Source organism: Onychomys torridus, chromosome 4, assembly GCF_903995425.1.
Source record: "Onychomys torridus chromosome 4, mOncTor1.1, whole genome shotgun sequence".
In the NCBI taxonomy this organism is placed as follows: Eukaryota; Metazoa; Chordata; class Mammalia; order Rodentia; family Cricetidae; genus Onychomys; species Onychomys torridus.
This window is the reverse complement of record NC_050446.1, coordinates 118,084,946-118,201,177: the sequence shown is the minus strand read 5'-3', so window position 1 is coordinate 118,201,177 and position 116,232 is coordinate 118,084,946. Positions and strand designations below refer to the sequence as shown.

Here is a 116,232-nt window from a genome sequence, read left to right as displayed (position 1 = left end):
ACATAGTGCTAGCAAGTTAGGTTAGGAAGATAGTTCAGTGGATAAAGGACATGCCACAGAACCTGATGACCTCAGCCTGGTCCCTGGCGGCCATGTAAAGGTGAAAAGTGAGAACTAACACCATCAGGTTGGACCCTTTCTTTACCTGTGTGACCATACACATACATCACTAACATGTAAGAACAATAAACAAAAGATTGTTTTTTATTCCAAAATGTGTTACAAGCCTGTTTATCCACAGCCATTCTCCTCAACAGCTGGAAATAATAATAAATAATAAAGGAAAATTGAGTTTCTTCCTCGGACATTGCATCAAGACCAAATATGTGTTTTTAAGCTAACATTTCAAAGTATGGTTTGGTAAAATCTCTGCAAATCCCAAGGAAAGATGATCTCTGGGTCACTAAGGAATCCCTGTAGAGCAGAGCACAATCCTTGAGAGTTAGTAGATGCTCAGTACAATTCTGATGACCTCGATTTACCTTATTTTCACCTAGTATGATAGTAAGTACACATCTTCTTGTGTAAGCACAACCCCATGAAGTTAGACACTTTCTGGGAATATGGGTCCTTACTCTGCCTGGGGGTAGGTGGAAAGTAAGGAACAGTGTGGCTACACCCTCTCTCCTGAGCTGTTGCGTTTTTAACCTCCCCACTCCAGCACCCCATGCACGTAACTATGCCAGACAGTGCTTGAGGAAGTTGACTGCCCAGATCCAGGAACCTGTTCCAGTTGTCCTCGCCTTGTGTGGCCTGAACTCACCGGGCATGTCTCTCAAATCTGCCCAAGTGCTTCCACTAGACTATTGTTTACCCACAGTTCATTTCATCATCCAGGTCTGTGTTCAAACCCTTTCCCAGAGAGGCCTCCATAACTACTCCAACAGTCTCCTTCACTCCCAAAGCCTTTTTCACTCTTCCGTCTTCCTTTAATAACCTCTATGAAAAAAAAATATTTAAATAAAATAAAATAACCTCTATGACACTTCAGTGTACTTTTACTATAGAAATTTACTATTGCTCACATAGAAGCTATGCTGAGGACAAAGACTTGGTCTCTTGTCTTTTCACTACTTGTTAATTAAGTCTTGGGTGCACATTTCCCTACATTTTTTTTCTTAATTACACCTCCAATAAATGATCAGTCTTTAAAATGGTATCTTGGGCTGGGAAGATCGCTCAGTGGTGGAACACCACTGAGTTCAGTTGATGCCAAAAATAAAAGAGGAAGAGGTAATTTAGAGTTGAAGGTATGCATCCCCAGGGCCTAAACTCTTGTGTTGTACAAACCTCGAACTCAGTAATTACTGGCCAAACATGCTAAAATGTTCAGTGTGGCAATTTAAATGTCTTTAACCTTCACAACTATTTGAAAACATTTCCTGTCACCAGAGTAGTGTGGCGGGGGGGAATGGGTGCATAGTGATCCTTTGGGAGAACTGGAAGGACAAAGAGAGCTGTGTTGGGTTTGCACAGCCTGGCAGGGTGCCTCTTAGTTACTCCTTAGGCTTGCCCACTGCTGTGCAAAAGCCCTTGAGAAGTAAGCTGGTAGACTCCTCAGAGAGCCACAGAACCAGAAGCATGGTGTGCTTTGTGCGTAGTAGAAAGGGACCCAGCCTGCTTCGGCAGAGCTTTGGAGAGGTATTCCTGAGGCTCAAAAGGCAAGCCTGCCTGGGTCAAGGAAAAGGGAGAAAAGAGACCAGTTGTGGCAAGGCCAGCCCAGCCTGGACTTTGGCCAGAATGTCATGAATTATTCTCAAGATGGCAATGTGCCAGTTAGTAGTTTGTAATCACCTGAGAAAGCAGGTGAGAAGATAGTATAGGAGGAAGAAGGGCTACAGGATGGAGTGAGTTCTGGAGAGACTAGCCTTTCGGGGTGCTGGGCAGACTCCGGGCTAGTTGAAGCCAGAAGGTGACCCAGTTCACTGAGGGAATCCAGGAGGACCAGGCTTGAAAGGTTGACTTGGACCATAGAGAATTGGAACTCCAGGTGAAAGCAAAAATCAGCCACCGAAAGGATACGTTCTGTGTGCTAATCAATGGGTATCTGGTATGTAGAACACCAGTCAAGATAGATGGAGTCGGTCCTTCTGATTTGATCTGGGCATCCTAACAAAGACTTGGACCATGACCTGTGGTGGAATTGTGTTCCCCAAAATATTGTGTGTTACCCGAAATAAACTTATCTGGAGTCAGAGAACAGGACAGCCACAATATTAAACATGAGGATAGGCAGTGGTAGCACATGCCTTTAATCCTGGCACTTGGGAGGCAGAACCAGGTGGATCTCTGTGAGATCCAGGCCACATTGGAAACAACCAGGCCTGGAGACACATGCCTTTAATCCCAGGGAGTGGGGGCAGAAAGAGATTATATAAGGCGTGAAGACCAGAAACTAGAAGCATTTGGCTGGCTCAGCATTTTGACTGGTTAAGCTTTTAGGCTTTGGAGCAACCACAGTTCAGCTGAGATTCATTCTGGATGAGAACTCAGAAGCTTGCAGTCTGAGGAAACAAGACCAGCTGAGGAACTGGCAAGGTGAGGTAGCTGTGGCTTGTTCTGTCTCTCTGATCTTCCAGCATTCACCCCAATAACTGGCCTCAGGTTTGATTCTTGTTAATAAGAACTGTTAAGATTCCTGCTACAATGACCTGTGATGATATTGTGTCCCCCAATATATTGTGACCCTTATCTGGGGTCAGAGAACAGAACAGCCACTAGATAAGACATGGAGTCCAGAAAATGGTGGCACACACACCTTTAATCCTAGCTTTCCAGAGGCAGAGATCCATCTGGATCTCTGAGTTCAAAGCCACACTGGAAACAGCCAGGCATCCCAGGAAACAGCCTTTAATCCCAGGAATTGACCGCAGGAAACAGAAAGGTATATAAGGCACGAGGTCCAGGACCTAGAGGCTTGTTAAGCTTTTAGGCTTTTAGCAGCAGTTCAGCTGAGATTCATTTAGATGAGGACAACACAGAGGCTTCCAGTTTGAGGAAACAAGATCAGCTGAGGAACTGGCGAGGTGAGGTTGGATGTGGCTTGTTCTGTTTCTCTGATCTTTCAGAATTTACACCAGTAGCTGGCACTGAGGCATTTAAGATTTGTGCTACAAGCCAGGCTCATAGTTAAACCCCCTAAAAGATGTAGCCAATGAAATGAAAATGTAAAGAAAAAAAGCTTTTAAAGGCTAAAAATGGGGATGGGAGCCAGGAGGTGGTGGCACATGCCTTTAACCCCAGCACTCGGGAGGCAGAGGCAGGTGGATCTCTGTGAGGTCGAGGCCAGCCTGGTCTACAGAGTGAGTTCCAGGAAAGGTGCAAAGCTACACAGAGAAACCCTGTATGGGGTGTGGGGGGAAAGATTCATGCTACAATGACTTTCAGAACTTACCCTAAATGGGTGTGACCTTCCCTATGTCGCTTGCCAGCTCCAGGCCCCTCCCCAGCTCCAGTACTCCTGTGACACCACTCAGGGATTCAGGGTCCCACTCTTTCAGTTTCCCTCTAGGCTTTTACCCAGTGTCTCGGTTAGATTCCTGTCAGTCATGAAAGCACCATGATCCAAACCGACTTGGGGAAGAAAGGGTTTATTTGGCTTACGTATTCTAGGTCCCTGTTTACTGAGGGAAAGAGGAGCTCAGATCAGGAGGCAGAAAGAACAGAAACAGACCACGGAGGAAGATTGCTTACAGGCTTGATCCTTCTGACTTGCACAGTTTGCTTATACACCGAGGACAGCTTGCCCAGGAATGGCACTGGCAATGGCCTGGACCCTTCCCAGTTAATCATCAATCAAGACAATGTCTCACAGGCTTGCCTAGAGGCAATCTGATAGAGGCATTTTCTCGATTGAGGTTCCTCTTCCTAGAAAACTCTTAATTTAAGTCAAGTTGACAAAAAAATAAAAATAACTGGGATACCCAACATGTCTTTCCTTGTCTGCGTATTCTGAGTTTCTGGATGACAAGAAACACCTGGTACATTTTCTCCACTCAGCCCCTGCCATCCCACATGTACCTGTATAGTTTAGATGCCCTTGTACTGGAGCTCCAATGGCACTTGGTGCTCACTACATTCCCATGTCTTGCACAGGCCTGCCACTGTATTGAATGAATGAGCAAGTTTGTGGAGCCATCCATCAGTCATCTCAGCAAAGACTTCCAGCTGTTTATTGGCATTTTAGAACTACAGCTAATGAGAGCGGATCCCTTCAGCCTTTGAGCTGAGCAATAGGGCTTTTCAGCACATGCTCTTGTTGGCAGGGATAGGCAAGGGTCAGGTGGGTAGGGATTGGCTGCTCTTTCTGCCCTCTGTGTAGGCTCCTAAAGCTGTTGTACACTGTTATTTAGTCAGTTGCTTTCCTCGGATGTTGGGGAACAGAAGAGGGAGTGAAAGGACTACTATGGTGATGCATTGTGAACGACCTGACTCAGTTCCCCTCTCCTGGTTCCTGGTAAATCGGCCCCAGCCTGAGCTGGATTCTAACGAACCCCCACTAGCAGTGAGACCATTTCCTAGTAGCTACTTCTTGCCAACAGAGGGCGCAGGGTGACAGCTTCTCAGCTTCTCTTTAAGGCTTTCAAAGCTTGAAAGACCCCAGGTAAGCTGGCCTCTGTCATTTGGATTTTGCAGTTTAAATGTGTGACAACATCAGGAAGGTTTAAGTGGAAAAATGGGATCAATTAGTAAAGCTCCTGGGAAAAGTTTATGATGAGGCCAAGGACTTTTGAAAGGGATTTCTGAAGTTCCTCAGATATCCATTTTGTTTGGGGTTTTTGTTTGTTGGTTGGTTGGTTGGGTTTTTTGGGTTTTTTTTGGGGGGAGGGGGGTTTCAAGACAGGGTTTCTCTGTTGTGCCTTTCCTGGAACTCACTCTGTAGACCAGGCTGGCCTCGACCTCACAGAGATCCACCTGCCTCTGCCTCCCAAGTGCTGGGATTAAAAGCATGCGCCCACCACTGCCCGGCTAAATAACCATTTCTTGATCTGATACCAGTTGCAGGAATGTGTTCAGCCTGTAAAAGTACGTGAAAATATATATTTGAACGTTTCTTCATTATGTAAACCTAATGTAGTTTCAGAATCTAAAAATACAAAACAAGTAACAACATCAACAAACCTTTAGGCCAGCAAGATGGCTCATTGGGTAAAGGCTCTTGCCACAATGCCTGACAACCCAAGTTTGTTCTGGAACACACATACACACACACACACACACACACACACACACACACACACACACACACACGCGCGCGCGCGCGCGCGCGCGCGCGCACGCACGAGTAATAAGAATAAACCTAGCCCGGTGGCGGTGACTCATGCCTTTAATCCCAGCACTCAAGAGGCAGAGGCAGGTGGATCTCTGTGAGTTGGAGACCAACCTGGTCTACAGGGTGAGCTCCAGGATAGGCTCCAAAACTACACAGAGAAACCCTGACTCGAAAAACCAGGAAAAAACAAAATAAAACAAGAATAAACTTAGGTTAGGGCAAGATGTCTTTTATCACTATAGTTTATGAGACCCCTGAGCAAGCCACAAAGCCCAGTTGAGAACTGCAGCAGCAGAGGAGAACATCAGTAAGAGACAGAAGCAGTCCACAGAAAAGGTTCCAGATGGCTCTGAAGCATAGAAAAAGATGCTCACCTCAGAGGAAAAGAGATGCTTAACTTCAATCTTTTTTTAGATTAAAGTAGTATTGCATCATTTCTCCCTTCCCTCTTCTCCCTCCTAACTTTCCCATATATCCTTCCTTGCCCTCTTTCAGTCTCTTCACCAATACCTGGCAGCCCATAACTCTTTGTATGGTGTTAAGAGCTTTCCCTCATCCACTTTGGCATGTCTGTTGTTGTCTTCTTCAGCTCATATTTGGGTCATGTTGGTGAGACTGGGTGTAGCTTCTGACATTACTAGGAACAGTCTCACGGAAACTCCCTGATCCTCTGGTTCTTACAGTCTTTCGGCCCCCACTCCCACAATGTCCCCTGAGCCTTAGGTGCAGGAGTTGTTATGTAGATGTATCCATTGGGACCGGGTTCCACAACTCTGCATTTTGATTGGTTGTATTTTTCAGTCATTCTCTCTGTCTGTTGCAAAGAGAAGTTTTCTTGATGAGAAGTGAAGACTACATTTATCTGAGTATAAAGACAAGTATCTAGAGTATGGTTAGGGATTCTGCTGGCTTACTAAAGTGGTGGCTGTAGGTTCTTCTCCAAGCTTCAGTCTTTTAGAGTTTTTTTATTATTTGATTGATTGATTGATTGATTGGTTTTTCAAGACAGGGTTTCTTTGTGTAGCTCTGCCTGTCCTAGAACTAACTCTGTAGACCAGGCTGGCCTCAAACTCACAGGGATCTGCCTGCCCCAGCCTCCTGAGTGTTGGGATTAAAGGTGTGTACCACTACCTCCTGGGGAGATAAATATTTATTAACAGTGTGCTGAAGACCATTTTCAACCCATTAGATTTTCAGAAGTCTCACAGTTTGATGGCCCACAGTCAGGACAAATCTCTCTCACCCACCAGTACAGTATTATCAGATGGAGATGGAGAAGTGGGTGGGCAGTCAGTAGCAGGCCCATTCATGCATTGCTGGTTGAACTCTGAGATGAACAGCCCTGTTAATTTGGTAAAATCAAAAGTAAAAGTCTAGCTATCTACACATCTAATTCTGCTTGGTGAGGGAAAAGGTTTCACATGAGAGTTTTGCCTCTCTTCTCAGAGTGGGTGGGTGGAGACCTGTTCTGTGTCCATTTCCTATGCTGGTCTGCAGGCCTGTCTGACCCCTGTCCTGCTCTACTAGCCCTTGGGCCCCCACATTCCACACCGTCTCTGCAAACACTCTTTTCTGTACCATGTCCTTTCTCGTCTTTTGGGTCTGACTTGCCACTCTTGTTTCAGTTTTAGTCTTAATTGGCTTTATTTGCCATTCTAAAATCCATAGCAAGGGTTGGGGATTTAGCTCAGTGGTAGAGCACTTGCCTAGCAAGCACAAGGCCCTGGGTTCGGTCCCCAGCTCCAGGGGATAAAAATAAAAAATAAATAAAAATTAGAAAATCTAGAAGAAATGTTTTAAGTTCCTAGACACAGGACCTACCAAAATTAAACCAAGGTAGTGGTTCAATTTGTAGACCTCAAATCACCTTCAACTGTACCTTCACACACACACACACACACACACACACACACACACACACACACACACCATAACTTCAAGGAGTTAGACATGTTTATCTAGGACCCAGGTGAGGCCCAGGAAAGTGAGGCTGCCTGTGGAGCTGAAAGTGCCTGTGTCCACTGGAATTTCAAACTCCTGAAACATTCGTCCTTCGGAAAGGAATGGGTGTCTGAAGATACACACTGCATCAGAGAGATGCTGGAAGAAGATGTTGACGAGCCCCCAACTGGGTGAGGATGGGGCCAGTGGTTCTTAAAGCTCCTGCAGAATCTGCTCTAACTACCTCGGGGAGGCAGCAGAAAGACTGGGCAATGGAAGCTGGAAAGAGCATGGTTCCTTCCAATCTCTTCACAGTTACCACTTCCTATGAGACCCTGAGCAAGCCACTGTACTGTCTTGAGTCTCTGCTCCGACCCTTGTAAGGTGAAATACCCACTCTGCTGATTTTGGAGAATTGTTTTGAAGACCTAGTACGGGGTTCAAATGATGCTTGCTAGCTTGGGAACTAGTCTGCCACTCCAGGAACCCCTAGGATGGATCTGCTGGGGGTGGGGCAGCAGGCTGGACTTCAGTGAGGTTTCTGCTCTATTCCTCCTTTTCTTACTGGTTATTTTAAAGTGTTCTTGGAAAGTGGCGGGGTGGTGCCGGGGTGCCCACAGAAAGGGAAAGCTTGCCTGTGCTCTCCTGCCCCTCCCTCCCGCTCTACAGAGAGCACCACTGTGGCTTAGCACACATCCTTCTGGATCTTACAAAAGCACATACCTGTAATCCCAGCAGCTAGGAGGCTGAGGCAGGAAGATCCCAAGTTCAAGACCAGCATAGGCTATAATGAAACTGTCTCAAACAATTTAATAAAAATAAACCTCAAAGCCCAAACACATTTCTGTGTCTATTCAATGCCAAAACATACACAGGCATGCATCTATTCATAGGGTTTTGTTCTTTAAATGTTATGAAATGTCACCTACCATTTTCATTCTAACTTGCCAAGCTATCTATATGCAAGCTACCTCATTCTAATTCTGGGCATTTTATAGGTATATTTAGTCAACTACCTCCCAATACCATTAAATATTAAAATATTACCATTGGTACAATGTTTCTCAACTAAATTTAAGTGCTTTTAAGCTTATTTTGAAGTGAAATTGGTAGCACAAATGTCTATATTCAGGCCATGTTCTGAAAGGGAAGTGGTCCCCAGTGGAAGCCACTGCTTTATCTTCAGGGTGGATAGAGAACTCCTTGGTGTGGACCTGGAGAAGCCAATGCAACATTTAAGTTACAATCTCCCTTCTTCTGACCTTCACATACTCTCCATTGCTCTTCCCAAGCACCTTCTCTTAGGACACGCACATCCAGAAGCAGGAGCTGCCTCCCAGAACCAGTTAGCCTCAACACAAACCAGGGCTCCAAAGTAGACTATCCACCAAGGGCCAATCTCCCCAGACACCAGAAGAAATCCTCACACTCGTGTCTCAGGATCCATTCACTTAGTGAATTTCCAGGGCCTTCACAGCTGAGCCAGTGGGGTGTACACACACACACACACACACACACACACACACACACACACACACACCGCACATATAGACCCTGAACCACTGGCACAGGCTTAGCTGGAGCTCGAGCAGGCTTACACGCACACACTGCCCGCCCAGGTCACATGAGCATGTAGATGGAGTGGCTCCCAGATGATACTCCTGTCCAATGTGGCAAGAGCTCCTGGGCAGTGTGACACCCCTTCCACCCACTTCAGAGCAAGCTGGAGCCAGCCTGGAGGAAGTATCCTTGGAGTACTTTGTAGTCTGACCTAGATATTCCCGAGAAAATATCCCACGCGGCAGAAATATTGTAGACTTGCCTGCAGCCTTTGTGAGGGTACAGAGAGGAGATACCCAGCAGCAGACTTTTACAGTGTGCCCTCATGCTAGGGACAAGTTCGGTGTGTTTAAGTCACAGCCCAATGTTCATTTCCAGTACAACAAAGGAATGTGGATGCTGTCAGGACTACTGGCTCCCTCCGCTCTGAAGTCTATGCAAACACCAAGCCAGTAAGAGGCAGTGTCCAAGCTGCAAGGCCACAGGTGCCTCAGACACTCCATCCTGCTGGCTCAGAGACAGGAGAGTGGTAAGAGGCTCATGATGTGAAGATAAAGGAGGCTGGAAAGTGAGGAGGGGCCTGAGCTCTGGTCCAGTTCTCCTTTCTGCCCCACACTGGATACCACTGGGTCTCCTTAGGCCTTGGCTTCTTCACTTACTAGTAATTGGAAACATCCACTTTTTCAATCCTGTTTTTCTTAAAGGAATCAAGATGCCTAAGATTCATTAGAGATTTAGGGTTTGGATAATTGCAGTTCCTATTTGTTGGTTTTACTTATTTATAAGTAGTAGATGTTCTGAACAGTAGATACCACTAAGTAGAAGACAGTTTGAAGTAGAAGTAACTGGTTATTACATCCTGATGTATTGGTTTATTTAGTGATTTCCTTAACATGGTGTGTGTACTGTACTACTCACTTCTAAGCATGGCTTCACTTGCTACCTGGAACAGAGTGACCTGGAGAAATAGCTGAAACAATGGGCCATTGCCCTAACAACCTGGCCACGAAAGTTCACACCTGTCAACTTTAACACATGCTTTGAAAAACAATTTGCTGGTCACCATGAACAACCTGGGCAATCTCGCTTGTTTGTCTACTCCACCTTGTGGGTTTAAGGCATGAAATGAGGATGTTACAGGAATCGTTCTGGAATTAGCACTCGGCACCAATGAGAGTGGAAGAGGAGAGGCCACTGGTGGGAGGCTCGCCCTGGAAAAGCTCCAATGCCCGCTCTAGTTTGTATTCTTATTTTATGTCCTAAAAACACAAGGTAAAGCAGGCAAGGTTTTATAGACCGCAGTGGCCGTCAGCAGGTTGTTAAGGGCCTTGGCCCATTGTTTCAGCTATTTCTTCCTATCCTTCTGTTCCAGGAGCAAGTGAAGTTGGGCTTGGCAAACAGTCCACTGCTCTATATAAATGAATGAATGAATCCGTATCTAATGATTGGTATTTTCTACCTTATTCTGCTTCAAAAACGCAGACTGGACTGGACCCAGGACAAAGGCCTTTGAAGAAGCTTTCCTGGCTTGTGGGGGCAGGGCGGGGGCAGGAGGGCACCTCTCCTCCCTTCACTCTGGTGCTGGAGCGCTTATTCCAGAAAGATCCTGCAGCAAGTTCTTAAGGAGTACCATACCACTGACATCTTGTGGACCCTTCTAGATAGTGTTGTGATTGTTGGTTCTTAACCTAGATTGTAGGGAGGATTTAGGGAGCCCCTGAACCCACCAAAATGATGGGTTCGGGGTTTCTGCCCTTCTACTTAGTTTCCAAACTCGCCTCTAAACAAAACCTATTGTGGGTTTTTGTTTGTTTGGTTGGTTTGGGTTTGGTTTGGCTTGGTTTTTGTTTTTTTTTCAAGACAGGGTTTCTCTGTGAACAGCCCTGGCTGTCCTGGAACTCGCTTTGTAGACCACGCTGGCCTCTAACTCACAGACATCCACCTAGCTCTGCCTCCTGAGTGCTGGTATTAAAGGCATGCACCACCACACCCTGCTCAAAAGCGCTTTTTAAAAGGAGGATGCCAAAGTACCTTACAGTTTCCTAAAATACCAAATCAGAAACTACTAAGGCATTAACACTCCTTTTGAACCAATTATATTTAAGTCAACAGTTATCTATTCGATAGCTACTGTTTAATGTCAGACCTGTGACGGAAGCTGGGGGCTCAACACAGGCACTGACCTAGCTTGAAACTTTTTCCTGGTTTAGCTGTAACTTTCATCCCAGGGTTTTGTTTTTTTCCTGACTGACTCAGAACCTCACAAAGCAAGTCTGTCATTTACTCCCTATAGTCCAAGGTAAGAATCAACTATTAGTCCCTGAGATCTTTGGGCACGGCACCCTGTCTTGTGGTCCACTTCTCCAGTCTGTGAAGTCTTTCCCTGACAGAAGAGCCTGTGGGCTCCCTGTGGATTCAAGCCCAGCACATGCCCAGACCTTCTATCAGAGTACCCAAGACAGATGGCCACAGCATGGGGACAGCAAGGACCAGACCTTTGAGGACAAATTGTGCCGTGACACTGGGAAAGAAAGGCTTGCAGCTTCCACAGGTTTATGGGGACAGCTCCAGTCAGGAGACCTAATATTTACTGTCTTTCCAGTAAGTTGTAAAGTTGTATGCCTGTGTCTTAGAACAGAGTCTCTCTCTCTCTCTCTCTCTCTCTCTCTCTCTCTCTCTCTCTCTCTCTGTCTCTCTCTGTCTCTCTCTGTCTCTGTCTCTCTCTCAAGTGTGGCTGATCTAGGAGTCTGGCTGGCCTGTGGTTTGGTTCCAACTGGTCTAAGATAAGGCTGAGTCAGGAATTAACCAATGATTTGAAGGATGAATACTTCAGATGTCAGACACCTTCAAAAGACTCCCATTAGATCCTGCCAAATTCGTTTCCTAGAAGCTCAGTTCATTCACTGTATCTTTTCTGGTGTGAGTCTTGGGACTCAGATCTCATGGAATCTGAAGGAAGGGAACACAGGATTGTCCTGCATATGACATGCCATTCAGGTAGGCCATGGCAGCACCTCACAATCGGACATCAGTCTCTACGGAGTGTGTGATAAAGACTGTGTTAGGCCAGGCGGTGGTGGTGCATGCCTGTAATCCCAGCACTCGGGAGGCAGAGGCAGGTGGATCTCTGAGTTCAAGGCCAGCCTGGTCTACAGAGCTAGTCCAGGACAGGCTCCAAAGCTACAGAGAAACTCTGTCTTGAAAAACCAAAAATAAATAAATAAATAAATAAATAAATAAATAAATAAAAATAAATTTTAAAAAAAGACTGTTGGTTAATACTGTCAACCTGATGGGTTCTGGAATCACTTGGAGACAAGCGTCTGGGCATGCCTGTGCAGAATCTGTGAGTTCAAAGCCAGCCTGTTCTATATAGTGAGTTCTAGACCAGTTAGGGACACACAGTGAGACCCCCATCTCCAAAACAAACAAACAAAAAAGATTTATTGAGAAATTAAATGCTTTTTACAGATTAAGTGTTTTCCCCATAGATAAGCACAGGGTCTTCCTCAGTTTGCTTCTCCCTGGTGGCCTTCATCCCTTTCTTTGCCCTTGTAACAGAACTTGCCATGCTATGCCATGATTGTTAAGGTCCCCGCCCCCCAGAAACACAGAAATTCACTGAGAAAGAAATGAAAAAGCTTTTAGACATTTGAAGGTGTAAAAATTAACTCTAACTATGACATTCAAGCAAACAAAGTCAGCTGATGAAGGCAGGTGAAAAGACTAAGCTAGCAAATCATTTTCCAGCCTCTGATAACCCACTTTGTCAAAGCTGTCAGCAGAGGATGTGGATTCCTAGGAGAGGGCTGGAGAGGGCATGATGGGCTAGCATAGGAAGATGTCACCACCGTGACTGAGCCTGGCTTCATTAGTAGTAAGACACCGTGAGTGTAGTGGGAGAAAAAGGTGCAGCCCAGAGACCCGACCAGGAGTGGGAATTAAATTCTAGTTGTCTAGACTAACTAGTTCATTAAAATGCAGGGACTTGCAGGGCATGGTGGCCCATGTATTTAATCCCAGCACACAGTAAACAGAAGCAGGCAGATCCCTGTGATCCACCTGCCTCTGCCTCCAGAGTGCTGGAATTACAGGCGTGCACCACCACTGCCCGGTGGTTTCCTATTTCTTTGAAGAATCACCATGACCATGGCAACGCTTATAAAGGACAACATTTAATTGTGGTGGCTCACTTACAGTTCAGAGATTCAGTTCATTATCATCATGGCAAGGAGCATGGTAGCATGCAGGCAGACACAGTACTGGAGCAACAGGAAGTCAACTATCACACTAGGAGTAACTTGAGGACAGGAGACCTTAAAGCCCACCCCAACAGTGACACACTTCCTCCAACAAAGCCACACCCCCTAATAGTGCCACTCCCTATGAGTTTATGGAGTCCAATCACATTCAAACTACTGTAGCAGGAGTTCTCAAGCTGGTTTGAGTTAGCATCTGGCTTTGATCCCCCTTTTGAGACTGCTACCTTTTGGGTCCCCTACCTTCTGTTTAAAGTATGTAAATCTTATTTGAGTGCTTCCTAAAAGATTCAAAGCTGAGGGCTAGAGAGATGGTTCAGAAGTTAAGAGCACTGGCTGCTCTTCTAGAGGTTCTGAGTTCAATTCCCAGCAACCACATGGTGGCTCACAACCATCTGTAATGAGATCTGGTGCCCTCTTCTGGCCTACAGGCATACATGCAGGCAGAATACTATATATATAATAAATAAAATCTTAAAACAAAAAAAAGTTTGCCCATGCTATGTTAAAAAAAAAAAAAAAAAAAGTTCAAAGCCTATGCAAAACTTGGTTGCAGAAGGGGGGAGCAGGGAATCCAACAAGTTAAGAAGTTCTATGGCTGAGAATTGTCTTGGCATTTGTCTCCTTTGTGGAGCTTCACATAAGGTCTTGGTATGTAGAAATTGACTTGCTAAGGTGTAGATTGTATAACAATAAAGCAGTCTTTGCTAAGCTGCATTCAATCAGTTCACCAGACGCCGACTCTTCTGTGGCTGTAAAGGCTAAAATCACCCTAAAATGACTCTCTTTCTTCCAGGGACCCATATGAGCTGAACATTAACACATCAAACTACCACATTCCATTCTCTGGCCCCCATAAACTTATAACAATATCATAATGCAAATGCATTTAGTCCAACTTCAAAAGTCCCCATAGTCTATAGTCATCCCAAACTTGTTCCAAAGCCCAAAGTCTCTTCTGAGACTCATGAAATCTCTTAACTGCAATCTCCTGTAAAATCAAAATCAAAAAGCAGATCACATACTTCCAACATATAATGGCACAGGATATATTACCATTCCAAAATGTAAGGAAGGAAGCATAGTGAGGAAACTGGACCAAAAGCAAGACCGAAAACCAGCTGGGCAAACTCCAAACTCAGCATCTTTGTGTCTGATGTCAAAGCACTCTTCAAAGCTCCAATTACTTTTTCTCTTGGGCTGGTTCCACTCCCTATTAACAGTTGTCCTCGGCACATATCCCATGGTTCTGGCATCTCTAACATCTTGGGGTCTCCAAGGTAATCCAGGCTTCAACTTCATAGCTTCACCTAGTGGCCTCTCTGGGCCTCCATTCAGGGACACTTCAACACATGCCTGGCCTCAGTGGCTTTATTACATAACTCCTTTCTTCTATCCTTAACTCTAAACCCAGAACCACATGGCCAAAACTGCCAAGTTCTGCTGCATACTGGGACTGGAACATGACTGTCTTGATCAATTGCATCTTCACCAGCTTTCGGTCTTTAACCAGCTTGGCTGCCCTGATTGATACTTGCTCTGTAGACTAGGGTGGCCTCAAACTCGGATATCTGCCAGCCTCTGCCTTCCAAATGCTGGCATTAAAGGCATGCACCACCACACCTGGCTCTAAGCTTTTCTTTAATTCTTTTTAACAAGATGGAAACTTAGCTGGGTGTGATCTTGCCCTGAGGTCACCACTCCCTTTATTCCATTTCTTAATCTGTTTTTCTCCTTGAACACAGGACTTAACTCTATTCCACTTCAGGTGCTCCTTTCTCCTCAAATATTTTTCCTCAGGGTTTGGGATTTAGCTCAGGGGTAGAGAGCTTGCCTAGCAAGCACAAGGCCCTGGGTTCAGTCCTCAGCTCTGGAAAAAAAATATTTTTCCTTGCTCAGCTTGCTCCTTTTCATTGTATATCTTCATTAGAGTTAACACTAGTAACCACAAAACAGAGTCTATACTAGGCTGTTTTGAGATTTCCTCTGCCAAGGGAATTAATCCAAAATTCTTCACTTTAGCCTCAGGTAAACTTTTCAGAGAAGGACAAAAAGCAGCCACATTTTTCACCAAAAATATCACAAAAACAATTTCTAGGAAACATACTGAAATTCTTCTCCTCTGAAACCTCTTGAACCAGCTCCCAACATTTCAAATCATTCTCAGCACAGCTGTCTTCCATGCTTCTACTAGTATGGCCCATTAAAAGCAGTGCTTAAAGCCTTCAACTGCTTTCCTAACTCAAAGCACCAAAGTTCATATTACTCCAAACAAAAACATAGTCAGGCCTATTACAGCAATACCCCAGTCTCTGATACCAACTTTTGTCTTAGGGTTTTTATTGCTGTGAAGAGACACCATGACCATGGAAACTCTTATAATGAAACATTTAATTGAGGTGGTAGCTTACAGTTTCAGAAGTTCAGTCCATTATCATCATGGTGGGGAGCATGGTGGCATTCAGGCAGACAAGATGTTGGAAGAGTAGCTGAGAGTTCTACATCTTGCAGGCAACAGGAAATTGACTGAAAAACTGGATGGTATCCTAAGCATAGGAAACCTCAAAGCCCACCCCCACATTGGCACACTTCCTCCAACAAGTCTATACCTCCTGATAGAGCCACTCCCTGTGAGATTATGGGGGCCAATGATGTTCAAACTGCCACAGTCTCTATCATTTAAGAAATACAGTATCTATCATTTAAGAAATACAGTATCTATCATTTGCTCCAAGCACTCCTGCTCTCAGTTAAACAGGAATGGCAGAGGGACAAGGGTTTTTGTTGTTCTTCTTCTTCGAAACACGGTTTCCCTGTGCAGCTTTGCGCCTTTCCTGGAACTCACTCTGTAGACCAGGCTGGCCTCAAACTCACAGAGATCCACCTGCCTCTGCCTCCTGAGTGCTGGGATAAAGGCGTGCACCACCACTGCCCAGCTGGTGATGAATATACAAATGTCCACTGAGCTGTTTTCTTTCTCCCTTTCTTCCTTTCTTTCCTTTTTTCTTTGTATAGTTGAAAAGTGAAAACAGAATGAGGAAAGGAAAATGCTAAAAGTATGATTTCATCTTTTATAGATCCCCACAGAAAGAGAGGATCCCTAGGAGCAAACTGAGCAGTGTACCCTCCAAGTTACATTCACTCATAGAACCTGGTCCAACAACGTGGGGCTCAGAGCGTAACAGAACTCACACAAGCCTGCTGTGTGTCCACGATACAAGAGGACACGCACCCCGGTAGGGGATGAGTGGGGAAAACACTGGGGGGCTTTAACAAAGATGTATTCTTTGATCTCACAAGGCTGTTTCTGGAACTTACCATGTAGATGATGCTGTGATTTCCACGTCCATGTGAAGAAGACGCCAAGATTTTCTCTCTTATTACAAAGGACTTGAAGCAGCACATGCATCCATCAACAGGAGTTGCAAAATACCATGTTGTGGTCTTTCCAAATAGTGTTGTGGAGTGTGGGCTAGATGCTCTGTGCAGCTGAGATCTAGATGAACAGCTAAGAGAATGATACAAAGGCAAACTAGTGTCTGCTCTGCCACTGAGTCTCCAAGTAAGGGTGCTGGTACACATGGACCACTCCTGAGCTGAGGGCCTGGATCCATGTTTGAACATGACTGCTTTGCTTCAGGTTCAAAGGTTGGGGTAGGCTTCTGTTTTTGTCTTTCCAGGATAATGGAAATACCCATCTTCCAGAAATCATAAGGCCTTGGATATCCGGATGAAAGAATCTATTGGTACCAATCTATACAGGGTAAGATATCACTGTCTAACATCTATATCTCTATCAATCTAGAATAGTTGTGGTTCCAATTTAATTATAAACCAAGCTGGCTTTGGAGATGGAACTGGCTCACTCCTTCTCTAAACCCAAGCATATTGATAAAAAAAAAAGGTTGAGAGATTCTTCAGTCCCATATCAGAAGAGCCCTCTGGTGTGAGACAGAAGGAAACCAATTATAAGGGACCATTATCTTCAAGATTCTAATTCTCTCCATGCTTATTCTTGATTTCTTGGAATCCTTTCTTACATGTCATGACATCTTTAAATCCAAACCTTCCATTCTAATAAAAAATAAGTTTTTTTCCAATAGCAATCTCTGAAGTCTCCAGAAGAAGGAAGATGGGGCCCCAACAACAACAACAACTCTACCCAATCCAGAATGATGCCATGGTAATCATCATCATACTACACTTCTTGCCAGAATTTCAGACAATCTTACCCATTACTCTGAGAGTTGCTGCAGAATCTACAGTTAGTATAACTGAGATTTAACTATCTGAGCTTTCTCACAATACCCAACAGAGATACCATCGCCCCCTAAACAGCAGGAAGCAATTCTAAGAAAACGACGCCCCTTATCCCTTAGGTTTCATATTTCTCAGGGTTATGGATAATGGTTCTAGGGTTGGGGGTGGAATAAATGGTTAAACTCAGTACTCTCCTTAAGAAAAGAAAATATGTCTCAAAAAAAAAAAAGGGAAAAGAAGAAATGGAATGGATACGTATAAGATATTATGGTAGACTATCACATACATTAGTAAACAAATTTAGTAATATAGCAGCCTTTGCACTGTTATGAATTCTTATATGTTGATACAAATATAAACTTTTTATATTCCTATTTAAGATAATTTGTATATTGATACAAATACAGAACTATGTTTGTTATATTGTACACATACTTTTACTCTTATTTGAAATATTTGTATATTGATACAAATGTGAATTTATGTCTGTCATACTGTATGTATGTTCTACTTCTGTTTAAGATATTCTGTATACTGATATATATTTAGGATTATTATCATATTGCATATTGCACTATACATTCCTACCTCTGTTAAAGATATTTTGTGTATTGTCACAATTTGAAGTCATTGTCCTTTTACTGTACAATTGCTTACAGACTGTTTGCCTTATTTATAGGAAGCCTTAGTCCTTAGGTTGTTTAGGTAGATGAGACTTACAGAGTTATTGTCACCTATGCTTGTCATCTCTATAATTATGTTAGTTAGGTTATCCAGATTTATAAACATATAGGCCAGATGGACAGGTAATCTTCAAACACTTCATGGACCTAGAGAATATGGCATTTAAATAATTTAGAATTCTGTTGACGTGAGACACAATTGCTCCTGGCAGCACCAATTTGATCCCGAGAGAATGTTGGGCTTCTAAGACACTTCCAGGCCAATGCTGGGATGGCTATCCACTACATCTCCCCTTTTGTCTAAATAAGAAAGTTCTAACCTAATACAAGACTATATACAAAGAGATGGTTATCAAATATTGTCCAGGAGTAATGAGGGATAATGACTTAGATAAGTTGGAATTACAATAAGTGCAAACAATGTCAAGCAAAACACACATAGTAAAATCCAGGGAAGTCTAGGGCACAAAATGGCCTACTGGGCAAAGAACTGCCCTTGCCTCAACTGCTGACAGTACAAATGCTGTCCTTTCTGGACAAGCGGGATACAAGGAAAGCGACCACCATACTTTGCCAAGACAGGGTAAGATGGTCTTTCAGAATTCCTGCTTCTGAAAATGGTCTGTCAGGTACTCTAGGCCTGTAGCCAGTTTGAATGCACAAACGATACTGAGAAACATTAGGTGACTGTCCAGGCTGCTAGCTGTCTCTGTCTACTCTTGCAAGACTCCCGAAAGTTGCTTGCGTCCTTCTCCCATTTCTCAGGTATTATTATATTCCTTCTCAGGTCTTTGATGAGGTTGGAGATTAACAGTTATAGTTACAACTTAGTATATATACATATATGCTGTGGATATCGCTCTGTGTAAATAAAGTTCTGATTGGCCAGTGGCCAGGCAGGAAGGATAGGCGGGACAAGAGAGAAGAGAATTCTGTGAAGTAAAAGGCTGGAGAGAGACTCCGCCAGCTGCTGCCATGAAAAGCAACATGTAAAGACACTGGTAAGCCACAAGCCATGTGGCAAAGTATAGACTAACAGAAATGGGTTAATTTAAGATAGAAGAAGTAGATAACAAGAAGCCTGCCACGGCCATACAGTTTCTAAACAATGTAAGTTTCTGTGTGCTTTCTTGGTTGGGTCTGAGCAACTGTGGGACTGGCGGGTAAGAGAGATTTGTCCTGACTCTGGGCCAGGCAGGAAAACTCTAACTACACATATATAATATCTTAGATAGAATATATTAAGTATTAGACTCAGGTTCTTTAGGATAGTACACCTTTTGGAATGATCCTTGTAACATGCCACCTACCCATGCCCTAGACTTCCCTGGATTTTACTATGTGTTTTTTGCTTGATATTGTTTGCACTTATTGTAATTCCAACTTATCTAAGTCATTATCCCTCATTACTCCTGGACAATATTTGATAACCATCTCTTTGTATATAGTCTTGTATTAGGTTAGAACTTTCTTATTTAGACAAAAGGGGGAGATGTAGTGGATAGCCATCCCAGCATTGGCCTGGAAGTTCCAACCCCCATTGAGGCTTCAGTAATGATCACGCCCACAAGGCGGGGCAGAGGAGGGAGCGGAAGACCGAGGATCAGGAGGAGGTGGCTCTCTTGGTTCGGGGACGCTGGATGCTGGAGGTAGACCGAGCAGAGTTCTCCAGAGAACACCGCCGGACTGCGCTATACCTTTGCCAGACCCTGCAACCTACCCCTTCATTTGTAAGTTACCCCACAAAATAAACCTCCCTTTTAACTATGTGGAGTGGCCTAAATAATTTCACCAATATCAGATCCGTTAGGAGGAGGCAGATTTTCTACCTTTTTAAACATCTGGGGTTATGCTTCCTTACATTCACAATTATTTGACTGTTCTCCACAAGACACACCAATTTTGATTGTCAGTTTGATTGAGTCTGGGATCAACTAAGAGACAGGCTTCTGGTGGTATCTGCGCAGGAGTGCTGGCTAGTTTTATGTCAACTTGACAGAGCCATAGTCGTCTCAGAAGAAAGGGAACCTCAATGAGAAAGCGCTTCCAGAGGATGGGGCTGTAGGGAAATTCCTTAATTAATGGGAGGACCTAGCCCATTGTGGGTGGGGCCACCCCCGGCTGATGGTACAGAGTTTATAAGAAAGCAGACCTAGCAAGCCATGGGGTGAAAGCCATTCAGCCTCCTCCATGACCTTTGCATCAACTCCTGCCTCCACGTTCCCACCTGGTGTGAATTCCTATCTTGGCCTCCCTCCCTGAACTGCAATTCAGGATATGTACTCTAAATGAATCTTTTCTTCCCCAAGTTACTTTTAGTCATGGTGTTTCATCATAGCAGCAGTAACCCTGATTAGCACAGAGGGTATTTCCTAGAAGGACCAACTGCAGGAGAGAGACTGCCCCTCCCCTTCCACGAGCACCTTCTGTTGGTGGCCTGGTATAAAGAGATCTAAAGGAAAGAAAGTGCTGCTTTTTGCCTGCCTGCCTTTGTGCCCTGCTGGAGAGTGCCTCCACTCTGCTGCTGCTGTTGCTGCTGCTGCTGCTGCTGCTGCTGCTGCTGCTGCTGCAGCTGCCACTGCCACCCTTCACTGGTGTCAGAACTTCTTTAGACTTCTAACATAAAGACCTGTAGCATGAATCTTAAAGGTATTTGTTAATAAAACTCAAACGCGGGGCTAGTTATTGGGGTGAATGCTGGAAGATCAGAGGAGCAGAACAAGCCACGGCCATCTCACCTTTCTAGTTCTTCAGGTGATCCTTTTTCCTCAGGCTGGAAGCTTCTGAGTCCTCCTCCACATGAATCTCAGCTGAACTGTGTTGCTCCAAAGCCTGAACACTTAACCAACCAGATGCTTAACTAACTACATGCTTAACTTTACTAGTTCCTGGTCCTCACGCCTTATATACCTTTCTCTTTCTGCCCCCCCCCCCTCCCTGGGATTAAAGGTTGGGTTTCTGGGATTAAAGGCGTGGATCACCACGCTTAGCTGTTTCTAAAGTGGCCTTGAACTCAGAGATCTGCTAGCTCTGCCTCCCAAATGCTGGGATTAAAGGTGTGCACCACCACCGCCCAACTTCTGTTATGGCTTACTCTTCCCATTTTCTAGCCACCATTTTTGGCTTTGTTCTAGTGGCTGTCTGTTCTCTGACCCCAGATATGTTTATTTCAGAGAACACACAATATTTCAGGGAACACAATACCCACCACAAAGACCAGCGGCTCTCCAGGAGTCTTTCAGCCCTTTGGCACCAAGTCAGAACAGCTGTAACATCCAGCCTCGTAGACTAAGCAGCACCTGGGTTCCCGGGCTCTTCAGTATGCACAGCATACCAGACTGCCCAGCCTGTCCATGGAGAGCAAGCGAACAAAAACCCCTTTGAAACATACATTCATTCTGTCAGTTCTGTCCCCCTAGAGAACTCTGACTAGTATATCCTTCTCTGCAAAATCAAACTGTGAACAAGACACTCCAAAGAGAAAAAAGAAAAAAAAAATAGAACATGACAAAGAATTTCCTGAACAGGGAGGCTAGTGCAATGATGAGACTTAAAAAATGCAGCTCCGAGCTTCCTGGCAGCCATGGCAAAAAGGGAAAAATGGAAGCCACAGAAGTTTGCTTGCCTACTAGAAGGAAGAAACCCATTTCTTTAACACACACTTACAGTCTGTGAGGTGATGTACATGGGAGTCCAAAGTAGCAAAGTGAGCAACAGAGCTCATGAGAGTGGTTCTCAGTAAAATTGGTTTATGTAAATTCACTCTGTGACATTTGCAGGCATTGCCCAAGGATATATTTCTCAGAATTTCTCCTGCTCCTTAAGAGGCCAGCAAGTGAGCAAGTGTATTTTCTTGCTTGCTTGCTTGCTTTTTTTTTTTTTTTTTTTTTCCTTAGACAGGGTTTCTCTGTGTAGTTCTGGCTTCCCTGGATCTCACTCTGTAGACCAGGCTGTCCTTGAACTCACAGAGATCCACCTCCTGCCTCCCCGAGTGCTGGGATTAAAGGTATGTGCCACCACCGCCTGGCTCAGCAAGTGTATTTTCATCTACTGTCTTCTGGTCCACTTCTCTTTTATAAAAAAAATTCTTTAAAAATATGGAATTCTTCATGAATTTGCGTGTCATCCTTGCACAGGGACCATGCTAATCATCTCTGTATCGTTCCAATTTTAGTATATGTGCTGTTGAAGTGAGCACTGGGTCCACTTCTCAAAGGTAAATTAAGACATACCATTCTGGGAGTGAAGAGATGGCTCAGCAATTAAGAGCACTGGCTGTTCTTCCAGAGAACTGGGGTTCAAATCCACATGGTGGCTCACACTGTCTGTAACTTCAGTTCCAGGGGATCTGACGCCCTCTTCTGGCATTTGAGGGTACCAGGCATGCACATACTACACAGACATACACATGCAGACAAAAACACCTATACACATAAAAAATAAACAAATAAATCTTTTTTAAAAAAAGATAAAAGGTTCTCCAAGAGAAGCATGGGTGTGCAAAGGAACTTCACATAAAGTTCCAAAGAACATTCAAGATACCTAAAGACTGAGACACAGGGCTGTCTCCAGACTCCTACCTGGCTACATCTCCTGGAGTAAAGGTGTAACCTAGGATTGCACTAATGATACCTCTCCCTTCTCATCTGGGAAAGTCATGTCCACAGAGCTGAGATACACGCTTCCTTTAAATGGCTTGAGCTGCTGCTTACAGGGTTGCTAAGTCACCAGCCAGTCCTGTCTTGCATACAGCTAGCCTTGAGCTTGAATCTCAGCCCCACCAGTTAGCAGTCCAGTCACCTTGAGCAAGGTCACTTCTCGGAGCCTTCCTTTCTTCCTCTGTAAAAGAGGCCGAAGGGTGGACAGCTATGTGGATACCTTAGTGAGGTGCTTGCTAGCGGAAGCGCCCATGTGGTTAAGAAATCGTAGTTTATCCCCTTCTGCTGTTGGAAGCCCTTTAGGAGGGGAAAGTCAGAAACCAGCAGCTTCAGATAGGGGTATTTCCTGGCACTACTTGTGAAAAGGGTTAAATAGACCTCTATACTGCCATTTATCTAAACTAAAAGGCGCTTTTGCAAGATTAAGAGACACAAATGTATTATGATGGTGGAGTCTTCGGCAGGTGACTGGCCTGCTCTGGGGGGCGCGGTCCACTCGCCTCGGTTTCCTGCATCCTTCCTTTCCTGGGGCCCTCAGGGAGGACCCACAGACGGGAGGAGGAGGAGGAGGAAAGAGCCCCGGGATCCCCTTGCCCCTCCCCCTGCACCCAGTGAGTAATGACATCGCGGAGAGGGGGAGGAGGAAGAGGGGCAGGCTCGGAGAGGCCATGTGATGCTGGGCGCCAGCGAGCCGCCGCTGAGCCGCCTCCTTCCTCCTCCGATCGCGGGCTGTCATGGCGACCCCCAACAATCTGACCCCCACCAACTGCAGCTGGTGGCCCATCTCAGCGCTGGAAAGCGATGCAGCCAAGCCGGTGGAGGCCCCCGACGCGCCCGAGGCATCCAGCCCCGCCCATTGGCCCAAGGAGAGCCTGGTTCTGTACCACTGGACCCAGTCCTTCAGTTCGCAGAAGGTAGAGGGGGCGCAGGGTGCGGACTGGAGGCAGGGAGGGGACCGCCACGAGGGAGAGGTGGCACCAGCTTCCCCGGAGGGGTCTGTCCTGCCCACCGCAGAGCCCAGCCCCAATTCCAGGAGCATTTCCTTAGGCCTTGGTCCCTCCTGGGGACACCTGAACCGAGAGACAAAGGCCGGGGGACAGACCGGCCCTGCCGGCAAGCGGCTTGATATCAGGGACTGAACCGAGGAAGCCTCACTTTGGGCCAGCCTTCCCTCCCACCCGCTGTCCCAGACACCAAGACACAGCTCCCAGGCCCTCGGTTCTGGCGGGGGTCTTCTTCAGTCTGGGCTTGGAAAGTCTGTCCTAGCCGTCACCCTTTTCTCTTGCTCTGAGAAGGAAGGAGTTAACCCATCCCCTCAGAGCAGCCCATCAGATCTGTGTTTTGCTCTTAAAGGCACAGACTGGCTCTGGCCCCTTAGACCCTTTCCCGACTCGCTGGGGGTAGGAGCAGTTGAAAGTACACCCTAGTGCTATCACTGGGTTTCCCGCTTTGTGGGAGTGAGACCAGATTCTGCCTCCCGGTACCCAGCTGCCTCTAAGGGACTCAGTCTCTCACCCTGGGCAACAGTCCTGTACTTAACCTATCGGTTCAGCACCATGGCCAGAGCCCAGAGCTAGGTCCCGCTAGAGCCATGGCAGCGCTTGTAATCTGACTACCCAGCTCTTCCTCCCCTCATTCCAAGCATTTATTTTACATATGGGGATGGGGGTTGCTGAAGATAAGTGCCTTGGAAACCAGACTTGCATTTGTGTCTTGGCCCAGACTCAGTTTTATAACCTGAAAAATGGGATAGTGATAGTGGTAATAATAGCCACCGGGAACTTCAGCCCCTCGGTAGAGTTGCTGGAAGGGCTGTTTAAGGAGTGACACCACAGTATTCCAGGCTGGCTCTACTCACACCCCACTGAGCCTTGAAATCACTTCGTGGTCCTGGCTAAGACACAGCTCACTGGATTCTGCCCCAGATGGTTAGTCTAGAGGCCCACATAGGTGATACTGAGAAGGTTGGGCCACCCACCACTGTTTGGTCACCCAGTTTAGAGTCCTTGAGTCTGAGGCCAAGTAGAGCCTAGTGAGCTCTTCTTTGCTGGCCCACCATGGAGCTTTGGATGCCCCTGTTTGCCGCTCCAAAGGCTAAGTGTTCTGATCTGTAAAATGGGACGCACACCACTACTGTGAAGATGAAGTGAGACTGTGCACAGAGTGTTGATGTTGGTGTCTGGGGAGGGATGGAGGGTCTGCTGATAGGGTGTGAGGAGTCATTAAAGTGTTAGGAAATGAGATTGGGGATCAGCTTGGTGGCATAGCTTGTGCTTAACCTGCCTGAGGCTCTGGGCTCAAGTCTCAGCATCAAGTATAAAAAAAAAATGCTAGATAAAGAAAAATCAAAGTTAGCCAAGGTCATTCTGAGACCTGTCCATGCATTTTGCATGTGCTTACCAAGCACCTACTTGCTTGCTGAGCATGTCCTGGGTTTAAAAGGCACTGAGGATTTGGAGATGGGTCAGACTAACCTCCAGATCCCAGAACCTCCCCCAAGCCAGACCTTCAGGAAACAGGCCTCAGTGACTGGGACACAGTGTGGGGCAGGGAGAGGCATACCTCTCCTATCCCTTAAGAGGGTCTCCTGCTCTTCCCTCAGGGAAGACTCATATTCAGCCTGAGCACAGAGCATAGGTGGGCTTGAGTTAGGGAAGGGACTGCTCACAGCAGCATTGCTTTAGGCTAAGTGTCTTTCCAGCTAGCCTAGGCATCCTCCTGCTCCCCCACCAGGATAGAGGCACAGCAGCCCGAGAGCAGGACACAGGAAGAGGATGGGCTGGGCAACCCTATGGCTGGTTCTTCTCTTGGCCACTTACCCACTGAGTGACTCTGGGCAAGTCACTTCCCCTGGTGCTGGCTCAACATCCTCACCTGCAAACAGGACCTTCTCTCTGGCCCCTGTAGATTTCCTGGGGGGGTTCCAGAACACAGGCGTGTGGTGAGAGCCTGGTGTGCAATAGGAACTCAGCAGGTGCATTCCATCGTCCCTCTTGGCCCTGAGGCCATGCTTGCAGCAGACTCTCACCACAGGTGCCTCTGGGAAACCTGGCCTCGGTAGTACTGAGCTGTTACTTGTGGAAATGGCCTACTTCAGAGACTCATGGCAACCCCTGGGGGCACTGGGCATCTGTAGCAGCAAGACCAGGTAGGAGTCCAAAGCATAAACTCTGGGCCCAAAACAGCTAGGCTGCCCCTGACTAGCAGGGTGATATGTATACATTACTTTGACTCTGATACCTCAGCTATGCATTTGGTAAACTGAGCGTAGAGATCACTGAAAGGAAGCAGTACATGGACTTCTAGAAAGCATGTGCCAAGGATTCTGTCATCCTTGACTGCCGTGAAGACACCATGTGTCGTGAGCAGATTTGAGGTCCTTGTCCCACTCAGCCACATGGCCCTGTGGGTATCATAACCTCTCTAGGTTTCACTTTGTTTGGTCTTTTGTGGGCAACAACAGCACCTCCGTCTGAGGTGTGAGGCGGAAAGATGTTATGCATAGTCACCATGGAGCACCTGCCTTACACAGCTGCACACTAACAAGGAATATTCAGGCACCATCACGGGTGATGGTTGGAGCCATGGGGTTTGGGAGAAGCTCTGACTACATACGGGGATTACGATCATGGCTTCTAAGGATGTTCATTCTCTGGCTTCCTCTGCCTCTCAGGACAGCAGGGAGGCTGAGAGGGGCAAAAATCAGGGAGTAAGAGGACTACAGTTCCACTAACGAGGTACACCCTTGGCCCTCTCTGGTCCTCAGTTTCCTCCATAGGAAAAAAAATCTAGCTGGGCGGTGGTGGCACACGCCTGTAATCCCAGTACTCGGGAGGCAGAGGCAGGTGGATCTCTGTGAGTTCGAGGCCAGCCTGGTCTACAAAGCTAGTCCAGGACAGGCTCTAAAGCTACAGGGAAACCCTGTCTCGAAAAAAAAAAAATGTAAGCTACAACCTGCCAGGATCTCTCCTTCCCCATGCAGAAAGAATAACCTTCCCTCCTCAGTATACTCTGCCTTCTACACACACATACACACACACACATACACACACACACACACACACACCACTCCCCTTATACCTGTCCCCCCCTTTTTTTAAAGAACTAAGCTGCTTGCTACTGAGTTGCTTTGCCAGGACACTAATAGTCTCTGGGCTTGGTTCCTCTTGTAAGGTTTGGATATTGACAGTGCTAGGGAACTCATAAGCACTGGTACCACATCCCTGAGAACCTGTAGGGAACATGTGGTTTAGTTCACATAAGGCTCTCAGTACAGCACCTGGCACAGCAGAAGGATATAAGAGAGTGGCCTGCTAATGATTTTGCTATTTCTATGAGAGAAAATCTCAGGCCACCCTGGCCCCCTACAACATTCAAGGTTCCTCTGCTGCACCTATAAGAAGTCTGTATCCCAGCCTTCCGCTCCCAGTGCTAAAAGTCTTAGGTCTGGGTCCTGCCAGGGACCAGTCCTGACACCACACAAGAACTGGAAGGACAACTAACTACCTGCCTTACAAACTTCTGGGCACTTCCTACCGCCATCCATCCTTGAGCGGCATGCTCAGCACACTCCAGCCCAGACACCCACAGTAGCTCCCTACTCCCTCCAGGAGAGACCCAGAGTCCTCACAATGGTCTGAAGGGGTCTCACCTGGTTGGCAGTCAGTTACAGAAAGCCATAGACCCATCTCAGCATGCTGCTTTCAGCTGAATAATGTGCCACGATAGGGTTATGAGAGCAGAAAGGGAACCAGTCATTTTCAAGATCAGCTATGGAAATATTTTTAATACCACTATTTTATGTAATGGCGTGTCTTTCAGCACTAGCCCACGATCTAACACAATCTGGCAGCAGGTCGTGTTCAAATCCCAGTGAATATATACATACTTTGAGTAACTACAGCTGTGAAGCCACGCCCACACCAGACCTTATGGCCCACATCCTTGAAGAGAGGATAGCAGCCAGGTAGCTTCTATCACTGCAGAGACATGGCATTCCTGTCCTCATGGGCTCACTGCATTTATTTGCACATGCTCCTATACCTAGGTCCGGGAGTCTTCATTAAGCCCCCAGTACATAATCCCTGTACTCCATCCCTGGTCCTCATCCACCCATACTGGCTTCCCGTTGCTTCAGACATGTCCCTATGGCTCTGCTTAGTGCCTCTGCAATGGCTGCTCTTCCTCTGCAGCTCCCTTGCCCATGGCCCCATATGGACACTCCATTACCTTGTTGGAGTTTTGTTGAGATGCTCCATCCTCATAGGCCTGCCTGACTCACCATCCTCTTTGAAGCTGTACCCATGGCGCTGCCCTGTTGTCTTGACATCTCTCCATCTGTCCTGCGGGAATGTCAGCAATAGCAGAACAGGGGCCTGTTATGTTCCGGCACTTAGCACAAGGCCTGGCTTGTAGGTGCCCAATGAACAGTATTGGAAATTTATAAGCCGCTGGTGTCTGATAAACCAGGTGTAGTGGCACACACCTGTGACCCCAACACTGGAGAGACAGAGGCCTGAAGGTGGAAGTTCGAGGTCATTTTTTGCTATCTAGGGAGGCAGAGGTCAGCTTGGGCTAGAGACCTTGTCTCAAAGAAAATAATAAAATTGCCGGGCAGTGGTGGCGCATACCTTTAATTCCAGTACTCAGGAGGCAGAGCCAAGTGGATCTCTGTGAGTTCAAGGCCAGCCTGGTCTACAGAGTGAGATCCAGGACAGACACCAAAACTACACAGAGAAATCCTGTCTCAAGAAACAACAACAAAAAATTAATAATAATAATAATAATAATAATAATAATAATAATAATAAAAGTATTTGCCTCAGTAAACTGGCAGCTGTTCATAAATAGTATTAAGGGGAGGGGGCACTGGAAAAATAAATAAGGCTCAGAGACTCTGGAGTGCCTTTTACAAAGTCACACAGCAACTACATTGGCGTAGAAAAGCCAACCCAGACCATCACAACCATCCCACTCTGAGCCATCCCAATGAGGCACCAGGAAACACTTTCCAGGTGCCCACAAAGGAGACAGATTCCCCATAGATGGTCACATAGAGTGGTGACTCCCTGGGTCTAGCCAAGTCTCCAGGAGACTGAGTGGCAGATGGCTGTGGTGGCTGTGTGCCCTTCCCTTGGGCCTGGGTTCTCTCCCATGCAAGATGGCACATGGCTCTGGCCTTCAGCTCCGCTAAAGGTGAAAGTCTCCTTGGCCATCTGCCAGCGTGACCTGAGGCAGCTCCAAGCAGGGCTACTGTGTCTCTAAAGATAGTCCCTCCCTAGGCAGAAGCCCATACCTGACTCCCTCAAGGGAGCCTCAGGGCACAGCCCAGAGTGTGGCATCTGGTGAAAAGTGCCCTGACAGGGCAGAAGGACAAGGACAAAGGCCTGGTTTGGTCTTCTTTCCAGCCACTGGGAAGTCCCAGGTTGACCAGGAGCTTCCCTCCCCAAGCTTGGCAGAGCCAAAGGCCACTGGGATACACAAGAAGAAGGAATCAGGTGTTTGCTCTTGCCCAGCTCTACCTCAAAGCTTAGGGGCCTCTACACAGTACAGCAGGCCCCCCATGAGTGGGCTCACATACACACACACACACACACACACACACACACACACACACACACACACATTGTACCAGGCCGAGTACACACACTTCCTTTATGCTCACACAAGCACACTGTACACATGCACACACAGTTGCCCACTCACACACCTAGATCAAACAGATGCTGTCCCAGGCTGCTCACTCTGCTCTGCAGTAGTTCTTCCTGGCAGAACCTGAAACCCCTCCCACTATCCTAGAGGGAGGTATGGGAGGGAGGGAAAGAAGTGGGGAAGGAGGGCCTAGAAAGGAGCAGTGACAGCTAAGGTCACACAGCAGAGCCAGGAAGATGAGCTGGGTGACCACCCCTTTAGAACTAGCTTTTGGCAAATAGAACAAATGAAGCTGTGAGTGAGTGTTGGAAGTTCAAGGGTGAATTACCTCTCTCTTTGCACAGCCACTAAACAGAAGGAAGGGTGTCCACATTAGCTGTGAGTGTGAACCATGAAGGGTTCCAGGATACCAAGTGGGGGTGCAGTGTGTGTGTGTGTGTGTGTGTGTGTGTGTGTGTGTGTGTGTGTGTGTGTGTGTCCATGTTAGGACCATGGATTAACTGTGCTGAGACTCTGTCCACATCTTACAGAAATAAACCATACCACCAGAGATCAGAGTAGTCAGCCAGGTGGTAGCGGCAGCGCATGCCTTTAATCCCAGCACTAAGGAGGCAGAGGCATTCAGATATCCATGAGTTCAAGGCCAGCCTGGTCTATAGAGTAAGTTCCAGGACAGCCAGGGCTACATAGAGATCAGAGTGGTCAAGTGACTTGTCAGATCATACAGCAAACATCCAGTAGGGTGGTGCTTCAATTCCAAGTCTCTCTGTCTCCCAAACCTGGTGTCTTAGTCTATTGCCAAACCAAACTGACCAAAAGCAGCTTGAGGAGGAAAGGGTTTACCTTAGCTTACAACTTTCAAGCAACAGTCTATCACTGAAGGAAGTCAGGGCAGAAATGCAGGGCAGGAACCTGGAGGCAAGGACTGAGGCAGAGGCCATAGGGGAGAGCTGCCTACTGGCTTGCTCCTCATGGCTTGCTCAGCCTGCTTCCTTACACCATCCAGGACCACATGGCCAGGGATATCACTGCCCACAATGATCTGGGCCCTCCCATATCAACCATTAATCCAGAAAATGCACTACACACTAGGCTACAGCCGGCTCTTACGGAGGCATTTCCTCGTATTCCCAAATGACTCAAGTTGTGTCAAGTTGACAAAACACTAGCCAGCATGCCTGGTCTAATCCAAGTAGCTAAGACACATTACCCCTACAATGTACTGAACGTCATACAGGATGGGGCTTTTACTCCTCCCACAGCCCTCTGAGGGGACAAAACAGAACTCCATACAGCAGGAGGCTCCTAGAAGTAAGAGGACTTTTAAAGCCACCTTCTGGGTTGGAACAGACACAAGCCTGTGATTCTGATCCTAGACTCCTCTTCTGACACCTAGGACCTTGGAGGAGGTTGGGGTGCTCAGCCCAGGACTTGCCATCTCTGGTGTGGGTGGACATGGATGCTCAAGAATGGCCTCTGCCTCTTTTGGAGGTGTCCTCCTGGCTCTGGACTGGAGCCAAAAGATAGGAGGGCAGTGTAGGAGTGGGTTGCCACCATCCCCTTTCCAGAGATCCAGGTCAAGACCATCCTCCTTCCCGAGTCTCACCCAACCTGTGAGGGCAACTGGGCTCCAAGAGCTTTGGGCATCTTCCAGGTTCCCAGACACAGCATGGGTCAGGAGTGTGCCCAGTTACATTGGCCTTCTAGAGACATAAGGGAAAATACAGGAGATGTTAGCCCCAGCAGCTCCCTAGAGGAAACCCCCCAAAAGAAGACCTTGGTCTAGAACCATTGCTTCTAGTTATAAGCTGGTGCTAAGCAGCTGTGTGACGTGGGGCACGATGCCGACCCTCTCTTGGCTTTAGCTGCCACCTTGCTTTGTCCTCTGGTGGCATCCAACCAAGCAATGGAGATGGGACAGTGTTTGGAGCAAAGCAGGACTGTGTGGATATGGGCACATTATCTTCTACCGCACTTCGTTCTCTAAATCATCGGAGACATTTAGCTCTTGGTTATAATGACACTTGAAACTTCTGTGAATTTCCTGGCCAGATTGACCCCTGAGTGTCTGCATCATGGTAACAATATACAGGAACTGAGCACCATCTGTGTGCTAGATGCAAACCTGGAACTATTAATACTTTTCTTTGGCCTTGGGGGTTGAGGCAATTCGCCCACATATGCACAGCTGGAATCCTGGCCCAACATGTTAGCACCTTTGCTGCCAGGCACCACCACCTTGTGTTTTAGCTGCATTTCTCTCCAACCCCCAAGCACATGACCCTGAGCCATAACCCCCTACCCAAATGCCCAAGAATGGGCTGCAAGCAAGTGTCCCCTCTTGTGTGTGACCTCTGACCTCCTTTCCTGCACGCCTCCCCCACCCGGGCAGAGTGTCCCCTGTGTCCACCCGCCTTCCCCCGCTCTGACCCTGGCACCTGCAGGTGCGGCTGGTGATCGCAGAGAAGGGCCTGGCCTGTGAAGAGAGGGATGTGAGCCTGCCACAGAGTGAGCATAAGGAGCCCTGGTTCATGCGGCTCAACCTGGGTGAGGAGGTGCCAGTCATTATCCACCGAGACAACATTATCAGTGACTACGACCAGATCATTGACTACGTGGAACGCACCTTCACAGGAGGTATGCTACATCCCGTAGGTGTGTGCAGGGTGTGCAACAGCGATACCATGGGCTCCAATACCATCTTTGAACCTACACAAGCCACTGAGCCATGGGCAGGACTCAGTGTTCCCCCAAAGAAATCGCAGGTTACTGTCAGGGCTCAGATGCCCCCAGAGCCACAATCTCTCCCTGGCACCCCAGGGAAGGGCATGGCCCAGATAAACCAGGTCAGTTGGGTTTCAGCTCCCTTCCTTCCCCAGGACCCCTTGCAGATTCAGGTACAGCCCTGGCCCCCAGGATTCCCTCATGCTCCCATAGACAGAATCAAATTTCTTAGGGCCCAGTACCCTACAACCTTCTAAGCATAGTTAGGAGCAGACTCCCAGGAACCCCACTGGCATGCTCTCAGGCAACTTGGAATCCTGAAGATACACACAAGACACCCCAGAACTTCTCCATTACCTCTCCCTCCCTCTGGCCTCTAAGGCTCAGGAGCTTGCTGCCTGTGACAGAGGTTCCGGCAGCTGGGACAGTGGGCCCAGTGCCCAGGCATGCGCTATTTTTATGAGCAAGAATTAGCAAGTAGGACATGGTAGCACATGCCTGTAATTTAAGCACTTAGTAGGTGAAGGTGAAGGAGGATCAGGAGTTCAAGGCCAGGCTCAGTTACATGGTGGAGTTTGAGGAAATGCTGGACTACATGAGACCCACCTCAACTCAAGACTTTTTTTTTTTTTTTTTTTTTTTTTTTTGAGATAGGGTCTCACTACATAGCTCTATCTGGCCTAGAATTCACTATGCAGACCAGGCTAGCATGGAACTCACAGAGATCCCCCTGCCTCTGCCTCTCAGGTGCTGGGATTAAAGGTGTGTGCCATGACACCCAACTTCAAAACAACTTTTTTTTTTTTAAAGAATATTTTTTTCTGGGGGCTGGAGAGATGGCTCAGAGGTTAAGAGTGCCGACTGCTCTTCCAGAGGTCCTGAGTTCAATTCCCAGCAACCACGTGGTGGCTCATAACCATCTGTAATGAGATCTGGCACCCTCTTCTGCGTACATAATAAATAAATAAAGGGAAACATAAAAAAAAAAAGAATATTTTTTTTCTGAGCATAGTGGCACATGCTTATGCCCTGTACTTCCAGTGCTTCGGAGGTTGAGGCAGGAGAGTCTCCAGTTTGAGAATCGGCTGGGATGCATACTAAGTGAGATTCCATCTCAAATAAGAAGCATGGATATGAATAATTATTTGCCAAGTCAAGGAGAATTAAGTTCTAAGCATCCAGCTTTTCAGCCCTGGAAAGCAGGCAGCAGTGGGCACATGCCTCCCTCCACCTGGCTACTACCCTGCACTGGAAGGTGTTGGCCCCATGAGGGATAGCTTAGTGAAACCCAGAGTCGCCCCTGGGTCACCAGGATTCCCAATAGCCAGTGGCCGAGTCCCAGAAGGATAGGTATGGGACTTCCAGGCATGGCATTTGGGGCTCTGGGTTCCTACGGGTGGGGCTAGGCATGGACCCTGCTCTAACCCTTGGTGGTATCCACAGAGCATGTGGTGGCCTTGATGCCTGAGGCGGGCAGCCCACAACACGCCCGAGTGCTGCAGTACCGGGAACTGCTGGATGCACTGCCCATGGACGCCTACACGCACGGCTGCATCCTGCACCCTGAGCTCACCACAGATTCCATGATCCCCAAGTATGCCACGGCTGAGATCCGCAGTGAGTCCTGCCCCACAGAGCCCTCCATTCACCTTCCATTACTTCCTTCTTGCAGGAAGTCCTCCTTCCTCACCTCATGCTTCCACCCCTGGGTCTTTCTATTCACCTCTCCCTCCCTCCCTCCCTCCATCCCTCCCTCCCTCCCTCCCTCCCTTCTGTCTTTCCTCCCTGTGCACACCCCCCTCCTGCCACGCCATTCAGATAACTGCACAGATGGCCCACCAGTGGCTCTTCTCCCAGGTCTGTGAGACCTCCTAGGGAGTCCCAGCTGCAGACACCTGAGGTCAAGGGGAGGGCCCTGCATAGGTAGCCAAGAGCCCTGAGTGACATCAGGGTTAACATTTCCACAGAGGGCTGCCCAGGCATGACAAGACACCCAGTAGGTCTCTGTTTTCTGATCCAAGGTCATCCAGGTACTCTCTTAACTAGCAGCCTACCCATAATCAATGAATGAAAATTAGGCCCAGTCAGATGACCCATCAATAGTTTTCTTGTGGGGATTTGCATCTAGAATTTGGTGGTCCTGTAGGCAGAAGAGCCATGACCATATCTAATAAGTCCTAGATGCTCAGTAAATGGTCACTTCCTTTCCCTTCCCATCCCCCTCTGTCTCACCGTTGTGCAGAGGTAGGGAGGAGTGAGGCTGTGAAACAGCCCTTGAGGAAGACTCAGGAGCTGTCTATGCTGTTGCCCCTATATGTCAGCAATATAAATGGGGCCCTGGATGAGGCTGCCAACAGATAGAGATAAACCCAGCTTCCTCCATCCTGGGATCATCACTCCTGGAAGCAAAGACAAGGTCAGGTAATGACAGTGCAAGCTAAGGAGACTTGGACAGCCAGGGATGGGGGATGAGGGCCCTATATACCAAAGGCCAAAAAGGTTCATCATGCGTTGAAGATTATCCCAAGGTAACACTTGAACTTGTGCACCAAGAAGTTTATTCAAATTTCTCACAGCATGATGAGAAACATCAGTGGAAACAACGTTGGTGTCTGTGAGTTGGAGACAGAGTAAATCCATTATGGGGCTGTTGTACTGAAAAATAATAGACACATGGGAAGTTCTCAAAGATATGCTAATGAGTAGCAAAAAGAGGAGAGGACAAGCTCATAGTGTGCTATCTGCTCTAGCAAGTACTAAAGAATGCCCCGGACTCTTGGTGCAAGGGATGGTTCAGGGTGTACAAGAAGCTGCAGTAGCGTTAGTGTCCAGGGAGTAAAGCTGAGAGTCTGAAGATAGAGAGGTAATTATGGTTTGGTTTGGTTTGGAGTTTTTTGAGACATTCTCATGTAGTCCAATCTGGTCTCGAACTCACTATGTAGCTGAGGATGACCTTGAACCTCTGATTCTCCTGCCTCCAAGTGCTGGGATTACAGATGATGTGTTCATCGCCACACCTGACTAGAGAGATTTACTTTCATTGCACATGTTTTCCCTTTGTTTGAGTTTTTAATCTGTATATATAACCTGTACACAAATCAATTAGTTAAAAATTTTAGCCAGGCAATGGTGTCGCACACCTTTAGTCCCAGCACTCAGGAGGCAGAGCCAGGCAGATCTCTGTGAGTTCGAGGCCAGCCTGGTCTACAGAGTGAGATCCAGGACAGGCACCAAAACAACACAGAGAAACCCTGTCTTAAAAAAGAAAACAAAAAACAAAAAACAAAAAAAAAAAAAAGGTTTTAAATATAGTTCCAATATCAGGATCAGGACAACACAGAGGTACCAGGGCAACCGAAGATGTTGGTCCTAGCACCTAGGATTGTGGCAACATCAAGAACAAATAGGAACATGTGTAAAAGGAGAGGGAAGATCATGTCAGATGTGGGGTAGGACAGGTGTAGCATGTGTAGAGCCAAAGGACGTATAGTTGGGCAGAGTGGAGCATGGGGCAGTGGAAGGGTCTCATGTGAATCTGAGGAGCAGGCTTGGAGGAGGGGGGCACTTTATGGAGAAGCAGCTATAGAAACTGCATTTCCTGGAGACAGAGGCCCTGAGAGAGGAGGTGTGAGGCCCTGGCTACCATTTAAGTGAGTGGTGACATGACCTGCTGAGCTGTCGGTCCTGCCCTCATCTTGTCCTGAGCCATCTGATGGGACCTGGAAGGTGGTGAGGTTCAGAGTGGGCCCAGTTTTCATCCCTTTAAGGAAGCAGAGATAATTTTAGGATCCCACAGGGAAGAGGGGGGGACACCTCACAGAGTGCAGAGGAGCAAAGTCAGCCTGAAGTAAATGTGAAAGTGTTCCAAGGTCTTCTCCATAGTCTAAAGACAGGCACAAGGGCAGTCATGGAGAGAGATTGGCTTGACCTTCACATTCATGAAACATCAGTGAGCATTAATATAGCCCAGAGCTGGAAGAGCTGACAGTGTTGACTACTGCATCAGGCCATGGTGGGGGGTAGGTGAAGAGACCTCAGAGGCCAGCTACCTGACGGCTGCAGCTTCTCACACTCTTGCCCATCCCCTTCCTTTCTTCGACACTCACTGAGTCCTGCTCTGGGCCTGTGCTGGGCTCTCAGAGATGAGTCTCATCTAGCTACAGCTGAGTATGAGCTCAGAGGCTGTGAGATAGATAAGTACACCAACATCAAATGACCACATCTGGCAAACAACATAGGCTGTGTGTGCACTGCACTGTGCAGGGCATGCTTTTCACAGAAGCCATAGATGAGCAGTGTGGTGCTGTGGCAGCCCAGGTTGGTAGGTTTGCATCTCCTGGCAGAGTCTCAGCGCATATACTCAAACAAAGGCCCTGACGTCGTACCTGGAAGATAAGGGGGTGCTTCATAGAGGGGAGATGTTCAGCTAGATCTAGAAAGGGGCTTTTAAGAATAGAGGGTATGGGGGTTGGGGATTTAGCTCAGTGGTAGAGTGCTTGCCTAGCAAGTGCAAGGCCCTGGGTTCAGTCCTCAGCTCCAAAAAAAGAAAAGAAAAGAATAGAAAAGAATAGAGGGTCTGGAGAGACGGCGGGTGGTGCAGCAGGTAAGAGCAGGTGTGGCTTTTGCAAAGGACCTAGGTTCTGTTTCTAGAACCCACATGGCAGCTAAGACTGTAACTCCAGTTCCAGGGGCTCTGACACCCTCTTCAGGACTCTTAGAGCATTACACATGTGCACAGACATACATTCAGGCCAAACACCCACACATATACACATAAAAACAGACAAATTGTAAGAAAAAATAAAAAAGAATAGAGGACATGGTTGTTCCAGGAAATGAGATGTGGACTAGAAGGTTTAGAGTAGAGTGGTCTGGTACATGGAAAATGATTTGAGTGTCTGAGATGTACCCTGTGGGGACAGGGTGATGGGGGCAGCCCCATGAGAGATAGAGCAGCTGAGAGAGAGAAGGATCCCATGGTTCCTGAAGGCAAGCTGAGAGCTGGGACACTATCTGAAGGGGCCCGGGATGAGCTGGAGACAGGGTGGGGGCAGGAGCAGGGGTGGGAGGGTGTACACAGAAGCCCTTTGGGAGAGGTGGGGTGATGCGAACCTCTAGTCCAACGCTTGGGAGACAGAGGCAGGAGGATCACCACAAGCTTGAGACCAGCCTGGCCTTATCCAACAAGCTCTAGGCTGGCTAGGGCTACATAGGAAACCCTGTGAAACTCACCCAAGCGAGAGCTTACAGGTGCACAGTGAGCGATGGAGGTCGGAATGAGGCGTGTAAACCTGAGTGCTGGAGGAAAAGCCTGCAGGGCCTGATTTGAGGTGAGGAGCTCGGAGGACACCTCCAGCTGGGACTGGCTCCATTTGGGGGAGGGGATTCTGGGAAGGTGAATAGCTCTGAGTTTCAGGTTCTACACATTTCCAGCATTACTTCCTACTGTTCCTCTCCCTCCTCTTCCTCCTCTTCCTCCTCTTCCTCTCCCTCCTCTTCCTCCTCCTCCTTTTCCTCCTCAAGGCTACAGTGTCCTCTTCAGCAAGGTTTACTGGCCCCTTGTGCTGCAGGCAGGTGGCCCTCTCCTGGCCATGTGGGAAGGAGAGGCCCTGGGGAGCAGGGACACAGGACCTTTCCTGTTCTGTTCCAGGACATTTGGCCAATGCCACCACAGACCTCATGAAACTGGACCATGAAGAGGAACCACAGCTCTCTGAGCCCTATCTTTCAAAGCAGAAGAAGCTTATGGTGAGCACCCTGCCTACATCCCCTCCCTCTCACAGACAGGGACAGCTATGATGAGTGCCCTGACTGTCCTCTCCCTCCAGCTAGAAGAAGGTTCTAGATGGAGGATCAGCAGATGCTTTGACATGGAAAAAGTACTGGTTTGATCCTCCAATCATGCCTCATCTACCCTATCGTGGCTGCTTGGCCATGGAAAGCCACAGCCCACCCCACCCCTGCCTCTGGTCTATGCTGTCTCTGAAAACAGAGCCCTGAGCACAGGTTCTTGCATCAGACAGTATGTAAGAGCACTCCAGGGACATGGGAGAGGTAGGGAAGGGGATGTGACTGAGCCTCATCTGACCCCACAGAAATGGGGATGTAAAAGACACCACACATACAGCAGGCCACACTTTAATACCTCCATTATCAGTTGCCATTGACTACAGACTGCCTGATGGGATGGGGATCATCTTCCATGTGCTTCTAAGCAAGATAGCTCCTCACTGGCAGAGAGCCATTCTCTGGGGAAAGAACACTGGTACACCTAGCACACAGAAGTGGTGGCATTGCTCCAGCCCCATGCCAGGGAGTGTGGGCAAGCTCACTGGACGGGTCCAGTCCTGGATGTGGGTGCACTGTGATGGTGGGCCATGCCACACACTGGAGTGGGTATTTGAAGGCAGGCTCATGCAGGGAGAGGGTAGGCAGTACTCCATCTCTGGATATCGTGGCCCCCCTGAGACCAGCTCATGCTTGAGCAGATGCCTGTTTTGCTTGTAGGCCAAGATCTTGGAACACGATGATGTGAGCTACCTGAAGAAGATCCTTGGGGAGCTGGCTATGGTGCTCGACCAGATTGAGGCAGAGCTGGAGAAGAGGAAACTCGAGAATGAGGGTGGGTACCACAGCGGGGGGAAAGGATTCAGCCCACCTGCTTCCCGACCCACTCTGCCAACCCCCAGCCTCTTTCTCCCAGAGGTCCCAGAGCCCTCCCAGTTGTTAGGGTCCAGAGCAGGGGAGTCAGGCAGACCTAGGTTCTAGGGCCGGAGCAGTGGCCTTGACCAGTCCCTCCCTGCACCCGGACCTCAGTCTCCCATATATAGAGTAAGGAGAATGACAGAATTATTGGGAAACTGTGAGGCGAGAGACATTGAGTGCTCAGGGTGGGCAGCAGGTGACATGCATTACTCCTGTGTGTGAAAAGGATGGTGTCATGGCTGTCAGCACCCATGGTGTCACCTGGCCCTGCAAGGGGATGTCTGGAGCTCCACCTGGTGCAGAGAAGGTCTCTGACCTTGACACACCAACCCACACCTTTGCAGCAACCCCAGCCTAGTGTTCCTGCCATGCCACTTTGCCCCATTAGCCAGTAGCCCAGACTCATCCTGAACTCACTTTGCAGCAAAGAATGACCACAGACTTCTGCTCCTCCTGCTCCCATCTCTCAAATGCTGGGATTATAGGTGTGTTCTACCATGTCCAGTTTATTCAGGGCAGGGGCTCAAACCCAGGGCTTAGTGCAGCTACTAACTGAGCTGTACCTTCAGCCCTTCAGTTTTAAATTGATAGTCTATGAAGCCCCTTGAAAAGACAGCAAAGGCCTATGGAGGAGATAAATTGAGCCCATCACTTCAGTAGGAGAACACTGCTCCAGGCAGAGGAGACAGCCTAGGCATAGGCCGAGGTGAGAGCAGGCTTGACATGAGGATCTGCAAGGAGACTGGTGTGGTGGGTAAGAGTCAAGGGGGAAGCAGAATCCAAGAAGGAAGCGGGCAGACCACACACGTAGGACCACAGGGCTCTGCTCTGACCACGAGGCATCAGCTTTGACAGGATCCCACTTAGATCTTAACAGCATCCCTCTGGCTGCTGTGTTGAGAGTAGACTTCAGGGGGCAGAAGCTAAGGCAAGGGGAACCATTTAGAAAAACACATTGTCATCATGTGGGCAGGAGAGAGTGGCTGTTAAGGGCCGGGATGGTGGAAGCAGACACTGGAGTCTGGATGTGTTCTGAAGATAAAGCTAATAAGAAGTACTGGCTCACTGACTATGGGGGCAACAGAAGAAAGAGTTGGTGGTGGCACCACGGCTCTGGTACTGAATAGAAGGGGAGACACTACAGCAAAGGTGTGTGTGGTGGGCTTGGGAGCCACAATCCAGAATTCCCTGTCGGACCTATTAAATTTGGAATGTAGAGTGACACTAGGTGGCGCTATCAACCAACAGCTAGGTACATAAGTCTACAGTTTCCGTTGGTGACGCCCGTAAGCCGTGCACTCTGGAGGTTGAGGCAGGAGGATCACAAGTTTAAGGCCAGTTTTAGCTATAGATCCTGTCTCCAAAATTAAAAAGTAAAGAAAAAGAAAGGACTGGGGAATGTAGTTCAGTTGGTAGAGTGTTTGCCTGGCCTGTACAAAGTTGTGGGTTTGACCCCTCCCATGACCCCACCACCACCACCACCACCACCACCACCACCACCCCAACCTCCCTCACCCCACCCCACCCCCCACCGCCTGCACTGCACAATGCTATGTATGGTGGTGTAAGCCTATAATCCTAACCCTTGGGTGTGGACAGGAGGATGAGAAGGTCAAGGTTATCTTCACTACACAGTGAATTAGAGGCCAGCCTGGGCTACAGGAAACCTTGTCTTAAAAAACAAAACAAAACAAAACAAAAAGCTGGGCGGGTGGTGGTGCATGCCTTTAATCCCAGCACTAGGGAGGCAGAGGCAGGCGGATCTCTGTGAGTTTGAGGCCAGCCTGGTCTACAGGGTGAGTTCCAGGAAAGGTACCAAAGCTACACAGAGAAACCCTGTCTCGAAAAACCAAAAAAAAAAAAAAAAAAAAAAAAAAGGAAGAAAGGAAATAAGGTAGATCTTTGCGATTTACAAGTCAGTTGACTTAAGAGTGAAGGCAGAATAGGGAGGGAAGGATGTGGCAATGAAGAGGTTCAGGAGGGAATGGCCTCGGGAGACACTGGCAGGCAGATCAGAGCCAGGGCAGGGCTTGAGTGCCAGGTGTCCTCTCCCTCTCCAGGGCAGAAATGTGAGCTGTGGCTCTGCGGCTGTGCCTTCACCCTGGCGGATGTCCTCCTGGGGGCCACCCTGCACCGCCTCAAGTTCCTGGGACTGTCCAAGAAATACTGGGAAGATGGCAGCCGACCCAACCTGCAGTCCTTCTTTGAGAGGGTCCAGAGACGCTTCGCCTTCCGGAAAGTCCTGGGTGACATTCACACCACACTGCTGTCAGCTGTCATCCCCAATGCATTCCGACTGGTCAAGCGGAAGCCGCCATCATTCTTTGGGGCATCCTTTCTCATGGGCTCCTTGGGTGGGATGGGCTACTTTGCCTACTGGTACCTCAAGAAAAAATACATCTAGAGCCGGGCTGGGGCCTGGTGTGTGACTGGCGGTGTCTCTGTGCTGTGTGCTTCCCAACTCCCTCTCAGTAACTCACTGTCCCATGAGTACTGGACAGAACTTCCTGCCCCTTCTTCCTAGTAATTCTATTGTCAGTGTGGCAACATTTCATAGTGTAGAAGTAGACATTGCCAACGCCGTGATTTGAGGCCACGGCTCCACCAGAGGAGAGAGAGAACGCGAGAGAAAAGAAACCGAATGCCTTTGCTTCTGATTCAAGGTCTCAAGACGTTACTGTGGGGACTGGTTAGGATCTGAGGTGAGTCCCAGGACGTTCCACCCAGCAGGGCCCAGGTTCTGGGAGGTGCTGGGGACTCAGAGAGCCTGACCCCAGCCTCCCCTTCCCTCTTGGCAGGGACCTCTTCTATAGGACAAAGCCAACACCAAGACTCAACTCACCCAACCAGTACCTCTGTCTGGGACTGGAGAGCCAGAGTCCCTGTGGGAGGCCTCTGAAGATCGAAAGGGGTCTCATTCTTCTCCTGGACAAGGACTGAGTGAGACAGCACTGCCTGAAGCCAAGCAGTGGCACCCCAAAACCCACCCATGGCTCGGACCAACTCACTCCATGGGCACACCCTTCACCCCCCTTCCCTTTCTCATTGGCCAGCTGGTGCAGTTTGGCACTTTAGAAATCCCAAAGGGCAGCCGCCACCAGCCACTCCTACCTTGTTGAGTTCCCACCTTCCCAGGTGAGACTTGCCAGCAAAAGCCATGTTGGCCTTCCCTCCGAAGGTCAGTCTCAGCTCATGAGCAGGGGTACATCCCTCACCACCTCCACCTTTCCATTTTTTCCAGAGACTCCCCATACTGCATGCAGTGGGGTCTCTCCTCCACACTGCCCCCTCCCGTCTCACTCTCCTGTGCCTTTTGCATGTTGGGAAAGAGTCTGGGTGTCAATGCTGCTCACGCTTAGAGCCTCCAATAAAGCATCCAGGAAGAGCAATTGCTTTTCATTTCTAAACTGTGTGGTCTACCCAACTCTCATTTCCAAAGTCAGGACAGGAGGGCAGAGGTGCGAGGTTTCAGGTCCCGCTCTTTGGGAGAGCAAACTAGCTGGGCAAGGAAGCAAGTGCCTGTTGTCTCACAGTGTGACGCTGAGTGCAGCCTCACATACAGTCAAAAGCTGCTGGCATTGTCCTAAATCCACTTCATTTGGGCACAGAGCTCCACAGTTTATAGACTATGGTTACATCCATTCCTTTACATCCTCTTAGGAGTTGGCCAGGGCACATGTTCCCACCTTAATTTCCAAGGGGGAGAAACATTAAAATGCTCAGACTGAGTATAGCTTGTTCCAGAGAGAGCATAGTTTTATTTATTTTGCCAAAAAATGAAGTATAAGAATTTGCATGTTTTCAAGAAAGGTTACAAGAGAAAAAAAAAAAAGGTTGGGGATGTGACTCAGTTGGCAGAGTGCTTACTTAGCATGCATGGAGCTGCCCTGGGCTTAATTCCTTGGCACTGCATAAACTGGGCCTGGTGGTGCACACCTATTATCTAGAATGTGGGATGTAGAGACAAGAGGATCAAGTTCAAGGTCACCCTCACTCAGGTAGGGAATCTGAGGCCAGCCCGGGCTACCTGAGACCTTGTCTCAAAAATCTGGAGAGATGGCTTGGAGTTTAGAGTACTTGTCCTTCTTCAGAGGATCTAGGTTCAATTCCCAGCACCCACATGGTGGCTCACAACCATCTATGACTCCCTCTGCAGGAACTAGATACCCTCTTCTGACTTCTGCAGGCACTAGGTGTTCAAAACATACATATACATAAAAATAGCCATGGGCAAGACAGGGCAAGGGTAGAATCTGTAAACACAGAAACTGTCTGGCACTGTCTGCCCTACCAGTCTATCTCGACATCCATGAAGACCCTTCTCAGTACTAATGAAAATTCTACTCATGGACAGTAACATATGGATCCCAGTGGGCTAAACCCATGATGAAAGAGAACATGCTCCTCCTCCCTTCCCTCAGTCTCGTCTCTGGAGGAGGCAGGAGGCTGGATTCTACTCAGGCCTCCTTCACTTCCACGTCCACAATCCTCCTTCACATACTGTAGTACATAAATTAGATGTAAGTGTAACTGTTGCCGGCCACATTCTATTCAGCCTGCAAAACACACACGCACACACACACAGAAGAAAATCCTCATGTCACTTTCTGAAGTGACCCCTAGACTGCCATTGATCTTTATGACTTCTGTCTTTCCCACTGCTTCTAACAGTGCCTCAGCCAATTTGGGTATTTTATCTGGCAAATGACTTTAAACCCCAATAGTCCTTGGGTGGCTGTAGTTTTCTGTTGATCTTTTATGATTGGATATGAAAATAGTCCCTTTCCCATACATTGTCTTCTGTGTCACCATGGTGGAGCAGCAGCCCAGTGTGCCTTTAGCACTCAGGACCAATATGCCCAGCCAGGAAAGTAAATGGTGTTTTTGCCTATAGTGCCAATGGTATTAAGCCCCAAATAGTCAGTTGAGTGTTTAATTCAATGGCACCACTGATGTACTTCCACTGGAACTATAATCTCTAAATCATCAAAGTCTGCAGGGCTGGAGAGATGGTTCAGCCGTTAAGACCACCTGCTGCTTTTCCAGAGGACCTGGGCTGGATTCCCAGTACCATGTCTGCTCACAACCATCTGTAATTCCAGTTCCAGAGGATCAGATGCCCTCTTCTGACCTCCTTGAGACAAAATACTCATAAAAAAAAATTTTTTTTTTCAAATAGTTTCAGACTGGGAAGTGAGCTCGTTTTTCTGACTTTATAACAAAATACCCAGAAATCAACTTAAAGAAGGGTTCATTTTTGACTTATGGTCTGAGCCCCACTGTGGCAGGAAGGCAGCAGGAACATGAGCTACTCATACTGTATCCAGGGGAGGGGAAGGGAGAGGAAGGGAGGGAGGGGGAGAGAGAGAGAGAGAGAGAGACTGGTGCTCAGCTGGCTTCCTTTTTCTCTTTTGAAGTCAGTCCAGGTCCCCAGCCATGACATGGTTCCACCCACACACACTCAGGGTGGGTCTTCTTTCTGAAGTCACACCTTCTGAAAACACCACCACAGACAGAAAGGCCGAGAGGTGTGTCTCCTAGGTGATCCTGAATCCAGTCAAATAGCCAATGAAGAGGAACCACCAAAGGAAGCAACAGTGATGTGACTTGGATACAAGTAATCATGGGAGTAAAGACTCCACTTCCACCTCAGCACTGCTGGACTCAGGGTTTCCCACTGCCCCACTGCAGGGGCACACACACAAGGATCGGCTGCATCTTATAGTTCAGAACTCCAACACTCTGGTGTCTCCTAGCTACCCTGGAACACAGCCTTCAGCAGTCCACTTCAGGGTCCTGTAATTCCAGCTTCTGGCTAAAAGAACACATGACATAGCAGCACGCTGTATGGGTCTAACCACGGACACATTTCTGTTGCTATACCATCAAATGGGGCATTCATGAGTCCGTGAATGGTCAGGAAAGGCTAACCCACCTGTAGAATAAGTACCTAAAAGCACTGTTCCCTTTATGATGGAGACATTCAAGTTAGCCATTCTGCCATCTGGATAGCAGGTTTCTGTGGCAAATGGGGACATATCAGGAACTTTAAATCAGTTTTGATGAGAGGAAGGCCATGCTATGTCCATTTACAACTTGTAGCTCAGTACCATGGACAGTCTGTATGAGCAATTGACTGAGCACAATGGAAAGAGAATGCCTGACATCTTCAAAACAGAGCATCATGTCCAATAGTCACAGCAGTGGTCTCCTGTGCTGGACCAGATCTTCTTCCCACGCTGTGCTCACTGTTAAAGCACCATGCACATGTCCCTCCCATGTGGATACTTAACTTCCCATCTTCCAGCCTTGCTGTTACCATTTTCCTGAGCTTCCAGGCAAACCCCCGACCCCATGCACAGGTATGGAGCCACAGTTCTAGACCTCTGTCTCCATCTTGGAAAAGTGGACCCCTTCTGAGAGGCACTGCTTAGAATTCCCTCTTCTAGAAGCATCTGCTTCCTACAATGCCTGCCAGGGAATTTCTTCAGGGCTGCAACCATCCACTTCCCATTCGGTGTCAGGCCAGAGTTCCTCCATCAACTGACCACAAGGGATGAATCCACCGTGAGAACTCGGGGGTAGGATGAGGCAGGGGCAGCAATGCCGTAAAACAGCTGGTACTCTTGGTGCTATCTCACACTCTCCTGACGAGGCAGTGTTGCTGGGTGAGCAGGCCTGGAAGGGTAGATTGAGAGCAGCTGACACCAGTTCAGGACCGAGAGCTTGGGTTGCAGTTACTCGGTGTCTCACGGACAGGCGTGCAGTCTCTTCCAGGGCCTGGTGGCCTGCCAGAAGCTACTTCTCAAAAGGGTAATTCTTATCTGCAGAGGGGGATGTGACCTTGTGCCAAAGTGATAGCAGGACACAGGCATTTTTCCCACTCAGTTCTTCTGGGAGTGTCGTAGCACGTCCTCACCTCCAAGACAACTTAAACACCCCTGGATTGCCGGGGCCATGAGGTGAAGCTTGGCTGCCAGAGCATCTTGAGCTGCAACCTGAATCTGCTTTGGGACCCATTCCAAACTGGCAGACCTGTGGTCACTCAGTAAGCATTGGCAGTGCACACGCGTGGGTACTGGCTGCCTTCCAGATCCCAAACTAGGCACAACTCTTTCTTGTTCTTAGCAGTGGGAGCAGGAACTGACCTTCCACTTGGAGGGGCTCTGGAAAGACTATGCTAACCATTTCACTTCCAGAAAGAAGGCAAAGATGACCATTTGGGGAGCCCAAAGATTCAGACTGGAGAGGATATTATGTGTGAGTCCCCTCTATCTGCTGAAATAAGAGGGGGGCAGAAGAGCAGCATGCTGCGGGCTCTGGCTGGAGGATAAGGAGAAGAATCACCACAAACATGCCCAGAGCAAGCTCTAGGCCACACTTTAGAAATAAGACCTAGTCCTCAGCCCCGGGGAGCCTCCAGCATGGCAGCTGCAGGAGAGCACAGTATGCTGGACTCTGGGCAGTGGGGAAGCAGCTGTGGCCAGTGATAGATCTTTGAAGGCTTTGCCTGTCCTGTTGGGACCCAAGTGCTGAGGCACTGGCAAGAGAAGGAGGAGTGTGGTGTTCGCTTTAATTATCAACTTGGCACAACCCAAAGTCACAGGAAGAGTCTCAGTGAAGGACTGTCAGGCTGTGGCATGTCTGTGGGGGACTGTCTTTCTTCCTTATGTGTCTGGGTGTTTTGCATGCATGTATGTCTGCGCACCACATGCATACCTGGTGCTTGCAGAGGCCAGAAGAGGGCATCACATCCTTTGGAACTGGTATCACAGACTGTTGTGAGCCACCATATGGGTGCTAGGAGGAGTGGGGTGAATTAGGAGGTGGAGAATGTTGAGTTGTGAGGGTGAATTCTCAGGTGTTCTAACAGGAAGGACACAACCCCAGGGACTCAGGTGAGAAAAAGACCCCCATCAGCAAGAGGAGTGGAGACTGCTGGGAAGTCCCTTTCCACAGCCTCATTCTGTCCACGCTGTTGCTCTGCCTTCCACTGCATGGCCTGCATCTGTAGAGTCAAAACTCAGTCCCAGGGCTGGAGGCCTAGCTCAGCATGGCCCTGAGTTCTACCCCACAACCCCCCAAAACTCAGGCACAAGAGGAACTAGAGTTAGATCTCCTGGCAGGCAGACCAACAGCTGGAGGGGCCGTGGCTAGGTGAAAAACATGGCCAACTTCCAAGGCAGCCAGCTTCTTCCTCACCCTCCTGACCTGAAACAAAAGCCCGGCAGCTTAAGACATAGGCTTTGTAGACCTGTTCTCCCACCTGTAGGCCCCTGTTGGTGAACTAGCTCAACAGGTCCAAGGCTAGATCAGGACATGTTACACAATGGTTGTGGGCCAATCAGCCATCCTGCCTTTACCCCAAATTAGGTGACAAAGACCCTTCAGAGACAAATTAAAAAAAAAAAAAAAAAAGAACCCAGCCCCAGGGAAGAGACTGGATTTTTGGCTTCCCAAGTTCCCCCTCTGCTTTGAAGAAGGTTCTTTTCCCTGTGTTTTGGGGGCACGAGTGTCTCTTCACCCCTGATAATCACCTTTCTTCAATTGCTGATTCTGTTTGCTGCGCTCAAGATTTCTCCACTGCTACCCTCCTCTTGAGATTTTTCCTGCCTTTTAATCCTTAACCTGGCAGAGAAAACAAACCTGATCAAGATCCCTAGACCAGTGGTTCTCAACCTTCCTAACACTGTGACCCTTTAATACAGTTCCTCATGTTGTGGTGACCCCTCACCCCCACCCGCAACCATAAAACTATTTTCGTTGCTACTTCATAATTGTAATTTTGCTACTGTTATGAATCATATTGTAAATATCTGTGTTTTCAAATGGTCCTAGGTGACCCCTGTGAAAGGTTATTTGACCCCAAAGGGGTCGAAACCCATAGGTTGAGGACCACTGCCCTAGATGGTAACAACTAAAAGCCCAGGTTTTTGTGTGTTAGGATATGGCAGGAGCGATACAGGAGCCCAAGTGAGGCCAAACATAGAAGAATTTCCTTACAAGGCCTCATGTAGCTGCAAAGGAGGCTGGGAAACATAGTGTCTGGTTGGGTCACCGACTACAGGAGGGGAGGACAGATTTGGGTGGGCAGGGAGCAGCCTCTGGTATAAGGACTAGCAGAATGGGAAGAACTGCTGAGGAGAACAGGAGAGCCAACACCAAGGCTTGAAGGCTTTGACTCTGGCCTACAGAAGAGGGGAACAGGGAAGCCAAGGACCCGGGAGTGGTAGTGCTTCATGGGATCAGGATCCCACTAGGAGAGAGTTAGGGCCAAGAGCCGTTCTCTTACTTGATTCTGTCTTTGGGAATATTATGAAGAAAATCCGGGGTGCTGACAGGCAGAGTTGCTATTCAGTCAGAACTCTACTCACTAAGAATTATCTGTACACTAGGAATTTTATACAAACACTTTTATTCAAAACCATACAGTTTTGTTTCATCGGTGAAGAAACTGAGATTCGGGGCCCAACTACCCACATTGCAAGCTGTAGATTGGATTTGAATTTCATGAGCAGCCTTCGCTACAAAACTGCAGCTCCTCCCACTGGAGGCCGACTTGACCCTAGCCCACAGGCCTGTTGCTGGAAGGTTGTGACATGAACAGGAGCTTCATGGGTACTGTGAGGTTTGGCTCAGGTGCGAGTACCCTAGTGACCATGTTGAAATGAGCACGCCCCAGGCAGATGCTGTCCTTTCGGTGTGGAACCAGAACTAAGCAAGTGCAGCAGAGCTGAGCCTGGAGCTGGCTGGTTTTGCTCTTTAACTCTTTCGTCTCTTGAGGCGGGGGGCACCACCCAGCTCCCAAATAATCACACACGGAGTCTTATTCTCACTTACGAATGCCCGGCCTTAGCTTGTCTTTTTTCTAGCCAGCTTTCCTTAACTTAAATTATCCCATCTATCTTTTGCCTCTGGGCTCTTACCTTTATTTCTGTATCCCTTTCTTTACTTCTGACTCCGTGGCTTGCTGTGTAGCAGGTGTTTTAGACAGGCACAGTAACACAGCTTCACAGAGTTAAACAGATGCAACACAAAAGAATACAACACATCTTTGCATCAGTAAACAAATGTTCCCCAGCATAAACAATGTAACACATCTTAAAATAACACTCCACAGCATGAGCCTATTGTGTGTCCTACAGACAAGCGCAACTGACCTCCAGCTGAAGAAAGACTGAGCTGCTGGAGACAGCCCACCAGCAGATAGACATCCATTGGTCAAATTTGCTGTCAATGAGTTTGCTGGGGTTGGGTATGGTTGTTATCAAGCATCAGTACAGCAACAGCTGACGTATGCAGTGGTGGTGCTGAGCTATGCGGTGCTGAGCTATGAAGCCACATGTGTTAGGAACTAAAGCCCTTGCTCTTGGTCCAGGTATCAAGGAACCAGATGTGAGATGATATAATCAAATATCAGGCACTGGGGCTGGAGATGGCTTAGCGGTTAAGAGAACATACTGATCTCACAGAGGACCCAAGTTCAGTGCCCAGTACCTATGTAACTACAGCCCCAGGGTATCCAATGCTCTGTTCTGGTCTCTGTAGGCACTGCATCCATATGCATAATCACACACACATATAACATAATTAAATGTAAAAATTAAATATTTTAAAATGTCTGGTAAAGAAAAGAAAAATAATTGTTGGGAACCAGACTAAAAAAGCCAAGAGCAGATGGATGTTATGATGCATACCTTTAATTCCAGCACTTGAGAGGCAGAGGCAGGTGAATGTCTGTGAGTTTGAGGCCAGCCTGGTCTACAAAGAGTTCCAGGCTAGCCAGAGCTACATAGTAAGACCCTGTCCCCACAATAAAAATAACAAATGTCAGTCATTCACCTTATTCAATGTTGCATAGTTTATTATACGGGTGACACTAAGTCATTTCAGAGTTATTGGGGACATTTGGGCATTATAGTTCCTGGGCTTCCAAGAGAAATATTCACTAGGCAAAGGTAAACTTCTTCAATAAAAAGTGGTTCTCATAGGTACCCAACATTTTAAAGCTTATGTTTTACCCATCTATGATTTCATTAAGCCAAGCAAAGATCAGTGCAGCAGAAAGTATCATATTCGTCCACAGTGCAGTAACAGGCTCAGAGAGGGTAAAGGTTGGGCACAGAATCTCACAGCTGAGAAGCTAATAGGATTTGAAGGCTGTCTGCTTGTCCTCAGGGCCAATGCTTCTAATCACACCAGCTGAAAATCAGTGTCTGACCCACCTGCTTCCCCTGCCGTGCTCCTGTAGCACAGGGACACCCAGGGGGGCACAGGGGCACCCAGGGGGCACAGGGGAATCTGATGGGTACACAGGGGTGCCTGACGTGTGCACAGGGGTACCCAACAATTGAGGTATGCCCTGAGAGGTCAAGCAAAAGTCAAGGAAGCACAAAAGTCATGAAGGGAGATACAGGTACTGCTACCTGTTGGGCAGGGCCTGACTATCTTTGCTCCTGGACACTACGATCTAATCCAGGCAGTTCCCCAGTGTCCCACCCTCTTACCTCCTGGGCACTCAGACACTCATGAGTATGTACACTGGGTGGCCATCACGGACAGACAGAAGGCAGCAAGGGGCAGTAATGGGCAGCACTTGGAGAGGAGGTTCCCGGACCCTGAGCCCCAAACAAGCTGCTGGGGCCAACATCAGGCAGCCCTCAGCTCCCCAATAGCTGTCAGCACCTTCAACAACGTGGCCCTACTTCACCCTGGCCACGTGGACACCGTAGATCCAATGTCCTTTTCTGCTAGCTGTCCCCAAAATCAGCGCCCCTGCTTTCTGCTACTCTTAGTTAACCCACCCACCAGACCAGAGCCAGACCCCAGGGACATGGCTCCCCATATCTACACTACACCACTAACCTACCTGGAAGCCCGTCAGAACGGAAACTATTCCTATGTAGCAGTGGCAGCAAGGGTACAGCTTAGGACTCGACGTGCATCCAGAAGCCATTCATATAGTGACTTCTCCAGTGTTAATTCATCTCCACAACCCTGTGAGAACCAGTGCACAGAGAGGTCAAGGAACTTGCCCACCATCACTCAGCCAGCATGCAGGGTGGAGCTAGGGTATGAACTTGGGTGCTCTGGGCTAAATTCCTCACTTCCTCGTGTGCAAATGCTCGAGGCAGGGTGTATCTGACTAAGTGGTGACATCAGGGCAGTGGGATGGTCAATGCTGACTGTCAACCTGAGGCTCAGGAGATGTGGAAGGGAAGATAAGGAAGATGAGGCCTGTGAGATTAGGAAAGCACCGTGACAAGCAGACATAAGCACTTTGACCTATCAATGGTTTCATCTGTTGATGGGCTCCAAATCTAAACAGATCGTCAGGAGGTGGTGGAACCATGGATGGTGAGGCCGAGAGGACCCTCCAGTTGGATCCCAGAGGATGTGCCCTTGTTTTTGTTTTGTTTTGAAACAGGGTTTCATGTAGCTCAGGTTGGCCTCAAACTTGTTATATATCTAAGGACGACTTGGAACTCCTGTTACTGATTCCACTTACCAAGTGCTAGGATTACAAATATGTATCCAAGCCAGGCAGTGGTGGCACATGCCTTTAATCCCAGCACTGGAGAGGCAGACAGATCTCCATGAGTTCCAGGCCAGCAATGGATACAAAGTGAGATCTTGTCTCAAAAGAACAGAAACATCTTTCTTTGCTTATACATTATTCTTCTCAGTTATTTGTCCCAGGAACACTCTGCTCTGGATGGTCCATGCACAGTTGGGGTCACTCATTCCATTGTCTGCCCAGGTGGTAGCACTCACAGAAGGCTGTGTCCCCTGTGCTAGGTGGATCTCAGCTCACTGGGGCTGCTCTCCTTCCAGCCTGTCTGCTGAGTGAAACTAGGCACTGTTAACCCAGCTTGAACTCCAGAAACAGGCTTAGAGGTTGACCTGACCAAGGACACACAGTCCAGATCTTCTGCCTTTACAGTTGACACTACATACATCATTCATTCTTTGTAGTGGCTGTGTTTAATCATTAGTAAGGAACTACAATCATTATGTGACTAATTAGCATCCAGGTTCTTGACATTTTTTGCAGGTAGCTGTCATGAAGTCTTCCTGTGTTTCACAGCACAACCCTTACCTTGAGATGGTTAGATCTGCATGCATGAAGTGTGAACACTGCCCGGTCATCATTTGTATGGGTGGTGCCAATTTGCCACCCATTCCCTAAGGCAGGACAGTGTCTGTGCTCAGCACTATGTGTTCAACAGTAAAACTCGCAGACATTCCCCAGAGGTTACTAGAACACTCCCAGTGATGCACAAGGTTTGCTTCCCTGTGCTGAGAAAGCCTGTGTGGGCCCAAGTGTTCATGTCAGAACTCATCTGGATGTCCACACGGAGAAAAAGGAGGTAGGTAGTGAGCAGCTGCAACCCAGTTTGCTCCGTCAATCACTGGGAAGCCAGCTGCCACTCAACCCAAGTGGGGGTTTCTTTTTATATTGTTTCCTAAAGTAAGTCCTAAGGAGCTCAGGAGGGACTTTTCACGAAGCAAAACAGAGAAACAGAGAGTAGAGCAGACCCCAGGGTTACCAAGGCTCTCCAGTCTACTCATCACTTATCAGATGAGGAGACTGAGGCCCAGAGATGCTGTTACTAGTTCAAGATCACAGAACAGCAGAAAAAGCAGTGGTGGAACCTGCCCAAGCCAGGCATTCTAATAGAGCCCAGAGCCATTTGGATCTAAGCAAGGCATGCCTACAGGTTCTACCAATTGCCTAAGTCTCTTCAGTCTCTAGGGCTTTTGGAGATGAGGAAAGTTAGGCTCTCCCTCTGGACACAAGTCATGGAACTCTCTACATAACTATGCATGTGCCATTCCTACCCTGGCTTTCCTGTCCTGTGGGAGTGTTTGAATTCTTCTCCATCTTTTTAGACCAAAAGGAACGTTACCTCCTATGAACGTGTTTCTGGATCCCCAGGGCAGCAGGATCTGTGTTCAGTGTTCCCAGGTCCTGACCTTACACCAACACTCAGAACACTTGGTAGCAGGGGCTCTCTTTCCTGAAATGCAGACCTATACCACATTCATCTTTATAACCCCAGCACACCACCTGAGCTGGAAGGGGGTGGCTCTGAGTCAAAACCCCTGAGCTGAGGAGGACTAGTATGTACCTAGCTTGCAGCAGAACTTGAGTTGCCTGCTGCTGTAGGACCAAACAGCGTGAGAAGATTCTAATCTTGGATCTGAAAGGCTTTCAACACACACTGCATAGAGGTGCCAAGTAGGTCAGGCTGACAATGAGTGGGCGTAAAGGGGCAGAATGCTATTTTGTATGCAGAGGGTCCCAGGGCTGCAAAGTGACCTTGCCCCAGTACACCATCATTGTTCCTCAGCGTTCTGTGGTGTCTACCTACCTCTCTCCTCCTGCCAAGGAGACAACTCTCAGGCCTGGCCAACCTAGACCTTAGGATCCAACAACAGAGAAAAGAGTAAAGCAGGCTGAAAGATGTCTATACTTAGGACAAAGACATAGGTGAAATAGCCGGAGATGCTCCAGCTATGAGATGCCTCCTGTGAGCATAATTCAAGAAAGGATCAGAAAGTGGTCTGAGTCCGGGCCAGTGAGATGGCTCATGGGGGAAACACCTGCTGCCACATCTAAAGGACTAGGTTTGATCCCCAAAGTCCACGTGGTAGGAGAGAACCAGCTCCACAAAGCTGTCCTCTAATCTCCACATGTAGATTATGGCTCATGTACACAAACACATGCATCATACACACAATAATAATAAATAGAATTTTAAAATAGGGTCAACAAGATGACTACTAGGGAAAGGCACCTGCTGCCAAGCCTGATTACCTCCTGAGTTTGATCTCAGAGTCCTACATGGTAGGAGAGAATTAACTCATGCAAGTTGTCCTCTGATCTTCACATGTGTGCCATAGTGTGCACGAGCACGTACACACACACACACACACACACACACACACACACACACACACACAAATTTAACTTAAAAGTTAAAGTGAATCCGGGCAGTGCTGGTGCACATACCTTTAATCCCAGCACTTGGGAGGCAGAAGCAGGTGGATCTCTGAGATTTTGAGGCCAGCCTGGTCTACAGAGCAAATTCTAGGACAGCCAGAGCTGTCTTGAAAAACCAAAAAGTTAGAGTAAAAAAATTAAATTAAAAACAAATACAGAAAGGAATACACCAAACTCCATAATGTGGATTCCATTATCTCCAGTACACTTTATTTGCTTGTTTACACATGGGCTCTGTGTGTACACAACAGTGCTATGAGCCATTCTCTAAATACAATCTGGTACCCAGACAATGACAGATGCACATGGAAGCGAGTGAGCAAACCTCCACATTGGGAAGCAGAACAGCATGGCACAACTCGGGTCAGATGTCCCCAGAGCCTCATGTTTAACACCCAGGGACAATGGGTAAAAGGTGAGACTGTTTCCATAGGACACTCGAGCTCTGAGTGTGCCCCAAAAGATGTTAGTTTCTCTGCTTTCTCTAGACAAGCCAGACCATTCTCAAAGCCATCAAGGGAAAGACTTGGAGGACAGCCTGATACCACAGCACACATACTCAGCACCTTACACGTCACTTCCTTTAGTGCTAAAAGAATCACCTCCACTTTACAGACAGGGACAGCAAGGCTTGCACACTGGCCAGGTGGATTGGGAGTGATACCAACATTTCAACCGACATCTCACGGTTGCCCAAGCCCAAACACTCATGCGTGTTTCCTGGCACAGGAGGGAAGGCATACTCCTGAGAAGGCAAGGGTTCTGAGGAACTCGGGATGGAGCTCAGGGATGGAGAGAGGCCTTGCCCAGCATGCACAAAGCCCTGGGTTCCCATCCCTGGCACTGAGAGAGCAAAGTGGGGGAGTACCAAGAAAAAGCACATGTAATCTAGTCCATATAATACGTAGCGAACGCTGAGTAACTGAGAGTTCCCACATGTAGTCAGTTTAAGGTTAAACCCGGTCAGACCCCACTAGAAAAGTGTCTGGAGCCTTACTGTGACAATGAACTTCTGGATACACCCTATGGCTGCTCTTTTCTGTGTAAACATGAAGCCTAAGAGACTTATCTGGTGACCAGCTCTACCATCTTCCCCAGGCCCATTCCTATCCTGAGGAGATGGGTGGAAACTTCCAGAAAGTGAAATATCCTTTCTGTTCACTGTCAACTCACCAAAGCACCATGGTGATACCTCACTGCCTGCTCTCTTTCCCCTTTGGCAACAACATCTTACACTGTCATTGGTCAAGTTGACCTGTAGCTCAACAGATTATGAAATACGTATTTTAAATATATCCTTATATTAAAAAATTACTTAGTAGCTAGATGTGGTGGTTTTAATATTAGCACATCTTTAATATCAGCACTAAGGAGACAGAAGCAGGCAGATCTCTGTGAGTCTAAGAACAGCCTGGTCCACATGGTGAGTTCCAGGAAAGCCAGGGCTGCATAGTGAGACCCTGACTACAAAAAAAAAAAAAAAAAAAAAAAAAAAAAAAAAAAATTAAATTAAGAAAATAAATTATAAATTAAAAGAATTACTCTTAACTTACTAACCACCTAACTACCTGAGCTGCAGTCGAGACTTATCAGGTAGTGCCATTACCCAGCTCTGCTGGAGAGGAGGCGTCAAAGCAGCTACAGGGGTGATCACCCAGAAGGCCGGGCTCAGAGTGACAGGCTTGAGAGATCACCTGGGAGAGGAGAGGGGCCTTCTTCTCAGAGACTGGAGCTTGCCATGTGGGACACAGTGACAAGACTCCTCACCCTAGCGTCTCAGCAAAGGCCACATAATGACTGGAAACCGGAAGGGCTGCAAAGAGAATGTCACGGCTGTTGAATGCCTCCTTTTAGGGCTGCTCTGTTGGTGGGACCAGGAAAAGGAGGCAGGACCAAGTCATGCTACTATGTAATACAGATAAGGTGGCATGGCGGTGGTATGTGATATGCGTGGCTTTGCATGCCGGCTGGCTTCTTGCTTCAGAGGGTGACATTTTTTTTCACTTCTAAATTATCATAATCCTCTCCAAGGGTAGGAGAGTTTTCCACAACAAAAAGACCTAATAAGCGTCCTCTCTGAAGTGGGACCGAGAGTTCAGCCAGTCGCTGGACAAAGGAGGTGGGAAGTCTATTAGCCATTGTCCTCTGTCCCCATGTGTCTCTCTTTTATTTCTGGTAAGTATCTTGCTTCAAAGACAAAGTCCTTGTTCGTGGTACTTATCCTATGAACCTATGACCTATGACCCTGAACCCTATTCTGTCTCTACCACCGTCAGGTGGGCAGGAAGGCCTCAGTACCAACAAACACTTTACAGAATGACTCTCTCAGCTCTAAATTCATTAAATAATCAAATGTCTCCTTTCCAGTTTTATCCTTATTTTTGTTTCTTTGTTTGTTTTGTTTGGGGCAGGATCTCACTCTGCAGTCCTGGCTGGTCTGGAGCTCACTCTGTAGCCCAGGCTGGCCTTAGACTCACAGAGATCTGCCTGCCTCTGCCTCCTGAGTGCTGGGATTAAAGGCATGCAGCACCATGGCCCCTGGCTCCAGCTTAATACTTAACAGAGGGAACAATCCTATGAGGACGAATTTAATGCAATAAGCCAAGAGTTCGGTTTGTAAAAGGTAAGTTAGTGTTCTAAAAAACAAAAACAAAAACAAACCAAGGAACTTCCGCACACCAAAGTGCAGTCCTCGAGCACTGTCGTCATAGTGACGATTGGAAGGCACACAGCACTCACTCAGGGGAGAGAGGGGGAAATGGGGTTCTCCAGTACTGCTCCAAACACCAACACCTACGACAGACAGTGGGGACAGAACAGTCTCATCATTGTCCACCACATAAAAGTCATCCAGGCACTGCAGGGTTGTGGCCCCCTGTTGGGAACTGGTCATAGCCAGGTGCAACTGTCAATATTCCAAAGAGAAGGTGGATACTATAGCCAGAGAGGGTGTTGTAGGCATCGGTGTTTAATAAAGAACCCGCCAGAGATAAATGCTTATCTTAGGATCAGGCGTGGGGAAACACTGTTAAAAGAACAGCGTCTGCCGGGTGGTGGTGGCGCACGCCTTTAATCCCAGCACTTGGGAGTCAGAGCCAGGTGGATCACTGTGAGTTCGAGGACAGCCTGGGCTACAGAGTGAGATCCAGGAAAGGCGCAAAACTACACAGAGAAACCCTGTCTCAAAAAAACCAAAAAAAAAGAAAAGAAAAGAAAAAGAAAAAAAGAACAGCGTTCACATGGCCACTGAGCTCTCAAGAGAATCACAGCCAGGCAGACCGCAGCAGAAGGAGTCATGGAGCGCTGGTTTCCCCATGACCCACACAATGAGGCTGTCTGCTGTCACTCTGCTGAGCCTTAAGGTCACGTCTTGCCAGAGAGAAGTGTCTGGCAGGAATGGGGTGCTGGCAACATGGGTGGCATCACCAGTAGAGTCTGAGGACTGAACGTGGTTCCCAGACTCCACCCCACCACAAAAGGGCCTAATAAGCATCCTCTCTGAAGTGGGACCGAGAGTTCAGCCAGTCACTGGACAAAGTAGCTGGGAAGTCTATTAGCCATTGTCCTCTTGTCCCCATGTGTCTCTCTTTTATTTCTTGTAAGTATCTTGCTTCAAAGACAAACTAGAGCTCTGGGGAGGAAGTCCTGGAGAGAAAGACTTCAGATACCAGCACCCATATGTCCCGTACCAGCCCAGCAAACCAAAAAAGGTGCCGAACACCTTCTGGATCAAGTCGTGGAAATAAACGGCTGTGCACAGAAACATCCATACCCAGATGAAGGTCAGAAAGCCCAGGGCGACAACCAGGGTGGTGATGGCAGTGTGGAGGTGGTGGCTGCGATCCGTCTTCACCTCATGCAGCACGGCCATCTCCTCCACGATCATGAGTGCACAGAAGGTCAGCAGGAAGGAGTGGCCGGAGATGTCAAAGCCGTGCCAGAAGCCCCCTTCCCGATGGCATTGCTGCTTGCTGCGATGCTCCTGTCTGATGCCCTCCAGGGCTGGGGACTGGTAGCAGTTGCCTGTGTAGTGCTCAATGTTGGAGAAGAGGGCGGTGCAGACATACCAGATGGCTGTGCCCACAAGCAGGGTGCTCAACCGCCTCAGGACCAGGCCGGCCTTGCCCGTCAGGTGGTAGTTGGTGAGGGCAATGAAAGGCAGGAGAAGACAGACTGTCCAGGCCCAGGCCACTTTAACAAAATACCTGACAGAGGAGGAAAGTGCAGGTGAAGAGGAGATATGGCAGACAGGAAATAGTGTCATCCTGCTTCAGGTATCTAAGTTAGGGAAGTTAAATGAAATCCATCAAAGCTGTCCATCCAGACAGCTACCGTGTTTGAATCCTTACTACATGCTTACACATGCTTTACTTCCTGAGCAGTGAAATTAGTTCATCTGTAACTCTGTAAGGTGACTTTGAGCCATACAGATGTATCATGACAAAGCAGAGTTCATTAGTGGTGGACTAGGGTTCAAATCCAGGGCCTGCAATATTTCAGTTGTGCTATTTGCTCAGGAAAGCAGTAACTGAGCATCTATCAAATGTTAGATGTGTTTACACACAATCACTTCCACAGAACATTCACAACTGGCTGAGGAGGAAAGGGTCATTTGTCTAAGTACAGCCAAGGCTGGCTTCACACTGCCTATGTAGCTGAGGATGATCTTGAACTACCTACCGATCCTCCTGTTTCCACATCCCTAGTAGTGCCACTACAGGTATGTGCCACCACAATCAGTTTTATGTGGTTCTGGGGATCAAACCTGGGGTGCATACTAGGGAAGCACTCTATCAGCTGAGATGTACCCCTAACCCTCATTTTACAGCATTTTATAAACAGACTCTGGAGGGCCACACACACAACAGCAAACTCAGATTGAGCCACACTTTGCCCAGCCCCAAAGCCCTTTCCTACCACACCAGTGTTCTTTTTCCTACAAGGCTGGTAAATCTTATAAGAAAGAGCTTTACTTCAAGCTACAGGACCAGGGTTCAAATCCTGATTCTAACTCTATCTGTTAATGTACCTTCAGGCCTCAGTTCCCTCAGCTGCTAAAGCTGAGGGCACCAAGCAGGTCTTAAACTCTCTCCCAGATTCAATGAATCACTGCCAGTTCCCTCCCATTAATCAGCACCATGTCTTGGAACAAAACATTAGAATCCATGGCTACCCCTAAACATCAGACTAGTGTGCCAGCCTGCTGGGCTCCTGGTTCAACGGGCCACATAAAACAACAGCTCATGAAAGATGGGCTGACCTGGGGGTGAGCAGCAGAAAAGACACAAAGAGATTTGAGGCAACTATCAACCTCACACTCTATTCTTAGCCCAGCCACTAAGTGGGTAAGGATGAAGGTGGGCCAAGGGCAGAATGCCTCTTCCCTAGATTCCAGTAGTTTCTCAGACAGCACCAAAGAGCCTGTCACTAAAACCTCCACTGGCATTGATAAGGAAATTGCCAAAGCTAAGGTGTGACAGAAACCTGACCCGGCAGCCAAAAAAGAAAACAGGGTTTTAAGTAGGGTTTTAAGAGTTAGGCAGTTTCTCAGCATGCTGGAAACTCCAGTGGAAGGTTCACATCGAAGAAGCAATTTCAGCTTCTAAACTCCCTATATTGCTGCAATGATGTTTTGTGCAATAAACTTAAAAGACTAGGAGAGAAGTGGGCAGAGTTAGAGAGATGTCCCAAAGAAGTCCGCTGGGGTTGCTTTCCTGGGCAACTGCCATGCACTTTAGATGGCTGAGAAAAGTCCAAGGAGATCCAGGAGAAAGGTCACCGGCACCAAAGGCTTCTCTCTTTTACCAACATACGGCCCGGAGGGAAAAGCTCTCCAGGGTGGTGAGTGGGTCTAGAGGCAGTCTTTAAGACAACGGTGGGATTTTTGTCACAGGGGTTAGGAGATGGGTGTCTGACAAGCCGGGAGGAGGGAGGTGACACCTCCCCAAACCGGACAGGGGCCAGCGCCTAACGGGAGGGAGGTGGGGACGAGTAGCACTCCAGTGCAACTCATACACAACAACCCACCGCGTCACCGACCCGCCCGCCAGCTCGGCTCTCCCATTGGAATCCTCGCTTTCCCAGGGTCCCCGGGTCCCCACACGCGCGCGAACGCGGCTGTCAAGACAGAGATCCCTCCCCATGACTCGCCCACCCAGGCGGCGAACCGGCTTCTTAGGAGCGCGGGGACCCGGAGCCTGGTGCACTCACACGTTGAGGACGTTGCGCTTGTTGCTCAGGTAGCACTCGGGCAGCGGGGACAGCTCCTTGAGGACCGAGCCCGCCAGCATGGCGGCCACCAGCGCCCAGGGCAGGTAGCGCCGCACCGCCGCCCTCACCAGCGTCCCGCGGAGAAACCACGCGCAGCGCTCCAGGTGCTCCATGCCGGACCTTCTCGGCCACCGTCCGCCTCCCAGAACCCTCTCGGCCACCGTCTTGCCCTTCGCCCAGGCTGGTGCCACTACTACCTCCTTCCGGGCGCATGCGTGCTTCCCGCAAGCTCCGCCCCCCTGAAGGGAGCACGTGCTCCCTCTAGCGGCCATGAGTGGCTATGCAGAGTGCAGGTCTGTAACTACTTGCGCCGCTCTTCCGTCTCTAACCTGAGCGCCCCCAGGCGACATGCTGCGAGTACTGCAGGTTGCTCTTAGCCTGGGCAACCTTAAGTTTGTGAGAGCTTTGGCTGGAGGATGGGGAAGAATAAATGTACTTCAGTAGGAATTAGATCAGCGGCCAGGGCATCATTTGGTTTCTCGTAGAGACACCTCCATGGGATACTTGCTTTTGTTATCTGCAAAATACAACAAGAGATCCATCTTTTCTAAGAGCTAGTCTGTGGATTTAGGAGTTCCTTACGGTAATCCAGATACAGGGGTTTGAGGTTTTATTTTTCTAAATTTTATCAGAAAGTAATCCCACAAGATAATTGCTAAATCTTATTTAATTTTGTTTTGTTTTGTAGAGACAGTGTTTCTCTGTGTAGTTCTGGCTGTCCTGGAACTCACTGCAGACCAGGCTGGCCTTGAACTCTGAGATCCACCAGACTTGGCCTCCTGAGTGCTGGGAGTAAAGGTGTGCGCCACCATGCCCAGAACAACTTTGTTCTTTTGAGTCAGGGTTTTACTTGTAGTTCCTGAAATCCTCTTGCCTCAGCTTCTCAACTGAACTAAACTTAGCATTTAAATTGATGAATGTATTTTTATTTAAAATGTGGATGTCTTGGCCACTTTTTGATTGCTGTGATAGAACACCATGACCGAGGCAACTTACAGAAGAAAGAGTTTATTGGGGGCCATTTTGGCCATTGTTCTATTGCTGTGTTTGCATGATTGAGACAACTTATGAAAAAAACTATTTAATTGGAGGCTTGCTTTCAGTTTCAGAGGTTTCATCCACTATCACCATAGTGGGCAGCTTGGCAGTAGGCATGGTAGGCATGGTGCTGGGGAATTAGTTGAGAGTTACACCCTGATCCACAGGCAAAGAGAGAGAGTCACTGGGCCTGACATGGGCGTTTGAAACCTTAAAGCCTACTTCGAGTGACACACTTTCTCCAACAAGGCCACACCTTCTAATTCTATCAAAGAGTTACACTCCCTTGTGACTAAGGATTGAAATGTATGAGCCTTTGGGGGCCATGCTATTCAAACTGTCACAGGAACTTGCAGTTTCAGTGTGTGAGTCCATGACCATCACAGCTAGGAATATGGCAGCAGGCAGGTAGACATGGTCCTGGAGTAGTATGTGAGAGCTCACATCTTGAGACACAACTTCAAGGCAGGGGAAGGGGGTAGGGAAGGATAGAGAAGAAAGAGAGAGCTAGCCAGAGCTAACTGGGAATGGGTGGGCTTTTGAAACATCATACCTCCTCCACCACAGTCACACTTTCTAATCTTTCCCAAAGAGTTGTACCAACTAGGGACCAAGCATTCAACTATTTATTGAGCCTATGGAGGCCATTTTCATTCAAACCACCACAGTGATCCTGGAGAGACGGCCCGCGGCATGTGTGATAGTGTGAGTGTAGTTGGCCCCCAGAAGCTCAAGGAGAGTGGCACTGCTAGGACGTGTGGCCTTGTTGGAGGAAGTGTGTCACTGTGGAGATGGGTTTCGAAGTCTCATATATGCTCAAGCCACGCCTAGTGTCTCAGACCACTTCCTGTTGCCTGTACAAGATGTAGAACTCTCCAGCACCATGTCTGACTGCACACTGCCATGTCCCACCATGATGAAAATGGACTGAATCTCTGAACTGTAAGCCACCCCAATGAAATGTTTTCCTTTATAAGAGTTGCCGTGGTCATGGTGTCTCTTCACAGCAACAGAAACCCTGGCTAAGATAGCATGTAATGGCACTTGCTGCCAATCTAAATAACCTGGGTTCAATCCTTAAGACCCACATTGTGAAAGGCAAGAACTAACTCTCATAAGTTGTTCACACACTCACTCATACATACACCCACATACAAAACACAAACAAACAAACAAACAAACAAACAAATAATAAATGTAATAATAAAACAGCCATGTTGTTGACTGAAATCCTGGGGCCTGGAGGCTAGTGGAGTTCACATGAGGTATTTAGTGACCAAGTTACTCAGTTTTGTCCCATAGCTAAGCTCCTAGCCTGTGAAGTTGGTTGTCAGCATCAGAATTCCCAACCATGAGTCCTTCCTTAGCCACTGTATTATATAAACTAACACTTAAAATCAAGATTAAAAACTCAAACCAATCACTTTCTAATTATTTCACTACATTTTATTATTTATGTTCTTGTTTGTCTATTTTGAGACACGATCTTATTATGTGGCCCTGTCTGGCCTGGAACTCACTATGTAGAGAAGGCTGGTTTCGAATTTGTGGTCATCTTCCTGTCTCTGCCTCCCTCTTGGCTGCTGGGATTACAGACATGTGCCATCACACCCAGTTTATCTGTGCTCTTGAGCCTACTTGCATCTATTATGCCTGCCTCTGTGCTCTCTCCCACCTCTGTGACGTCACACAGGAAGCTTGAAATCAGCCACAATGAAGGTATTTACACTAAGGAAATTAGCAAGTGCTACAAGCAGGGTTTATTTTGTCATTGACTGTTTTCATCGGGACATGACTCTATTTGTCAATCAATGGGCAGCTGAATTGAAATCATAGGTGGGCTATGGAAACAAACGTCCAGCAAAAATCAATAAAATTGCAAGTGTCAGTGAGTTATATTTACAATAAAGAATACAATGGGATTTGGGGCTATAGCTTGGTTAGAATGCTTCACTCGAATGCATGAAGTCCTGGGTTCAAGGCCTAGCACTACATAAACTGCATGTGGTGGGCCATGCCTATAATCCCAGCACACTAAAGGTAGAGGCTTAGCCACATAGTGAGTTCAAGGCAAGCCTGAGATACATGAGACCACCCTTCTCAAAAAACAAACAAGAAGAGTGTTGTAGTTTTCATTGTTTATAAGTCATGTGCACCAGTCTTTATACTGAGAGATTTTTATTTTTTAGAAAGTTTATAATAAATCTATATATGTATATACTTATATGTTCTTCGTGAGAGCTCATTATATTAAACATTTATCAGCAAACCACTGTTTGTGATATAGTACACACATAAGAAACACATGCAGCTTATAAACAATTATGTATGTTAATAGATGTATAATTTTAGATGCAGCTTCATGACAGTTCATGACAGAACATGCCTTCTACTACATGTAAGGCACTGTGTTTTGTTTGTTTGTTTGTGTTTTTTTTTACTCAATTACACAGCTCAATTCAAATTTTAAAACATCCTGGTGTGTCTCACCTATAATCTCATTATTTGGGAAGAGGCAGGGGAAACCTTGCAAGTTTAAGGGCAGCCTGGTCTAGATGAAGAATCCTAGGCCTATCTACAATGTCCTATGTTCAATCACTAGTACCAAGCAAACAAACAAACAAACAAACAAACTGGACATGCATGACCCATTGTAACATGAATCTTTTTTTTTTTTTTTTTTTTTGCCGGAGCTGAGGACCGAACCCAGGGCCTTGTGCTTGCTAAGCAAGCACTCTACCACTGAGCTAAATCCCCATGTAACATGAATCTTAATGGGTCTTATTAATAAAAAAAAACCCAGGAGCCAGGTATTGGGGTGAATTCTGAAAGATCAGAGAAGCAGAACAAGCCACAGCTAACCTTACCGTCCCAACTTCTCAGCTGATTCTGTTTTCTGAGACTGGAAGCTGCTGAACTGCTGCTAAAAGCCTAAAAGCTTAAAAGTCTCTAGTTCCTGGTCCTCATGCCTTATAGACCTTTCTGCTTCCTGCCATCACTTCTTGGGATGAAAGGCATGTGTCTTTCCCAAACAAGACATGAGATCTCAAGTCCTGAGATTAAAGGTGTGTGTCACCATGCCTGGCTCTGTTTCCAGTGTAGCCTTGAACTCACAGAGATCCAGGTGGATCTCTCTGCCTCCCAGTGATAGGATTAAAGGTGTGTGTGCCACCATTTTATGGCCTCTGTGTCTATCTAATGGCTGTTCTGTTCTCTGACCCCAGATAAGTTTGTTAGGGTGCACAATATATTGGGGGACACAATACCATCACAACCCACTGTTTATTTTGTAATAATATATGAAAAACATTGGATTTGAAATTTTAAGACATTGAAGAGCAGTGTCCTTGCATTTCCCACCAGAGGGGGACAGAAGACAGTAAGTAGGCAGTAGGACAGAGAAGTCTTAGAAGGTAGTGTTTACCATTCAGTTTGAGGATTTGTGTTTAGTCCACCACACCCCATACACAGCCAGGTGCAGTGGTGTGCCTCTGTAATTCCAGCTCCAGGGTGCAGAGTTGGGAGGATCCCTGGGGTTCACTGGCAGCCAGTGTAGCAGAGCCAGTGAACTCCAGGATCAGGAGAGATCCTATCTTAAAAAATAAGGTGTAGAACAACTGAGAAAGACACCCAACATTAACTCATTAACCTCTGGCCTCCGTATGGACATATATTTACACATACATGAACACACACACACACACACACACACACACACACACACACACAAAGAAAGAGAGAGGGAAGGAAAGAGAGAGAGAGAGAGAGAGAGAGAGAGAGAGAGAGAGAGAGAGAAACATAGTTCTGCCTGAGACCAAGGTAGCACCACCCTACTGTTGTAGAATATTATTTGAAGGTGTGTTAGTTTTGTTTATGTTGCATTTGTTTAACTCCATGAAGCTTTGTTTCTGTGCCTGTCTAAAACACCTGATGGTCTAATAAAGAACTGAACAGCCAATAGCAAGGCAAGAGAAAGGACAGGCAGAGAGAATATATAAAAGGAGAAATCTTGGAGGAAAGAAGTAGCCAGAGAAGGAGGAAGACTCCAGGGACCAGCCACCCAGCTACACAGCAAGCCACGGAGTAAGAGTAAGATTTACAGAAGTAAGAAAATGGGAAAAGCCCAGAGACAAAAGGTAGAAGGGATAAGTTAAGAAAAGCTGGCAAGAAACAAGTCAAGCTAAGGCCAGACATTTATAAATGAGAATAAGCCTCCATGAGTGGGAGGTGGGTGGCGGGCCCCCACAAAAGCAAAAACAAAACAAAACCAACAACACACTACCGTTGACTTGCATCTTCTGTTTGTCTTTTATACTAATACTTGTTAGAAGCATTGTCTGTACAAATCAGTGGAAGGATGTCCCATCTTCACACAGTAGAAGAATGAATGTTGTTGAAATGCGCACACTATTTAAAGCAACCTATAGATGCAAAGTAATCCTTGTCAAAACTTCAATGTCATATTTCATAGAAGTGGAAAACACAGCCCTAAAATTTCTAATGTATGAGTTATATGTGTATATGTGTGCACCCATCACATGCATGCCTAGTATCCCCAGTGGCCAGAAAAGGTCATCATATCCCCCAGAACTGGAGTTACAGACAGTTGTAAGCCACCATGTGGTTACTGGGGCTCGAACCCCAGGTCCTCTGGAGGAACAGCAAGTACTCTTAACTGCTGAGCCATCTCTCCAGCCTTTTAATCCTAAAATTTCTATGGAATAATAACAACAACAAAAATAGCCAAGGCAGACATGAGCCAAAAGTAAAAGTTCATTATGCAACCTGATTTCAAACTACATTACAAAGCAATAGTAATTAAAACAGCATGGTACTCCCTAAAAATACACATTTTGACCTCCAGAACAGAAAGACAGTCCAGAAATAATGAGTGGGATAGACCTTAGTTGTCAAAGTGCTTGCCTACCATGCCTGGAGCCCTGAGTTCCATCTCTAGCACCATATAACCAAAGTGTGGTAACATGCACCTATAATCCTGGTACACAGGAGGTGGAAGCAGGAAGATCAGGGATTTCAAGTCATCCTTGGTTACATAGTCAGTTCAAGGCCATCCTAGACGACATGAGACCCTATATCCAAGGGATGGGGAGGGGCTCATAAGCTCCCACTCCTAACTGAACTACTGACAGCTGATGGCTTCTGAGGGAGGAAGAGTAGGTTTTCTTTAAGGGTGCTGCTCCAAGTGGACCAACCATGCTCTAGCGAATGACCCCACACTCCTGAGCATGTGAGAAGAACAAAGTAAACTTGGTGTGCTATTTTGTTAAAAAACAGACACAAAACTGGAACAGGTGGGAAGGTGAGAGGTGGATCTGGGAGGAGTTGGGGGAATAAAGGGTAAATATGTTCAAAACACTTTATATGAAAGTCTGAAAGAATTAATAAAAAATATTATTATGATTAAAAAAAGGATAAAGAAAGAAAAGCCCAGAAATGAATTCATGTGTGTAGCATGAGTTAATTGTTAAAAAATATGCCAAGAAAATGCAACTAGAGGGGTTGGGGATTTAGCTCAGTGGTAGAGCACTTGCCTAGCAAGTGCAAGGCTCTGGGTTCAGTCCTCAACTCCGGCAAAAAAAAAGAAAAGAAAGAAAAAGAAAAAAAAGAAAGAAAGAAAGGAAGGAAGGAAGGAAGGATGGAAGAAAGGAAGGAAGGAAGGAAGAAAGAAAGAAAGAAAGAAAGAAAGAAAGGAAGGAAGGAAGAAAAAAGAAAAAGCAACTAGAAAAGAATAGTGTCTTCCATAAATGGTTTGGGAATGATAATATCTATATATAGAAGAACTCTTATTTCACACAACTTTGGGGGAAAAATGAATCAAAATGGATTAAAGACTTAAATGTAAAACCCCAAACTGTAAAACTCTTACTAAAAAACCATGGAGAAGCTTGGCCTGGCAGTGCATACCTGTAAGGTGGAGTCAGGACAATTAGGAGTTCAAGACCAGTTGACCAGCCTGGGCTACATGACCACCAGGTCAATGAATAAGATGTTCACTCAACAAAAATCAAAGCCCAGGGAGGGAACGAGTAAATTCTTGTTTTGGTTCCCAGTTTTAGAGGTTTGGTTCACAGGTGGTAGGTGGTCTGCTGCTTTTAGGAGTGTGACAAGGCGAAAGCATCCTGAAGGAAAGGCATCATGTCACTGCTCACCACTCCGAGGTCAGGGAGAAGAGGAAGAGGTGGAGATGGGATGGAGGGGGAGCCCAGGCTTGCTTCCTCCAACCAGGCCTCCTCCTGCCTTCTACCTTTTGACAACACTATTAACAAACATGAATCTGTCCGTGGATTACTTACTCCCCAGTGAGGTCAGGGCCCTCAGGACCCAGTCATTTCCTGAATGCCAGGCAACTGGATCCCCAGCCTTTAGCAAGAGAGCTGGTAATTCAGATTCAAACCATTGCTGTCTTGAGCCCAGCTTGGTGTGGACAACTTTAGTCCCAGAGCTTGGGAGGCAGAAGCAGGAGGATGGCACAAAGTTCACAGCCATCCTGGGCTACATGGAGAGTTCTAGGCCAGATGGCTCTGTAGTGAGACCTTGTCTCATAGCCCAAATAACTAATAAAAGCAATTTTGAAACCTGGTTCTCTCTCAGGCAAATAAACCTTTTTTTTTTTTTTTGTCTGTTTTAAAGTAAATCAGCCCATGTTACGTGGTTATGTGATAAAAATAAATTATTTGAAAAAAGATCTCTCTGGAATGAGAGTCTTCTCATTAAGATAAATCTTTTCTTTCTTCCTTTTCTTTTTTGAAAACAGAGTCTCAGGGTTGGGGATTTAGCTCAGTTGTAGAGTGCTTGCCTAGCAAGTGCAAGGCCCTGAGTTCAATCCTCAACTCTACCAAAAAAAAAAAAAAAAAAAGCAAAAAACCAAACCAAACCAAAAAAAAACAAAACAAAAACAAAAAAGAGTCTCATGTAGCTCAAGAAGCCTTGAACTCATATATCTAAGAATGAGTTAGAAATCCAGATCCCCCTGCCTCTGCCTCCTGGGTTTATAGGCCAGTACCATCATACTTGTCTCCTAAACTATAATTTATAAATGTATTTATTCATGTATTTATTTTCTGTCTCCCCCACTGAGATGCCAGTTCCAGAGAGTACAGAATGTGTGCTGTTTCCTTCAGTGATGTATAGTGTCTAGAATGGAACCTGGCCTTTAGTCAAACGATTATGTTACTGAATAAATCAACAAATTATTACTGTTGGTGTGGGGTTTTGTTCATGCTAAGTAAATATACTCTTCTGAGCTGTATCCAGTGCATAGACTCATCACTAGGGCTAGAAATACTTGCTTAGCAGTTTAGAGCACTGACTGCTCTTTCAGAGAACACAGCACCTAGTCCCCACACCTGCACAGCACCTCTTAACTCTCTCTAACTCCAGGGCTAGGGGATCCAACGCCATCTTCTGGCCTCCACGGGTACCAGGGATGTGCACAGTATACAGACATACATGCAGACAAAATACCCCTATATATACACATATATGTTAAATTTCTTAAAGAATCATTACTAATGCAGTGAGCAAAAGGAAATCACTTATGTTCTTTAAATAGATTCTTTATGAATAGAAAATAAACAACCTCAAATAACAGCTATAAAATGATTACAACTTTCATCTTGAGGAGTTCCCACCATTACAAATGGCTGTGAAAATGGCCTGTGGTCCCTAGAGTCTGGAAGATGCTGAGATAAAACAATGGGTTTGGCTGAAGTCAGGTTAGGCCCTGGAGGAGAGGGAAGGGTCAGGGAGAATCTTGGGAAAACTGAGTTCTCCTCACACTGAGGTCTGACGGCTTGGCCAGTGTCAGCCAGAGGAACAGTGGGAAGAGTGACCAGCCGGCCATGCCCTTCTCTCGGTTGGTGCCTGTGAAATAATTCATTCAGATTGGGAGAGAGCCGGTCAGGTCAGCTCTTCCAGTAGGAGGCTCTCCCCCAGTCCTGGGCTCCTGGCCAGCAAGATGGATGCTCACCCCCAGCACTAATTCCTTCCCTTTGAACTCTTTCTGCAAAGTCTCCCTCATTAGTCACCTCTGGCTGCTGCTCTCCCAACCCTAGGGAATAACCAGCCACCCCTGGAGCAGCTGAGTAAAGCTGGTATCTGCCAGAGGCTGGATCTCCTGCCTTCCTAGCAGGAAAGGGTTGCACACGCTGTCTGTGCCTCCAACACATACAAACTTAGACAGAGGGACAGCAGGACTGGTGCTGTGTGTAGGGCACATCTTTACTCATTAGCAACTGCCAGGAGAAGGGCAGGGACCTTGCTTGGGACCCTCACTAACCCCAAGCACCTTTGTGAACTCCCTCCCAACTCCCAGCTTCCTCCTATGAACATGTCTCCTACAGATCTCAGACCATCATATCTCAGCAGAGGGTCCAGGCCTAGGAATTAGGAGCTGTCATTGCCTGGAAGAAGTTGGTAAAACCAGAGGGAGAGAAGCAAGGTCAGCTTCATGCCAGGGTGATGGTTGTCTACCAGAGTGGAAAGAGGGGGCATTGGGTTGGAGCTGGGCTGAACAGTTAGACAGTCTCTGTTTCTACACCTGGGTTTGAAGAAAAAAATACTCATTAAACGCTACACCGACTTCTCATAAATCTCATGTGCTTGTTCTATTTCACAAATCTCCATTAAAACAAATATGTAAGCAATCAATAACATCCATAACAAAATAAGAAGCACTAGGCAAAAGAAAATGCCTGGGTTTAGAAATAGGCCAGGCACTGGGCTCTGTATCAAAATGTTCTGGATTGTTCTCTTTCCCACAAGGATGCCCCCTACCCCAGGTAGGTTCTGTTATATTCCTTTCTACAAACACTGGGGCACATAGTCAAAGGCACACAGCTAACAGAGCTGGGATTCAAAGTAAGATCTGTATGCCCCACAGGACAAAATGTTTATTTCCCCCCCCCCCCCCTTACTCGACTGGGTCCGGAGCATGTAGCTCTAACACAACCTGCTTTGGGATAGATAATCTCACACCCACAGCACACTGCCAAGTTTACCAAGTGACTGATAACAGTGTATGAACATCATACATTGCATTGGTTAAAAACACAGATGTGGCCCGACAGTGGTGGAGCAAGCCTTTAATCCCAGCACTCGGGAGGCAGAGGCAGGTGGATCTCTGTGAGTTCGAGGCCAGCCTGGTCTACAGAGCTAGTCCAGGACAGGCTCCAAAGCTACAGAGAAACCCTGTCTTGAAAAAACAAAAACAAAAAACAACAAAACAGAGGGAGAGAGAGATGTGGATTCAAGTCTAGCTGTGTGTTCATTACCTGTCCTACCTCTGACAAGTTACTCATGTTTCCTTGCTGAAAAAGTCAGAATCACATCTTGTCTACTGTGTTGCCTGCATAAGTATGTAAAATCGTATTTTGTTTAGGGTCAGGCGTCTAGTTAGGGGTACAATAAAGGGTCATCTCTGAAATAAAGATGGTCTTTGATGGATATTTAGAGCCACTGGAGAGGTAGAGAAGGTAGTGTAACCGCCACTATTTAACAAATGGACAATGGCTCAGCTGTGCCCATAGGGTCCCACGGTCGGTCGCGGTCGCTTTCCACCCCGCCCTGATGAATTCTTAGGGTCCAGCTGGGCGGTGGCTGCGGGACTTGCAGGAATGCGCGGTCGGATGCTCAGACAGGGGGCGCTGACGCCTGGGCTTTTCCGCTCCAGCTGCGCGGGCAGGCGACACAGCAAATTCCGAGGCCACACCTGGCGAGTGCAGCTGTCCCAGACCAGGACGAGGATTTCCTAGTCCTGCGGCCGCCAGCCCCGAGGGCATCGCCTTGACCCTAGACTACAGGGCCATGGCGCAGCAGCGGGACCTCGGAGCATCCCTGGGGCCTGATGGCCACCTAGCCCTACGTGACAACACCAGTCACCCCTGGGCATCCGCGGCAGGCAGCTCAAGCACGCCAGCTCTGCTCTACCCCCGCTCCTTCACTACCACCACAGGAGGGCGAGCGGCTCTCTGGCTTGGCCTCTGCAAACACCAGGCTGAAGTCCGCTGTCTGCCTCTCAGGAGAGCTGTCCTTGATAGGGACATCTCTGGGCACTTCTCGGGAGGGTTCCGGGGGACTGTGGGAAATCAGGCCTCAGCGGTGGTGTCGGGTAAAAAGGCGCCTTTCCCTGAAGGGCTCAGCACTGGTTTTATGTCCAATCCTTCCTTGTGTGCCATCTCCATCCTCAACCTTGCGCTTAGCTGTAGTCTGGGGCAAAGCACTAAGGTCCCTGTTGAACGGCTCTGCGGACCTCCTAGTGCCTCCCTGGGCTCCCCGCTCTCCCTTAGTCTCAGCACCCTCAAATGCTTCCCTAGCCTGGCCTTTCCCAGTGCTCAGTAGAACCCAGTTACCCTCAGCACCCTGAGAAGAGGTTGCTCTCCCTGCCCGAGTCCTGACTCTCCCGAGCTGACCCCAGCTCCTCAAGAGTAATGAAGGGTTTTGAAAATTCCTTGGTGGTGTGTTGGGGAAGGTATTTACCAGTTGTTAGGAAGTGTATGTTAGGAGGGTAAGAAGAGCTCCCCATGCCCACACCGTCAGGTGTCAGATTCTCGATTCTCGCTCTGTAGCCCTGGCTAGCAGGCAACCTGCGACTATGCAGACTAGGCTGGCATCGAACTCACAGAGATCTGCTTTGGATTCCTAAATGCTGGGATTAAAGGTCTGCAGCACCGTCTCTCTTTTAAAAAGATTGTGTGTGTGTGTGTGTGTGTGTGTGTGTGTGTGTGTGTGTGTATGGAATGCCCTGGAGGTGGAGTTACAGAAGCTGTGACCTGCCCCATATAGGTGTTTGTAACCAAATTCTGGTCCTCTACAAGGGCAGTAAACCCTCTTAACTAGTAAGCCATTATCTCTCCAGCTCTAGTGTATGTTTCACCTTAGGATTTTTTAATTATATTCTTGTTGACAGAATACTTTATTAATTTTGTAAACATTAATTTATTTGTGGAAGGAAGGGGTACATATATATCATGGTATGAATGTGGAGGTCAGAGGGCAACTTTGAGGAGTTAATTCTCTCTCTCATGGGTTTTGAGGATCAAACTCAGGTATACAGGCTTGTCAGCAAGTGCCTTTACCCACCAGGTCATCTTGCCAATGCAAGAGAGAATTTTTTTAAACAGATTTTCAAAACCTTACATAATCCTTAAAATTGTACTAGAGTATAACAACTTTAACCCAATCTTGTATACAACTAGGTCAATCTTTGTTGTTGTTGTTGTTGTTGTTGTTGTGTTTTGTTTTTGTTTTTGTTTTTGTTTTTCGAGACAGGGCTTCTCTGTGTAGCTTTGGAGCCTGTCCTGGAACTCACTCTGTAGACCAGGCTGACCTCGAACTCACAGAGATCCATCTGTGTCTGCCTCCCGAGTGTGGGGATTAAAGGCGTGCGCCACCATTGTTCCCCAGATCATGATATAAATTACATACAGTCTTTGTATGAAGAGCTGGAGAAGGACTGAGGAGATAGGTCGGCAATAGACAGAGCATTTGCCTAGCATACGTGCAGCTCTGGGTACGATCTCCAGCAGTACAAACAAAGACAAAAAATTACAAGAAAGGAATTGGGGGTGGATGACAGCACAATCCGTTAAGTGCCTACCTGCCTCACAAGCATAAGGACCTGAGACAGGGCTCCAAGCACCCGTGGAGAAAGCGGGCCATGGCTCTGCTTGCCTAAAATCCTATCACTGGGAGGCAGAGACAGGACAATCTCTGGAACTTACTGGCTAGCCAGTCTAACTGAATGGTGGGCTCCAGGTTCAGGGAGAGATACTTTCTCAAAAGAAAAGGTGGAGCCAGGCAGGGTAGCTCAGGTCCCTAACCTCAGAACTGGGGAAATAGGCAGGTGATCTCTGTGAGTTCGAGACCAGCCTAGTCTACATAGTGAGTTTCAGGCCAACCAGAGCTACACAGTGAGACCCAGTCTCAAAAGGAAACAATCAAAAAGGGTGGAGAATAACAAGGAAGAAACCCATTGTCAACCTCTGGCCACCACACATACTCTTGTACCTACACACACACACACACACACACACACACACACACACACACACAGTAGGACAGCTCTCAAGACAAACAATTAATAATCAAGGATATGGAGATGCTAATTACCCTGATTTGATCTCTATATTTTATATATTTGTATCAAATCACCACATCACATTTTTTCAAAATAAAAGATCATATCATGTGTGTTTAAGTGTGTGATCAATTAAAACAGCTTTGCAGCCCACCTCCTGCTTCTCTGCACCAGCACTCCCAAAGATGAGCGTGCTCATCCCTGTCACGCTCAATCAGCTGTGCCATCCTGAAGGTCAGTCCATGGGACCACGTGCGGGCTCGTTTGAATGTTTCTGTTTGCAGCTAAGACTAGACAGACCATGCCTGCGCTGCTAGCTAGTCTCATTCTCCCTGAATTTCTTTTCTTTCTTTCTTTCTTTCTTTTTTTTTTTTTTTTTTTTTTTTTTGATTTTTCAAGACAAGGTTTCTCTGTGTAGCTCTGGAGCCTGTCCTGGAACTCACTCTGTAGCCCAGGCTGGCCTCGAAGTCACAGAGATCCACCTGCCTCTGCCTCTCTAGTACTGGGATTAAAGGCATGCACCTGGCTCTCACTGAATTTCTACACTGAATAAAAAAGCACCTTTTCTTTTCCCAGTACTGAACCTAGGGCCTCCCACATGCTAGACAAGGGTTCTACCACCGAGCTACATCCCAGCCCTATTTTCATTAAATATACATACTTATATATAATAATATATATTATATATTACATTTACTTATTTAGTGTGGGAGGGGAGGGAGAGGTCAGAAGATGACTTGCAAAAGACAACTTAGTTCTCTCCTTCTATCATGTAGATCCCACGGGGCTCGAACTCAGGTTATTAGGCTTGCCGTCTCACAGACCCCGCTTTTCACTTTTTTCAAAGAGGCTCTCACTCAGTCCAAGGCTAACTTCCAACATACCATCTTCCAGCCTTGCTCTCCGGAGTAGCCAGAGATACAAGACCTCCACCACCAGCCCAGCTTGGAAGCACCTATTTCTTATTCCCATCTTATAAATGAGAAAGAGCTGCAGAGGGAGCCTAGGACTCGGTGTGAGTCATACCGAGCTCTGGACTCTGAAGTGCTGGGCCTCACCCACCACACCATCCTGCTTCCCTCAGAGACAGCCACAGAAGAGCGGATGCTGCATCGGGTGCAGAGAGAGCAAAGGACAAAGCCTTGGGGCCCAGAGGTATTTTATGTATATTTATTTGCCAAGCCACCAGCTACTCTGAGCTGTTGTGAGCCTCTCCAGCCCCGCTCCCTAGGTCAGGGACGGTCACCAGCAGCCTCTCCATTCTACTGTTCTGGGGACACAGGCCTGGCTCCAGGTCAAATCTGGGCGTCCAGATGTACTTGCTCTGTGCTCCGGGCAGTTGCCTCTCTCTTTGAAGCTTTGTTCTCAACTGTTAAAAGAAGATTAAAATTCCTGTACATGGCTAAGGCAGTGACAGGTGGGAAATGTGGTTGGGAAACTACTGTCATTGTTATTGTTCAGCTTGCTAAAATAACACAAACACAAAAAGTGAAATGTGGGCTGGGCATGCAGCTCATTGGCTCCTTGATAGAGTGCTTACATAGCACTCACAAACGCCTGCGTCCCATCTCAGCACTGAACATGCCGGGAGTAGAAGGATCAGAAGCTCAAGGTCAGCGTTGGAGAGATGGCTCAGTGGTTAAAAGCACTGGCTTCTCTTGCAAAGGACCCAGCTTCAATTCCCAGAACCCACATGGCAGCTCACACCTGTCAGTAACTCAAGTTCCAGGACTCCTGACACCCTCACACAGACATATATGCAGGCAAAACACCAAATGGACATAAAATAGTAATAAAAAACAGAGTTCAAGGTCATCCTTGACTATATATTGAGGTCCTGGGCTACTGGACCCTAAGCTACTTGAGAATGTCTCCAAACAAAACATAAAAGCCAAGTGTGGCCCGGCGGTAGTGGCGCATGCCTGTAATCCCAGCACTCAGGAGGCAGAGGCAGGTGGTTCTCTGTGAGTTCAAGGACAGCCTGGTCTACAGAGCTAGTCCAGGACAGGGTCCAAAGCTACAGAGAGAAACCCTGTCTCGAAAAACCAAAAAGGAAAAAAAATAAATAAATAAAGCCAAGTGTGGGACTAGCGAGATGTGTCTGTGTACCGAGCACCTACTATTACCCCTGATAACCTGAGTTTGATCCCAGGACCCACATGGTGAAAAGAGGAAACTCACAAGTTGTCTTCTGACCAGACACACACACACACACACACACACACACACACACACACACACACACACACTAATTAAACATAAAAAACTCAAACCATTTGTGGAACATGTGGCCTAAGATGTATTGTGAGTCCAGTCAAGAATTAGAAGCCCCTTCAATGTCCCACCCCAGTATTTTAGACTATTTTCTAGTATTGACATTATTTTGGTGTGTTTTTCTCTATAATTTTGTTGCTTTGGGGCATGTCTCTAGTGAGCAGTGTGTCTTTTTTGTTGCTGTTTCTTAAAATAGGGTCTTATGAAACCCATGCTGGCCTCGAACTTTACTATGTAATTGATACTGGCCTTGAATCCTTTTTTGTTTTGTTTTGTTTTGTTTTTTGAGACAGGGTTTCTCTATATAGTTTTGGTGCCTGTCCTGGATCTAGCTCTGTAGACCAGGCTGGCCTTGAACTCACAGAGATCCGCCTGGCTCTGCCTCTGAAGTGCTGGGATTAAAGTCGTGTGCCACCACTGCCCGCCTCCTCTTGAATTCTTGATCTCTCTACCTCAACCTCCAGATGACCAAGATCACAGGTGTGCACCACCGTGCCTGGGTTGTAGTGTGTCATCTTATCCATGTAAAAACCTTAGAGCATTATGACCCTAACTAAACTCAATGAGTTACACACACACACACACACACACACACACACACACAAAAAAAAAAAAAAAAAAAAAACCCAAACATGTAAAAGTGGGAGGAAAGGGCTAGGAAGATGGCTCGTGGTCAAGAACATTGTCTGTTCTTCTATTGCTGTGATGAAACACCAGGCCCAAAAGCAAGTTGGGGAAAAAGGATTATTTGGCTTACTCTTTCATCTCATAGTTCATCACTGAAGGAAGTCAGGACAGGAACTCACACAGGGCAGGAACCTGGAGGCAGGAGCTGATGCAGAGCCCATGAAGGAGTACTGCTTACTGGCTTGCTCCCTGTGGCTTGCTCAATTTGCTTTCTTACAGAACCCAGGACCACCAGCCCAGGGATAGAACCACCCACAATATGCTGGGCCTTTCCATCAATCATTAATTAAGAAAATGCCCTGCATACATGCGGGCAAACTACTCCTACACATTTTAAATATTTTTTTTGGCAAGTGAAAATTAAAAAAAAAAAAAAACTGTAGGAGGCTGAAGCAGGAGGATTGCTACAATTTCGAGGCCAGTTTGGGCGAGACAGCCAAACCCTGTTTCAAAACAAACAAATAAACACCAACACCCATAGCTCTTCTGTTCCTAATGGCTGCCCTCCTCCTGCGTGGATCTGGGCTGCGGGCCTGAGTTTGCCAGCTGCTGTGTGTTGTCCTTGGACAAGCTGTTCAGTCTCTCTTCTCAGCTGACAAAGGGCCCAGATGTTCTCCAAGGGCCTGCCCACGGCTGGGGCTCCTCTGTCCACGCTCTCATTTCAGACATGACCTCTGTGCGCAGGAGTGGGAGAGACCTAGCCTAGAATCCCGTGTCCCCTGGGGCTGACTGTGTGAACTTGGGCAAACAGCTTAGCCTCTCTGAACTTCCATCTTGGCAGCTGGAGAACAGGGGTGTTGATACCATGAAGATGGGATGAAACTTAACAAGACTGCGTGTGTACAGCATTTAGAAGCTGTCATCTCCCATGTGTCCACAGATGTTGCCTGCTGATGCTATTATTAGCTGTTATTATAAGTATCAGCATTTCATTGAGTGTCTTAAAGAGATACTAACAGGGGCCAGCAAGATGGCTCAGCGGATAAAGGAGCTTGTGGCCAAGCCTGACAACCTGAGTTTTGATCTCTGGAACCCACATGGTAGAAAGAGAGAGAGCTGACTACCACAGATTGTCCTCTGACATCACAGGTGTGCTGTGATAAATGAGGTTTTTCTTTTGTTTTGCTTTCAACAGAATATCACTATGTAGTCCTAGCTGGCCTGGAATTCACTTTGTAGACCAGGCTTGCCTTGAATTCACAGCCTGCTTCTGCCTCCTGGGTGTTGGATTTAAAAGTGTGTGCCACCATACCTGGCTTCAGTCCCATATTTTTATTATTTTAACACCCCCCCCCCCGTGTGTGTGTGTGTGTGTGTGTGTGTGTGTGTGTGTGTGTGTGTGTGTGTAAGCAAAGGTGCCCACAGAGGCCAGCAGAGTTTCAGGAGTTGTGAGCTACCCAACATGCATGCTGAGAACCAAACTCAGGTCCTCTAGAAAAGCAGTGCACACACCCTTAACCTTTAAGCCCTCTCTTCAGTCCTGTGATTCCACTTTACAGACGAAGAAACTGAGGCACAGAATGATTGAGTAGTTTGTTGGTGGCCACTCAGACAATAATCCTTGGGGGTGGCCCAGCAACCCAGGCTATCTGGATTCAGTCTGCCCTGTGACCCACCAATCTACACAGCCTCAGTGCCACTCTCTGGGAGAACGTCCCTTCCTCGGCCAAGTCTAGAGAAGGTAGGCAGCAGGCAGTAAGTAGCTGAACCCAGCGGGAGTAGAATCCACTGAGAGATATTAACCAAGAGCTCCTAGTTTGGGCCACCCTAATTATTACCTACCCCACCCTGGCTATTTTATCTGCTGAAAAACCTGCCTCATGGAAAGAGGCCAGCCTTGTCCACAGGGGAGCAGAGAGTGTCTCCATCTGTGCAATAGATGCATCTCTGCCTCAGAGATGCCCTGTGAACCGGGATCATTGATGCTAAGCTCTGAAGTGAGGCTTGGGCAGTGCACATGGGAGTGGTCTAGGTCAGGCAGCCAGAGGGGTTTGGACTTGACAGTCCTCAGTCTCCAAGAGCTAGTGTTGTCTCTGTCTGTTTTTCTTACCTTAGGATGGGAAGGTCCTGCTGAGGCCAGGGAGCAGCTGAGTCTCCCACAGCCTCTTTTAGTTTCCAGTGGTCATTTGGCCGAGCTAGGGATGCTGTGGCCAGGGACACTGCTGCGGCAGGCGTGTGTTTTGGCAGCTGTGCTGTCTGGGCTGTGGAGGAGCAGTCTGGGTGGCAGCCTGGAGCTAGAGTTTCAAGTGTCTGGAGGAAGCCCTGGCTTGAGTGTCCCAGTCCATCCTCAGCCCTGCACCACCAGCTGAGCAGGGACTCAGCCTTGCCGTGTATGTGTGTTCTGCCTGCATGTACGTCTGTGTACCACATGCATGCCTGATGCTCTAGGGGGTGGTGAGCCTCCGTGTGGATGCTGGGAATCGAACCCAGGTCCTTTCCAACAAGTGCTCTTAATCACTGATCCCATTCTGCAGCCCCAGCTTGGGGGTTTTCATCCTTGTTTCTTTTACACATTTCCTGTAAATGTGACTCTCCGAGTATTAAAGGAATGCTTGTTATTTGTGCAGAACACAAGCAACCAAGGAGGAGAAAAATGAATGCCAAACCCATAATTTCAGCAACTCAGAGACCAGCTGGGATCCAAGCACACCCATGCATGTATATATGTGTTCATGCATGCACCTGGAAGTATGTGACACAGAAGCCCGCATGCCTGTGTGCAGGTAACTGGGCCGGCACACACCTAACACCCAGGTGTACAAATAGGAGGAGCACATGGGTGTGCATGGACATGAATGCACACACCCACGGAAAACACGCTGTGTAGCAGCTGCTGTTGTAACCTCATAAACATTGACTCATTTGCTCTCACAACAGTCTGATGAGGCAGGTGCCTTTATTTCGCTCATTTGAACATGTGAGGATAAAACAGTTCACCAGCCAATTGTTCATGGATGCTTTGCAGGGAATGGAAGAAGGGGGTTTGAACCCCCTTGCTGAACACACACCATGCTGTTTGAGTGGCACAGGCCTTCTCCAGGGCTCACCCCATGCATCTGTATTTTGTTTGGATACAGAGCAAAACATCAGTTGCTTGAACTAACAGGGCCCTGGGGAGCGAGCAGACTTGGGTTTGAACCCAGGCTCTGCTGACTGTGACCATTTACCTTCACCTCTGTGGGGCTCAGAGTCTTCCTTTACAGAGTGGGACAGGGAGGGGTCGTGGCACCTGCCTCTGGATGTTGGCCGTGCTTGTGTGATAAAGCTTTCATCCCAAGGTGCGGCACACAGCAGATGCTCATGCCTGGCTCACCATCATATCTGCCCACTCTGAGGCTGGAGGGCTTCCTAGGGAGAAACTGGAACTTTGCCCTGCTGCCTTATTCTACAGGGGTCTGGCAAGTAGAGGCCTCCACTGGGTCTGGGATCTCCCTGGGTGCATGGGCAGGACTCCTACCCCTTTGCTAGACCTCCAGTCGGCTGGCAGCTTAGCCACAGCCCCTGCACACTCCAGATGGCAAAGGGACGAGGAGAGGGCTGGAGAAAAAAGCCCACAGAAGAGGCAGGCGGAGCCTCCCTCTCTGAATGTGCTGGCTGGACAAGGAGGGGGCTGCTGGCTGGGACGTCAGATGCCATCGCTCCCGGGGACTGTTAAAATCGCTGCACTACCAGGGTATCTGCAGAAGACCCTGCCTTCTTGGCCACCTCCTGGGGCTGCCTGTTTGGGGTATGTGCCCCCAGTGAACCCGATGCCTGGTCTCTGATGGCCTCTCCCACCCTCTCTTGTCTTCTCCTCTCTTCTTTCCTCTCCTCTTCTACTTCCCTTTGCCTCTATTTCTCCATGTTCCTTCCTTCATTCCACCATTCCAGCTCTCCTTTCTTCCCTCACTCCTGTTTCCTTTACAGTCCCTCTCTCGGTCTCCTTCCTCTGGCTCCTCTTGTCTCTTTCTCTGACCTCCAATGTCCTTCCTGCCTCTGCCACCCTTTGGTATCTGCTCTTCCCGTGTCACCCCCTCCATCCCGAGGCCGCTGCACTGAGAAACGGGCCTGTTCTGCTTCTGTGGGAATCGGCTGAGCCCAACACTGTGGGGTTGGAAAAAGGGTGTCTGGCCAGAGGAGATGGCCCTCTGTCTCCCGGGCAAATGTGACAGAACCCTGGCTTTGAAGTGGCAGCACCTTCCCGCTCCAGGGCCCGGTCTGGATTAGCCACTGTCTGGGCATTTCTTCTCATCATCTAACCAACTGAGTCGAGTGGGGAGGAAGGCGGAAGTATTGAGTATCTGGACCAGAGCTGGGTCAGAGGATCTCTGCCAAGTTACCAGGGAGCATTCTCTGGACTGGCAGTGCCCACAGAGAGCTCTCAGGGTTTGACATTCTCACACCCACCTCTTCTAGGCAGCAGTTCTTCTCTGCACCAGGTACACGACCCCAGACAGCTATGCCTCTTCTGGCCAGCCTCCTGGGCCTGGCAGGGCTTCTCCTCTGGACAGGCCACACAGTGGGGGCCTTAAGGATGCCCAACACCACACTGGTCCTGGGCCGACCCAAGAACATAGCTGTGTGGTCTCTGTCTGGTTTGGGGGTGCCCCGGTACCGCCGGAAGCGCCATATCTCTGCCCGGGACATGAGTGCCTTGCTGGATTATCACAACCATATCCGGGCCAGCGTACACCCACCTGCTGCCAACATGGAGTATATGGTGAGTCCCAAGCCTTCCTGGTGCACCTTCCAGCCAACACCAGATTGCTCACTGTGTCTTGGAGTGGCTGGCTGGCTTTGAAGAGCTGAACCATCTGCCCATCTAGCCCAAGCAAACAGTGAAAATGAGTAATCCATTTTACAGATGTAGAAAGTAAGGCCATGGCATAAATTCTCAGTGAATGGAGGTGGGTGGAGGTGGGGAAAAAAGAATGTATCTGTAGAGCACCCTGCCAGGTCCTTCACATAACTCTCTTCCTTCAAGACAGTATTTTATCGGTTTTCCAAATGAAGGAATTGAGTGAGAGGACAGGTTTGCCTAAGGTCCTCCAGCCTGGACTGCAAGCCTGGTCTGCTAAGGTGGGAGTTTTCTCTAACAAAATATGCTGCCCAAGAATTTTGCCTCCCACTTGGGACCTGCAGGGGGTGGGAGACAGCGCTTTCCAGGCTATTGTCTTTCAGCAGAGAAGGTTGCTTGACACACCCAGACCATTCATTCCCAGTTCCAGTGGAGGACAGCAGGCACCAGGGTATCTTGAGCAGAGCCAGGAGCTGAATCTCAGTGCTGGTTGGGATGTCTTCTTCAAAGAGTCAGTCCTTGTGTCTCTTAGCTCAGTCTCCCAGAAGCCAAAACTGTCAGTGTGGAGGAAGAATATCCCCTATCCCAACTCCTCCCTGGGACCATTGTCCCCAAAGCCTGGAGAGACAGGCTGCTGGCCCACAGAGGCGTCTTTAGGAAAAGAGATAGCTGATAGACCTCCTCCTGCCCAACAAGTGGAAATGTGACCTCCTTTCAGCCACTTCCTGCTTGGAGCCGGACACAGCGCTAAGCCTTTCCTGGGTGCTGTGGAGAACAGGGCTCACTCCCTCAAGAAGTCTACATTTGTGGGGGCTGGGGGGGTAAGAAAAATTAAAGGCCACCAACAAGATACAGAGCCCAATATCACATGTCAGGAGGTAATTGTGAAGGGGCCAGAATAAGAGCTGGGGCTGGGGGGCGGGGTAGGGGGCTGTCATTTATGTGTTTGCTGATTCACTCATTTATTAACACTAAAACTGCCACCCAGAAGGTCTCTGGCTTCCAAACAAATGACACATTAATTGAGCACCAGCTGTATGGATGGCACTAGCCCTAACAGGTGTTTACTTACTGAGCACAGTACAGAACACAGGAAGCCAGCCAGCTACTCTCTCCGGGGAGGATCTCAGTGCCTTTACCTTGTTCCTGCCTTCCCTCTTTGCTCTGCTTTCCCTGAAAAAGCGGGAGGCAGCAGTGAGGTGTGGGCGGGGGCTGGGCTTCTTAGCATCTCCCTTTCTTGTTTGCTCAGCAGCTTGTGCCCACAGAACAGGGTGAGACCAGGTGAGACCAAGCAACCCTCACCATTGAACCCTTTTCTTCCAAGCCCCAAGAAGGTCTGGGTCAATTTCCACATTCCCACATGCCCTGGGCTTGTCATGAGTCATGCTTGTTTGACAGCTCACTTCCTTGCTAGACTGATTCCTTGGTGCCGAGGAATATTGTTCAATATTTGCTGAGCGGACAAAAACTAACACAAAGGGTTCCAGGGGGTCAGAGCTGGAAGGGAACTAGCTTTAGCGGATTTGTTTGTTACAATTTTATTTATTTATTTTTATGTGTGTGGGTGTTCGGCCCGCATGGATGCCCATGCACCATGTGTGTGCCTGGTGCCCAGGGAGGCCAGAAGGAGGCATTGGATACCCTGGAACCTCCATGTGGGTGCTGGGAACTGAACCTGGGTCCCCTGGAAGAACCACCAGTGCCCTTAACTGATGAACTATCTCGATTCTACCCTTGGCTTGGTCTTGAGACAAGGTCTTGTCAGCAATGGAAAATGTTACTAGCTGTGTTCTGGCCCTCAAGTCTCAGCTGCTAGGAGGCTTTGAGGACACGCGATCTTCTCTCTTCCCACGTCCCCATAATTTTCCCTGTCTTGCTGTCCTGTTTCAGCCTCATGTAGTCCAGGCTTCCCTTAAACAGAAGAGGCTGTCAGACTCTCTAGAACTGAAATTACAGGCAGTTGTGAGCTGCCATGTGGGTGCTGGGAACCAAAGCCAGGCCTCCTGTAAGAGCAGTCAGTGCTCTCCAGCCTTGGGAACTAGTTTTTGTTTCTGTTTTTTTAAAGAGACATCCTTTTACCCCACACAGGAAACTTACATAACTATGAAGAAGGATAAGGAGGGGTTTACTAGGCACTGGTGTGGAATAGTCACCAGGGCCACCTATCTTGTCAAATGAAGAACTGGGTACAGAACAGAGTATACACAGCCATTGTGTATCTATATGTCTGGGTTACAGGGGATATCCCCGTTGGAGACTGTTGGGGAAGGGTAAGGGTGGCTTAAGTGAAAATCCAGGAGTGATGAGAGATATACAATGTTCCACTTTGCCTTCTTTTGAGATTTGTTTTTTAAACAGTATCTGTCTGCTACGTAGCCTTGGCTGGCCTGGAACTTGCTATTTAGGCCAGACTGGCCTTGAATTTATAGCGATCCACCTGTCTCTGCCTCCCAAATGCCAAGATTAAAGGTGCTCACTTCCTTCTTACACTTTTAAAAAGAAGTCTTGAATTTGATTTTTTTTAAATTGATTTTTCAAGACAGGATTTCTCTGTATAGCCCTGGCTGTCCTGGATCTCACTCTGTAGTCCAGGCTGGCCTCGATCTCACAGAGATACTCCTGCCTCTAGCTCCCGAGTGCTGGGATTAGAGGCGTGCACCACCACCGCCGGGCTTGAATTCGATTTTTAAATGAAAATACTGTGAAGTTAAAATCAATGCCTCTTCCTCACTCTGGGCTCAGTCACATGGAGGGACTGCTGATAACTATTACAAATGCCCTGGGACTCTAAACAGAGCTGGGGGCTTTAAGTTTGAGGTCTAGTGGGGAAGAAAGAGCACGGGACTCAGGGACAGAAACAGAGCACAGACCCTGGCTCAGCTGTGGATTTCACCTCGGAGTCACAGCCTTTGTTCTCTGATCTCTATGTGGGTGTGTTGATCTCAGGAGACTGAGAAAGCACAGTGCAAATGGGCATGTGTGTACCTCACTATGGTCACGGTGGTTATTTACCCTGGGGCAAGTTCATGGTCTTTCTTTCATCAGGTTTGGGATGAGCAGCTGGCCAGGTCTGCTGAAGCCTGGGCCACCCAGTGCATCTGGGCCCACGGACCCTCGCAGCTGATGAAATATGTGGGCCAGAACCTCTCTATCCACTCTGGCCGGTGAGTGGATCTCCACCCTTTTTTCATTTAGTCATTTGACAATTTACACCAAGTACTTATTCTGGCCCAGGTGCTATGCACAGCGGTGGTTCTTGTGATGAACCGGGTGGGTAAGCTCTGCACATAGAGAAACTCACTCTAGTTAGGAGACGCAGGTGATACAGGTAGGCAAATGAGAGAGGAGAGTTCATGCTACTTCCGAGAGGAAGGATGGATTTGAAGGCTTGTGTGCATAGGAAGGTGATGAGGGCTGTGGGGAGTGGAGCGAGGGCAGAGGGTAGGAGGTGAGTACATGGGGCCCAGGAATGACACAGAAACTGAGCCACCAGCCTGGCTCTTGTCACTGTTCTAGCTTCGGAGTCAGAATGTGGGCGCCTGCGTTCTGATATGTGTGACCTGAGGAAGTTTTGACTATATTCCAAAACCTGGGGTCTCTATTGACCTAGATTAGCTATTGCTAGACTTGTGGGTTTCATAAGCCAGTAACAAGGGCTGAGGAGATGCTGGTAAAGTTCGTCTGGCAAGCACAAGGACCTGTGTTCAAACCCCAGAACCCACATAAAAAGCCGAGCACAAGGGTACACACCTGTAATCCCAGCACTGGAGAAATGGAGGCAGGAAGATCTCTGGGGAATCACTGGCAGATCAGCCTGATCTTTGAATTTTAGGCCAATGAGAGACCCTGACTCAAAAAACAAGGTAAATAGCATCTAAGAAATGAATGATACCTGGGGTTGACTTTCCGGCCTCCACATGTATACACATGCCCCATATGAATACATATGTGTGCACATGTGCACACATACATAGAAACATTATGAGATGGTCATATGTCACATTTTTATTCAACCAATCAAGGTCATTAGGAAAACATGACTCTCTCCATGCCGAGTTTACCATGACCTCAGCAGGGATCAAGGTTGGTCTGATGACTGTGTTCCTGGGACCATTGGGCCCTTCTGCACCTTTGCATGTCACTGGCTGGTTAGAACCAGTGCCAAGCCTTGGGAATCATGAATGATCTCTCAGAGCCCAGCAGAGCTGATCTTGGTGACCAGGTCCTTCCCCAAGCTCACACACCCTCTCTCCTACCACAAAATTCTTCCTGTCTCACTGTCCATGGCCTGACGGCCAGCCTTTCCAAAGCTCACAGAGAAAGGGTTGTGAAGAACACAGGCACCGGTGCACACTGCCAGCGTGAGTACTCCCAGGTCACTCCTGACTGCTCCTCTGACTGTATGCCTGAGTGTTAAACATTATGATGAAGACTTAGAGAAAACATCAATGGGCAGTCCGAGAAAGTCCTCAGATCCCATCAGGCACTTCAATCTGCAGAGAACTTCCTGGGATGGCCTCTCTTTTCCTGAAAATGCAAGCTGTGTCTGAAATGCCACCACAACCTGGCTCTTTGCACAGCTTTGCTGAGCATGTACTATGTGCCAGGGACAGGTGAGCTCTCCGTCTGGGGTTTTTCTCTCCTCAACTGCTCTTCCTTCAGACGATGATCTAGGAGGTAAGTATGACCTGTCTACATTCTATCATTTTACAGATGGGGAATGTGATGGAGAAATGAAGTGACTCACCAGACAAATTGGTGACAGAGCGACTTTCCCACCCTCTCTTCACCTTCCTCCATGTTCTTGGCCTTCCCAGGTACCGGTCTGTGGTAGATCTCGTGAAGTCTTGGTCTGAAGAAAAGCGGCACTTCTCATTCCCAGCTCCAAAGGATTGTACCCCACACTGCCCCTGGCTCTGCAGTGGTCCTGTCTGCTCCCACTATACCCAGGTACCCTCTGTCAGTCAAGAGTGCTGCTCAGCAGACCCTGGCACCTCAGAGAATAACGGGGATGGCAGAATGAAAATTAAAGCAGGCTTCCTTTGTTTCTCTTGCAGACAGGGTCATTGTATGTCCCAGGCTGGTCTCTCACCCTCCACCCTCCTGTCTCAGCCTCATGAGTGCTGGGACTACAGGCATGCCCACCACTCCCAGTGTGAGCTTTCCTTTATGTGAGGCATACATTCCTGGAAAGTTGTGCAGACAATGAATTGAGATGTAGTGTATTAAAATACAGGTTCGCACAGGCTTGGAACTCATAGAAATCCTCCTGCCTCACCTTCTGAGATTGCAGGCATCATACCCTACATTGTTTTGTTTAGAATGTTTTGGGTATTTTCTGTTTCCCAAGGCTCCTGCTATCTGTTTTGTTCTACCACTGAGCTACACCCAGCCATTCCAACTATCTTAAGAAAAATAGCCGGATGTGGTGATTTATGCCTTTAGGCCCAACACTTGGGCGTCAGAGGCAGGCAGATCTCTATGAGTTCAAGGTCAGCCTGGTCTATATATCAAGTTCTAGGCCACCCAGGGATATATAATGAGGCTCTATGTCAAAAAAAAAAAAAAACTCAACAAAAATCACGGGACATTATTACCTCTCCAGGCACAGAGAGGAATAGAAACTCAGTCAAAATCTCACAGCAGCTGATATTGAAATACTGATTCAAGCGTGTGGGATTCAAAAGTTTGTGTTTAACCTCCAACACTAGAAGGACTTTCAAAGGCTATCACTAAAAGGAAAATCCTAAAAAGAAAAAGTGAATGAAAGAGCATAGAAAATAGCGACATATCCCACATGATAGTGATAAATATATAACATTCTTTGGTATGCTGGGCACACCCAGGGCCTTAGAACCACTAGGCATGCCTGCTTCTACTGCAAGCAACACCCCTGATTCCTTCATCACATTTTTGTGCCCTGTGCGCATATTTCACCGTGTAGCAATATGAAACATATTCCTTACTATTGGTAAAATGTTATTTTTGAGAAACATTCTATTACAGAACAAACGTCTCAAGCCCTTCCCCAACCCCTTAGGATAAGGCAGACATGGCCTCTTCTCCTGTCCTCCAGCCCCCGGACCCCAAGACTTCACATACTGTACTCAGCTGGAATGGGGTCCAGTAACCATACTGCTCAGGGTTCTTGGGCTCCTCCAAGCCTCGGCCTACCTGTCTCTGTGCTTCCGCAGATGGTGTGGGCATCCTCCAGTCGGCTGGGCTGTGCCCTTCACACCTGTAGCAGCATCAATGTGTGGGGCAGCACCTGGCAGCAGGCTGTGTACCTGGTCTGCAACTATGCCATTAAGTAAGTACCGCACCAGGGTTCCTCCTGTTTACTGCCATACTGGTTTCGGCAGTTTAAGAGAGTCAACTGACAAGGCTTTTACTTGTTTGTTTGCTTGCTTGTTTTGTGGCACCAGGACTGGGTCTTGCACAAGGTAGGCAAGTATTGTACCATTTAGCCACAGCCTCAGCCAATAAACCTTCTTGTGTACCAAAGGAGAGAGGAGGAGGGTGAAAGGCGGGGGTGGGGGTTGGGTTGTGGCCTGAATTGGCCCATCTGCCCACCAAGTGGCTGTGCTAATATTTCACCATGAAGCTAGCCTTTCATACCAATGCCAGGCATCACTGAGTATATGGGTGCAATGCTAGTCCTCTGAGCTCACCCCAAGAAACAGACAACTAAGAACACCTGCCCCTGCAGGAGGGCGGATTGGATGGTGAGCAAAAATGGACAGAGCATGCGTGGCTCTCTCCCAGACTCACCCATCACCGTGATAGGCAGGCAGATCAGGAGCCATCTTTACACAAATCTCTTGGAAACACAGGGAAATGGCAAGAAAAGTTCTCATCCAATGTCAGTATGCAGACTTATGAACACTGCAGATTTTCAGCTCAAAGTGAAAAAAAATTGTTTTTTGTTTTTGGAACAGGTCTCGCTCTGTAACCTAGACTGACCTGGAACTCACTGCTTAGCCAAGAGTGGCCTCAAACCTGCAGTGATTACACTCTGCCTCAGTTTCCCCAGAGCTGGGAATAGGAGGTAACAACCCAGTTTAGCCATTATCTTCTTTTTTGAAAGCAGAACTTACCCTCAAGTGGTTAAACAAACAAAAAACAAAGAACTTCTTTGATTCTATCACCCAGGCCCTCACCTCCACCCCTCCTTATCCTAGAGTGTCTTTTTTTATTCTTTTTTTTTTTTTTTTTTAAGACAGGCTCTCTTGTAGCCCAGTCTGACCTCAAATTCTCAATGAAGATGATTGAACTTCAGGGCCCCCTTGCCTTGACCTTCTGATTGTTGGAGTTATAGGTGTGTTCCCCTATGCCTGGCTCCCAAGAGGATCTTTAAAAAAATACAGTTTATAGTATCTGGCACTAATCCTGATATCCATGGCCGTTCTGAAGAGTTCGATGGATGAATGAATAAGTGAATGAAACCTGCTATGAAATCAGAAGTACATACTTTCCTGAGCACTTGCCAGACCTGCTGGTGCACAGTGTAATCTCAACACAGTGAATAGGAAAGCAGAAGAGTTCATGGGTCACCTAGGCTACATAGTGAGGTCCAGTCTGGGCACAGAACACCCTGTCTCAAAAGCAAGAACAAAACAAGCAACATATAAACCAACCCAATTACTTTGGGGGGGGGGGGTTCCATTTCTGGCTATAAGGAGTATTCACTCACTTAAAGTGTAAAAAAGGAGCCTTAGGGGTTGATAACTGACAGAAGGGCCAGAGATAAGATACTGGGTAGCCTGGAGCAAGAGCCGGAGATCACTAGGTTTTCAGAGGAGGAAGAACATAAAAGATACCATTGAAGCCGGGCGGTGGTGGCATATGCCTTTAATCCCAGCACTGGGGAGGCAGAGGGAGGCGGATCTCTGTGAGTTCGAGGCCAGCCTGGACTACCAAGTGAGTTCCAGGAAAGGCACAAAGCTACAGAGAGAAACCCTGTCTCGGAAAAACAAAAACAAACACAAACAAACAAAAAACATTGAGCCTTTCTTAGGTGAAGAATTCAGTGACAATTATCATCATAATACTGTGCAGTCATTGTCATTCTCTTTATTTATATTACAGTCATTTATTTGTTTGTGGGGGTGGTGTCCACACACCACAGTGCACATGTGGAGGTCGGAGGAAAATTTCATGGAGCTGATCCTCTCCTTCTACCATGTGGGTCCTAGGGATTGAACTCGGGTCATCGGGCTTGGCAGCAAGTGCCTTGAGCTGCTGAGTCGTCTTGCTGGCTCTGTTTTTCTTTTGAGACAAGGTCTCATGTAGCCCAGGCTGGCTTTCAACTCATTAATTAGCTAATGCTGACTTTGAACTAATCCTCCTGCCCCCATCTCCAAGTGCTAGAATTAGAAACATGCACCTCCACACACCTGTTATATGTGGTACTGGGAACTGAACCCAAGGCTTTGTACATGCAAGGCAAGCTCTCTACCAACTGAGCCATTTGACCATCCCTTCTAAACTTTTCCCTTTTATCAGCGCAGAGAAATCCCTATAACCATTAGGTAATAACTCCCTATTCCCTTCCACAAAAGGTAGTGATCTTTTTTGTGTTTTGTTTTGTTTTTGTTTTTGTTTGTTTTTTCGAGACAGCATTTCTCTGTGTAGCTTTGCACCTTTCCTGGAACTCACTGTGTAGCCCAGGCTGGCCTCAGACTCACAGAGATCTGCCTGCCTCTGTGAGTGCTGGGATTAAAGGACCACAACCCAGCAGGTAGTAGTCTTTTGAGAGGGTAGCAAAATATCTAGATTAAGGGTGAAGTCTTGAAGACATGAAGGGTAGTGGCCATAATGAGACTCTGTGAGTAGGCCACTTATGCCTAGTTATCACCATCAGCTAATTTCTCAAGCTCTCATTTGCACAGCATCCTTAGAGCACAAGAGTTCCCCCCCCCCCCCCGCCCAAAGGTCATTTCACATAATTTTAATGGATACAGTTTCATTTATCTTATCCAACAGTCAATATCAGTTTCCAAGAAATGAAGTGGCTCGGATGTCACTAGGATGAGAACTCAGGACCAGAACCCAAATCTACCCCCTCCAGGGAAGCTGGGGAAGGAGAGAAAACCCAACTTTACCGAATGTCACTATTTTCCAAACACAATGATGCTGTGCATATGTGCACAGGCTGCATTTTTTCCCTGTTCTCTGCATCCCTATGGAGGAGAAATCTGCTGGGTTTACAGAGGAAGAAACCATGGCTTAGAGAGGTGCCAAGCTCAAGGTCACATATGCAGTGTGACCTTGGACTGAAACATGTAAATCTGTGAAGGATGTTTCACCTAAACTCTGCTGTATACTAATCCTCTGTCCCCTGGGCCTGTTCTCTTGTAGGGGCAATTGGATTGGGGAGGCACCCTACAAGACTGGGAAGCCGTGTTCTGCCTGTCCATCCAGTTACCAAGGCAACTGCAACAGCAACATGTGTTTCTCTGGGCTCAAATCCAACAAGCTTCCATGGATCTGAACTGGCCCAATATTTTGGTGCCCCTGGCTAGGTCTGACCCTAGGAAGATTCCTCCCCAAAGTTGAGAGGGAGACAGGGGGTGGGCAACCCTACAGTTCTTTATAAATTCCTTTTCTTAAATGTCCAGTACATGTCAAAGATGCCTCCTCTCTCTTCCTTAGTAACATCTTTCTTCTCTATGATACCTAGGGAAACAAGCATTTTTCTTTTTCTTTCTTTCTTTCTTTTTTCTTTCTTTCTTTCTTCCTTCCTTCCTTCCTTCCTTTCTTTCTTTCTTTCTTTTTTCATTTTTTGTTTTGTTTTTGGTTTCCAATATATGGTTTCTCTGTGTAGACTTGGCCATTCTGAAACTCAATGTATAGACCAGGCTGGCCTTGAACTCAGAAATCTGCCTGCCTTTGCCTCTAGAGTGCTGGGATTAAAGGCATGCACCACTGTGCCCAGCAAGACCTGCAGTTTTCATTTGCCTGATTATCTGGAGTGAGGGCTGCTGGGAACAGAATAGGAAGCTTCCTTTGTGACTCTGAGGCTTCTACCCCAAGACTGTCCACCTAGTGACAGGCATTTGTCAAATAGTCTCAACCTGGACTGTAGCTTGGTGTTAGAGTGCTTGTCCCAGAACTACACAACCCCAGAATGGTGGTACACACCAAAGTTCAGGGACTGGAGTCAAGAGATTAGAAACTAAAGGCCATCCTCAGCTACACAGCAAGGTAGAGGGTAACAAATCGACAACAACAACCAAGCAGCTTTGACCTAAGACCTGCCTCCAGCTGTTTCCTTCCAGCCTTCCTGGCCAGGCTTCTGGGACTGGCATTTCCTCCTAGGTTGGGCAAATTTCAAGTCCTAACAATGTTTTTGTTTGTTGGTGAATATCATATCCCTACCCTTGGTACATTTTCTAGAACAACCACAGCTTCCAGCCTTGTCTTATAGATGAGCTACTGAGGTTTGAATTCAAAATTCTTCAACCTTTCTGAAATCTCTCCAGTGAAACAACACAACCACAAGTTGGCCAAGGAGTCCTTTCTGCCTCTGCCTACATTTTTCCCTGCAGCACTCTGGCTGCCCTGCTCTCTCTTCCCTCTGCCCATCACTGCACTCCGGCTGCCCTGCTCTCTCTTCGCTCTGCCCATCACTGCACTCCATCTGCCCTGCTCTCTCTTCCCTCTGCCCATCACTGCACTCTGGCTGCCCTGCTCTCTCTTCCCTCTGCCCATCACTGCACTCCGGCTGCCCTGCTCTCTCTTCCCTCTGCCCATCACTGCACTCCATCTGCCCTGCTCTCTCTTCCCTCTGCCCATCACTGCACTCTATCTGCCCTGCTCTCTCTTCCCTCTGCCCATCACTGCACTCCATCTGCCCTGCTCTCTCTTCCCTCTGCCCATCACTGCACTCCATCTGCCCTGCTCTCTCTTCCCTCTGCCCATCACTGCACTCTGGCTGCCCTGCTCTCTCTTCCCTCTGCCCATCACTGCACTCCATCTGCCCTGCTCTCTCTTCCCTCTGCCCATCACTGCACTCTGGCTGCCCTGCTCTCTCTACCCTCTGCCCATCACTGCACTCTGGCTGCCCTGCTCTCTCTACCCTCTGCCCATCACTGCACTCTGGCTGCCCTGCTCTCTCTTCCCTCTGTCCATCACTGCACTCTGGCTGCCCTGCTCTCTCTTCCCTCTGTCCATCACTGCACTCTGGCTGCCCTGCTCTCTCTACCCTCTGCCCATCACTGCACTCTGGCTGCCCTGCTCTCTCTTCCCTCTGCCCATCACTGCACTCTGGCTGCCCTGCTCTCTCTTCCCTCTGCCCATCACTGCACTCTGGCTGCCCTGCTCTCTCTTCCCTCTGTCCATCACTGCACTCTGGCTGCCCTGCTCTCTCTTCCCTCTGCCCATCACTGCACTCTATCTGCCCTGCTCTCTCTTCCCTCTGCCCATCACTGCACTCTGGCTGCCCTGCTCTCGCTTCCCTCTGCCCATCACTGCACTCCATCTGCCCTGCTCTCTCTACCCTCTGCCCATCACTGCACTCCATCTGCCCTGCTCTCTCTTCCCTCTGTCCATCACTACACTCTGGCTGCCCTGCTCTCTCTACCCTCTGCCCATCACTGCACTCCATCTGCCTTGCTCTCTCTTCCCTCTGCCCATCACTGCACTCTGGCTGCCCTGCTCTCTCTTCCCTCTGCCCATCACTGCACTCTGGCTGCCCTGCTCTCTCTTCCCTCTGCCCATCACTGCACTCTGGCTGCCCTGCTCTCTCTTCCCTCTGCCCATCACTGCACTCTGGCTGCCCTGCTCTCTCTTCCCTCTGCCCATCACTGCACTCTGGCTGCCCTGCTCTCTCTTCCCTCTGTCCATCACTACACTCTGGCTGCCCTGCTCTCTCTACCCTCTGCCCATCACTGCACTCTATCTGCCCTGCTCTCTCTTCCCTCTGCCCATCACTGCACTCTGGCTGCCCTGCTCTCTCTACCCTCTGCCCATCACTGCACTCTATCTGCCCTGCTCTCTCTTCCCTCTGCCCATCACTGCACTCCATCTGCCCTGCTCTCTCTTCCCTCTGCCCATCACTGCACTCTGGCTGCCCTGCTCTCTCTTCCCTCTGCCCATCACTGCACTCTGGCTGCCCTGCTCTCTCTACCCTCTGCCCATCACTGCACTCTGGCTGCCCTGCTCTCTCTTCCCTCTGTCCATCACTGCACTCCATCTGCCCTGCTCTCTCTTCCCTCTGTCCATCACTGCACTCTGGCTGCCCTGCTCTCTCTTCCCTCTGCCCATCACTGCACTCTGGCTGCCCTGCTCTCTCTTCCCTCTGCCCATCACTGCACTCTGGCTGCCCTGCTCTCTCTACCCTCCGCCCATCACTGCACTCTGGCTGCCCTGCTCTCTCTTCCCTCTGCCCATCACTGCACTCCATCTGCCCTGCTCTCTCTTCCCTCTGCCCATCACTGCACTCTATCTGCCCTGCTCTCTCTTCCCTCTGCCCATCACTGCACTCTGGCTGCCCTGCTCTCTCTTCCCTCTGCCCATCACTGCACTCCATCTGCCCTGCTCTCTCTACCCTCTGCCCATCACTGCACTCTATCTGCCCTGCTCTCTCTTCCCTCTGCCCATCACTGCACTCCATCTGCCCTGCTCTCTCTTCCCTCTGTCCATCACTGCACTCTGGCTGCCCTGCTCTCTCTACCCTCTGCCCATCACTGCACTCTGGCTGCCCTGCTCTCTCTTCCCTCTGCCCATCACTGCACTCTGGCTGCCCTGCTCTCTCTACCCTCTGCCCATCACTGCACTCTGGCTGCCCTGCTCTCTCTTCCCTCTGCCTACCACTGCACAGTACATTTTTCCATCTTAGCCTCTGCAGACTGGTTCTCTCCTTTTTCTCCCCTACAATGTCATTTTCACACCAATAAACCGCTTCTCCTCTCCCCACCCCATCTCACCCATGGATCATAAAACACAAAAGTCCTTTTGTCTCTAGAGATAGTAAAATCTCTTCCTTCAGACCTTGCCCTTATACTGGGGCCCACTCCCTGTGAGCTAGAGAAGTTTCCATTCAAAGAAAGAGTTCAGACCGAAGAGAAAACCTACCCCCTTCATCCAGAGCCTCTGTGAAATCCTGGAACAACTGATCCTGTCCACGCAGGTCTTGACTGGTGCATATCACGCTTGTCCCTTTCCACTACCAATACAGTCTTTCAACCTCCAGCTGGGGCTCTTACTGGATCCTCTTCAGCTTCCAAGGAGTCAGAAAACTAGGTTGGCTGAGAAGTGGTTGAGGGTAGCGGGGCTCTGCTGGAAGCAGGAGAGGATGGACCCACTACAACAGCACAGGCATATATGTTATTACTCCACTTGGCAGAAGAGAAAGTGTGAGTAGTTCCAATGCTGGAAGTGAATGAAAGAAGGCCAAGGATACCACTGCAACTTTACTATTCCAGATAAAAGCCTTTCTACTTAGGGAGGGCTCTATTAAAATGTCCTTCCTTGGGCTGGGGTGTAGCTCAGCTAGGAAAGAGCTCGCCTAAAATGCAGGAAACCCTACACCTGTAATGCTGGCACTCAGGAGATGTAGATGGGAGAATCAGGCCAGGGCCATTCTTGGCTACAGAGTTTCAAGATTTCCTATATATGCCATCACACATGTGAATATATTCCCCCATTATCCATGTCAAAGGGAGTTTTTTGTTTTAATTAATTTATTTTTATTTTATGTGTATGAGTGTCTTAGCTGCACACAAGTTATGGAGATATGTATATAACTTGTGAGTCTGGTGCCTACAGAGTCCAAAAAAGAGTGCCAGGTCCTTGGAACTACAGTTATAGACAGTTACAAGCTGTCATGTGCTGGAACCAAACCTGGGTACTCTGCTGCATCCATCTCTCCAGCCTCCTCTCTCCTTCTCTTTTTATGAAGGGGTGGTTGAGTCCCAGAAAGATGAGCATGAAAAGCAGTTTTAGGGCTCCATCAGAGAGTAGTGAGGAGGCACACTAAGATCCCATCCCTAGGGCCATACAGTGGCACATGCTTTTCTTTAATCTTAACACTTGGGAAACAGATACAGGCAGATCTTTGCAAGTTCAAGGCCAGCCTGGTCTACATAGCAAATCCCAGGCCTGCCAAGACTATGTAGAGAGACCCTGTCTCAAGAGGGGGAAAAAAAAGTCCCAAGATCTCGCCACCAGACTGACACCGTTAGGTCTTCACTGGAGAAAACAGGGGCTGCCCTGATGGGGACCTGATTCATTGAGGGCCGCACTGAAGGCTGGGAAAGAGCAAACAGCTGTTTCAGTACAGAGGTAGAAAATGGGGTTGATTCGAACCCAAATGCTAGCACTGGAAAGGGAGGAGAGTGAGCTTCCAAGATGAGATGAAAGGCTTCGGACACAGGTGCCCAGGATGGAAGGCAATGAACGGGAGGTCTGGAAGGTCTCTAATGCGCTTCTGGAGGGCTGACCCCGGCTTCTGCTTTCTCAGAGGAAGGCCCAGTCTCATTCTGTTGATGAGGAGAATGGGAAAAGTTCAAGGAAAGAAAAGTCTGGAAAGAAAAGTAGCCAATAGGAAAGAAAGGAGACCCAGGGGAGGATGTGGGGCAGAGCAACTGGATGCACGGAAGTTGGCAGCTGCCATCTGACCTCCTCAGGGGTTTTTGTTTCGTTCTAGCATGAATGGTTGGCTGAGTGTAGACAGGAAGAAGCAAAATACTCAAGTCCTTCCTGGCTTCAAGTTTCCACAGGAAGGGACCGTGAGAGAAGCAGAGAGGCTGAAGTAACAGCCTTGGAGACTTAACCTGGATGACAAATAAAATGAAGGCAGAAAGGTGCCTGTCCAGGGGGAGAACTCAGGAGGCTGAGAGCTAGAGACAGCTGGTGCCCATCAGTGACAACCGGGCATCTCCTGGAAGTGGCTAGAAAAGTGCCCTGGAAGGAGAGGATGAGAAAGAGTTTACCAACTAGCTGGTTTTGGAGGTGGGGCCACCCACTATGGAGAAATTCCCTATAAGGAAACAGAAGAACTCAGCAAGAGAATCACCAAGAAAATGACGGAGCTGGGGTCGCTCACTCCTCTGAGTTTCAAATTCGCCATTTGAGCAGTATTTTAAACATGAGGTGGTCTAGACCAGAGGATCCCAAAACAGGCTGGGAGCTCCAACCAGGTGGTAGATTGTCATATGGGAGAGAAGGGTCTCAGACCAGACTTCAGCTTCAACATCAGGTTGCCTGTGGAATAGAGAGGGAGGCCAGCAGAGGCTGTTCCCCCAGTTGGTCCATCCCAAATAGCACCCACCTTTGACTATGATGTGATTAAGGTTCAACTCTTCCATTACTCCATAAGTTCCGTGTAGAGAGGGTGACATCTGCGTGACTCATTTCCATGTCACTGGAGTTTGACAGGGAACATCACACATAGTAGGTGCTCAGTGGACCTGAAAGATGAGTGGTGCACCAGGGCTGTGACCCCAAATCTTCTCTGCACCCAGTGTGAGACTCCAGGCAAGCAACTTCTCCCTGCCCTTCACTGTCCTTTATTTATTTGCTTTTAGATTTAGTTTATATATACGGGTGTTTTGCCTGCACGTATGCCTGTATACCACATACGTGCTGGTGTCTATAGAGGCCAGATACTGGGTTTCCTGGAACCGGAGTTACAGATGGCCGTGAACTGCTATATGGGTGCTGGGAATCAAACCCAAGGTCCTCAGGATCTGAACCACTGAGTTCTCTCTCCAGCCCCCTCAAACTCCTTTATCTCCAAGTTTAATTAATCCTAGCACTGCCTCTGTTCAGCTCCCAGCATCCAGTCTGGTATGCAATAAACTTAATTCTCCACCCTCCTTTCCTCCCCTCCCCCTCCCTCTACTTCCCCACTTTTTCATGCACTCACCGCACCCATAGTCCAGAGCCATAAAACTCCACCCATCAAGGACTCTCAACTCCCCAGGCCCTGCTCAACCCCTTCTCCCAAGTTGTAGGGCTGATGTTTCCAACATCTGGCTTCAGGTTCTCCTAACCCCAGAGTCTAGGACTGGGGCCTGAGTGGACCTCAGGTCTAGCCAGGTTGCCGTTGCCATGGCAAAAGCGACAATCCCCAGCCACAGGTTCCCTAAGTGACTGGTTACTCTTTAACATATCCACCCACCTTGGGTGATTAGAAGAATCAATAAGATAACCGGGCGGTGGCAGCTGGCTGTGCTCACTGCCTTCCTGGTGGACCGGCTCCTGGTGGCCACTCTGCCACTGTGTGTGGGCCCCAGCTCCTCCATGCCCCCCAGTGTCCAGCTGGGTATACTTGGTCATGGTCAGTGTGAACGCGCCCCTCGGGGCTCCAGTGGCGAGTCCTTATGGTAAGTAAGGCCAACATCTGTGGCTGGGGGATGGATGGTCAGGGTAGGACATGATCAGGCTATGGAGGCTACTGGACAACCCTATGTTTCTGATGGGTTCGAAGACTCTCCAATGCTTATTTCAGGGTGACTGGAATCTCAGAAGAGGCTGGGCCTTACTCACTAAGGTCTCTGACAAGGACATGGCTGTGTGGGAAGTGCTGGGAGGGATTGCGAGAGCCTGCAGCCAGGGTTTGGTTCTTTTTGAAGAAGGTTTTGCTAAGAGCCTGCATCCAGGGAAATTTTCCATAGTTCTAAAGAAAGCAGGGGTCCCTGGACAGATAGTTAGTGGTGTTTGAAACCCCCTGAAAGTGGTACGGAGCCTGGCCAAGTAGCCAGCTGGGATGGGACCTTGGCGGATGAACTCCGGGGGATAATCTGTTGGTTTCTCCATCCTCCCTGGAGATGAGGTTAAATTCATAATCCTGCAGAGGCCAAGACAGTTGAATGTGGTCTTTTATTGGGTGTGTGAAGCTGGGAGAAAGTGGTGCCCACTGACAGGAGAGGCTTCGTGACCAGCAAATGGGCACTATGTGAACTTATAATGGAATGTTGCCCCATTATTGAAGAAAAATGCAGATGTGTGTGCAAATAGCAAGTCCCAGTTGCAGCAAAAACCTGCAGGTATTTCTGATAACAAAACGGATGTAGTCCTATATATGTACACACAGGTTTGTATTTGCATAGAAAATTTCGTGGGAGGACACAAAGATGATGGTTTTGTTTCTGAGGGAAGAGATTCAAGAGAATGTTTGCATCTTGAGGCACATTCTAGATTAAAAAAATATTAATAACTTGGTGTATTTTTTGGAGCTAAATTACACGTGCACAAGCGGATACAGAGCTTGGCTGCTGGAATGCTGGGCATCTTGGTTCGGACAAAATTTGAGTCACTGGATGTTTCTGTGCCTCCATCATTTTCTTTGACATGGAGACAAAGTTGGAGCCGTGGATCCATAGGGTCACATGGAGGCAGGACATAAAGTGCATGACATCACAGAGACTGTGAGGACTCAGTAAATATTACTTAACATCACTCTTTTTTTATTATATACATCTATTTATTTATCTGCTTATTATTTGTGTGTGTACATACTTGCATCATAATGTGCTCATGGAGGCCATCACACAACCCTCGGTCCTCTCCCTCCATCATGTGGGTCCCGGGAATCGAACTCAGGTCATCAGCCTTGCCAGCAAGTACTTTACCCACTGAACTGTATCATCTGGCTCTTGCTATCATTCTTAGCTAAGGCTAGATGACCAGTGACTTGTCAGGAACTGTCCCTCCTGACTTGTCTGGAGATTCTTTGCTTTAACTCAGAACTAAGCAGGAGAAAGTGACTCCTTGGAAACAGTAGAAGCTTAAAAATCAAAGGGCCTGGGACCCATTCCTCATACAATCAGTATGACCTTGGAAGAGTCACTTCCCTCTCTGAACCTACTTCCTCTTTTGTAAATGGAGCTAATTTTACTGGATTGGAAGTTACAGGGGCATAGTTAAAGAGCTAGATATACTTTAATTCATAGTTGTAAGACTTGGTTGAGCCCATAGCCGGAGGAATTGGCTCTGGAAGGGGGCAACACTTGGCTTTGCACACTATAACCTTTCTATTAGCACTGGTTAAAGGTGAAGATGAAGCCTCACAGAGTTCTCCTAAAGGATAATGTAGTAAGAGCACCACTCAATAGCATCTCTGTCTATACTTCAGAAGATGTTCATATGTCCTTTCTCTTCAGATTCTTTGCAGTGCTTACCAAGTGCTGGTATCCAACATAGAGTTGCTGGCACAGATAGATGGGTGGTTGGATGGATGGATGGTTGAATGAATGGGTGTATGTATAGATGGATGTTTGGATGAGTAGATAGCTAAACATATAGAAAGATGGATGGAGGAATGATGGATGGATGAATGGTTAAGTGGATAGATGGATAGTTAAGTGAGTGGCTATATGTGGATGGTTAGATAAATAAGTAAATAGGTATATGGATAAATGGATGTTTGATAGATGGATGGCTAAATGAATGGAAATATGGTTGAATGGATGTGTGGATAGTTTAATGATGATTGGGTGACTAAATGGACAGTTGGATGGAAGGAAGGATGGATGGTTGAGTTGATGAATGGATGGATGGATGGATGGATGGATGGATGGATGGCTGGCTGGCTGAGTGGATAGTTGGATAGATTTATAATTGGGTGATTGGCTATATGGACAGTTCAGTGGTTAGGTAGTTAAATAAATGGATGATGGATAAATGGATGATTGATGGACATATGGTTGGATGAATGGATGGATGGATGGATGGATGGATGGATGGATGGTTGAATAGCTGAATTATGGTTTGATGGCTGGATGAGTGGATGGTTAAATGGCTATATGGACAGATGCTTGGCTGTATGGTTAGATAGTTAGATTTATGGGTATATGGATAAATGGATGGTTGGATAGATGGTTGATTGAATGTACATATGTACGTATGGGTGGATGGATAGTTGAATGAGTATATGCATATGCACATATATATGGATATTCTGTATCTATTGTCCCATTTAATGGTCACAACAGTTATGTGAAATAAATAATATTGTTATCTCTGAGGAAAAAAGAACAAAAAACTAAGGTTGAGGGTTTTTAAAAATATTTCTGAATTGAGATATGATATAGTCAGCTGTTGCCAATCCTCTTGGCCAAGCCACAGATGTGATTGGTCAGGGAAAGGGAGTCTCCAATGGCCATAGTCACAGTATCCATATCCCATAGCTACAAAACAAACAATAAAAAACCCACCATTGTTCCAGGATAGTGGAACATTTGCAGTAACATGTGTGTGGTTGTTGGTGGTTTAAAATCCCATTTTCTGATAAAATAAGTCTAGGTTAGCATCCCAGTTCTTCCTTCTTTCTTCAAGCTGTGTGGTTGGCTTTCCTGAATTTTAGAGAGTTCATCTGTAAAGTGAACTAGGGAAACCTGCTGGGAGACTCTGGGAAGAGTTCTCATTCTGATAAAAAGAAAAAAAATACTTATTGGAAAAAAACAAAACTATCTCCTGGGGACAACAGTGGCCATTCCTGAGGTTAGCTCAGCAGTGGCTGATTGTTGGGTGAAGGCTGGGAACAGCAGAGACAGTGAAGGGCAGGGCCTGTGCAGACCAGAGAAGGAGCACATGAGGGCTTAGACCGAGGGAAAGCCCCCAAGTACATCATTGTTCCTGGATTTGAGTCGTAGTTGGACACTCTCTTTGGTGGGGTGACCGTGGATGGACTTGGACTTCTGAATGTCCAGTCTGTTCACAGCACAGTCAATTTCACCTCAGGCTAGGGATAGTCTCTCTTTGATCAGATAGTTGATGTGAATGGGAACATCTGTCCCCTGACTAGACTATAAACTTGGTGAGGTCAGGGACATTGGTGGCTTGTTTGGCTTTGTCTTATAAAGTCTCACGTGATGGCTGGCACATAGAAGTGTTTGTTGGATGAATCCATCAGGAAGGTTTAACAAACAGCCTCAGACAGTGACCCCTGGTGTCAGCCAGATCTGGGTCCTTCTTGTCCTTTCTGTGTCCTCACGGTGTTGGCTTTTGTAGCTTGTTTCTGATCCAAAGTGGCTCTCCCAACATCAGGCGTCATGTTAATTTTTGTATGTCTGAGACTGGAGGAGACCAGAAGAGTTTACCTCAATACACTTGGGGTACCCCTTCCCTGGCATTTTTTTCACTAATGTTTTTCAATTAAAAAATCAAGTTTCCCCAGAAATCTCTCAACAGACTTTCCTAGATTAAGAAAAGCTCAAAATCAAGGTGGGAAGGAATGGGAAAGCCAAGGCTAGTTTAGCCCAGCCATGCTCCTCTCTTGGGCCCAGAACACTACTGTTTCATGTTCTGTTAGAGCTGGTCTCTGGACCTCAGCACTATCAACATGCTGGCTGAATAACTGTTGTAGAGAGCTATCCTGCACATTGTAGGGTGCTAAACACCATCCCTGAGCTCTGCTGTACTAACCAGAGGCTAATAATGTCTCTCGCCATCAGCTGTGGCCACTGAAACATCTCTAGATTCTAAACACGTGTCCCTGAGGATACGATTGCATCCATGTGTTAAATGGAATCAGAGATAGCTACTGTGCAGTGTCTGCTGCAGGGCAGTATACTGGAACTCATGGGTCGGTGCTTGCTTTAGGTACCTGGGTCTCATGCCTAGCTAACTTTGGAGCTGTCCTGGGAAACTGTGAGGATAAGATGCTGCACATTATGTGCTAATCTGACCCCTGGCTTTATTTCCTATCTTTGTTTCCCTTGATTATTGGTAGGATATCATTTCCATTACTACTCTGACTTCTTTGAGGGCCAGCTCTGAACTGTCTGATTCTCTTTTCTTGTATTTGTGTGATTTATACAACAGGCTCTATGTAGTCTGAGGAAGGTTAATTGAATGGATGAATCAATGGAAAGATGGATGGATGGATAGAAGGATGGATAAATGGATAGATGGATGGATGGAAGGAAGGAAGGATGGATGGATAGAAGGATGGATGGATGGATGGATAAATGGATAGATGGATGGATGGATGGAAGGAAGGAAGGATGGATGGATGGAAGGAAGGATGGATGGATGGATGGATGGATGGATGGATGGAAGGAAGGATGGATGGATGGATGGATGGATGGATGGATGGATGGATGGATGGATCGATAGGCTGATGTGGCCAGAATGGCAACACCTGCAAGTGCTTAGGACAGCACAGGTAAGGAGATAGGTGTCATTTATTAGCCACTAACAACAGGCCCCCTGTAGCTAGAGTTTTTCAGGTCCTGCCTGGCCCACAGTCAGGACAAATCTCTCTCACCCACCAGTCCCACAGCCGCTCAGACCCAACCAAGTAAACACACAGAGACTTATATTGCTTACAAACTGTATGGCTGTGGCAGGCTTCTTGCTGTCTAGTTCTTATATCTTAAATTAACCCATTTGTATTAGTCTATACCTTGCCACGTGGCTTGTGGCTTACTGGTATCTTACATGTTGCTTGTCATGGCAGCAGCTGGCAGAGTCTCTCTGCCTCAGCCTTTCACTTCCCAGAATTCTCTTCTCTGCTTGTCCCGCCTATACTTCCTGCCTGGCTACTGGCCAATCAGCATTTTATTTATACAGAATGATAGCCACAGCAGCCCCCACTAGGATAATATACCTGTTTCTAAGTGTCAAATGAGCCCCAAATTTTTCATGAGATAAAAGCCTCATCCTTTTGACCAATAGCAGCAGCCTTGGGTCAGAAGCTGTCATCAGAGGCACTCTGGGCAAATGGCTTTCTCACTTTAAGCTGTGCAAAAGTGTTCTCTTTCCTTCATCCCTCTCTCTGACACTTCCAGGATCTTGTGGGGAATCTTGGCAGGTTCTCACTACAAAGCCCTAGTTGGCTTGGACTCACTCTGTAGACCAGGCCGGTCTCCAGTTCATAGAGATCCACTTACCTCTGCCTATGGAGTGCTGGGATCAAAGGGTGTACCACCACACTCAATTTAGGATTTTACTTTGTAGCCTAGGCTATCCTGGAACTCACTCTCTGCCCCAGGCTGGCTTTAAGCTTTCAGCTGTCCTTCTGCTTCTGCCTCTAGGGTCCTGAGATAAGACAGTAAGCGTGTGCCACCATGTCCAGCTTCAATTTCTTTATCCATCGAGTAAACCTTGGGTTTTTTGTAAGGATTCCATGAGCTAATGAAGGAAGAAAAGTACAAACTATACCATGTTTTGTTACTTTGGAGGATGATAGGCCCAAAGTTGAGTAAAATGCCAGATGCTAGCCAAAGATGGGGTCATGTCCGGTATCTACAGATGCTCTTTCCCACCACTCTTCCAACCCCCTCCACACATCTTTCCATCATTCCTCAACATGGAAGCCTCTATGATTTAGGTTCACAAGCCTGTCTGTCTGCACATGGGAAGCTTTTCTGGTTTTAGTTGTGTGTGTGTGTGTGTGTGTGTGTGTGTGTGTGTGTGTGAGTGACTTGGGGAGGGGGTGTCCTGGTATACCAAAAATCATTGTAGGGCTCTTGGGTGTCAGTCCTCTCCTTCTATCCACCTTGTTTGAGACAGGGTCTCTTTATGATTCACCGCAGCATACACCAGCTAGCTAACCCAGAGCCTCGGGGAAGGCTGCTGTCTCTGCCTCCTATTGCCCCTGATGCATGCTGCTGCATATGGCTTTACATGGGGTCTGGGGATCCAAACTCCAATCCTCACAATTGTACATCAAGGGCTTTATCCACTGAGCCTCCTCCCGCAGCCCAAGGGAGACCTTCTTAAACTCTACATCTGGAGAATGGGGCTCTTCTGGAGTGAGATTCAAGCATCTTTCATTGTTATTGAGGTCTGTATGTGACTTTGGGCATCCCCGTCAGCTGGGATTTGGAAGCTATTGCCTCACTTCCTCCTGTGTAGCAAAGAAAGGAACACATCCCCAGCATGCATCCTGAATCCCACTGTGGCCCGTTGCTTCACTTCTCTTGTTCCTGTGTGTCTTCAGCCACTGTCTAACGGGCAGGGGTTTGCAGACACTCTGCTAGGCACTGGGAACACATAGACAAAATGTGCTTTCGGGGATTGGCTCCATTTGCTGGCATGGTGGGCAAGCCCACAGGGACCAAAGAGAGAGCAGCCTGACATGGGTGGCAAGCTATGGGAACACAAGCTGCTTTGGGGGGAGAGGACCAGGAGAGGAGAGAAGGAGAGAGAGTTCCAGCTGAGATGACAGCCTATGCAAAGATCCAGAGCCTGGCTGCACAGTGTACTGACTTTATTGGCACTTGGCAGCGATCAACTCTACCCTTTTGAATAGTGTCTTAGTCCTGAGCTGGCTGTTGTGTGGCTGGCTTATCTAGTCCCTAAAAGCAACCTTGGATACTAAAGTGCAGAAGTTGGGCCTTCTATTTTTTCTGACTCATGTCCCTGGCACGAGAATGGACCTCCAGCAGGAGAGAAATGTTCCCCTCGGGAAATGTAGCCCCTTCTATGCCACACACAGGCTGCTGCTGGACACGGAGTGTATTTTGTCCCTTTTGATCTTCCAAACAAGGTGTCGAAGTGGAAAGTCTTCTGTTCCTTTGTTCTTGAGACAGGCCTCACATTGTAGCCCAGGCTGATCTCAAACTCCTGCCATCCCTCTGGCTTCAGCCTCCCAAGCACCAGGACTGGAGGCATGTGCCACCAAACCCAGCCTTGGGTGTTTTAAGATTCATGTGTACGTGTGTAGGTGTGCACATGTGAGTGTATGCCATGTATGTGCAAGTGTCCCAAGAGACCAGAGAGGGTGTCAGATCCCCTGGAGCTAGAGTTACAGGCATTTGTGAGCCACCCACGGTGGGTGCTGGAAACCAAACTCGGTTCCCCTGGAAGAACAGAATGCCTTCTAAATCACCAAACCAGTTTATTCAGATCCCAAACCTAGAATGTTGGGGACAGAATCTCATCCACAGGATATCCCAGGCTGGCCTTGCACTCATGTGTGATCCTCCTGCTCCTTGAGTACTAAGATCACAGGAGGTAGCCTCCAATCTAAGGTGTGTTTATTTGTTAGATCTATTGAAACAGGGTATAGTGTAGCCCAGGCCAGCTCTGGCTACTCTGGAACTTGCTTTGTACACCAGGCTGGTTTCAAACTCAGACAGATCAGCCTGCCTCTGTCTCCCGAGTGCTATGATTAAAAGCATGTGCTGCCACTGCCCAGCTTAACCTGCCTTGTTTTAAGATGGGTTGTTTATTCCCATCCTGCACACATCAATAAACTCAGCTTTTCTAAACAAGTTTATTTGTGTTGCTTAAAGAGAAATTAGAATGTAGTCTCATGTCACATTAACATTCTAGCTGAGCTTGTCAGCCCTCACATCAGTACCTAGAGGCTGTGTAGCGTAGCTGCTGGTGGCTCCGGTTCTAGAACCTACCTGGGTTCAGACTGAAGTCTAGCTATGTGAACTGGGGTCCATTCCTTAGTCTTCTGTGTGTCGCGTTCTTCCCTTGATTCCTAGAAGCATGGGTGGCATCTCTTTCATAAGGCTGTGATGAGGGCAGAATTCACCTGTAGTGGATTTTTAATTAATTAATTAATTAATTAATTAATTAATTAATTTTGTGGTACTGAAGATTAAATTGAAGGCTTTATGCATACTAGACAAGTGCTCCACCACTGAGCCACATCCCCAGCCTGTGTTGTCCCTGGAAGGGCAACCTGTGTACACCACGGAAATGGTCGTGTGCATCTCAACCATTGGTGTTATTTCTGGAGCTATAAATTGAGTTCAAAGCCAGCTTCTAACACATAGTGAGTTCAAGGCCAGCCTAGAATATTTGAAACTCTGTCCTAAAACAGAAAACAAAGAGCTGTATAGTATACCAACGAGGGCTCTTTATATGCATTATTCCTAATTCTCAGAGTGACCCCGTGAGGTAAGCAGTGTTGTTGCTCATTTTACAGATGAGGAAATGAAGGCACAGATCAGTCAGGCCACTCAGCCAAAGTGACCAAAGGCATTCAGGGGTGACATGGTGCCAGGCCAAACAGGTGGGCCTGGAGCCTGTGCTTTTATTATGCATAGCATATACAGTATGTACAGTATATACACAGTATGTATGGTATGCAGAGTATATACTGTATGGACAGCATATATAGTATGCACAGCATATACAGCATACAGTATGCATAGTATATACAGTATGTGCAACATATACAGTATGCACAGAGTATATAGTATAGACAGTATGCATTAGTATATACAGTATGTGTAACATATACAGTATATACAGTATGCACAGAATATATAGCATATACAGTATGCACAGCATATACAGCATGCATAGCATATATAGTATATATAGTATGCACAGCATATACAGTATATACAGAATGCACAGCATATACAGTATATACAGAATGTACAGTATATATAGTATATACAGCATGCACAACATATATGGTATATACAGTATGCACAGCATATACAGTATATATAGCACAATGTGCTCTGATTGAGGGTGGTGATCCATAGGTTTGAAAGCCACAGGACAGAATATTCAAAAGGTTCCTGACCACACTTCCAAGCAGCACTACTTTCATGGTGTCCCACAGGGAATAGGCTGGTTGTATCAGGACATGGACAAACACTTCCAAATCTTTCTGAATTTGTTTTACATTGAATTAGAAAGATTTATAATGGGCATATTAAGGCATTGATAGAAAAGCTCTAAAAAAAAAAAACAAAAAAGTCTATATTCTTAATAATAATGAAATATTAATAAAATAATAATAAAAACTAACATGTACCTTCCAAGAAAGAGGAGTAGCAAGCACGTATTAGCATGTAAAGAAAGTACAGCCAATGAGCCCTGAGTGAAGACCTGTGGGAGGACGGGTGCTGGGCGCTGGGCGCTGGGTGCTGGGCGCTGACTCTGGAGTCAGGAGGCTGCGTTCAGGGCCTGCTCATTCATTTGCTAGCTGCTTAGTTCACCACTCCTATTGTACGAAGCACTTTGTACAACCCCACACTTTCATTCCTCCTAACCGCCCAGTGACGTAGGTGCTGTAATGATATTGATATTGAAATGATAATGATATTATTTCTCGGACAAGACAGCAAGTCTCAGAGAGGTTAAATAACTCACCCCAAATCACACAGCCCCTGAGTGATGGGACTGGAACTCCAACCAACATGCATGAAAGAGAGCAGAGCTAGCTGATATAATAAGTCAGCCCAGAGAGCATACCTCCTTTGCACAGTTATCCAGGGGACCCCCTTTTCTTACCTCTTGGAAGATGCCTCTGTTTTTTACCCCCAACATTCCACTGCAAAAGGTAAAATTTTCTTTATCACCCCTGACTCCTGGTTCTGAAAAAGGGGTGAACAATGCTGTTTCTGTTCCCCATTCTGGTAGCCCTAGTGACAGAGGGAATTCTGGGGTTCTCCAGAGTCTTCTGTGAATGCAGAAGTATTGTGTGGAAAACACCAGTGGTATCTACGTTGATGGAGAGAACACAAGGAAGGCCTTGGCTGGTAGTTGGCAACAGCTGTGGGTACAGCAGCCCCAGCAATGAGTTCATTCAGTTGAAGACAGTGAAGTTGCAGCTGCGTGTGGTAGCTCACATCTGTAATCCTAACTCCTGGGAGGGTGAGGCAGGAAGATCGTGAATACGTGGTTAGCCTGGGTGACAGGGAAACCCTGACTCAGAACAGTAACAAAACCCCCAAACCAATAAAAAGATCACCACGGAGGGTAGGGGGCACATCTGTAACTTCTCCATGAGGGGTGCGACAGGGAAGGAGGGGCAGCGTCCCTGGCTCTGGTGGCACTTGCAGTGTGGTGAAGACGAGGGGCAAACTGCTCACTGAGTATGTCAACTCTCAGCCTTGGGGGATACTGGTATTGATGGTGATGGACAGACATGAGGCGGTCTTAGATGTGGGCAGTCAAGGAAGACCTCTGAATGGAGGTCCTATGAGATCAATCCAAATTACGGGAAGAAGCCAGCTCTGGGAAGAGCTGGGAAAGAGGTCCTTCGGCAGAGGAAGCAACGTGTAAAGAGCTTGAGGGAAGGGGTCTAGTGCTGGGGGGCGGGGGTTGGATAGGGGTGAGGTGGGCTGTTGATAAGAAGGCCAGTGTAGCTGGAAAGCGGTTAGCGCCGGGGGCAACGAAAGCAGACCATTGGACAAGCTCAGACCTTGTGCAGCCTTCCGGGCCACAGAGAAGAGCTGGGATTTATTATCCATGTGCCATCAAACCCCAGAACAGAGGTTCTTAACCCGTGGGTCTCGACCCCTTTGGGATCAACCGACCCTTTCACAGGACTCATCTAAAACTATCCAAAACCACAGATATTTATGATTCATAACAGTATCAAAATTACAGTTTATAAAGTAGCAACAAAAATAATTTTATGATTGGGGGGTCATCACAAGTTGAGGAACTGCATTAAAGGGTCACAGATTGGGACAGTTAAGAACCTGCATGCAACAGGGGTGCCCTAAGCCTCTCTAACACTGCCCTTTACCCCCATGACCTTCTGACATTTGTTCCCACTCCTTTTTTTCCCTTTTTCTCTCACTCTTTAAATTTTTTTTTTATTTTTAATTTATTTAGAAACAGGATCTCAAGTAGCCCAGACTAGCCTTCAATTTGCTATGGTGGCTGGAGCTGGTTTTGAACTCTGATCCTCCAACTTCCTTTCACTCTCCAAGCACGGGATTCTAGGCATATACAACCAGGCCTAGCTTTACTTACTCATTTACCTCCAAGTCTTCTGTAGAGCCCAGGGTGGCCTTGAAATTGGGATCCTCCAACCTCAGCTAGAATTACAGGTGCACTCCACTCCACCCTTCTGGCCTGGGTTTTGTTTTCAGATGTCAGTGAAGCTTGAAGCAGTATGGAGAGAGCACAGTAGGTGCTCCATAGACATTTGTGGACTGTGCAAACACAGATGGGGACGGTGGAGTTCCTGTACTGAGCAACTGGCGGGGTTCATGGTGTGGGAAGGAAGCCACAGCCCCTGCCTGGGCCCTGCCCTAGGTAAACATGCCTCCCTCTTCCCAGACAGCTGCTGTTTGACAAGTGTCTGTTGTTGGGCTGGCCAAGGCTGGCCACCACACTGCCAAAGCCCCAGGATTCTCCAAGACAGGCATCAGAGGCAGCCACACTTCAGGGAGGGCCTGGGAGGACCCCTCAGAGGTTCTTTGAACAGGTCTGAGAAAGGCTGGGAAGGCAGAAAGACCCTGGGAGCGGGCAGAGGGAGCCTGTCCTGGGCAGAGCCCAAGGAATTGGAGGTGGCATTGGGCTTAGCTGTGGGCACAAGAGGAACCAGGAAACAATCCCAGGCCTGTGCCCCAGGCTTCTCTCTTGTCTGAGATACTGTTTCCTCCGCCGTACATTGAAGGTACAGCCACGTTTGGTTTGTTTATTTGACACAGGTCTCACTCTGTAGCCCAAGCCTGTTTGGAAGTCTATATGTAGTCCAGGGTGGCCTTTAACTCATGGTAATCCTCCTGTCTGAACCTCCTAACTGCTGGGGTACAGGTGTTCATTTAAGACAGTGGCTCGTGTAGACAAGAATGACCGTGTACTCCTTCCTCGAATGCCTCTACCTCCCCTGTGCTGGGATTGCAGGTTGTGGGCCAGTATACCTGGCTTCAGCTTCCAGTTTCTTTTAAGAAAGTGGAAGGTTGGGCTGGACAGATTGCTCAGTGGTTAAGACCACTTTTTGCTTTTTCAGAGGACCTGAATTCAGTCCAGAATCCATGTTGGATACCTCACTATTGGTTTTTGTTTTTGTTTTTGTTTTGTTTTTTTTTTCCAGACAGGGTTTCTCTGTGTAGCTTTGTGCCTTTCCTGGAACTCACTTGGTAGACCAGGCTCACAGAAATCCAGCTGGCTCTGCCTCCCGAGTGCTGGGATTAAAGGCATGCACCACCACTGCCCGGCTCTCACTATTGTTTTTAATTCTGACTCTAGGGAGATGTGATCTGATGTCTCTGGCCTTCACTGGCTTCTGTGTGTGCGTGCACACACACACACACACACACACACACACACACACATACATACACACACACAAATGAAAATCAAATTGAAGTTAACTAAGGGAAGAGGAATAACATTAATGCTGCTCCCTTCCTCCCTCCCTTCCTCCCTCCCTCCCTTCCTTCCTTCCTTCGCTAGTCAGGGCATGCTAGCCCTGGGTCAGACCACAAGTTAGTGTCAGAAGCCAGGCTAGAGCTGGGCCATGGTGCTGAACACCTTTAATCCCAGTACTAGGGAGGCAGAGCCAGGTGGATCTCTGTGAGTTTGAGGCCAGCCTGGTCTACAGAGCGAGATCCAGGACAGGCACCAAAACTACACAGAGAAACCTTGTCTCAAAAACAAACAAACAACAACAACAACAACAAAAACTCTTTATGGGGCTGGAGGGATGGCTCAGAGGTTAAGAGCACTGGTTGCTCTTCCAGAGGTCCCGAGTTCAATTCCCAACAACCACATAGTGGCTCACAACCATTTATAATGAGATCCAGTGCCCTCTTCTGGCAGGCAGGCAGCACGTAGAACCCCAAGTAAGTTTGTCCCCTCTCACAGAGCTCCTGTCAACCAGTACAGCTCTCTCTGCCCCTGGCTTTTCCTGGAAGTGCTGTCTCTTGGATATGTTTCCACACACCTACAGTCTAGTTTTAAAAACCAGGTTTCTAGATATTTAGATATTTCACTTCGGTTCACTTTGGTTTTCTTGGGGTTTTGTTTTGTTTTGTTTTTGCTGTTTTGTTTTTGTTTGAGACAGGGTCCTATATAACCCAGAGTGCCCTTGAACTCACTGTGTGGCCAAGGATGATGACCTTGAATCTCTGATCCTCTGCCTCCACCTTCCAGGGGCTAACATATATGCTGAATACAGGTATATGCTGCTGTTAGCAATGGTCAGGGTCTGTGCCTGGTCTTTCTAGGATCTTGGCCTCTTAACTAAAGAACTGAAAATCAAGGATCACACAGATGTGCAGAAGCATCAAGATAACTTCATGTGAAACAAAGCAATAGTGCAGGAGGGTATTCAGGGAGACACTGTCGTGATTGACAGCAGGCCACCCGAGCAAAAACAGTCAAGAGCCCTGTTTATTGTCCCAGGCTTCCTTTATGGGGTTCAAGAGAAGGAGGAGCTGGTTACTAACAGGTACACTTGGGTGGTTCTGTTTTGATTGGTATATTAGGCTATATAATCATTACTCTGCATGTCCCTTCCTTCCCATAATGCATTTGTTTTAGTCATATGCCTATCCAATTATGCAGAGGCATGAGATGGAGAGCAGGGAATTCACTGTAAGATATTACTAAAGGACAGCGCTTTTTGCCTTTCTGCCATGTACCCAAAGCCACTTTAGGCCACATCGGTCCTTCTATCCTTCACACCCAGGAGTGCTGGAAATACACTTGTACAGAAACTGTCTAAATCTAAATGTTACCAGAGGCGAGGAAACATATACAAAGATAGGAGGACATGTAATCCGATGTGGTTGGGGGCCCATGGGTTTTTCAAAGTTGCTAGAAGCATTGCTTACAGAGGAGTGTGTGTGCATAGAGTGTGCAGGTGAGGGAACTAGACTACCAAATGTATTGTTACAAGAAAGGATGGTATGCACAACTCCAAACCAAAGGGGATCCCAAGCCAAACTGTTTTCTTTGCTTGCCTGCCTTACTACCATCCCTGGTTTGTGTAATTCTGAGAATGGACCCCATAGCCTAATGTATGCTAGGCAAATCCTCCACCAACTGAACAACATTTCCAGCACAATTTTCTAGACATTTTAAACAGTAGGCCTTTAAAAGTGAAGTCATGAGTGATGTCATATGTAGTTGGAGAGCTTCTCTCCAGGTGCCACCAAGCCCTGTTAGTCCAACAACCCACTTGTAAAATAAACACACAGACATTTATATTATTTAAACTGCTTGGCCATTAGCTCAGGCCTACCATTGTCTAGCTCTTACTCTTATATTTAGCCCATTTCTTTTTTTCCCTCTTTTTTTTTTTTTTGAGACATATTTTCTTTCATTAAGGAGAGTACTGAGTTCAACAGTTTCTTCCACCCCCAAACTTAGAACCATCATCCATAACCCTGAGAAATATGAAACCTTAGGGAGAAGGGGCGTCGTTTTCTTAGAACTGCTTCCTGCTGTTTAGGGGGCGATGGTATCTCTGTTGGGTATTGTGAGAAAGCTCAGATGGTTAAATCTCAGTTAGACTAACTGTAGATTCTGCAGCAACTCTCAGAGTAATGGGTAAGATTGTCTGAAATTCTGGCAAGAAGTGTCGTATGATGATGATTACCATGGCATCATTCTGGACTGGGTAGAGTTGTTGTTGTTGTTGTTGTTGTTGTTGTTGTTGTTGGGGCCCCATCTTCCTTCTGGAGACTTCAGAGATTGCTATTGGAAAAAAACTTATTTTTTATCAGAATGGAAGGTTTGGATTTAAAGACGACATGAGATGTAGGAAAGGATTCCAAGAAATCAAGAGTAAGCATGGAGAGAAGTAGAATCTTGAAGGCAATGGTCTCTTATAATTGGTTTCTTCTGTCTCACACCAGAGGGCTCTTCTGATATGGGACTGAAGAATCTCTCAACCTTTTCTTTTATCAATATGCTTGGGTTTAGAGAAGGAGTGAGCCAATTCCATCTCCAAAGCCAGCTTGGTTTTTTGGGGAATTTGGGTATAGTTTCTCTTACTACTTCCTGCTGGAGGGGGGTGTTGTATCTTATGGGGACTCAAAGAAAATTTTAGGGTTATGGAGTAGTCCATGAGGGTAAACCTCTGAGCCGGTTGCCTTGAAACCATTGTGGATGTTGGATCATGTGGGCCATGGTGTCATCGGAGACCTTTCGGGTGGTCTTGGATGATCAAACGAGATGTATCTTAATCTGGAACAAATCCATAGCCTCTGGCTTTCTGTGGAAACAAAAGCAGAGACTCTTTTCCAAAGCAACATATCCTTATATCCAAATTTTGAAGTCAAGGTACCTTTAAAATTTACATATTTTTTTTAACTCAACAGCTTTTATGGTCAAATCTTTTTCTGTAGTTAAAAATCCCAAAGGCAACATAAACCAGATTCTCTGTGTAATATCCATCTTTGTAAGACTGAAACACCGCTGTGGCTGCTGGCTCCGCCCACCTCAGCTTCCCAACATGGCAGTGGTACAGTGAGCTCTGGGTCTGGAGCCATGTGTACCATCAACTATCAGAAGCAGTTCTATCAAAGCAGCATGTAGCCCAGAAACTTTTTTTTTTTTTTAAACTACCAAAGGCTAAATCCGCCATGCAGCAGAGTAAAGTGCCACTTGTAGACTCCTCATTCCCGCCACACTGCAGGTCAGACGCACACACCAGGAACCCGCCATAGTAGCTCAAACCAGCAGGCTGTTGCTAACTTGAGAGAGACAACTAGGAAGCTGTTTTTAGCTCCATTTTAGAATCTTTTTTGTCAGGTTTTAGGTGGAAACTCTTGGCAAGGCTGTCCCCTCTCCCCATACTTATTCAATATAGTACTTGAAGTTCTAGCCAGAGCTATAAGACAACATAAGGAGATTAAGGGGATACAAATTGGAAAGGAAGAAGTCAAGCTTTCCCTATTTGCAGATGACATGATAGTACACATGAGTGAACCCAAAAATTCAACCAAGGAATTGATACAGCTTATAAACACCTTCAGCAGCATAGCAGGATACAAGATCAACTCAAAAAAATCAGTAGCCCTCCTATATACAATAGACAAACAGGCTGAGAAGGAAATCAGAGATACATCACCCTTTACAATAGCCACAAATGATATAAAATACCTTGGGGTTACTCTAACTAAGCATGTGAAGGACCTATATGACAAGAACTTTAAGTCCCTGAAAAAAGAAATTGAAGAAGATGTCAGAAAATGGAAAGATCCCCCATGCTCATGGATAGGCAGGATTAACATAGTAAAAATGGCGATCTTACCAAAAGCAATCTACAGATTCCACGCAATTCCCATCAAATTACCAACACAATTCTTCACAGATCTGGAAAGAATAATACTCAACTTCATATGGAGAACAAAAAACTCTTTCTTTTCTTAAGTAGAAAATATTTCAAATATGGAGAAATGTCCAGAAGGTAATATTTTGTGAACAAGGATAGATCCACCTTTCACTCTAATCCTACTGTGTGGTCATATGTTCTTTGAGTTATGTTTTTTGATTATTTTATTGACTTATTATTATTAGTGATATGTGTGTGTGTAGAACATGTGAACGTCCTAGAATAACCCTCCGAAGTTGATTATCTCCTTCCTCTACCATAGACTACAGGTTTGGGGGCATGTGTAGTGTTTTCAGTTACTAGGTTATCTCACTGGGCCTATTTATGTTGGTTATAATCTAGTCCATGGATCTGATGCTCTGTTCTGACCTCTGTGGGCATCAGGCACACACATGGTGCATCGACCTGCATGTAGGCAAAAGATTCATACACATAAAATAATAAAAATTTCCAGGGACTGGAGAGATGGTCAGGAGTTAAGAGCTTATTGCTCTTGCAGAGGACCAGGGTTCAGTTCCCAAAGCTGCTTCTGACCTCCTCGAACATCAGGCACACATGAGGTGTACGCACATGTGCACATGGAACACACACATAAAATAAAACTTTAAATGCCTAAAAAATTAAGCATATTTATTCATTTATTTATTTTGTGTGCACTGAGTGAGGGAGATGCATGCTTGCCAAGATACTTGTGAAGCTCAGAGGACAGCTGGTGGGAACTGACCTTCTCCTTCCACCATGTGGGTGCTGGGGATTGAACTCAGGTCCTCAGGCTTAGCAGCAAACACTTGTACCCCCTGAGCTATTTGCCACCTTGTTATCATTATTGATGTTTTGTTTTGTCTGTCAGTCTCTGTGAGACAGGTCTCCCTAGATAACCCGGGTGGGTCTCGAATTTGCATCACCCTCCCAAGTGCTGGAATGTAGACATGAGTGACCATGTCCAACTTGAGAACTGATGTCCATCTGGCCCACAGTTCTGAAGTGAGAAGTGTGTGGTGTAAGCACCTCCTGGGGGCTTTCATGGTGTCTTATCTTCATGACATCAAATGCTAACTAACACCCAGAAGCCCTTCCTCCAAAATACCATTAACATAGGTATTTGGTGATTAGATTTCTAATACCTGGACACCCAGGAACACTTTCACGCCCCTGTGCATATCATTACACTTTTGTCATGTGGATGAACAGTTGGTCCAACCTTCCTCATAGAACAGGTTGTTCCTTATTGAGTGCTCTTCAATGCCTTACTTTTTTCTTTCATTTTCAAATCTGTGCAGACCTGTCTGTCTTGGTTAGGTTCCCATTGCTGTAATAAAACACTGCGATCTAAGCAATTTGGGGAAGAGAGGATTTATTTCATCTTATAGCTCACAGACCACACTCTATCACTGAGAGAAGTCAGAGCAGGAACTAAAGGCAGAGACCTGGAGGCAGGAACTGAAGCAGAAGCCATGGAAGAATGTGGCTTACTTAGTGGCTTGGTCCTCATGGTTTGCTCAGCCTGCTGCTTCTTCTACCATTCAGGCAACTGCCCAGGGGTGGTGTTGCTCACAGTGAGCTGGGCTTTCTCACATCAACCATTCATTAATCAAGGCACTACCCCACAAAGCTGGTCCTTAGCCATGATGGATGTGTGGGGATGCTGATTCTGGTGTCTGTGGGGGGACTCAGCAGCTTCAACAACAGGGAAAGTTAACTTGGCAAGAGGAAAGGCTGAGAGAGCTGGAGGCCAAGATAAGAAGAGAGTTGCCGCGCCCTTCTATCTAGCATGCTACCAGAAAGTAGCACTGATTTACAGAATGGGTCTTCCCACATCGCTTACGGCAATAGGACAACTCCTCAAGTGAGTCTCCCTTCTCAAGTTGACATTGAAACCTACCATCACACAAAGTTGAAAGTCATCCTCAGCTATACAGCCAGTTTGAAGACAGCCTGGGATACAGGAGAATATTTCAAAAGAAAAATCAATCAATAAAATACTCATCTGAGGCTGGGTGGTAGTGGAGCATGCCTTTAATGTCAGCACTCAGGAGACAGAGGCAGGTGGATCTCTGTGAGTTCGAGGCCAGCCTGGTCTACAAAGCGAGTTCCTGAGTTCCAGGACAGCCTGGGCTGTTACACAGAGAAACTCTGTCTCAAAACAAACAAACAAACAAACAAACAAAAATGTGTGTGTGTGTGTGTGTGTGTGTGTGTGTGTGTGTGTGTGTGTGTGTGTGATGTGTGTGATGTATGTCTAGGCCAGCTAGTATACAGGAAGCCCTAGGTTTGATTCCCCTGTACCATATAAGAATCCACTTGTAGGGGCCTGGAGAGATGGCTCATTGGTTGATTATACTGACTGCTCTTCCAGAGGACCTGGGATCAAGTCCCAGCACCCACATGGCAGCTCACAACTGTCTGTAACTCT

The 116,232-nt window shown here is 47.5% G+C and overlaps 3 protein-coding genes, 1 long non-coding RNA gene and 1 other non-coding gene across 5 annotated transcripts; 2 read left to right on the top strand and 3 right to left on the bottom strand.

Annotated features, from left to right (window-relative positions):
* Positions 1 to 16,151: 16,151 nt before the first annotated feature.
* LOC118581361 lies at positions 16,152 to 22,237 on the bottom strand. Its single transcript, XR_004944682.1, has 3 exons — positions 22,208 to 22,237; positions 21,184 to 21,322; positions 16,152 to 16,540 (listed from the first exon to the last, which is right to left on the bottom strand). It is a non-coding gene; the product is annotated as an uncharacterized LOC118581361 (long non-coding RNA).
* Positions 22,067 to 22,173, bottom strand: LOC118583341. The gene has a single exon (XR_004944913.1). It is a non-coding gene; the product is annotated as a U6 spliceosomal RNA (small nuclear RNA).
* A 1,024-nt stretch (positions 22,238 to 23,261) lies between the features above and the next one.
* On the top strand, positions 23,262 to 41,145 carry Gdap1l1 (ganglioside induced differentiation associated protein 1 like 1). The gene is made up of 6 exons (XM_036185376.1): positions 23,262 to 23,547; positions 31,729 to 31,921; positions 33,452 to 33,625; positions 37,659 to 37,756; positions 38,516 to 38,630; positions 40,774 to 41,145. Exons 1-6 carry the CDS (start codon positions 23,368 to 23,370, stop codon positions 41,115 to 41,117), a joined length of 1,104 nt encoding a protein of 367 aa, XP_036041269.1. The 5' UTR covers positions 23,262 to 23,367; the 3' UTR covers positions 41,118 to 41,145.
* A 15,757-nt stretch (positions 41,146 to 56,902) lies between these two features.
* Positions 56,903 to 60,200, bottom strand: Fitm2 (fat storage inducing transmembrane protein 2). The gene is made up of 2 exons (XM_036185226.1): positions 59,931 to 60,200; positions 56,903 to 57,925 (listed from the first exon to the last, which is right to left on the bottom strand). Exons 1-2 carry the CDS (start codon positions 60,101 to 60,103, stop codon positions 57,310 to 57,312), a joined length of 789 nt encoding a protein of 262 aa, XP_036041119.1. The 5' UTR covers positions 60,104 to 60,200; the 3' UTR covers positions 56,903 to 57,309.
* A 19,504-nt stretch (positions 60,201 to 79,704) lies between these two features.
* On the top strand, positions 79,705 to 90,563 carry R3hdml (R3H domain containing like). Its single transcript, XM_036186296.1, has 6 exons — positions 79,705 to 79,813; positions 80,482 to 80,785; positions 83,909 to 84,027; positions 85,681 to 85,813; positions 87,058 to 87,173; positions 90,224 to 90,563. Exons 1-6 carry the CDS (start codon positions 79,716 to 79,718, stop codon positions 90,354 to 90,356), a joined length of 903 nt encoding a protein of 300 aa, XP_036042189.1. The 5' UTR covers positions 79,705 to 79,715; the 3' UTR covers positions 90,357 to 90,563.
* The last annotated feature ends 25,669 nt before the right edge of the window (positions 90,564 to 116,232 follow it).

Bases quoted from the DNA above. Each gene is read 5' to 3' on its own strand.
- Gdap1l1 (XM_036185376.1), top strand. From the start codon at position 23,368: ATGGCGACCCCCAACAATCTGACCCCCACCAACTGCAGCTGGTGGCCC. The intron at 23,548-31,728 runs GTAGAGGGGGCG...TGGCACCTGCAG, and splicing joins AGTCCTTCAGTTCGCAGAAG to GTGCGGCTGGTGATCGCAGA. The intron at 38,631-40,773 runs GTGGGTACCACA...CTCCCTCTCCAG, and splicing joins GAGGAAACTCGAGAATGAGG to GGCAGAAATGTGAGCTGTGG.
- Fitm2 (XM_036185226.1), bottom strand. From the start codon at position 60,103: ATGGAGCACCTGGAGCGCTGCGCGTGGTTTCTCCGCGGGACGCTGGTG. The intron at 57,926-59,930 runs GTGAGTGCACCA...CTCCTCTGTCAG, and splicing joins AAGCGCAACGTCCTCAACGT to GTATTTTGTTAAAGTGGCCT.
- R3hdml (XM_036186296.1), top strand. From the start codon at position 79,716: ATGCCATCGCTCCCGGGGACTGTTAAAATCGCTGCACTACCAGGGTAT. The intron at 80,786-83,908 runs GTGAGTCCCAAG...TTCTTTCATCAG, and splicing joins CTGCCAACATGGAGTATATG to GTTTGGGATGAGCAGCTGGC. The intron at 84,028-85,680 runs GTGAGTGGATCT...TGGCCTTCCCAG, and splicing joins CTCTCTATCCACTCTGGCCG to GTACCGGTCTGTGGTAGATC.